The sequence below is a fragment of the Astyanax mexicanus genome, chromosome 7 (genome assembly GCF_023375975.1).
Source record: "Astyanax mexicanus isolate ESR-SI-001 chromosome 7, AstMex3_surface, whole genome shotgun sequence".
NCBI classification, from domain to species: domain Eukaryota; kingdom Metazoa; phylum Chordata; class Actinopteri; order Characiformes; family Acestrorhamphidae; genus Astyanax; species Astyanax mexicanus.
In genome coordinates, this window is record NC_064414.1 from 38482526 (window position 1) to 38610648 (window position 128123).

Consider the following 128123-nt stretch of genomic DNA (forward strand, 5'->3'; position numbering starts at 1 on the left):
TGTATAATAGATATTATAGTAAGTAAGTAAGTACTAAGTAGATATTATAGTCTAAAGTAACATGATTTAATTTAGCTTATAAAATAACAATTACACAGCATCTCAATAGAACCCCTGTCTTTGTGTAAGGCCAAGAGTGTTCTTTTCCGAAACATAAGTTCATTCTTTGTGTTCATGGCATTGAGAAACACCCTATGGCTTTGCTCCTGTTGACAATTCCAAATATTTTAATCATTAATAATTAGATATTAATTCAATGGTAAACCACTCCTTTAAAAGAGCATCAACAGGTGCTTACAGGACTAAAAGGCTGTTCCCACGAATGTGAGATCCAGAGGACAATACTTTCGGCTCTCTCTCTCTCTCACTCTTTCCGCAGGGAGAGTCCAGGACCCCCTTTCTCTCCCTACAGCCACCAAGCTCAGCTCAAAGCTAGAGGGCCCGTTTAGTTCCATGACGATGGAGCGTATAACAAGGCTCTATACAGCAGTCAGCTGACGCCTGTCATCAGCACTGCCTCTGACTGTCCTCTCTCTCTTTAATTACCCATCTTCACTCTCACAGCGAGGCCCTCTCACAAATTACGCTGCATTGTTGCCTGAAGATTGGCCTGTCATCGCATGAGAAGGGGAGCGTTTTCAGCGTCGCCGACGTGGCCCCCGGTGCCCGGCAATGGCCAAATACACACACACACACATACACCCTCACTCGCCCGGCCCAGCCCGTCCAGGCCAGGCCAGGCCCTGCCATTACGCCTGGTGCCAGGTGACTCGCTGACCCAGACGGCTTTCTGCCATGTCAGCGATTCAAATGCTCGGCGCCACCGAGTGGGCCTCGTTCCCCCGCACAGACAATGGACAGAAAGGAGCTCCTCTAAAGATGAGTTAGGGCTCTTATAATCCACCCCCCTCCGCTTACTCCACTTTTTCACTACCCCTGTGGAGCTCCAAGCAATAAGAGCCAAAATTACATGCGGGCTTGTTGTTGTACGACACAAACCAGAATCTGTCCCATCTATTCATCCCTTATTACAGGCCCTCCTAAGGAATGCCACGGAACACACAGCTCTGCTCATCAGGCTGTAATGTGGCTCAGACGTTGACGTTCATTCTGTTTGTAGATACAGTATGTACGGCATTCAAACAAGGTAAATACAACTTCTTATGTGACTTGGAGATTATTCAATTTGTGTATGTGTGTGTATGTGAATGTGTGTTTACATGTGTGTGTGTGTTTGTGTATGTGTGTGGCGTAAATGCTTAAACACTATGGAGGACAGCTGTAAATTACAAGTGACAGGATTATAAGGTGCGCCGCACAGGCCCTCCTTTGAGAAATAATTAAGACTACAAGCAGCTAAAGCCAAAAGCAGTGTCATCCTTATTTCCTACAGCAGATGGTCCTCATTTGGTGCTTTTCTGTACTGCTTGTTGAGTTGTCAGCAAATGCCTGCCAATGGCTTTCTGCACACTGTACTCTGCACACGACTAGCTTCCAAAGCATGTCTGAATCGAAAAGCTGTGTGTCGTATCCTACTGAATGAAGATCCTCTGGCGTACGTTTGCCAGTAAAAATGAAATGTGAATTTATTGCAGAAACATTGGCCCGTTCATCATAATAACATCTCCTGTCATTCCCAAGCTTGCACGGAGGTCTAGCGGAATGGCTTGTAATTAATGCATTTAAAGTGCAGTTAAAACTGTCTTGATGTTTTATTTTGTGCTGGCAAAAGGCTCTGGTTATGGTAATTGATGCTCATTGACTTAATTGAAGAGTGGCTTTTTAATTAGCCCTGGAGATTATCCCTGGAGCACTGTATTCGCAGAAATGTGGAAGTCTTTGCATAACCATTTGTGACTTGAAAGCCTAGTAAAGTTTGAATAAACAGAACTTTATGTGTGCTACGTTTTACAATAAATACTAATGATGACAGTTTATATATCGGTTTACATAAGAAGGAGTAAAAGAGAGAAAATTGGCAAATGTAGAAAAACAAAGCACTCCAATTATTCAGGAAAAAAAGAATAAATACCAGCATAAATCAACAATACAATCCTTTAAAAGTGATTGATGTAGTCGTCAGCCGCTGATGTAATTCATTCTTTAATTTCTCATTTATTCAGATTTGTTGGTGATGTTTTTCTAATTGCTTTGACAAAACAACTACACAGACTGACTGAACAAGTCAAGTACAGTCAAGCAGGAACATATGGAATAAAAATTAACTGCTAGAAGAACTCTCTAAATTCTCTAAAGATGCATTTGTGCAGTGATTCTCATTCATTGTGTAATGAGTGGACCATTACGTCCCTGGACAGTAAATGAAGCGATCAATCTCTTTATTAGATTGTTTGAAAAGGTGCTTTTAAAATTCATTAAAGCTCTGCTACAGGATTTCAGTCTCACTGCAGCTTTAGACACTAATGGCTGGTCTGCATTGAAAAACACATTGTAAATGTTAATTGTATAGCCCAGCGTCTCCGAGCCAAACATTACACCGATTTCCTCACAGTTACCACACGCTATGCCAAATGTGTTATTTGTAATTACTCACATATGCCTAACAAATGTGGAGTTTTGTTGTGGTGGAGCTTGAAACTGGAACTACGGCTGCATGCTCTAGTCTCTAAAACTACATCTCAATCATTTGTCATTTTGAAATGACAGTTATTTCATGACAGTTATATCAGTTATTTTTACTGATAAAAATACAATTAAAAAAATCTGATTTTTATTTTTACTGTTTGTGAGGTAAGCTGTATTACACATTTTTTGTAAGTAATAACTTTTATTTTAAGTGACTTTAAGAGTAAAGGCAGTTGAAGTTGAAAAAAGGTCATTTTTTCTTTTTTATTGTATAAAAGAATAACTGATTTGTCACAAAAGGCAAAAAATGCTTGATATATAGTGAACCATTGTAAAGGCTCATTTGATATCAATGCAAATTTCAAAATGGGACCGGTTTAACCTGAGCAAATACATCAGATATTAGAGACTACTGAAATCCTGTTTTTTAGTTTGTAGAATTAGAATGTATACTGTTCCTACATGAACTGGAGCTAAGCTAAAAGCTAAACTGATGTTTAGATTCTGCCTAATCCAGTTTTGCCTAATCCAGTTTCAGTAATTTAGTGTTAAAATGTTGGGTGCATCCCAATTATGTATAAACTACTAATACTTACTAGTTTTTGAGTATGCTGCTGAGTCTATCTTGTTTAGATAAAAGTGTCACAGTTGAGTATCCTGAATAATCCTCAAAACCATCAAAAGTCTAAATTGGTCGTTTTTTGATTGTGATGATAAACCCTGTTATCCCACAATGCAATGAAATGCAATTATTCACTGGAACAATATAAAAAAATGCAGATAATAATACAAATGCCGTGGCTGAAGATCTTACAAGTGCAGTGACATACAGTATATTAGTATAGGAACGCTACATCACTTCCTGTACAAAACAGGTCAGTACCTATTTTATATATTCATATATATTCATATATATATTTTGTGCATACTAACCTGACAATCCTGCATTGTTAAGATTAGTATATAGTTTTTAGCTTAAAGAAGAATTAGTGCATAGAAAGCAATTGGGACACAGCCTTTGTTTTAGCTGGTATTACTATGCTAAATGCAGTATTTTAAACTGTCAGTCATACTAAAGTGTAAAGGTCAAATATGCTCTTGGGAATAATGTAGAAGAACAGAATAAATCACTTTTGGCGCCGTTACAGTTCAAATGTGAGGTTGAGCCCAGAGAAACGACATGCATATGAATTTAGATTTATATATACACACACATACACCCATAATTCTGTGGCCACAGTCTGAGAAGAATGCATCATTTAGTTGTCTTACAATCTGCTTGTTTTATGGATTACATCATAAATCTATTAACTGTCTGTGAAAAGAACTTATTCAGTAGAGTCAATCATGTCCAATCACACACTCTCTTATATCTTCATTCTTGTGCAATTTTAGTGGTTAATTAGATGAAATATGTATTTTTTGCTGCTGTAACAACACTTTTTAAACTTAACTTTAATGTTAATGAATGTAACAAGATTTAATGACTAATATTATTTTGGATGTTTTGTATTGGTCTGCTAATATTCAGAAAATCCTAGGAATTTTTAAATGGTGTCAAAAATGTATATCTTTTTTAAATAGAGTCATGATGATTTGACAACAGCTTCTTATATGCTGTAAATCATATTTTTTAAATATTTTTTTAAATAAGTGCATGTATTAAAATAAAGCATTCGTTTTTGACCACGTCGCCTTTTGATGAACCATGTCTGGGACATAATTGTGTACATGTATATGGTAATAATGTAAAACAAAAAATACTATCTGCTGCTGAAAACACTGTCCGATTGGAGGCTGGAGGCTGGAGAATGGGTTCCGTGTCCAGTCTCTGTGAAAAGCACACACTGTAGAATTGGACAAATGTTTGCTGTAAAGGGACCCAAGGTCCCTAGATAGATCTGAAAAATGTATAACTGCTCATTTGAGTCAAATTAATCCATATAAATATATCCATTTCAATATGGGAACTCAGTCAAATATTTGTTTTGGTGGTTTTCCCCCCATATAATTTAAATTGCTGCAAGCTGCTACACTTGGAAAATGTTCTGGCCCATAATATCGCTTTTCTGTGCATAAATCACACCATAATGCTGCCTTTAAATAGTTACAGACAGACAATTTATTCTTGGCGCACTTTTCAACGCAAACCTACGCCAGTGTGAGTGTGTCACGCTTTGTTGCCAACAGTCATTATTTGCTGACAGCTCTAAGTCATTTTCCTCCTTATTGCTGCCTTTCTTTTTTCACGTTTTTGAAATGCTAGACTCACACACTTCAGGGCACCGCGATTAGCCCAGGGCAAGAGCAGTAGATGAAGAAATTGTTCTGGAAAAAAGACAGCGTTTAGTGGATTGGAGGGCTTAACTAGTGTTATAGATGGAGTCAGGGTGAATAGGTCAGGCTTCTTTTACTGCAAATGCTCTCATCTCTCTGTACCATCTTCTAAAAACAGCGTGCTTTAACCCCGCTACCATGAGAACGTCTCTGACTTTAAACAGAAGTGACATTTCTGTTTGCATTACATTTCTGGTAATCGGCCGCTAATCCTACAGGTTGTTTAGTTCATTTTACAAAGCAGAGCAGTTCTGTTTAAGTCAAAGCATTTCATTAAAAGCAGAACTTTACCAGTAAAGTCCTTTTTTGAGAAACCTACACATTTTAGAGTGCACTGTACAAACAATCCAGGTTAACTTATAATGATAAAGTATAACATACTGAGTTCAGCCAAATCAAAAGTTCAGTAAATGAGCTGCGGCTGATATTGCTTACATTTTTTCCACAATTTGTAATCCCGCACACTCAGTTTATTTACTGTTTATTCCCTGTTTGGAAGGGTAGAACTCTCACATATCATGCCTCTCCTCAGACTGCTGACCATGGAAGGCTGTGTATTGATGCAATTTAAACTTGTGCTCTTGTGTCTCTGGAGAAGAAGGCAGTTAGACAGTTGTGCCACCCTAGAGGTGTGAAAACATGTTCACTTTTAAGTCAATGATTAATTCAAACCCAACAAGGGCTCAGGGAAAGTTCCAACCTACAGATATAAATAAACCATGAATAAAATGTTGAGATATGGAGATACAGTTCTAAACATGTGTGTAAGGAGCATGTCTGGCTTAACTTAGTTCATTTAACCCTCAGTTGGTTTCATCAGTGTAATGATGTGACTGGTTAGTAGTGCGTGTGGTATCCAGAAGTTAAGTAGTGCAATGTTCCCTAATGGACTTATTGCAGTCAAACTGAGGAATTATGAAGCTTTAGGTAAAATTATGTAGCATTCTACCTTAAAAATTAAAGCTTTCGAAATCATGTTGAAGCTCCAGTGACTTGTTAACTGCACTTTGCTAACTGCACTAGGAAACTTTAGTGAAGCTAGCATTAAAAATCAGTCATATTTTTGTAATTTTTTTTTTATATTTACGTGTGGCATCCGTCCATATTTTTCTTTTAGTGCAGGGGCCCCTTAGCGCAATGCGAGCAAGGAAAAATTATCTCTGAAAAAACGCAGCTGAAGATTTCAGATATTCATATCCACCGCTTTCATATAAAGATTTTATTTCTGTATATAGTTTGTTTGTTTTTCCTTGCTTTCTTTGTTCTGAGTTCTTTTTAGAACACAGGCTGTTTGTATATAGATTTTTGTTGAACATGTTTTAATTTACTAATCATATTTGTATTCTTACTTATTCCTTTTTCCACTTTTAAATATTTTGATATTCTCAGCCTGTCTAGAGCATGTCTAGAGTGGTTCTATCAGTATAATTCTAATTTAACTAAGGTGGGGAATTGAAATGAATCACAATTAGCCAGTTTCATTAGCTTTGGTTTTAAAAATATGACTATCAATATTATGTTCTACTGTCCCTCTGGCAAAGCTGTCTAGAACCGGGGCTGTTTTAGTGACAGTTTTGCATCTCTCAATATGTCCACAAAATGCAAAATAAGGGAGCCCAAGAATAAAAGAACCAAATCCTGTTTTAATCCTGTTTTAGGGCTTGTTTTTGAGTCAATACTCTTCAATGTCATTATGGGAGAAATATTGAGAAATAATATCTAGACAATTTACACTACCATTAGTAGTAGATGTCAGATATAAAAACTATGACTAAAACTAGACTATGCCTGAGATTGTGTAGAGTAGTAAGTAACATAATTGCCTAACTTATGACAGAATAGTTTGATTCCCCATTCAGGCAATTCACCACTCTATACCAATAAGACAAAAGATCTTTGACAAAAGATGATTGCTAATCTGGACTGAAAGAAGATCTAAAAACAGTGTTTTATACCATACAGAGCTACACCAGAGTGAGGCCTTTGTAAATATGATAGAAATGCGTACACATCACGGCCTTTAGTACAACATAAATTTAAACTCATCCCCCACATCAATACAGTCTCCCATTCAGATCACTCTGCTCACTCTCTCATCAGTAGCTGTAGCTGATTTATTCCACCACGTCTTTCACAAGAGGAGACTCTCGTATCAGCTGATTCCGCATGACGGCAGAGAATCAGGACTATTTGTTTGAACTCCACTCTGTGTGGAACTGATCCCGAGCTGAGGCTGGCTCAGAGTGCCCTGATAATTGCTCAATCATAACAGAAATCAAAATCCAACAGCGATCCCCCCTGCCTGAGATTCAGCAGGCACAGCCTTATCCAAACGGAGCTGGCACTCATTTTCTCATCGTCTGGGTCGGAACGAGAGCCTGCATGCTTTAAATTAAAGCAGCGTGTCCCAGCCATTCAGCGAGAGCGCACCGCTAATGGAAACCAACACTGACTCTTTTATAATTCATTTGTACCATTAGCATATTAGCCTCGCCTTAATGACAGGATGTCATTAAGGGATTTGGTCTATAACTAATGACAATATTTGTGCTCCAAAGTAGGTCAAACAAAGTAGCCAATTACTGCTCCCCTTATTACCATGATGAAAGCTGGAGATTAGCCGTGCTTACGTTCGGGTAAACTGTTTACTAATAAACTTCATGGCTTTTTGAGCCTCTCCCCTAAACAAAGTAAGAAAGCGAACCAGTCGATTTAATGCTTCTTAAAGCTGAAAAGAAGAAGTTATTAGAACTCGGGAAGAAAGGAAGGTGCAAATACAACACAACTGCTAGTGCGGGGTGAGTGCGGCCCGCGTTTACAGTTCATTTCAAAGCATTTTAAATTTAATTTGTGACTACATATTGATAGATTGTAATGCAAAAACACTGCAGAGACATATTTGTTCTTCAAGTACATTAATATACCCAGTGATTATATTTATGCACCCAACATTTACTAACTATTAGGTCATACACCAACTTCAAAATCAAAAGAGATACAAAACCTTTGGGACAATAACTAGATCTAGTTACACAGACACATACATTACCCACTGGACAATTAACATTACACTTATAAATAAAATAACCAAACACTGGACTGGCTATATACATACACAAACGCACATAATGTAATATTGAAGACATTAAAGCTATACAGAAATTAGTAAACAAAAAGTGTTAAACAAATCAGAATATGTGTTATACTTTAGATTCTTCTAAATAGTCACATTTAGTTGCTACTTTTCCTTCCCCCTCTGCTCCAGCTCATCTCAAATCACATCTCATTTGTTAAAGTTTAGGTCAGGGAATTGTGGAGGACAAACACTTTTTTTGTTTATTATGTAATTCCATTTGTGTCCCTTAATTGTTTTCATATATTTAATATTAATCTACAATGTAGAAAATGATTAAAGGAAGACATAAAGAAAAATATTGAATGGACTTTCTACACTTACATATAAAAAACAACTGTATTACACTGGATGATCTAGGCTTACACATAAAACAACTATATTACACGAAAGTTCTTACTTTCTTACTTTCTTACTAAATATAATAAACTCTTTACTATCGCTTTCTTATCTTTTGCCTAAATTGCATAGCACTGTATTACACAATGTTTTCAGATTTTGTGTGCTGCACTTCAAATTCTTTTATAAAAAAAATACTTTTTTAACACTCTTACACTACACACCATGTGATCACTTTACTTCTACATGTTATGTTTTTTGGTGTTTTATGTATATTTGAAGAGTTTATTTGTAAAAAACAAATAGGTTTCATTTCTTAAACACTTTATCTTTTTCTGCAAAATAACTTTTTTGTATCTGTGTATTTATATCTTATTATCTTTGCATATAAATTATTATCATTTACTTTTCGGCTTCACTTTTATATTTTATTCATTATATCACTGTTGTTGTTTTTTATGTGGCTGAACAGTCATGAAAGCATGTCACTGCTAGTTGTACTGTGTACAACTATGTATGTAAGAAATGATCTAATTTGATTCAATTAGTTTTTATTTGATTTGATTTGCTTAGTTGTTAAAAACAATATAGTTTTGATGAAGAACATAACATTAAGCATTTGTTGGATTTCAACAACAGTGTGGCAAAGTTGCTAATGAATAAACAATTTATTGACACTTTTTGGTCAATTTATATACAGCAAATCCAGCAAATCCTTCTAAATCCAGTAAGCAAGTGGGTGAGACTATTTTATAGGTTTTTGAGGATGTTATTCACATATAAAACCTATAAATATAAGCTCTGGAATAAATATTATTTTACATTTTATGAACTGTTTGTATAGGACAGCGTGTTCTGTGATAACTCTATTTACCAGTTAATGCTTACACACATACTTACTTTCCAGGCATTTTCAGGTTAAACTGAATATTAATAAAAAAGCTAATACACAGACTATTATAATATTATATCATTATTTTTCATTAAAAGAACTGCAGATTTTAGAATGATCGCATGTGTTGAGTTTCTTCATGAACCTTTTTTTAGGATGGTCTGTGTTGATGCCCCTTAGTCTTGTATATTACAGAGAGACAGAGAGACAGTCAGACAGGCAGACACATCTAAAGACTTTCTTTATACTTGTAGCTCTTTGAGAAAAGGTCAAGAGTTTATCAAAGCAAAATGCAATGCACATCCTCTCAGACAGCCTGAAAACAGAGAACATGTTGTGCTTACATTTCAGTTTCTTAATTTCACTCATTTTCCAGCAGGGTTTAATATGAAAACTCTGTGTTCTTTTTCTATGTAATTTTTTTTTTCAGTTGATTACAACAAAACATTCTCATTTCAAAGAAGGAAAGTTTTCTGTGCTTCAAATTCTCCCTTTCATTTCTGACATTCCAGGAAGACAGTGGCCTCTGGGTGGCAGCAGGCTTGGGAAGTGCAGAGCCGTGCTCCTCAGGAGTGCCGGGCTGCGAGCTGCCACACATGGATCCAATATTGCTAAACGTAGATACAGTAGATGCAGACGACATGGAGCCATCCTTAGTTGAGCGGAGGAAGTTAGTGGTGTACGTGTCTGCCACTGGTTCTCATTTGCACGGCGCAGAACGTTTGGAAAAAGTTCAAACAGTCGTTTTCACACACAGCTATGGGCTGCTTGCTCCAGTGATTTGTCAGAGATGTTGAGATTAGTGCCTGCCTGGTGCCTGAGCATGCTGAACACTCTGACATGATGAGACTCATCATTAGGAGCGAAGGGATGAGGCCTGCTGTGATGTGACTGACGTGTTTATGGACTCTCCGCACATCGCGCTGCTTTTATGTGACTACATTTACTGTACAGAAGAAATGTATTTAAAGCATTGTATTTCATTCTGGAGGATGACAGGTCCAGGCCCAGGCACAGTGTAGTGTAAAGTGAGAGTAAAATCTCTTATATTTCTGCTTATTTTCTAGTCTGAAACTGACTAACTGTCAGCACTTGCCAAAGTGGGTGCAGAACAATTAGTTTTGTAGGCTGTATAACATGCAGGAATAAAAACCTAAATAGTAAAGCACTTTGAGTGTCAGATTTAAAGGAAATGGCAGTATTTTTCTGAGCGGTGGCCTTTTCAGCAGCACTGCTTATTTTTAAAAACCTACACAGCTGGAAACCAATCAAGTTGTAAAAAATCAAATCCACAGATATTTGTCAGCCTGAAAATTAGGGGTTTCAATCATGATGTCTGAATAATTAAACAGAGAAGTCTGAAGGGAACCGGAGGGCCTTTTAAGAGCACAGAGCGCACACTGGTTAATATCATTTACTGCCACTTAGCTGTTAATGTACTCCCTTGTATATTTAGTCAGGACAACTCGCCACAATCTGTGGTTTCGCGGATCTACAGTGATATGTCAAAATTGTCGTCCAAATTAATTGGGGCGACGCCAAACAGGAGCAGAAACAGCACATCAAGGGAATAGGCCCGGCTCGAGAGTCTGGCCTGTAATTTTCCTGAGTTTCCTGAGGTTTGATCTATGGAGGAATGCAGACATAGGTAGCACACACTCGCCGCCGCTCTCCAACGCCACAGACGGCTAACTCAGACCAACTAAAACAAACCAAGCCAGGCTGCAACCGTGGGGCGAGAAAATAAACAAATCAAGCACTCAATTTTTTACTGCACCCATTCCACAGTGTTCAGTGGAAATTAAAAAATGTTACTCCATAAATTTGGTGCCAGCCATGCTTAAAACAAGGCCTCGCCAACTGCGCACACAAAAGCACACGAGCCAATTTAGATTTAGATACATTTAGACTGAATACCATAGAGCCCACACTTTCCAAACTCCACTCAATCTCAACACCAACAACAACAACGCCTCCGGGGCCTCGTAAAACACTATTGAATTAATTGCTAATATATATAGCATAAAACCGCAGCATACAGTTATTGTTATTGTATTTTTTACAGCTGCAGCAATCTGAAGATGAAGAGTTGGTGTGAATGTGCTTCAGATGCCTCAGTGTTCACAGTTCACTCTGTCATATCAGAGTAATTGCAGGGGTGGTTAGGAGGCCTGCATGAAACATCAGCAGTTTATTTTATGCAGGCAGCGAGAAGTCTGCTGTATAATAAACACATAACTGCACTCTTTTTTTCTTTTCTTTTTTCTTTTTTACAGTGTATTACAGTATATGTTATGAGCTGGCAGAGGTGGCTCACCATCAGCATCAGTATCCTTGGGCAAGCTTTCACACAAAGCTCGTCTTTCGCTGTGAGCCGTGAAGTCTGAGTTCCGCGGACCTCTGGAACATTCCTGGAGAGGCTCAAAAGAGAACGTACACAGTGGGAGATTGGACCCGGCCCAAAGCAAACACGGCCAAGTTTGCATTTTATGAGCAAATGTGATCAAATCAAACTGACCCTCACCTGTTAAAAGAAAGAAAAGACATAAGCCGTGGGCAAATGATCATTTTACAACCAATTAGTACTGAAGGTTAAGCACTTTCATTTGTGTGGATGTTTCTGGAGAGTGAAACTCTTAAACGTTATATTCTGTTTTATTTTATAGCTTTTCTTATTAGTTTTTTGTGTATTTTTTATTATATATTAATTATCTATTATGATCATTGTGTTTTCTGTAAAGCATAATTGTGTTAGACTATGCTTTTGTAAAAATATGTGCTATACAAATATTTTGAAAAAAAAAAAGCATATTAAATGATTAGTATTACTCGCATGATGGCAGTGGTGATGTTGCTGACATCTGTGGTTTATGATTGTACACCATCAACAGCTAATATGTCAGCAGCCTCTCAGCGTGAGGTTAGCAGCATTAAAGCCCTCATGTGTGCAGTTGGGTCTAATCATCTGTCCATACTGATAAATATACAGAAACATACATAAGCCTACATACTGTGTGTTTGGCTGTTGGTGTTCGGCTGCAGAAACAGAAGCTGTTTTGTGTTTGGAAATAGAAACAGAAACAGCACATTTTTATCTGAAATTAACACTTTATATTTTATTTGTGTGATTTGTGATTTTAAAGACTAAATGGTGTTTTGAATTTATAAAAGTAAAGGTTTGTTTGTGTGTTTTTCAGTCAAAAATCAAGTTAATTCAAAAAACAGTAAATAAGCTGGATCTTAAATTACTTTTATATTTAGTAAGTGAACAGTTAAAAAATTGATTGGGGGGACACTGACTAAAAATCATCCCAAATTTTTAAACCATTTCAGCTGCAGCTTATTTACTAATGTTTTTGAGTCATCCTAACTCAATATGCATAGCTGAGCAAACTGAGATATAAACTAAAATGTTGAAGTTGAAGTAATTTAATTTAAAGTTGCCATGACCTTCCTTTTCGTCATTTTTATGGTTATAGAACCAGGACAAATAAAAAAATAATTTGGATGTTTAGATGATTATTTATTTGGCTTAAGGCTGGTTGGTATTGGTGATTAGCCCTTTACAGAGTTTACATGTCCTTTTCAGTTAAAAGCTGCAGCTGAAAATGCTTTAGTATTAAGTAAACTTTAAATTTGAGACAGCTCAAATCAACAGAACTAAGATACCAAACTAAAGAATGTTACGTTTTAATAATTATGTTTTTATAACACTCTCTAACTATTTTTTTGTTCATTAAATGTCAGTAGATGTCACTAGAACCACGAAAACTCAAAGAACAGTTTAGATGTTTGAGTTATTGTTTATGTGTTTAAAGGATTTTTTTGTATTAGTGGAAACACTATTGTAGATGTTTTGTATTCTATATAATTCTACACAACTAATTTGCCAGTGTTAATTCATCACCATTAGTGTTATACAGTATAAACACTGGGAGGGTTAGATATCATTCCCAGTGTTAATTTAACACTGTAATGATTCTTCTTTCATTACAAGACTAGAAACCCCTGCTTTATTGTTACAAGTGAAGAAACTCCTTTCAGGTAATTGTGTTTTACAGTAATATAGTATTAATGTTTGAGTGTAACATTTATTTTTATGTTTAAAGCACATTTTTTCCAGTGTATCTGGATCATAAATTCCTGCCTAAAAGAAGAAAACCCTTTTTCACTTTCCATATGCTTCTGTTGGATAAGGATTATGCATGTTTGTTTTTAATTTAGTCATTTTATGATATTCTGTATTTTATGTATGTTTGTTATTACTCTAGAAACCGACCCTCCCAGTGTAACTTTCCACTTAGATAATCAGAGCAATAAAACTGCAGGTTTACTGTCTGCAGCACTGATAACATAACTTATATTAAGGCAATTTAGTAAAAGACACTGGAATGTCAGTGGCTTTAAAGTAACATACAAGATTTAACCCATAGAGAATACATTTAATGTGTGGCGTAGTCTTTAAAAAAACTCTTATATTAATTCTAACATGTTCTTGTCTAGATATAAAGTATATCTATGATGATGATTCAGGATGGATTGTCTTGTAGATATGCAAACTTTTTTTTGCAAAGAGAAACTGAGAAAGTTCCAGCGCTTCTTGATCATACACTATACTGTGTGTCATCATTTACTGTATTATTTGGCCTTTAAATTCCTTGAATCTACTTTCAATAAAACTCTAATCATAGACCCCCATCTACCACGATGGAACCAAGCAGAGGGGGGGCGGAGGGGCTCGATCAAACATGAGGTCTGTATTACAGGCTCTAATAAATACTTTGTAGGACTTTATTTAGTTCCATGCCGTGGGCCATTTGCTCCCACAGTCCGTCACTCAGCAACTGCGTGGCTGATGGAGAGGAGAGGCACGTCGAGGCTGTTCTAATTAAAAGCAGCCCAGCCGGGTGCGGCCACACATCAGCCCAGCGCAGAGCTCACACAGCTCCATATATACCCACCTCACCCTGCAGAGACAGATCAGACCACACTGGACATGAGGAATCAACGCTTAGCTCTAACACACTGCTACACAACTGTCTGTCTCTCTGTCTGTCTGGAGCATTTGTTAGATTTGTGAGAAATTAGGAGATTCTGAGGAACTTTTAGAGATTCTTCAATTTGAAAGTCTAGCGGAATCCCTTAGGGTGGTTTGTGGAACCTTCAAGAAAGTTATTTTAAAAGAAACAGGCTTACTGGTTTGATTCCTGTTTATGTAGCTTGCCATCAGCCCTGCTCTCTCCCCACATTACTCCAAAGGGTGATGTCAATCAGCACAAGGCGTCTGTGAGCTGTGATGCTATTCGCCAATGCTGCACCAGCCACAGTTCGCAAACAGGGGGTAGCTGACTTCACATGTGTCGCAGGAGGCATCACTAGAAATAGGGGAAGTCTTAATGAGTCGGTTGGGTAATTGGCTGTGTAAATTGTGGAGAAAGAAAATAGAAATAAAATTGTAAATAAAAGAAGAAACAGGCTTACAGTGCTAGTGATAAGGGGCATAGCACTGGCCATCAAAAGAAATTCTATTTTGCTATTTAATGGCTATATATATTTTTTTTTTTACATCATTAACAAGCTCAAAGTAGCTTCACACTTTATTGGTATAATTCTGAGGGCCCTGACATTTAAACCAAGGCACTGAGAACTCTGAAAGCACAGATGAAGTTCATTAAAACACTGTTTATACACACAGTAATCTCAGCTAGTTCTCCAGGCACTGCCATCTCGACATTAAATCAGGATAAATCAACTGGTGAGCACAAACGAATAGGTAGGATAGGGGAACAGGCTAGCATTGTAAACCTGTGGGAAGCATATTCTAAAGCACTGTATTTTAAAATGATGGAGGAAAACAGAGGTGAACAATTTGACAAAAGTTCATACTCGTTATCATGTTTCACTACTACAACCCACGATTTCTCCTTTAAGCTTTTTCAAAGCACCTTAAAGGGTTTCAATAGATCTAAACTGAGGAATCTATAAGGTAAAATATCTTGTTAAAGTTAAAGCCTGGACACTTACCTTCAAATTCAAAGTCATATTAAAGCAGCAGTTGGGAGGAGGAAAAAAATATGGAATCAGTGTCCTAGCACAACCCTCCCTGTAACATCTAATATAGTTATTCTAAAGTATACTATTGTACATAAATAAACCAACGAAAAAAAAAGGATATACACAAAACGACACAATTGAACAGATAAAATTTTTACATTGACCCACATACTTGGTACAATTACACATTCTCACCAGAGATTTTTTTAAATCCCCAAAACTTGCTTGAAGTAGTGCTAGTTAGATACTTCTTCGGTATGAATCACATCAGTATAAAGCCCCCTAGCACTGAGCTGTGGAGCAGTGGATCTGTGTTCTTTGGAATGATGCAGCTCCATCCAATAACTCTGAGAAGATTTGGGGAGTTTGTGATCATCCAACATCAAGCCTTTAATGGACAGTGGAGACATCCACGGCAGGATAAACTCTTTTAGTACCCTTGATTTTAGAGAAAATAATGAATCATCAGATATCCCAATATAGTTTTGTTCATAACATGTGTTTTATTCTTATTAAGAGGATACATGCACACTTATAAAAAAAACTGCATTTGATTTATAGACCCTATGAGTAATGATTTTGGCTAAAACAGCATATTAGCAATGTTGAGCGTATTATTTGCTTTTTAAACTTGTATTAAACAAGTATTTGTCAGTGTTTTATAATGTTTTGGAAGCAATTAAGCATTATATTCTGCAGAATTAGAAACTGTTATGGGTTTGAAGTGTCTGTTTTCATAAATATGCAGCCCGTTTTAGAAATCTAGTTCAAGCAACTAAGAAAAACTGGGATAAATCAAAGCATTTCACCAATTTTTGTACCGTGTATGACTAAGTACTGTATGTGATTAATAAACATTGAAATTTTTAATGTAAAGTAGATTACAGTAACTAATTAAATATTTTTCTTTCATTTAACGATGATAAACATTGATTTTATCATTTCAGCTACAGCTTATTTACTTATGTTTTGAGTCATCTTAACACAACAGGCATGGTTGAGCAAACTGAGATGCGAACTGAGATACAGAACTTAAAACGTGAGTTGAAATGATTTAATTTAAAGTTGCCATGACTTTCCTTTTTTTGTCAGTGCATTGGCTCTATCTCCAAAAAGGACAAATCAATTTTGAAAAGATTTTTTTGTTTCACTAAAGGCTGCTTGGTATTGGTGATTAGTCTTTTGCAGACTTATGATCTGTAGGAAATGAGAACATGTTTTTTCTAGGTGCTACTAAAAATGCTTTAGTATTAAGCAAACCTTAAGTTTAAAACAGCTCAAATCAACAGATCTAAGATACAAAACTAAAGAATGTAAGTTTGAAAAAACGTTTGACTACATTTTTATAACACACTCTAATTAATATAATAAATCGAAGCATTTCACCAATTTTTGTACAGTGTATGACTGTATGAGACTAATAGACTTTAAAACTTTTAATCTTAATAGATTACAATAACTAATTAAATATTTTCTATAATATTATATTCTTTTATTTAATAATGATAAACATTGATCTGAATTTATATAATATATAAACTGAAAACTAATAGTAAAAAGAAAAAGGATAGTTGAAGGCTAATTATTTCACTTATGGAAAAACCTGCAGTAAGTCCACCAATTTACTGCAGCATTTACAACATTTATGGTCGTGCTTAAGGGAACAACAACATTTTAACAATGCTTCATTACGCTTTTAATGCATAATAGAAAATACACATTAAAAAAAACGAATTAATAGTTCTCTTTTCTTACAAAAATCCACACTATGATCAGTTTACTCTTTCAGTAAACTGCTATATTATGCCCCATTCTATTTGCCTTCTTTTGTTATATGATCAGAAAGTCTGTGGGACGTTTTCTTCACTTCATGCGAGTAGCATGCCTCCTTTTTGATGTTATCATTCACTAATGGCTGCTGTACAGTAAACATCAAAGGCAAGTATGGGGTCTTGGCTACATTAAAAAGCACAGGCAGGCTAATTACAGGCATACGCATGTTGCATGTTAGCAAGAGATGATAAAGAGGCCACTATGAGGAGATGCCCCCAGAGCTTGTGGTGGTGGACTAGCTGCAGTTTCCAGGTGGTCAGCTAAAGTGGCATAATCCCAGCCCTTTGGGTGAGCTGAGAGGATTTATCCAATAATTACATCACAGACAGATGGACGTTCACAGATAGAGCTTTAACTGAATGTGCCTGGAATCACAGTGTAATTAGTGGAGACATAGAGGAAACCTGCAGAATATTCAGAAAAGCATAAATTACGAAAATCTGATGTAAATCCAGTGATACACACTAGTTGCCCTTTATAGTATGTTGGCAGGGGATTAACAGATGTGGAAGAGAATTATTGAATAAAATGAATAACAAATAAATATGAAAGCATTTCTTCTCAAATTCTGTTATCATGCTGTTCTGCTTCTCTTCTCTTCTCAGGGTCAATATTAGTATATAATAACCCTTTTTTGTCTGCAGGATATTTGTTAAAATTTTATACAAACAGTGTGTAATAATACAATTTTTTAATATTTACTCTGAATAAACACATTATTACACTAGTATTAGTTTTCTTGATATGAAGTGCTGATAAATTAAATTGAATAATTATTTTAAGTGGTTATATAACTTTTTTTAATTATATTGTACTAACATTTTGTAGATGATGTTTTAAATAATTAGAAATGTGAATTATTCATTTCGCTACTTTTTATACAAAAAATTCAATCTTTAATATTTGTGACATCGCAACCTTCACACTGTTTTATTTTACAAGGGACGAAACACACTTACTGCACTTTCAGCAATTAATAATATTTATATATTTTTATATATTTTTCATATTGTCTCCATATTGCTGCGGTAAAGCTTAAGCGGTCCACCCTATTGTGGTAAAAAAAAAAAAGTCAAGGTAATTAAAATATATTATAAAATCTAAATTTATATTGGAAGTAGATCAAAGTCAGCATGAACAACTCAATTTGTTTTCATGAAATATAAATTTTTGCTAAAATTGTCCACCCTGTCATGCAGCTTGCCATGAAAATGTGACAAATTTGACAGAAAATAAAATACAATAATTCCTATAAATGTGAGATATATATTTGGGCATATATATATATATATATATATATATATATATATATATATATATATATATATATATATATATATATATATATATATATATATATATATATTTAAAAGGCACAGTACTCTAATAGTGGCACAACAACTGGCTACCCGGTTTATTTGGTCGCTGCTCTGAGGACTCAGTAAACCAGGACTGCAGGTGAGAGTGACTCAGACTGACTGTATCTTCTCAGCAGTCTGGGTAAACATCATTCTGTTATTGAGGCAGCTCAGGCTAATGAGGCCAAGCGCTTGGCACTAAGATCACAACACACTCATCTGTCTTCAATCTCCCCCACACAGCTCGGTGGGGGTGTGGGTGCCCTCAGTCATATCAGCTTGGCAAATATGCATATTACAACAAGGAATTTTGTCTGAGGAAAAAACAAACAGTACTGCCCAATCAACACATTATTAATACTAATACATTTCCAGTTCAGACTGAGCATTATGCTACTACCTTATATACAGTGCCAGTTAATCGTTTGGACACACCTCTTCTCATTGGATGTTTCTTTATTTCATTTATTTTCTACATTGTAGACTAACATTAAAGACATGAAATAATCAAGGTACAATTACATAGTTAACAGTAAAAAAAACTGTTGTCCTTCACAATCTCCTGACCTATTGCGGTGATTTGGGATGAGCTGGAGCTTCACAGCCTGAAGGAAAAGCAGCAGCTATTGTTCAGCACCTCCAGGAACTCCTTCAAGACACTGAGAAAACTATTCCAGGTAACTCTACCTCATGAAGACACTGATATTAAAATACCAAGAGTGTGCAGATCTGTTCTCAAAGCTAAATGTGGTACAAAAAAAGAATCTAAAATATTAAAAAAATATTTTAAAAAATATGGTTTGTTTAAGACTTTTTGTCTTTAAAATAATGCTGCATGTGTTCCTGTGAAGCTTTAATGTCTACAATATTAAATTTACATTGTAAAAAATTATAAATGCAATATGGTCTTTTTCCTGTTTGTAGGTCCTGTTCATAGTTACCTGTTTGTATTTTATAAAACACGAAAAAAATATGAATGATTGAATTGAATATATCCTTTTTTCACATTATATGAGGAATGCCATTTTTTTCTAATTAGCCAAACAAATTGGCTTAGTTTATGGGAAATTATAAACAAAATAGTTCTTATAAAATTCCAAAACTGCACTTTCAGGAAACCTCAGTCATGCGTGCGGCCATAAATAATATGAGACCTTTGATTAGGCCAGTTTTTAGACAACTGTGGCAGTACTGTATTTCTACATTACAAATCTGACTCTTTTTTTAACAATTTGTGATGGGTATTTTAAAACTTTTTACCACGCTAACCTAAATTAAAAAAAGAAAAATACAAACACATATGAACACAATCAAGACTTTTATAAAGTAAAAATAGCATGTAATTGCATAATGACGGTGCATAGTATACAGGAAAGGTACAAAGATCATGAAAAATACATCAACTAAATGACCTTTACTCTTTTTATGACAGCTTCTTCTACATGCCACAGCTCTACAGTGATCCTTCTCAATATCCACTCGGATACTCGGTATAACATTTAAAGAGCCAGAATGTTCAGGTAAGTTCACTTCCTTTATAGTTTCTATAGTTTTTTGTTTTACACATAAACAAAATGTTTACACCTAACTGAATTCAATCTGGAGTACTATTATTATTGTGTGATAAAATCAATAATGTTCATATCTCTGTTTAAATCATAGGTTCACTCTTCTGCTCTGCTCATCAGTGCTGCTGTATAGCTGCTCAGCAAGTCCATTTAAATCATGGGTATGTAGATTTGGTTTTGTGCTTTTGTTCGTTTGAGCTATCTACTCTAAAAATGCATCAAAATTACAGGTGTCAGAAAATATCCATATATTGGAAGTTTTGTTGTGCAACACTTCATCATGTTTTAATTATGTTGCATAACAAGTACACTTTTCTTTTGCTCAGGTTTTATAAATATGATAGTATGTTTTCTACACTGTCTACACAGTTTTTCTAACAATTGTTGTGAACAATCAAAATATTTTATTTTGGTTACAGTATCACAATATATATTGCTGTATATTGATTCATATCCTCTGTTTTATGATAAGTGTCATATCACCAAGTTCTTGCCAATACATAGCCCTAATCTTTATACACTTGGCTACACTTCATTTTGATAGATTCATTTTTTATTCCACTATAATCAAGAATCTTGAGTGAATTATCCTCGTCATAAAAAGACAATTACCCCATAAAACACATAGATTTGTATTTTTATGCTGTATATTTAGAACAAATGCCCTTGATGTGTGTACAGGAAACTGACCCACAGTGTACAGTACCAGTCAAAAGTTTTGACACAACTTCACATTCAATTTTTTATTTATTTTTTTTATTTTTTTCATACATTATAGATTAATATTAAAGACATTAAAAACATTGAGGGAAAAAAGTGTTTTGCCTACACAATCCCCTGACTTAAACCCAGCTGAGATAGTAATTTGGGATGCGCTGGAGCATCACAGTGTGAAGGAATAGCAGCCAACTATTTTTCAACACCTCCAGGAACTCCTTCAAAATGCTTAGAAAGCAATTCCAGGTGACTCTACCTCAGGAAGCCACTGAGAAAAAATAAAAGTGTGCAAAGTTAAATGTGGCTACTTATAAGAATATAAAGTATAAAGTTTAACACAGTTAAACAGTTTTGTTTACAAAATAATCTCATGTGTTTCTGCATAGCTTTAATATAGCCTTTAATATTAAATATACATACATTACAAAAAAATCCTAAAAAGCAAAAAAAAAAACATTAAATAAGACAAAGTGTCCAAACTTTTGACTTTTACTGTATATTTAATACAGAAATATGGTGATTCAAACAAAAGAAGCAACATGTCATCCTGACCTTGCCTATGAATAAAGTCCACAAAATGAATCACAGTGTCGTTTCCAAGAATGCTGATAAGACCAAATGTGCAAAGTGGCATTATACCACTAAATATCTCAAGATAACTTCTTCTATTATTTGTTTACGTGTACAGAGAAAAGATGCTGACCCAGCACTTCAGGAAACAAAGATGTGAGCTCCATTTCCTCAGTGAACTTTTAATATATTTCAAAATATTCATTTTCTATCATCAAACTACTTTAAACACCTTTCTCCACACTAGGTCTGATGAATTTGATGAAAAGATGACTCTGGGACTGAAGGAAGTCGAACCCCTAGAGCTGGATCTGACCAATTCTGATATTGACCCCAACATGTTAATATGGAAAGCCATCAAGCAGCTCAACCGTCAGAAATACGAGAAGCCAGAGGAGGACAAAGACCAGCTCTATCATCCATTTGAAGAACCCAGCAACAAGCAGCCTGACAGCTACTTCCAGCCCCAGCAGTTTGGTCAGGTCCAGCTGTATCAAGAACCTGAGCAGGATATGGACAACCTCTATCATTCCAACTCTGAGAAGCAAGATGCTTATGAGAAATCAGTGCAAACAGTTGCTGAACACAGAGCTGAAGAGTTTGTGTACTTGACCCCAGAAGAGGACAAAGATGGCCTTTACCATGAAAGCTTTCCATCAGAGTCTATAGTGGTGGCTCCAGTGATACAAGCTTTTGACAACAAGCCCAAGAGGGTTTACACCGAACCCGAAGAAGACCTGGATAACCTATATCACAGTTAAATAACAACAGTGCAGGATGTATTCAAGTAAATTAAGTAAGACAAAGATTTTATGAAATATATCAAATCCTAAATGCACTATTGCTGTAAATAAAATATAATAAACTGCAGAAAGAAGCATGCTTGTGACGACTCTGTTTTTTAAATTCTTCTTTAAAAATCAAAAATTAGATTTACTTACCAAAAACATTTTCTAAAGGAAGAAATCACAAGAAAACAGTCAACCATCTAAATTTCAGAAAAAAAGCTATATTCACTGTGTAAATATGATAATATTAGGTTTGTGTTAACTACCAAACACTCTTTCCCCAAGTTACCATACACTTGAAAACATAATAAACTACATATAAATAACTTATTTTAGAACAACAAAACAAGGGCATATAAGGTCAAAGTGATAACTGTAATTTTATTTAAATTTTAATATAAATGTAATACAACATTTAGTAGTCTGATTAGATTTGTGGCATACATTTGGAGACAAAATAAAAAAGAGAGATCTTGATCAGTTCTGTAGCATCCCTCTACCTAAACTACCTAAATCTAGCACTGTGGTAATTGTCTACCAACTTGATTTCTAAACAAAGCCACCATAACATTATTTATTCTTAACATTCACACATTGTGATCTCACTGTACACACTGGACAACACAAATAGAGAAAATAAAATTATTTCCATGTATAATTTCATTATCATTATCTAATTATGTCCCTGTACCTTATCTGTGGTAGAAAGCGCAGCATATAAACTGTAGAATCATGAGATTATTCTTTGGTTCAGTAGTTTTGGTGTCTGAAACAGGTCTCTGTTCAGCAGTCAGCACAGTTCTTCAGCAGGAATTACTCCTTTCTTGATGATAAGGTTGCCATATAGAGCTGTCTCCCTGCAAGATATATAAGAATTGATTGTTTTGCAGAAATACAAAAAAAAAAAGAGGTACAATTCTGTGACCGACAAGGAAAGAAAACCTGTTTACCCTGTTGCCACTACAGCAAAAGCTTTCTTAGAACGCTCATAGAAAGCAAACCGCTCAACTTTTTCCAAATTCCCCTAAAAAAAAAACAACAGAAAAGCAGATGATATTTATAAGTAGAGTTTCACTGATTAAAACTCTGAAAAAAGCCGCCTAGAGGTGATTGCTGGTAACAACCAGATAACTACGGTGGCCGAGAAAACCCAGCGCAGTGCAAATTGAAAACGCTGCAAAAGCACAAAACACATCCATCAAAATTACAACACAGGTGCAGCAAATAGAAAAACGCGCTGCAAAAAGAAAAACGCGCTGCAAATAGAACCACAACACAACGGAAGTGAGTCACAACAAAACGGAATTTTCCCGGGGGACCTTAAAAGATGCTGTACCAGCTGTAATATACAAAGGACAATAAGTGGCAAACAAGCTTCTGAAAAGTAAGTTATGTTTATTACCTGTGATTACCATGGTTGTGTGCATATTATTAAAAGTTCTGCTTCACAAAACGCCTTGTTTGCCACTTATTGTCCTTTGTACACATAGTGAAGTCCGAGACATTACTGAAGACGCAGCTTAGCTGGTACAGCATCTTTTAAGGTCCCCCGGGAAAATTCCGTTGTGTTGTGACTCACTTCCGTTGTGTTGTGGTTGTATTTGCAGCGCGTTTTTCTATTTGCTGCGCCTGTGTTGTAATTTTGATGGATGTGTTTTGTGCTTTTGCAGCGCTTTTCAATTTGCACTGCGTTGGGCTTTCTCGGCCACCGTAGATAACAATATCAATGATGAACAGTACACTAGAAGGTGTCAGCATCATTGCTATTTATTGTTAATTAAATTCTAATGCTGTTCTCATAACTTGACAAGACTGAACTGTATGTATGTATATATAAAATCATTCATTTAAAGCAAATCTAGATGTAAATAAAGCTGTTAATTACATCTCCCTCCTGTAGTTATCCTGAGCAACTTACATGGGATCCTGCTTTTTTCAGAAGTGCAGTGAATTGGTCCCACACAGGGACCTTTAAACCCCGCTGCTGGTCACTCTCCACAAGATCCATGACAGCTGCCTGGAACAAAAATAAAACTTTTCCAGTGACTGATATACTGACTAGCAAATTTCTATATTGAGTCAAAACTATGAATTTTAATAAACTCCAATGTCTGGAATTAGAAAATTATTCACCAAAAGAAACCATAACCTACCGGTTGTTCAACATATGTATCAAGAGGGAAAAGCTTCAATATTCCTTCCAAAAGCTGTGAAATGCGCAAGCCTAAAAGAGTAAAAGAAAAATGCAAAAACAGATACTGACCTATATAGATAGGTAAATAAATAAATAAATATATATATTTTTATGATTTAAAAGACAGACACGTTTACCATCAGCTCGAATTTCCATGGGGCCAGATTTGCAAACCGAGGAGACAGGAAAATTTGCATCTGCTAGAACTATAAAAATAAAAAGATGAAAAAGAAGCTTTAGCCATTTGAAACTATTTATTTATTGTTTAATTGGTCAATATTTTAAGAAATGTTATTGTCCTCAATGTTTAAACAGCTGTGTCTGGAACAATACGTAAATATTACGCTTTCATCATCCTGACCTATAATATATACAAAATACCTGTTTCTATTTAGAAATAATTATTTCTTTGAAATCACACATTTGCATTGATCTGCTAATTTAGCCCCATCAATTCACACTAGTTTTAAAAGTTTTAAAAGTGTTTCAGTCTGGACTGCTTTTATAAAATGACCCAAAATACTCATGCCGAATTAGAATAGAGATAAATTATTCTTAAAGGAACAGTAACAAAAAAACACCTTGTTAAGTTTAAGGGATAAGGTGAAGTTGGCTTTTTTTTACATAATTACATTATGTTTGGTAAATTAACCAACATTTAAAAGTTAATGAAAACTCAACATTAAGGGGAAAACGTAAGTTATAGATGTAAAAGTGCTGTAATTACGTTGTGAAGTGCTTGAGTACTTCAGGCCAAATTCTGGGAATCTGCTCTGAGCTAAACAAACACACTAATGGAAACACAATAAGTACTGTTACATGACACATAATTAACTGGTCCTGAGTGAGTAGATAAATTAAATAAATATAATATACGAAAGAATACATTAATTGTAGACCAGAAACGTATTTTTTTCCCTAGTAACCTAATGTCATGATATTTTTAGTGTATTGCAAAATCTGCAAGATTTCTGTCTGACAGAAAATGTATCCTATATCTGTGCATTTTTGTTGACAGCTAATCTGCATTACAGGTAGAACCAGTTGTGCAGTTTACAACAATCTAAAGTCTAATTTCACAGCAACAGAGGACTGGGACATGGTCTAGGCCTACACCAGGAAACTCGGGTAAATTTAATATACATTGTCTCCATTAACACACACGCAGTTTGTGAATGCATAGCCGGTAAAGACACAAATTAAACTACACACAGGTCCAGGTTAGTGAATATTACACTTAAGCAGGGTTCAGTCTTTAGTCTCTTCCGTAAACAGGTGGTGGTTTAAGGTCTGCTGGTTTTAAGCTGCTTACCCAGTTCGTCTCCGTGGCCCATTTTCGCCAGAGCGTACAGTAACTCAGGCGATAACACTGAGGGTATTCCTTTTAACACAACCATTTCTCAGCGATACCACACACACAGCCTACAGACACACACAGCCTAAACACGCGAAACTGAAAGAAGTCACGTGATACCGTTGACACATTCCATTGGACAGAGAGGTGCGCGTTCCTGGGTGTGTAGGTTTTTTCACACAGGTTAGTTTAAGGGTAGCAAACTCAGTTTATCTCTATGCCTAAAATGTGTTTCCATCACCTCCACCTTCATTGCAAAAATGCAGAGAAAAAAAAATATTGTTATTCCTATTGTAAATTATTATTCCTAGTATAAATAATGAAAATAAAATAATACATTCAGAGTAAACATTCAGAGTTGGGATTTTTTTGACTGATATCATTTTCAGACCATTTTGTGTCCATAACATTTTTTTAAATAATATAATAGCAAAATAATGCACTTGCACCCTTTACTAAGTAAATAACTTACTTATTTATTAAGTAAATAATAAGAATAGAATATCCAGACAATAGAATAGAAATATAAGTATCTGAAAACATAAATAAAATACATTTAAAAAAACAAACAAACAAACAACACTGTTTTCAATCGACATCTCACACCATTGACCTTATTAAGCTCTCTCTGATAAAAAAATCAAGATCAGCAAAAATTATTAAGGTCATTTGAATATACTGAATGACAAATCGATGACGCAATTATTGTGTTTTACACAATATGTATTTCAATCTGCACTTAGTCTTTTTTAATATATGTCAACAGATTAGATTTTATTCACATAAATATATGTCAGCGTGGCGTTTTTCCCAGTTTATTCTGTAAGATACATTAGGCTGACCACATTACCCCCGAAATATGACATATGATGAATTTTATCATTAAATTAGGATGATCGTGAATAGATCAAAAATGGATGGTTTTCCCAAGAAAATGTTTCCACAGCTATTAGGAATATAATATAATATAGTATAATATAATATAATATAATATAATACAAATCATTTTCATTAAAACGTAGACAATAGTTTGAGAGACATGGTTAAAAAAATTATTAGTCCTCGTTGAAATGTATTTACATCCTCTTCAAAACCACACGTCTTCATAGTTTAAAAAATAAAATATGTGTAACATAGTTCCACGCTGTGTTTAATTTAGAAATTGAATCTTAAATTTGAAGAACACTTTTGCATTTAACCTTATGTTAGGTAGGTGTTCATTTATGTTCATTTGGAAAATTAAGAAATGTGCTCTATGACCACATGGCAATTTATTTTAAAAAAATAATAATAATTGGGTTTTATATTTATCAGCTTTAAGCTAACAACAAAACGGTGAAAAAAACAAATGAATAGTTATTGTTTGTGTGATAAAATAAAAAAAAGAATTAATGAGGCAAAATAAAGCCAAAGCTAACACCAGCATCGATCTAGACAACTAAAGGGGGTCAGGGTAGTCTCAACCCTTATTCACATAAAGTTGTGCTACCTCAGTGAAAATGAATAAATTATAGCAGCCAAATCTTGGTGAATAAAATTGGCGTTCTTCAGGTGTAAAATTCTAAGTGCTGTGTTCCCTATTAAACTCCAGTAAAACTGTGGTTGCATTTGATGTCGGCATCAGAAGGGTCAGATGATAGATAGATGTTTTTTGAATGGATCCTTTTGGTGAAAAATAAAATAAAACATTACACAAAAAATACAACAGAAAATAAAGTGGGACTTAAATAGTGCTGGAAATTAACTATGGACATCACATGCCGTCGAAAAGCCTATAAATGATCATAAACTGAAAAACCATTAAAATAACTATAGTAAAGTACCTGTAACTAAATATATTGCTTACTTATTTACACAGCCCCTTTAGTTAATCGGTATACGTTTGAGTAAAATGAACAGTGTTGTTTTAATCTCCCAATTTCATTTAGAGAATTTATTTTTATAAAATGAAAAAATGGCTGAAATAGCTCTCAAATAATGCAAAGAAAACAAGTTTATATTCATAGTTTTAAGAGTTTTAAGAAATCAATATTTGTATATATATATATATATATATATATATAGAGAGAGAGAGAGAGAGAGAGAGAGAGAGAGAGAGAGAGAGAGAGAGAGAGAGAGAGAGAAGAGAAGATGGACGGAGGAAAGACTTTCCGGAGCCAGCAGTGTCTGATGAGTCTGAAAGCTCTTTTCTTTGAGCAGGGAATCACGCTGCTCTCGCTTTGGTTCTGCTGTTTTTTAATGAGTTTATCACGCTATGAGGGGCTGCCTCTGCCAAAATGTAACGTTTTGCCTCTTTTGTCCGAGCTGAGCGCCTCAATTGGGTCTACATTTATTATTTTGACCTTTTCGTTAGCAGGGGACTCACTTCAAAGCTCCTCCGCTGCTCCGCGCGCTTTTATGAAGACCTTCGGGCCGTTTCACCGAGGAGAAAGGTTTTATTCACCTCCCTCAAAACGGTTTTGTTGACCGAGCCAGAGAAGAAAAGCAACCGAAGGGAAACGGTGAATAAAAATTAAAATCAATTAGGCCACGGGCCGCGGAGGATATATGGGAAGAGCCTCAAGATCTTTAGTGCGAAAGTCTCTGTTGATTGTAGAAATGAAAGACTCGTTTCATAATTAAATTCGCTCTGCTCTTCTGTGACCTGTACAGCTTTTAAAACGACTACAGATTAAAAAACCCTGTTCATTTATTAAACTATTTAACACAACACTAATTCATTAGAGATGCCCATATATATATATATATTTTTTTTTATTAAAAAGGCAAGGCTAGGTTATGGACACATTCAGGAAAAAATAAATGAATATATATTTTTGCAAAATCATTAATTATAATTGATCTTTTAAAAGTTTAAACATTAATAAACAATCATTTATTTGTAATTACTAAATCTATCTAATAAAATTTTGCAGTAACTTCCTAACGTGAGCGATACGTTAGAAACATGACGGAGATAATTTGCCCAACAAACACGTTTACAATGTTACCACATTTTGACAACCTATTATTTTGGTGGCCACATCGTTGTCATATTGTTAAAATGCTATGAAAAACTGTGTTCTAAATTATGTGTTTTACTGTCAGAAAATTATAAATAATGGTGCATATTTGGAATTTTGTTGGAATGTTGTGAAAATAGTTTTATAACCAACAGACAACGTTACTTAATGACGAGGTTGTGACAAAGCTGTTAATTACACATAAAATGTACAAAAACATTGCACACAACGTTGTGGCAACGCTGTCAGACGACTTTGTTACAACTTTTTACACGTTTGTATAGATGTGTTTGCTTGGAGAGTGTTTCTCCTTTTTTTGTAAGCAAAAATCTCAGACTCAGGTGGCTAATATGTTATGTCTAAACAATATAAAGCAAGAAAATCAGTCTTAAATATCTGCATTTAAAATATACACTCCTTGCATTTTCGCACTAATATGAAGCTGTCTAGTGTGTGACTCGTTTCCCCATCATTCTAGCCTACTGAAATCCCTTTACATGTGAAGTAAAGTCTCCACCTAGTGTACACAACATGTAACTGCAATATGACCCACCAGTACATTTTATATTAATATTACTATATATTTCCACAAGTATGTCTTGCAATAGTTATAAGATTTAAAGTTTAAGCACAAATCAAACTAAATCTACAACAGGCAATCTTCCAACACTGCTAATAATAATAAATGTTTAACACTAAACAGTGTTTTCTTGATTTGAGCCAGACACAGTTGTAATAATAATAATAATAATATTTTATTTATTGACATTATTCAAAGTTAACCAGGAATCCTCTCAAGGATCAACAATTTCAGGTGGAGAAAAACAGTAAATCTGATGAAATCGTACTAAACACTTCAGCTTGTGAGGCTCCCTTGTGAAGTTGATTTACTTGATTTAACATCAAGTTAAGGCGAATACATTATCAATAATGGCATTTAAATCACAAACTAAATATTAGTGTATTAAAAACCACCAGCTGAGATCAGAACCTTTAATTGTCCTTGAACATGGCCTTTCTCTTCTCAACAAACGCAGTCATGCCCTCTTTTCTGTCCTCCTGTTTAAGAAACAATAAATCTAATGGTTAGACTTTCTTTTAAAAACAGAAGAAAGTGTTTAATAATAAGCAAATCTACTTACTGTAGCAAAGGTTGAATGGAACAATCTCTTCTCTAACCGATTGCCTTCAGCCAGTGTCAGTTCAAATGCTAAAAAATAAAGCAGTCATGTTGTTAATGAAAACACAGACACAAGTTATAGAAATCGTAATTCTCTTGGCGAGTTTTCAGACCTGCACTTTTTTGTTTGTTAAACTGGACTGTATACCTATTCAATTAAATGAAAACTTCTCTAATTCTATCCCCTTTCCTGCCCACACAAAATCAGGATCCAACCCAACTATCAGGTGTTTGAGCTAACCACGCCCTTGAAGTAAATTGGACATTCTGTAGGTGTACTTTGGTATATGAACAAATGCCACCTCTGATGTTGTTCCATGTTATATTTCACAGAAATATACATGTCCACAAGTTACTTTTTTACTATTTACTAAAGCAGACGAAAAGTAAATAGTAGACTTAGCCAAACTGTAGACTTAGCCAGTTCCGCTTATGATGCTAAAATGAAGTTATAAAATATATAACACTGCCAAATTAAAATTACAGACAACAACTTAAACATTCCTTATATTATTTATTTATTTATTATATATATAAAAAAAGATAACTTACCTGCATTAACAGCCTCTTTGGCCATTGCAGCTACTAGCTTGGAATTGCTCGCAATTTTCTCGCCACACTTGATTGCCTCAGATACCAACTGGTCTACAGGAAACACTTTACTCACAAGACCTATGGAAGTAACATTCCATTACAGAAAACTGAATATGTAAACAAACCTCATGTGGCTGAATTAGAAAAATTGTATGACTAACATACCAGATTGTTTGGCCTCCTGTGCAGATATTCTGTCTCCTGTAAGGACCATCTCCATGGCCAGAGATTTACCCACAGCCCGTGTGAGTCTCTGAGTGCCACCAGCACCTGTATTAAAAAATGTTTCATGTTTTAATGTTTTGTGTTGCTTTTTAATGACTCATGCAAAATAGTGCAAGCTAGTGGAAGCTATGTTTACCTGGAATGGTTCCTAATAAGATTTCAGGCTGTCCAAACTGTGCTTTCTCCCCAGCATAAATGATGTCGCACATCATAGCCAACTCACAGCCTCCACCAAGCTGTGGATAATAAATAAAAATATACAAAGTAAATGTATCATTATTTTCTAAATTTGTTTACATTTCAAAGATTGAATGACCAAACCTAAATCTTAAACCAAAACCTAAACACAACAACTGAGGGACACAAAAACACGAAAGTTCTCATCTTTGTTCCTATTGAAATGTTGTGGCATGTCCTGAAAAATGCAGCTCATGTTATCAGTTCTGCAAGTAGGGTATGGGTATTAACAACTACAGCCAAACCACTATATCTGGCTGCAGTTATGGCTGATAAGAAGGGCAAATATCTAAAGTGGCTATAAAAAGTAAGGGGATTCTGTGATGAATATTTTTTTCTTTATTAACTCATAAAATGTCCATCACACTGCTGTGTTTTTGTTCCTTTTTATGCATTATTAGGTTCTGATTAAAGATGTAAATGTCATTTGCAAAATTTAATCATTTCATTACTTACAGCAAATCCATTCACAGCAGCTATGACAGGTTTTTTAACTGTTGAAATTTTGTTCCAGTGCGACAAGAAACTGCCTCCATAACACTCCTGAAATGTTCTGTTCTGCATTTCTTTAATGTCAGCACCAGCTAAAAACAAAAACAACAACATTCATGTTAACCGTGGATCTCAAACAATGACACATGAATACTTGAATGCTCATGATCCGTACCTGCAAATGCTCTTTCGCTGCCTGTGATCACGATTGCTCCCACTCCACTGTCTTGTTCGAAGCTGTCCAGGGCTTTATTCACTTCAATAATCAGGCCATCGCAGAGGGCATTCAGAGCCTTGGGTCTGTTCAACTGGATGAAACCAACGTTGTTATTGTCTCCTTTTTTATCAACCAGGATATACTGAAACTGTCCACCTACCAAAAAAAGGGCCAAAATTCAAATCCATACAAACCTTAAAAAGGTACAACATTTATAATGAATAATAAAGATCAGACATTTCCTCTACCAACTCCTAAATTAAAAAAATATTAAATATTGCAAATACAAAACAATGACTGTGCACAATTGTTAGTTTAGTATATGTGCACTTCTGCAAATGTACATTTTTCCTGTCACCGTGGCCAAAAAACTGGACATTTAAGTGAAAACTAGAAATATATCAAAAGAAAAACAAAATTGTGTAGCTTTAGAAGCAAGAAAGTGTCAACCCTGACAAACCCAACAAAATAGTATATTATAGTATAATTCTATTTAAGTACATCAATAAACATTAAAAATGTTTAGATTACATTCTAATTTACTACAAGTTAAGAAACTTTTGACAACTGAACACAAGAATTTCTACTTCAGAAATAATTCCACCTTTGCTGGGTAAGTGTACAGAATTGCACTTCGTGTCAAGAGTGTTAGTGTTTAGCTCTTCCCTGGCATCAGACATGGTGCCAACAGGTTAACCCCTTAAAATACCTAGTCCCGAATATAGGCTAAGTGTAAGTGATACAAAACCCTTTTTTCCTGCAGTAAAATGTCTTATTTACATTCTGAAAAGTTGAGGGCTTTGAAATCTCCTACAAGACACTGTAGCTGCCTGTTCACTCTCCACTTAAAATAATACCAGATCAGTAGCAGGAATCAACCCACATTCTGCATGTTTGAAAATAGACATAAAAACTAGACAAACATAACGAAACGAAAAAGGTTGTAGGACATAACCTGTTTGATTTGTTTTCAGTAAAATACTGACTTTAAAATGAAGTTTAGGAAAGAGCCAATTTTATGATTTTTTTCATTATATTTTGACATTAGTAGATTTACTTACATTATTTAAGATTGTCTATTAATATTACAATTATGCTTTTCGGTAATGTTCCTTAGCAAACATGAAAGCTTTTTTATGTAATGCTTGGATAGAAATCCTCAAGTATTAGTGATGTAATGTCAGGCAGACTATTGACAAATATCCTGGCCTGTAAAGGGGTTAATGTTCATCAGAGCCAGACAGTCATATTTTATTGGTAAAACTTCTCTACAGGATTTGGAGAAACAGTGCGGGTGTACTAAGTATGGGTGCAACTTAGATAAAGTAGCTAGCCTAGTTAGATAAGTGCATTCATTTGTATGTGTGTGCACACTTATTTGGACATATTATTACGTTAACTAACTAGAGTACCTGCACCCATTGGACATCATGCAATCTTAGTTAATGGACATTTACAGACAGTAAGGTAGCTGTCTGGCGAACTACACTAGCTAGCCTGACATCTTTAGCCTCTATGCTAAGCTAGCATACTGAAGTCAAGCTGTAAACAATGTTACCTAGCTTGCAGGCTAATAAAATGTAACCTTTTGTTATTAACCTTGTTAAAAAGCCCAGTAGCTACACAATTATAAATCATTCAGGTTAGCTATGAGCTCAAGGTTTAGCAGACGAGCATATTTTTAGCATATTTAGCTTAGCTAGCTATGAAGCCAGGGACATTAGCAGTGCTGTACAGTAGTGACGCACACAGCCCGAGTCTGGTCACCGGGTCACATTGAAGCCTGTACATTTACTGTCAGATAAATACACCTGTTATACACACCTGAGCTGTAGTGCCGCACAGCTGCGAATGTAGACGGCAGTAAAAACACCGGCTTCACCAGTGAAGCAGCGGATCTGCAGAACACTGCCATGCTGGAGCTGCGAGCTTCTGCTGAACTTGAGATCCTGACTGGAGACGCGCTCAGACAGGGTTGCCAAATACCAAAAAAAATCCCCAGGACTTTTATACTCGTCCAAGTAGAACTGCTATATTTATGTAACCTGAATGCGAACTTTTAAAGTTTTTTCACACACTTTTCCCCACTAAGATGTTATTGGTTGCTTTTTAAAATATATTTTTTGAGAAAATCATAAGAATGTGCTCAGCGTGCTCATGCTATAAGCATAGCCGCCATTTAACTATTTTTCATGTTTTTGCTAATTCTATGCTAAAATTAATTTTACTTCAGTAAAATTACTTCAGTCCTGTTACTCAAAAATAAAACGTAATGAGTGCCAGTAACAGGAGTGAGTTCCAGTAACAGGAATAAGTGTCATTAACATGTTTTTTTTTTATAAATATAACTTATCGGAACATGCAGTCAACCATTTCTTAAATTAACACTTTCTTGAAAGAAAGAAATTAGTGGACTTGCTTTTAAAATTGCTTTAGAAATTACACATGACTTTTGTAACTATCTTTGGCTTAGAAACCTTGTAAAAAAAATAGGTAAAGCTGCCTGAGTTTAACCTGTTTTGAATATTTAAATGTTATTAGAGTTGAGAAAAAATAAGAATAGTCACAACAAGCAAATGTAATATGTACGTTTTTCTTTGTTTTTTTTTTTTTGTTATGGGTAGTAGTGCGCATGCCCCGCAATCCTTTTCGGGAATTAAGTTGACACGCTCACTCGATTGCGTGTACCACCGTTCGACACGCCCACACTGCTCGTGAGTGACAGGCTATGTGGTGAATGAGGTGAGTGAATTTTTTTTTTTACAATATTTAACAATTGAACAATTTGTCTATGATAGGTTTAAAAATAAAGAAAACTTGAGAAAACGTAAAAAATAAAAATAAAATAAAACAAACAAACTAAAAAAAAAAAAAACGTAGAATAACAGTTCCGGCTAACTGCTGCTCTTATAATAACATTTAAGAACATGGCCAAAAACCAACTTATGTAATTCACGTAAAAATTAAGTTACTGTAAAAAAATGACCTCCTATTTAAAAAGCAATATAAGTTGTTCATTTGTAACATTTCTAATACATTTATGGTGTTTTTTACTCACTTTTTTCTCCCCCACAACCCTAATCCTTTACCGCTTCAAAAACATGCATTATGCAAATTAGGCGATGACGTCATTTAGCGACTTCTAGCGACTTTTAGGACAGACAAAGCTACTTTCCTTACTGAGGAGTTGGCAACAGTGAGTGAGTGTTCCACCGATGACGTCATCACCAGCAGATTATAAATAGACACAGCCCTCTTAACAAATTCCATATCGCAAACGACGACATGGATTTAGAGGCGCTATACACTTCATTAGATTTATTAAGTAGGTTTGGAGTGACGCTAAATGCTGAGCACAGAGCGGCCCTGCAGACCTCTTTCATCATTCTAAAGACACACATGAAATTCAGCCGAGTTCTGTTCTGGGGGAAGATCTTCGGGCTCGAAAGAGATTATTACATAGCACAGGGGCTTGGGGAGGATGAAATCAAAGACAGAAAGTATTTTTACAGTCAAGACTGCATAGACTGGTACCTGCTCCCTCCTGCCACTGAGACCCTGATTGATGAGGTGGCAGTGGCCGCAAAAGGGCGTTTTATGGGAGACCCGTCACACAAGTATGAGCAGGGGACAATGGAAAAAGAAGAAGGAGGTGGGTTTAAGGTGGTAAAAGTGAGCGAAGAGCAGCGATTAGCTGTGACTGTGTTCACTATTGATCAGGAGGCTGTTGTACCAAAAGGTGCATACATTAAGAAAACGTTTAGCGACTGTGTGTGCACAATGCAGAGCCTGCTGTGGCAGGGCCTTACTACCTTCTTTGAGTTACCAATTACTAAATTACAAGGTTACATCTATATGGGAGACGGGCTTCCAACATTTGACCTTTCATTTATGTGATTTTACTTAACCTAACTTGATAAAGATATAAAAAAAATCCCCAAAAACCCAAAAATAGTACAAAAAATACCCCCCAAAAACATGTGAGGACAAAACTCAAAAAAGTCTGTCTGTCTAATCAAACCAATCAAATAAATCAACCAGAGCTCTGACAACAACATAGAGAATATAGAGAGAGCTGGGAGGAGAGGGGCAATAGCAGCACACAAGTGTGACTGGTCAGTGGGTCACATTGAATCCGGTACATCTAGAGCTAGCTAACGTTATCAGGGAGAGTTCAGACTTAAAATGAAAAAGTTTAGTTCATACTAATTTAATGAAATACTTTACATTCATAATTCTTTTAAAAACCTGAACTAAATTAACCGCTCCAAAAAGGAACTAGTTCACGTTAATGTGTGTTTTTCCCTTAATACATAGAATAGAACCAATACAATAGAACCTCTTTCTTCACATCACCAGCCCAAATCATTGCTTCTCACAAAATAAATATATAATGTATCATACTGCACTCATTTCCTCAACGCAAAACAATATCAAATGTGTTGGCATCACAGACCAATCAGTGCTCTGGATGTAATTACATCATCAGCTCACCAAAAACAGGCAGCTTGGGCCACATGGGTGCACGTTTTCTTTGGGTTTATTCCTTTTCGGGAATAAATTTGACACGCCCACTCTATTGCGTACACCACCGTTCGACACACCGACACCACCCACGCCTACAGTTTTCCCCACACCCACTACCCCGGTCTACACATACCGAAGGGGAGCACAGAACGCGCAAGACGGCCAGTGAGTGTTCCACCGATGACGTCATCACCAGCAGGTTGAGGGCTGGGTCCAGAAACTTTTGCTATATTCGCAGCTCCAGATTCGTTTGGCTCGATATTCGCAGCCTCGTATTCTCCGGCTGAAGTTAGTTTGATATTCGCAGCTACCGCTTCACTGAACCACCGTGAACTAAAGGGAGCGTTCACAAACACCCGCTGTTTATATTAAACACCTCACAGACCAACACAGGAGATAAAATGAAGAAAAGCAGTACAGCTGTTTTTTTTTAAAATGTAAATATACAATATGTTATTAAATGTAATTTTATATACACGACCTTCCTACTTATTTTCTCCAGTTTTACTCACAACATGAATTTGCTGTTCTAGTGTAATTAATTCATTTCCTGTGTAAAAAATATCTTAAATAGAGAATTAGCCTCCTACTTTCAAGAAAACCTGGCAGTATCCTGGCCGGAGCTAATTGTATACTGTAAAATATTTATTTTAATTACTGAATATATAATTATATATTATAATAAATAATGAAAAATATATTTACTAAAAATTATATTTTAAAAGCCATTGCGCTTAAATCAGGTCTTAATAACATTATTAGTGAATCCCAAAATGGTTTCTTAAAAGAACGCAACATTTCAAATAATATCCGGCTAATTTTAGACCTTATTGATTATCAAGAGTTTTTGCTTAGTGACCCATATATTCTGTTCTTAGATTTTCATAAAGCTTTTGACACCTTAAACCACAGCTTTATTTTTGATACAATGAAATTTTTCAATTTAGGAGAGTCGTTTATTCAAATGGTGAAGACCCTCTATAATGATATCAATAGTTCAGTTAAGATGTGTAATGGGATGTCTTCGAGATTCTGTATTAGAAGAGGTATTCGTCAAGGTTGCCCAATTGCCCCTTTAATTTTTATTTTGTCTACCCAGGTTCTTGCATTATTAATTGAACAAAGCCCTTTTAAGGGCATTACTATTGGCGAAAGAGAGATAAAAATTTCTCAGCTAGCTGACGATACAATTCTCTTTGTAGATAACAAATTTGAAATTGCCCATGCTCTTAAAGCCGTCCAAACCGTCCAAAGCCGTCCAAACAAGTGTGAGCTTTTTTCTTTAAAAGATGATGACTTAAAATCAATTGCTAATATCCCTGTTAAAAAACGATAACATATTTAGGAATTGTCATTTCTAAAAATCAAAAAAATAGGAGTGAACAAAACTATATGGATTAACATGGAGATACAAAAAAGGTTTAATATTTGGTTGGCTAGGGATCTGTCCATACATGGTCGAGTGCTTCTTAGTAAAGCAGAAGGTCTTTCCAGAGCTGCTTATATGTTTTCCTCACTAGAGGTCCCCAAATCCACAACAGACCTTCTACATAGGAGGCTTTTTAACTTTATTTGGAAAAAAAGGACATCTGGTTAGAAAAGATGTTCTGAAAAAGGACCTATCACATGGAGGTCTTAATGTGCTTGATTTTACTACTCTTAACCAAATCATCAAAATAAATTGGATTAAAAATTGTTTAAAAAATCCCTCATGTATTTGGTACGCCATTCCAAACCTAATGTTTAATAAGCTAGGTGGTCTTAATTTTTTACACAAATGTCCTTACAAAATCTCAAAGCTTCCAATTAAACTCTCTGCATTTCACCAACAATCACTATTGAATTGGCTTTTAATTTACAAACACATTTTTTCCCCTCACAGGTTTTTATTATGGAACAATGAACATATTTCCCTTAACAAGAAAACTTTATTTTCTCAATCACTATTTGGAAAGGGTATATATTCTGTTCAACATTTACTTAACAAAAATGGTGTTTTGCTTTCTTTTTCCGAGTTCTGTGCCAAGAAAGGAAACATCTGTTCAGAAACACAATATAGTAAAATTTGCAAGGCTATTCCAAATGGATTTTTTTACCCTACTTAAATGCAACTTTTGGTATTCTGATGCCACTTTATCCATAGATCATAGTATATACATAGAAGGGATTGATTTATTAGATACTAAATTTAATAACCAACATATTAAATATTCAATCCAAAAGGTGTGTTATTTAAACACTCCTACATATATTTCCAACGTTAGGGGGCATTTGATTTGGGCTTTGTCACAGAAATATTTTATTAACAACAAAATAAAAGATGTTATTTTCAAGATGTGCACAGATGTTACCCAGTTAATGCTAGAGTAAGTCGATTTGTTTCCATCTCTGAAAATTGCAGCTTCTGTAAAAACTTTATTTAATAAATAATTCCAATAAATTGTTCTGTTAATTTAATAATTACCTTTGTTTACTAAATCGTTCTGTTGATTTAATAAATAATTCCCTGAGTTTCCCTTGTGTTGAAATTGTGTAAATATGAATGAGAGTTTGTTTAAATGTTTTCTTCTTCTTGGTACTTACATAGGTGAAAATAGTAATCTACTAAAATAAATAAAAAAACATATTTAAATATAACTGGAACATACTTGGGTTTGGGGGCTGCTACTAAATGGTTGTTAGAATTGGGTTAGCTGCACTTACATTAAACTCTAAAATAAAAGCAGCAATTGCTATTCTGGACAGTATGCAGATCTCATTAGTTTTAATAATGAAAAGGTAGGACATTTTGCATGTTCTTTCTGTTTAAAACTCACTCTAAGGAATTCAGAGCACTACAGAGCACTGACCGGTGTGTCACGGGACCGTGTGGGTTACTACTATCAAAAGTGTTGCAGTACCGAATACTACATACTGGGCAGTGTGTAGTATGCAGTATGCAGTACATACTAGTGCAGTATGCAGTACGCAGTATAGTAGTATGCCATTCCGAATACATTGGCTGTGACCGAAATGGCTCCCTATTTACTAGTTAGGGCACTATTGAGTATGTCAGCCATTTTTCTTTGAGTGTCCGAATCATAAGGGGGGATTCGAACGTGATTTTGAGGGCACTAAAAACTCCCATAATGCATCATGATTTATAGCAAACTTCGCTGCTTACTAAGCGAGCTGAATGTGTCCCAAAATGCTTTGCGGGTCTCGCTACTAACCAACAGACAGCCGAAGAAACGGAGCGGACAGCGAGCCACCAGGGTTGCCAGATTGTTACAGTGGGATTCAGATAAAACCAACTCACAGGGTAAAACGTGTTTCAAATCCACAAAATTACTGAGAAAGCTAATGTTCGTCATATTAACAATATTACAGGGTTTATTCCAACATGATCTTAACTCAAATACCATAAATATCTTAAATATCACTGATTACAAAAAAAATGATATTTAAATGAGTTTATCTGCATACTTGTATTATGTGTTTTGTGCCTTGTATCATTGGACACACGAAACAAAAACGTAAAAATAGTACATAAAAACAACCTTAGTAAGTGAGTAAGTTATAAGAAATAACTTACTCACATATAATAACGAACATTAACACAGCTTCAAATTTCCATCAGCAGGACTAAAAGCTCTGTCTCTGCAGGGTTAGATATCTAACTATAACACCGCCGAGTTAAATTTCCAAACTCTTTACACTTGGTAGTTTTGTTCACCTGCCAAATCACAGCGTTTCCTCCAGACAATTTCAGACACAATTCGACATTTGGCATGAAACCACTCAATCTGGCAACAGTGCGAGCCGGTGTACGCTGCTATTTTTAATGTTTTCTTAATGTAGTTCAGTAATGTGAGGATCATCTTTTAAACAGCGTAAATATAACAAACAGATAAATAACTTCACGATCAGCTCAGAGCTTCACTAACTTTAATTCAGAGCTCAGTTCAGTGTGTTTATGGAGTTTTAAACACAACTCAACCCCCTCACCTGTGTGTGTTTATGCGACCGGTGCTGGCGCATGATAATGAGTTAGTGTCCGAATTCACTCCAGTTTTACCACTAATTAGTGAACTTATTAGTATCTCCCTACATAGCGCAACACTAATGAGGGAGTAGGGAGCCATTTCGGTCACAGCCATTGTCTACTACCTGTTTCCCTCGTTATTTAAAAAATGACCGCCAAACACTAGAGGGAGCCCGCATATAAGTCCTCCAGGAATGGGGTGAATGGAGCTAAACAGCTAAAAACTCTAAAATAAACTTGTAACTAAATCCAAGATATTTTACAAAATATTCCTTAAATTTTGGAAAGTACAATTAAGTATTTTGCTAAAAACAAGAGTTACTTGTTTTGCAGTAAAACTGTAAATCACTGAATTACCTGCAAATCTAGTGGCGGAGACTCTCATTGCGAGGGAACGGTGCTTGCTCAGTGATGAGTTCACTGAACGTACTGACGCTCAGGGCTGAGGGCTCCAGTTCACTCACTGTGTGCTCCAATCAATAAACGTACTGGCGCCCTGATCACTCACTGTGTGCTCCGATCACTGAACATACTGGGTCCCCCGATCACTCACTGTGTGCTCCAATCACTGAACATACTGGCGCTCCCGATCACTCACTGTGTGGTTCGTTCACTGAACGTAATGTTACTCAGGGCTAAGGGCTCCAGTTCACTCACTGTGTGGTTCGTTCACTGAACGTACAGTCACTGATTCACATTCGCGCTGGCACCCAGAGTCGCAGGCTCCTCCTGCCAAGCACTAAATGATTCAGTGAACGAATCCTTTGAGCCAAGACGAGTTAATATTATGGTCCCTCCGCATTCTCATCAGCCCTCAGCTTCAACAGTATTAAAACATGAAACAAGTAAAACAGGCGAGAGGTGTGAACTGTTGTAATTGGCCAATTTTCCAAATTACAGTGAGATTAACTAGTTATGCTAAAAGCTACAACACCACAACAAACAGTAATTGCTTCAAATATACCACTGAAGTCATGTCATTTTGTAGTCGGCGCCATGTTGTTTATGGGCTTCCGTGTCTAAAAAAAAAAATATGTTCACAACCCTGTATGTTTTATTCTGTGTACATTTTACTCCTAACTATCAGTAGATCCTCTGCATTACGAGATTTAAGATTTAAGTTTTAAGAGTCGTAATGGTAATGTGAAAAATGCTATCTTTAAACTAATGCTACAGCGCAGCTGCAGAGATCGGCAGGGGACTCTTTTTGGCGCAACACCAGTGAACGCGTTTTGGATTCTTCTTCTTCTTCTTCTTCTTCTTCTTCTTCACAGAGGATCATTAAAGTATCTAAACAGGTGAAAACTCTCATCACTATGGTGATATTGAGCAGTGTAGACTGTGGTAGAGCTTTAAAATGCAGAGAATTAGAGAAAGTGAGCTTTTACTGTTCCGGAGCAGCGCTTCCCCAAGAGGGGATTATTATTTAGTTATGGTCATTAGTTTATTACAGCACACCTGACCCAAACAATCAACTAACAACTAACTTAACAACTAACTATCTGCCCTTGCTGATGAAAGCAGAAACACTAACAGGGCAGAGTTACTCCAGAACCACAGAGCTAACCCAGCTAACTGAAGAATCATAGAGACTAAGGCCCCGTCCGCACAAAGTCAAATATTTTCAAAAACGGAGGTTTTCTTCTCCGTTTTGGCCTTCCGTCCACATGAAAACGCTGGAGCTTTTCAAAAACTCCTTCCAAGGTGGAGATTTTTGAAAACTCCGCTCCCAGCAGAGCCGTGTGCACGAGGAAAAAGAAGCTTTCTGAAAACGCTGACGTCACACAGCAAGTCTGCACATGTCTGCTTTTTGTTTAGCACTAGCTTAGAGATTGGGAGGGGACTCTTTTCGGCCCAACATAAGCGAATATTTATACCCAGCTGATCCAACTAATGAACTAACTGACCTCTCTGACCCAAAAGCGCGGAATTACCCAGAACCAGCATTTAAACGCTGTAACACGTTTTACCAGTGTAGCTGAGACGAGTGATAGTGGTGTGTTGGCTATTCTACACGCTGTTCTATTGGTATGAGCTTTAATTATACTGGACCAACACCACCCTGCATACACTGACAGACCAAATACACCAGCAAACTCAAAATACATAATTTACTGTTACTGGAGCTCCTCCTCCAGCTTGTTTTCTCCACAGCCTCTCTGGATTTTACAGCGGGTTAGTAATGTGGGTTATAGTGATTTGTTTATAGATTCTGATTAAGTTTATTATGCAGTGAAAAAAATAAGATGTTAAAAAATAAGCCACGTTAAGGTTCGTCCTTAAAGCAGGCTTCAGTGGACAGAAAACCCACATTAAGCATTTTTACCTTTTAGACTTTTAGACTGGTTCTTCAGTTAGCTGGGTTAGGTATGTGGTTCTGGAGTAACACTGAAATGCTAGTTTCCTGCTCAGTGAGGGCAGATAGTTGCTAAGCTAGCTGTTAATTGATTAGTTAGATCAGGTGTGCTGTAATCAGTATAAAACCAGTGAGCCTGAAACAGGGACAGCTCGTGTATTGGTTCTGTTCTCTCTGCGATTTGTGGATTAAAAACATGATCACAGCTTAATTTGATGTAACTCTCACATTACCTAACACAGCGGAGGTAACCTTAATGCACTGCATAGAGTTTTTTTCCGATCCTCCTGTCTGGAAATACAAACCTTAGCGCATAAAGAGATTCTGGTCCAGGCCTGGATGAACAAGCACCTAGTGGGACAATTTTAAAAATGAAGTAGTTGTTGCTGAGGAGTGATGAGAAAACTTCCAAATGTCTAGAAAATCCCTGTTTATTTCAGCATTTTTGAGTGGTATGGCGTTTCCGTGTGGACGGGGATATTTCTAAAAATGCTGCTCGTATGGACGAATATATTTTTAAAAAATGGAGACAAAAAAAAACTCTGTATACTCTATATAAAATGAAGCGTAAACCCAGTCCTATTTGTCAGAACTGTGAGGTGAATGTCATTGGTACCTTTATGCATATGTTCTTTGAATGTGAGCCAGTTTCAAAATTCTGGGACTTTGTTTTAGATGTGATTTTAGATGATTTTATGCGACAAAATGATTGTAAAACAGCCTGGTTTATGTTTGTTAAATGATGGCTACTCTCTTGATCTTACTGTAAATCAGCAGAGAATTTTGTATACGGCCTTCACAGCTGCTAAAAAAAAACATCCTTAGACTTTGGTTTGAGTCAACTACCTCTCTTAACAGGATCTGGCTTGCAGAATATAAACACTTTGGCTGCGTCCGAAATCGCGTACTTCCATACTAAACAGTATGCAAAAGCAGTATGCGAGATCGGGTAGTGTGTCCGAATGCGCAGTAGGCGAGTTTGAGTACGCGAAAAGTTCCCGGACGACGTACTGCACCGGGAGACATTTTTAAGTATACAAGCCCAGCACACTTCACCCGCTAATATTTCCCACAATCCACCGGGAGCCGCGCTGAGCTGAGTGACCCGTCAGTGAGCGGCGGAGGAGAGGAGTGGAGAGAGAGAGAAGTTTATGAGGTGAGGAGATTCAGATATATAAACTGTTTTGGTTGTTTGTGATATCAGGCTGTAAATGAGAGATTTATGAGGGTTAGTTTAAGTTAAAGTAGCGAGTTATAGGGGTGTGGGTTTGTTATTAATGCTGTTGCAGACAGAATATCTTCATTTTCGTATCTGAACTGCTTTACTGAGCAGCGTTAGCCCTGTGCTACTGAGATCAGTTAGCTTAGCTAGAGTTATTAAACTTATCACAACTCTTTATTAATCTTCTGTTCTGCAGCACCAGCGTTTACTAACTCACTACAGCCCTGTATACTGCTGCAGTTCTGAGGAGCTGGGGCAGTTTTAACTTAATACTGATCAGTCTGTATAAACTCATCTGAGAAAAAAGGCTGCTGATATCAGAGAGGCTTTTCAACAGACAGACAGACTGGTTGCCAAAAATCACATTAATAAATTATAACCAAAATCTGACCATTTTATTTAGTTTTATTAAATAGCTAGCTAACCAGCCAGGATGGTAAGACTTTTATGTTGTTCAGAATTTATATTATATTTGTTTAATGACCAAGCTAAACTGTTTTAATCTGTGTGTGTTTCAGATTCAACTATCCTTCCTACTCGAGAGGATGAAGATGAAGAGAGGGAGAAAAATGAACAATGAATAATAAAAATAAATAAAGCTACTTTAAAGACTTGTCATTCTTGTATTTTGTGAGAAATGTATTTGTGTAAATATGCAAGTGAGGGAAAAATTATATTAAATAAAATAACTAAAATATTTTTTTAATTTACATTTTATTGCCAAATATGATCCCCAGTTTTCCCGAAACTGACTGGTTCTAGCATATGTTATTTACATCAGTAATGCATATATGTTGCCTTTATGTTTAATGCAGTCAGTAAAAGATAATGTATAACAATAAGGATCATGTGTTTAAATATTTAGGCTAGAAAAGGAAATTCTGAGGTGAAATGGAAAGGCAGGAATTAATTAACATTTTGGTATTTATCTTTGAAACTTTTTGATAATTGTTTTGTTGCATAAGCAAGTATTATTAATATACTTCATGAATATTAAACATTCATATTTATTATTAAATATTTCATATTTGAGGAAATATTAATTTTAAGTTTTATTTACAGTCAGTGTTTATTAAATAGGACAGTTTGGGGGTTTATTTATTAATAAGAGCTGATTAATGAGGGGATTTTAATGAAATTAATTAGGGTAAAGCTCTGTAAAGTGTGCCGCTGGTTAGGAGGGGTGAGAGGTGAAAGGGCGTCAGAGGTAAGATGGTGGATGTAGTGCGTCCGAGGCTGCGTGCGTACTGCGGTCTGGCGTACTGAAAAAGCGTACTGCTTTGCTCGACAAGCAGTGCGTACTCACCCCAATCCAGTACGTACTGCTTAAGTACGCGATTTCGGACGCAGCCATTATCTTATTAGAGCGCACAACAGCAAGGATCAATAAAGCCAAGTCAAGAACAATTAGAGGCTGGACAGACACATTTAAGAGTCTTTCAACATTGGACTTATAAAAACTACTGTAGGTAATACTGATATAATATAATAGGGGTGTGACGCGATATTAAAACTTGACTATATTTCTCAACAGGCTTAAAAAAAAACTACAGATAAAGAAATGGTTCAAAGGTAGGTTTACCTTTCATGTTGTTTCGCCTAAATTTCTCCTACAAGTGCAGCCAGAAACAAGTTTGTAGAAGGGATGGCCGAGCATACCATTGTACACAGTGAGAACATACTGGGAAACATTTAAACGTGCTGATATTTTGTGAATTATCATGTGATCTGTGTGGGTTCAGACGCATTCAGGGTAGAGTCGACTCTTTGAGTGAACCTATTAGCAAATTAATGGACAATGATTCAAAACATTGTTTACAAGCCCATGCCTTAATATCACACTCTGACCTCATGTACACACAGCTGCTAGATACGCACTGGATTATACTTCAGAACATGTTCGTGACTGAAAACTCAAATAAATCAGTAAACGATTTTCAAAATTTACTGTGAAAGAAACTTTGAAGTAGAGATTATTATTGTTTTTTTTCTGAATAAGGAGTATATGTTTAATGAGATAAATTGATTCTACTGTATAGGGATTCTAAAACTCTAACAACAAGAGCTTGTTTTAACATGTAATGAAATAATAGCACTTTTATAATGTTGTTTTGTAAGCATTCTATTGCTTAAGAAAACTTTCCCAATTACTCCTTAATTCATTAGTCAGTGCCATTCTGTATGATTAGTTTGCTAGCTAGGCTAATGAAGAAGAGCTGTGGGTAATTGGTGTGCTAGCTGTTTAAAGGTGTGCCAAATGGTGTGCCAGCTGCTGTAAGAAGTGCCAAGTGATGTCCCAGCTGATAAAAATTTTGAAAAGATAGTGTTTTGGGTGCTCTAGGATGTGCCGGATGGTGCACCAGATGCTTCAGGATGTGCCGGAATGTGCCTTTCAGTGTGCTGCATGTTGCATCAGATGCTTTAGGATGTCCCAAATCAAATCAAATTCTTTGATGCTGACAATGTGGCCTGAGAAACACAAACTCAAACACGGGGTTCTTGTGCTTAACCCCTTAGCAGCCAGCCAAATTAGCCTTGCTTTCTCTGGTTTTGTGGATGCGCCCTCTCTGCCATGAGATGGTGGAGATCCTGTGCTTTCTCCTGAACATGTTTAATCACCAGTGGTGCTAAATTGGCAGTAGTTTGAAAAGAGGCGGCTTCAGATGCATGGTTTACTTAGCTCAGCTAAACTGGGAAGGAAACTGGGTTAAAATAAAACATAGAAAAAGAATGACAGAGCACTTGACCTTCATGATCCTCATGAATCATTCAGGAAATGCCTAGATAACAATGCAATGCAACACAGCACTGTAATCAGGGTAAACAAAGTGGCTTCACAGCGAATGCACAAAGAGTCTCTGTTTAAACAACAGTGAGCTGACAGCCAGTTTCTTTCTGAACCAACAGTTAGCACTGTGAGAGAAAGTGTAACTGGCTTCAAACATTTAAATAAATAAATTGTCGTATTTTAATGTTTGTTTTTTTAACCTTTTTTTCTTTCTGATATCTGATTAAACTGGCAGTTATACATTTTTAGTCATCATAATGATTATAAATAAGTACAATTAAACTGTATTTTTAGTCAACATGAAAAAGAAAGACTGCTTGAGGTTTGTGTGAGTTTTTATTTGATACTTTACAATGGCTGCATTTAGTTAACACATACATTAGAAAAAGTGCTTCTACATTACAGAAGTTTAGTTTAGATACTTTCTTGCACATCTGTGAGATATTTTGGTAAGAATAAAAAATATTAGATCCCAAACACCAAAGCCATTATTTCTTAGGCACATCTCAGATACAAATGCTGCCGTCTACACCTCAAGCATTCAATTAACTTTAAATCGAATTAACAACCACACTTAACATGTCTGACAGCACAAGCTAGCTCTACATAATAGGCCACTGTGTAAACAAAGTGAAATAATCCCAAAATCAATCCGTCCAAACTTTGGGCTCTTCCTCGTCACAGTAGCAAAATGGCAAACTACAAAATAGCCGATAGAAAAATGGTATAATTATCATGCTATGAAATTGTAACGAAAACATTATGCAACTAGAAGCATGAAGACTTAAGCTAGTAACACTTGGATTAAATATCTCACACACTGTCAATCTCAAAGACATTAAATAGAAAATGAACTCACTCTTACCCTGCTCAATATTATGTACATCCAAAGTCAACAACACAATAGTCTACAATCAGGAACAATGGCTTCCATTTTAAAGTCATCTGACTCCGGAGAGTTGTACGTTAAACAGTGTACACTGAGTACACACCAGTAGACCCTAGAAGACAATCTGGATCATAGGGAGCAGAGCCAACAGCCCACATTTAAACAAAAAAAATAATAAAGTAAAAAAAAGTACAATCTTCAAACCTCTGGATTGCACTCCAAGAACCGATTCTTTAAATTAAACTCTCATGTACTTTACTCAACTGCCCATTAGCTACATGTGAGCTCACTCCCTCCCCATTCATCCAAAGCACAATGTCCCCCAGACAGCCTCACAGAGCAGTTATACCATACACTACACAAACGTACCAAGAGCAATGTGCTGGTTTAAACACCTAGAGTCACTTCTGACCAGTCAAACAGCACCAGATGGAATGCATCAAATAAACATGCCACACACACGACAATGAAATCCTCAATACTGTTCAGGTGCATGATGATGGTCCATATATATTATATTCTCTTAACTCTTAACATAAAAACAAACATCAAAACATTAGCAAAAAAAAAAATCCTTACTTTTCCAGTGACCATTTTTGTAATTTCATAATTTAATAGGAACATGGTACAGGAGGAGCTACAAGTGAAAATTACCCAGCTGAGCACCAGCATCAATAGATGTTGAATGTAGATTCTGACATCAGTTGACCAAAATTAGGTGTAAGGACAACTGCTAATGCCAACATCAATTTGACCTAGAAGAGTATCAACAATACTTGATATATTTGAAATACTTGAATATTGTGGTTTTAAATAGTAATAAGTAACCAAAACCCAATATCTTCAGCATTATATTATACTAAAACATGTATTATGATATGGTGATCAAATCCAAACATTTGCCAAATTTCATAACGGTAACATTTGCACATTGTGATATTTTAACCATGTAACCTTGTCTAACCTTGGCGCTTAATGTCCACCCAGTCTTTGGGTCAACCAAATGTATGTACAATGCTGGGTTTTGACATAAACCAAATTTAAGCAAAAATGTAAAGCATGTACAGTATTAGAGTCCAACATCTTTTTGACATCATATTGATTTCCAGTGCCTGCAGGGTACATTTCTCTGATATTTAGCAGCCAGTTAACAGTCATTTTTCACCTTTTCCCTCATTCAATGTTTATACAACTCGATTCCCTTATCACATCTCAAATAGCATTAATCATAATGACAGAGAAAACAGTAGGTCACTGCTCTCACACAAAAACAGTATCTCCTGTATCTTCAAGATGACAAAAAAGTCAATGTAAAAACATTTCTTTCATAAATTATTTTGGTCATTCATTATTCATTCATAATGTTTCTATTGGTCCATTAATCATGTCATTTTGACACTAATTACAAAAAAGCAACTGTGCTGATTTACATTATGTCTCAAAGTGAAAAACAGCAAAAATGGAGATACAAGGTTTTTTGTGTGATTGTGACAATGTGCTGGAGTTCTGCTACTACTAATAACACTAATGTGTGGAAACTATGTGGACCAATCCAAACCTTTGTTGCACTGTCAGACAGTAAGACACAAACAAATTAAACTGTTAAACTGTGTCTTTAGTCACACATCTTATCAGAATCTATTTGCTTTTGGAAGACTGATATTTGAAGTGTTTTTAAACAGAAAGAAAGTAACGAAAGTGCAGCCATATTCTCATATTGCTAGATTACTGATACTGCTGTAAGATACTTTGAGCAGGTGACAAAGCAATGCCAGAACACCAATTAATGTCACCAACCATATAACTGCTACATTGCGACTCTATGAAAAAGTCTCAGATCTGCGTGTAGATTTTGAAGCACCCGCAGAGCAAAGGTTAATACAATTAATCTGGATAACTGAGTGCAGCTGGATAATGACTTCTATGATATCTAAGTTTCACTTAGTGCTCTGCAGACTGTGCTTTACACGACTTCAGCTCTGAGTGCTGACAAAACTAATGGTCCAGAAGTGCAGAGTAAGAAACCTTCAATCAGACTTAATTTAGTCTGTACTCTGTTTACGGAAGGTCTTTTACATCCCTTTAGACACCTTAGGATTAAAATGCAGTGTCCATTATCGTACTCAAGAGACATTGCTATACAAAATGTATAATGCATACATATCAAGCTGAATACTGGCTTGGACACCAATGACAAATACTGTACTTCTTTTTGGCAAAATGCCATGCAAAGACATACAACTAAGTCATGATAGATAATTAGTTAACAGCTTAGAAACGATGACAATACTAATCGTGATAATCTATATGTTAGCAGATGCAGAGGTTGTACAAAAACAGTTGTGTGAACATATGCCCTTCCATCTGGTGGGTAAACTCGCAGGGTGCTTAAAGTTAAAGAAAGACTAGAAAAGACATCAAAGACATCATGAATAGAACACAGCAGAGAAAAAGACACAACTACTCAACACAAGCCATCCCTCGGCATTGCAGTCCAAAAGTAGCTGTGTACGGAATGACACAAAGGTTAAGATCAATAGCATATTACGATTTAGTGCTATTAGTTAAGGTACTTCTTCTTATTGGGTATCGTTATTGTAGAGCCCATAAGTTCATGACGTTACATTCAAGGAACAATACAGCCCTGTTATACTTCATTCATAATTAGCTCTTAGCACAAACACTGAATGTAAACTTCAGTAGGTGATTTTGTTTTGTAAATGTATGTTTTGCAAAGTCAATATATACGATTTTACTAAGGGAAACAAAACTGAAACCGGAGACTTGTTAAACTTTGCATTACTGTACTAAAATTCCTAAGTTAGGACGTCACAGAATGATCATTATGGTGTTCAGTGGCTTGTGTGATCTTGCTAACTTCATAAATCAGTTCTTATTTCTACCGATGGTAGGACAAACACCTGACTTCAATTAATCAATTTTCAATGTACTACATTCTAAGTTTTAAATCAGTGCAATATATTTGTGGATGGTTGCAATGAACAGCAGCTGAGAAACTAAACTATTTATATTATGTCTATCATAGATATTTCTATGCAATGCAGAGTTCTCCAAATGATCCTCATCGCCTCCTATTTTGGACATTAGTGGGAAGCTTAACTGCAGAGACAGCTGATGTACCAAATCTAGGTGCATTTTCATTGCTTTGGTACATGTTATTTCTTTTGCTTGTTGTTTTACACAGGTATACAACACTTGATTTCCTGAGTCTCTGTCAGTAAGAAGTGATCACCGTGCAGAACTATGAATAGGCAATACAGTCCTTTTTTTGAGCAGTAAGATCTCCTCTGGAGCAGCTTTGTACCTTTGAGTGCATACAATTACACAGTCCCTGAAAATTAACACACACAAAAACAAAAAGCTACAGCATGATTTAAGAACATCCAAACAGACACACAGCTGACATTGCAACCATTCACCTGTTATGTCTTAAGCTTCCAACCTGTGTAACTGAAAGTATGGGATTAGGAGAAGGAAAGAATAAAGCAGGGAATGTAGGCTGTGATGATGTTGTCTTTGTAGGAGCAGAAGCCCAGAGACCTTCAATATCGCTACATCACGACTTACAGGTGGGCTTTGACACCTATCAGAAGTTCTCTCTGGAAAATGCTCAGCTGGTGCTGGAATTTAGCCCAACTTGGTGATCTGTAGACTCCCGTCTATCCGGATCATATCAATGGTCAGCAAAGACTTCACTTTGTGATAAAAGTCAAACAGCTGATGTCCATCCACAAAGATCCGAAAGCGCTGGTGTTCACAATGAATCTCAATCTGCAGCAACACAGAAGGAATTTACATTTAGAGAGAGAGAAAGAGATAAGAGCCATATTGTGGGCAGAATAAAATAAAGAAAGCACTGGTCTGGTTTTGCATGCTTATCTCAGCGCTGTATTGGATCCCTGATTGATCTGAAAGTGGAGTGACCCGTTTTCTCCATCCCCATTCACCAACCTCATTATAACAGCCATCTTTATCTTCATCCACTGTATAGCTCACTGCGCTGCACAGCAATGTTCCTGCCTTTTATCTTTACTGTTACAGTGACCACTTAGAGGGCATGCATTTTGTCTATCTAAAGCTTACTTTAGTAAGGCAGCATATTTTTAAAAACATATATTAAAATAAATAAATTAATGGAAACCGTTCATATGGCACAGTTAAGGACAGACCTGATCTATATCAAGATATATTTTATGACGCTCTGAATGCACAAACCCATAACAGTACAATGACATGACATAGAAATCCTTAGTATAACATGACAGAAAAATAGTAGAAATCCTTTAAGAACTAGCAACACAAAATTAAGCTAATCACTAAAATAATGTTACCCTGTCAATAATGTTACATATATATATATATACTGTGTGTGTGTAAAAGTGGTAGTGCAGCACACAGTGATTCTTGTTTTAAGACAGACCAGCGGGCAATTTTAATATTCTGTTGTTCTGAATTAAATGATAGTAGAATTCCTAGCTGGACATTATTGTTTTATTTGTTTTTTAATGTGTATCTGCCAAACTTGCTCTTAAATAAATCAAACATTCTGTTATTAAAGCTTAATGTAAATGTAATGCTTGTTACTGTTCTAAACTTTCCCTGAGGCATTAAATCAATCTGTCTGACTAACTATTTATCCAGCTAACGATTTCACCAAATCAGGCAATATAGGACTCATTCCTGTCCCTGCTACAGCATTCAGTGGGACTCCACCCTTCCCAAAACCACTATAAAACACTTCTGTTTACAGCACTGACTAAAATGCATAAAAAGATAAGATCTGGCCATTACCCTAAAAGGCTGGTCCTGGATAAATGGGAAGTATGAAATAGAAGCCTCTGCTTCACTCCACTTCCCAGAGATCCTTGAATTTCGCAGGAACTGCCGATCAGCAAAGCGGGCACTAAGTTTCAGGGCCACATCCATTTTGTCCTCTTCATCCTTCTCCTTATTGGAGCTACAGGTCAGACTGATGTCAAAGCTGAACAAAAAATAAACATTCAATTGTACATATGTACCATACATAACTACATACATATATGTCAAGTGTAAACAAAATTTACATTAAATCAGCATTATGCAAGAATTTATGTTTTTGCTACAGGGCTTTCACTACAGTTACACTACAGTTGCAGAATACAAATAATTTTACAGCATATGAGCCCACTCTCTATGGACATTTGTACACATGCCTATGTTGAAAAGCTGAGCGATACAGTATGAACATATATTGAAGGCAAGTGATTCATGTGGACTAAAGCTGTACAGTTACAGTATTTGGTCACAAATAATAAAAAAAACTAAATTACAAGAGGTCTTTGGCTGAGGTCAGAATAGCAAAGACAAACATAATTTTAATTGCTACACTCATTCCCTGAAAAACAGAAACTTCGCTCAACACACAGGAGCACACATAGTTTCCTGAGCAGGGATTAATACATGCTGGACTATACATGCTTTTAAATAGAAATTTCCCATTGCAAGGAAAATATTACTGTACAACTAGGTTTAATCTGAAAACTAGGCCATAAAGTAACAAATTAACCTTTGTTATGGTTAGTTTATCTATTTTTATGTCAAAGTCAAAACTCAGATTCAAACGGATGCATTGTTTATTGCTCATCATTCTGAATAGAAGATAAACAAGGTTGGGGAGTGATTCAAACATCTCAAGATCAAATCTTTTTCCAAACTGATTGGTTCATTTGATTAAATCTCCCAAAAGCCCTACTTTTGCCATCATTAGGTTCTTTACAATTATTTCAGTTGATAGTCACTGAAATAATTGTAATGGGGGGTTTCCTTATCCTTAAAATGTACAATGTAATTTACAATAAACAAAACACACCCAAGAAAAAACATAAAATACAGCTGCTGAGTTGGACTTTTAGTTTCAGGGACACACCCCATAAACTATGACTGCTCTGAGATCACTCTTTGTGGCTAAGTAGGTGAACGCCCAAAGACTGTGCACACACACACACAGCCCAGTACAGCTGTGGTCCACCAAGCACGTGCCCTGCCTCTAATAATAATAATGCTCCAGCAGTAAAATCTGCCACCCAGGTGAGACTGAACCGCTCCTTACACTAATGATGATGAGGCGCTGCCGGGTCACATGCCTTTCAATACAATACCAACAAACTGCTGCTGCTCGCCTACCTGTCTGGCTCTGGGTCCACGATGCCCATGACGATGATCTTCTTCCCTGGCCTCATCCCACCTCTGATCCGTCCTTTGAACGGAACTGTCTGGAAGATTAAAACCGGGGAGATTGCAGATGCGTATGAAGAAAACACACATAGTTTTATATATCTGGGAATATATATCTGTAGCTACCAGAATTCGGGAGATATCCTCTTTGTCAGGGGAGATTAATCCCGGGTCTCCAAATGAATTGTTAAGATGATCATCTTCGGTATTCTTGCAGGTTCATCCATTCAAAGAGAGTCAGACAGACAGATACACAGAGAGAAGGCATGATTAAGCTATGTTAGCAGGTGTAACATAAACACAGATAGTGTTACCCAGGCTGAGCTTAGCTATTTAAATGCTTACACAGACAGCTCAGTCAGTGTGTAACAATGCACAGTGCAGTCGCACACCTTAACAGCTAGGTTTGCTACACTTGCCATTTTCTAGCATTTAAAGCTACAAAAAGACAACAAAAAAGCGCAGAAAAGCATGCAGGCCCTGTTTCTCTGTTCCAGCCTCTTTCAGTCTGAGGCCCTGCAGTTAATCCCAATCTCCCAGAAATCCGTTTCTTTAAGATTTGGGAATCTGGCTGCTGCACAGACAGACAGAGCTACACACGTAGAGCTAGAACGACGCTCAAACCCCTGAACACAGAACCGACCCGTCCCTGTTTAAATACATGCCGTATCTAATTTACAGCGCGCTCGCGCCCAGCTCGTGTTAAGAGAAAGTGTAAGGTAAGGCTGTAAGGTTTCAGGAGTCTCCGTTACTCACTATCGCGTCCTTCTCCATGCTCGGCTCCGCCATCTTGTGCTAAAGAGCATTAGGATGTTGAGCAGTCAGTCAGTCAGTCAGTCAGTGAGACTCCCGTCCGGTCAGGGGAGAGGGGGGTCAGCGTCCTGCCGCTGGGGGGAATAACCGCAGCTCGCGCACCCGCCCGCGGTCAGCAGGGCAGTACTGAGTGCAGGACAGGAGCAGAGCAGAGCGAGGCGAGGCTGAGACTGAGGAGGAGGCAGCCCGGGTCCGGGAGGGGAATTATGCTGACGCCTGTTGGAATAAGGATGGGGCTAATCCAGCTACTACATGAAGATAATCTGGAGAGCTTTCGGTGTCCCGGGCTGCAGTCTGTGGCAAGCCGTTTTAGCCTAAAATGACACAGCCAGAGCCAAAGTCCTAAATCCTAATTCAGTTTTTATCAGATAAAACAGTCTGTGACAGAAACTCACTGTAGCTTTTAGTAGCAAAAACTAATTTTAGATCTAAAAGTTCAGTTTTAAAATGTTAACTAGGAACCTCCTGAGTAGTAATAGTAAACTATTAAGATCAGATCATAATACATTCATATTACCACACAAATATAGTGAGATCAGGGACTGTTTTAACACTTTTTGTTATTTTTCCAATACATCAAAAAACATCTACACTAGGGCTGCAACGATTATCCGATATATACGACAATGTCGATTATTTAAATTACTCGACTCGATACATTTAAAAAAAATGCTGGGGACAGACACGCAATGGGTGATGAGTAACGGGCTTATTTACACACACAGTTTACACTCAAGTTGGTCTGTCTCCGAAAGTGCCCAAACTCATTACAAAATATATCATTAAATGGCTTTTAAATCTCATGTTCAGCCGTTTCTGTTGTTTTTAAAGATTGAGGACATGACAGAATAATTGTTGACTAAGCGACTAATTAAAAAAACAATCGCCAGATTAGTCGACTACCAAAATAATCAGTTGCGATTAGTTTTTTCTATATTATAAACTTCAATGTGTCAACTACTGAAAATAACCATTTAAATGGTTTTATGAAATATGTACGTTGCAAAATTTATTTAAATGCAGTGATTGTATACAGTAATTTAGTAATTTCTTTCTTTCGCAAATAATGAGGAGCAAAACAGAGGGGATTATGGCAAATTATAATGAAAATTACTTAATAAAACACATCCTTAGAAAGGTTTAACAGTCATTTAGTCAGTTCTGTTTTTAGCTTACAAAAACAGTGATTCTAATCATTCTAGTTTGTATCCTTATACATGTGATCTCAAGACAATATCATTCGCAAATACATATGAAAGAAAAATTGCTTCTCTATCTTCTCTAAAAAAAAACACTTGTGCCCACACAATGTAATGTCTCTAGCTAGTGTTTATTAGAGTTACTTAAGGTGTTGAGTTAAAACTCTACATAAAAATATCCACAGTTACTTATGCTATAGTAAAAATTGCAGTTCCTGATATTAAATCTCTCTAATGTAGTTCTTACCAGTAGTATTTAGGATATGTGCAGTTTTAGATCTAGTAATTAAATTGCAGTTATCTGAAATTATATTTCTAATTCTAAAACAGATATTGTAGATATCTAGTAAAAACCGTAAAAATGTCATTACAGATAAGAAGCAGTGAAATTCCATGTATATCTATGGTAAAATACGACGAATCAAAATTAAGATCCCTCTATAAGAAGCTGGGGCTGTGCTTTTTTGTAGTGATACTAATTTTTCTTTAGATATGCAGAAAAAACTTTATTAATAATAATGCAATAGTACTGCCACTATTTTTAGAAAAACAGACCCCACTGTGAATGTGATGTAATCTAAGGGTGGTCACAACTAGATCCTAAATTTAACTGATTGGCACTGAAGAAAGATAAATGATGCCCCCAAGTGGCAGTTTGAGAAAAAAAAAAAAAATTCCATTAGAAGCTGTCTGTATGGCAGTATTCCAGGTTAAATTATATCCATTATGATACATATACATCAGTTATGATATGTATGTCATAACAAACAGCAAGACTATCCCACTCTAACTGTAGCAGTCTCTAACTGTAACTGTCCCACTCTAACTGCTTATTTTCTGATATTAAATCCAAGCCAGGCTAAGGGCTGACTCAGAATGTTTAGTGTGGCTTTTAAACATTAAACAAAATACACCATAAAACATCAACAACCACTAAGATTACTATTAGATATTACCTATAATTTTCTTCTTTTTAATATGGTAATGTATAATTATATTATATATAGTTAAATACCATAATATCTATAATATATCCTCACAAATATCTTTAGTTGAGAAAATAAATCTAAAAGGTTTTGCTGAAGTACACAAGTATAAAGTGAATGTAGCTTATTACTACGCATGGATAAAATATATCATTCTAGATATTTATTTAAATAAATATTTAGAGGCAATTTTACAGACTTAAACCTAGTCCTTGGCTACACAAGATTCTGAATGAAGATTTTTCATTAAAGGAGAACATTTAGTCCAGGAATAAGCTTTACCCCTGTCTGGGAAATCAAGCCATAAAATCCATTAATTTGTATTATTTGTTTGCATTGCGCTAAACTTAACACCAGACATTTTATTTGATCCGTTGTTTCAGTCACGGTAATGATAATTCACCAATATATATATTTATGAGTATGATTTTACCAAATTAAAAACCTCTGAAATGTAATCAAGAGGAAGATGGATGATCACAAGCCATCAAACCAAACTGAACTGCTTTAATTTTTGCACCAGGAGTGGCATAAAGTTATCAAAAAGCAGTGTGTAAGACTAGTGGAGGAGAACATGCAGAGATGCATTAAAACTAAAACTTTTTTTTCATTATTTGAGGTCTGAAAGCTCTGCATCTTTTTTGTTATTTCAGCCATTTCTGCAAATAAATGCTCTAAATGACAATATTTTAATTTGGGAGAAATGTTTATAGAATAAAACAACAATGTTCATTTTACTTAAACATATACCTATAAATAGCAACATCAGAGAAACTGATTTAGAAACTGAATTATCTTTAGCTTTATTCATAAGAACGTACTGCCTGTTTGGAAACACAGGTTGTAGGCAATCTTTTTACACACTTGGGGGCAGTGTTGTGCAGTGAACCAGTAAACCCTCTAATGATGTCTTGCATAGGTTCAGTCAGTGGTTGGCAGTGTGGCTTCCATACCTATAGGGAGCTATAGGTACCAGAAGGCTGTTAGCAGTGGAATTATTTAGCCCACTAAACAGTAATAGTTTTTTTTATCATGATATCTGCTTTAAATCTTCTTTTATATCTGTTATCATGTCCACTAGTTCATTTCTTTTCCTTCTGAATAAATGCAATCTTACATACACATTTCGAATCCAAATGGCTTTTGCAAGAATGTGTCCTTTTGTTGGAAGTACAAACCAGCAGCATTCTGGTGACACCAAGGACGTGGATTTATCTGCATTTAGCATATGCAAATTCACTGTGCCTTGCAGCTGAGCGAAAACAGTGTGTAGATTCCTGGTGTTCTTCTGAGAGTGGCGGCGAAAGGCTGCATGCACTGTGACCCAGTGCACGCATAAGTGTATTTGAGCATGCAAATTTAATAAGTGTTTATTTAGCGGGGCCAGGCTGTAATTAGGTTAATGCTGCAGCAGCACAGGCCTCCTCTCCCACTGCTCCATTCTCCTCACCTGCTCAGGCGGAAAGCCCTGCAGACCAGCCTGGCACTGGGCACAGCTCCGGCCGTGCCCACCTGGGCCTGATGGACACTTTGTCTGTTTTGCCCGCCCAGCCCGCATGCTGTCAGCATCCGGCCCTTCAACTGACACCAATGTCAGATGCCTATTGTGGAAAAAAAAAAAAAAAAAAAATATATATATATATATATATATATATATATATATATATAGTGACAAAAAAGAACAGTGTCTAAACAGACAGGCTAAAAGTGCTCAGAAATTTTGAGTTGGTGAACTGTGTCTGGGCCTGTGCCAGCTGAACCGATGCTGTCTGATAAAGACTTCCTAAAAAGAACTTTAATGCCTTATTAGTTTCCATCATGTAATTCTCTAAAATAAACACTAGTGATGGTTCTTGATCTATTCTGACTGTCTCTATCTCTGTCTCTCACTCTCTGCCTTGCTGAATATGGGTTGTTTGTGTGTGTTTTTTGAATGTCACACTCCCACACACTTCCTCACACCCACTGCTTCCATGCTGCAGCTGTGTGTGTGTGGTCTGCCTTGCACTTCCTGTTCTGGCTCCTCTCTTTGGGCCTTTCCCCTCGCACACACACATACACACTGACACACACACACACACACACTGGAAATCACATGAACACATTTACACACACGTATGCAGTCATATGTGTTTTCTCACGCACCCCAGGCCAGACACACAGGTGGGCTCAGTGTGGGCTTCTGTGGGACTGTGATGGTTTCTTCCTGTAAAGGGCTGCCAGGCCTAAATATCATGTAAATGTCATTTGTCAGTTGTTTTTTTTGATGATCAAGATAGTATTTCCCTCTCTTTCACTTTTAATGTTCTTAAAGGAGTATAAGATGTGATTACATTAAATGTATAGTGTAATAACTGAAGTATGTTAACTGTTGCTGCCATGCTCTGCCCTGTGTTTTAAAGTCGTTACCTACCTCCAATAGTAGGTTATCAGCAAAAATATCTCTTACATTCTGTTAATCAAACTTCTTATTAGTCAAAGTTTATTGAACATCTCAATGTTCACTCAGGTTACTTTTTTAAAGAAAAATATTAATCCATTTAGTTGAGATGTACATAAACAAATGTGTGATAAGAGAGGGGGACATGGGGGGGTAGTTTGGGTAAACAGATTCATATGAAACACACTTTTGTCATCTTATTGTACTCCCTTTCCAAAAAAATCGGTGAATTTTAAAAGTAGTTGTAGATTTTGGAAGATTTACCTTTTTTTAAATACTGAGTTGTGTGAATATATATGTATCGATAGCTGTAAAATAGCACTTTTCTAAAGCATGTAAACAGTGCGTCTTGCTCTTATATATTTTTAGCTTTAACTTAAGGCTGTCCTTAAGTATTTTTGCAGATTCTGATATAAATATGATCTAAAAATAGCAATTACACTGCGGTATTTGGGGCATAATATTCTCAGATTCAGTTTTACAATCTGATTTACAACCTTTACTCATAAGAAAACACACACCTTCCTTTTATAATAAAATTGCTTTTGCAACTACATTGCTTTTAATGCTATAACTTTAGCAGCTTTTAATAATTGTACTAAAGTGTTAGAAGATAATGTTGGTATTTTCTCTGGGCCCTCTCAGTGTCCCATTAAAGTAAACCCTATATAACCTATATATTATGCAGTTACAGCATCGTTTATAGTGAAGTAATTTGTCCTAAGTTTATGAGCTGAACAATGTGTCTAGTGTTTAGATATATATTAATTTAAAAATATTACTAGACCGTTATTCATATCAAGAATATTTTCCTGCACAAGCTGTCTTATCTATCCAGGTCTGGTACAGCTGATCAGGTTCCCCCATGTTGCAACTGCTCTTCAGTATCTCCCTTGAGAACCACTCTCTCTCTCTCCTTCATAATCATTAACTCTCAGAGACCTTTGGCACTGACAAAGAGACCTGTCTGCACCAGACTAGAGCTAGATGAGACCTTTAACTCAAGATACATAACTAAATACAGAATGTGTGCTAATCATTTATGCTAATTTACTGATGATATTTTAACATACATTTACCATCAGTAAAGGTAAACTCATAACAAATGCACTTGTTTTAATATTTATTTTAAACTGTATGTTATCCTAGTAGACAACAGAAATTAATAATCAGTTTTTAAATGCCATTAGTAAAATAATTCAAGTTTAAAATGTTAAATATTAAATTAAATCTGAATATATTAAATCTTTTTGACAAGACTGGGTTTTGATAACAATCCCTCACAACTACATGACAATATTCTATATCATTATTAGTTCTAAATTAGATGTTTGGTAGGTTGGTCTTTAAACCAAAAACATATTAACATCTAAAAACATTTGCATTTAAATTTTGTGTGAATGGATGTTAAAGCAGCCCTAGTGAAAATTGGCCTTTTTGCTCCTTGGCTCCTCCCATAGTCAAAATGTGTAATTTATGCCTTGAGTCACCCCTAAAGGACACATTTTTCTCAACATGCTGAGAGACAATTATTCCTCAGTAAAAGTTTAAGAAGCTTGTGGAATGACATTGTACAGTAAAATGATCAGCTCTGTCATTAGATTTTAGATTTATACAATGATGCATTAACATTATGCTATTTCACAGATATTGGGTTTTAGTCATCATAACCTAATAACACTTGTTATGTGTGCAAAACTTTAGACCTTGGTTGCTAAACATCCCAACTTAAAACCGACAAAATATCAACATTACTGTTCTTTAGCAAATTGATATTGCCATTATCCTGACACTGATATTTTGTCACCCAATATTATATACTACATTCCACCAGATGTCAAACTCTGTTGGTATTGACAGCCAGCTGGGGAGAAACTGTTGAAAATCTTTTTTACCATTTTTTTTTAGGCCTTGTGTGCTCTTTGAATGTGTTCACAAAGAAAAAGTGAGATATTGATTTTAACTGTGTATCATCATTTTCACATTAGCTAAGTGTATTCTATTATTATTATCTGAAAAATAAATAAATAAAAGTGTGTTGAGTGAAAGAATACAGAAAAGATGACACAATCCTGCACCTAATAGTTGGGGTTACAAATAGGACCCAGCCCATTCCCTTCATCTTTACATTCAAATCACCTACTCTTTAATTGTAATCACCTCTTAACTTATGTTGACAGTCTTTCAGTGGTGGACTCTTTTTGAAGGGCAGCAGTGAAAAATAAGAAGAGAATCTTCAGCAGAACATGGGGTGCATTTTATAGGGGGGTGTCTACAATTAAAAAACAATTGAATTGCATAGATTTTTAGACAAACTGTAACTTTGTCTTCTATTTAGCCACTTTAAAGGGCACTTGAGTGATATTGACACTTTTTCATCCCTGGGGATACCTAGGGGCTATTGCCCCCCTTTCCCACAGAGTCTGACAGTGTCCTGGCTTAACAGCGAGGTCTGGCGTCCCAAACCCATTCGGCTTCAAGCTCACTTCACCTGCCTATCAGTTACTTCATACCAGTAGAGCCACACTGGCCTCCCTGGTGACTACTGCGGTTTATACATGCTTGTCAGGCGGTTTGTTTCTTCAAGATGAAAGTCGTCTACCTGGCGTGGTCGCGCTCATGTGGTTTTGTAAGAAACTTACTTATTATTTAAAAAAAATGTTATGCTTAATGACATTTTACTGTTGTTTACATGCTCAGTGATGCTGGAAAACATTTACGTCACAACTCAAAACTCAAATAAAAAATTTCAATGCGCCCGACTTAAGAATCTCATTTCAGTTAACGTGGGGCTTAATGGTGGGAAACGCGTTTTTCTAAATAAAACTGAAACCACATGAACACAGCATTAGGTCGTACCCTGCGCCACTGCCACCGTTGTTGCATGTTTAGTGCCACCAGTTCCATGTGTTGACTCTACACACTCTACACTATTGATGTGGAAATTACACACTGATTTAAATCAGCATTATTAAACTCAGGGTTGTTTCAATAAAAAAATTATTGGCATTAGCAATTGATTCTTAAATTCTTAATTACAAAACAAAGGCAGTGGGCCAGTGGTGTGGCATCACCACTTAAACATGTTCCACTCATGGGGTGGAGCGAGATAGAGAGAGAGAGAGAGCACTTCACATTCCAGCCTGTGGAGGCGCTGCTGTGCTGACGTCGACGTTATATAAACGTGTATGTCAGTGTGTGTGTGTGTGTGTGGAGCGGGGCTTGTGGTTGGCGGAGAGAAGGCGTGGCTCCCTTCCCTCCACATCCACAGCGCGAGCAGAACACGATCATTCACATATCCGCACAAAGCCAAGCTGACAGCGCGAGGGGGAGGGAGAGAGAGAGAGACAGAGAGTCTGCAGCAATTTCTCTCTCTCTCTCTCTCTCTCTCTCTCTCTCTCTCTCTCTCTCTCTCTCTCTCCCTCTCTTCCACAGAAACAAGGAAGGCTGTATATGGCCTCTGTGAACTGAGCAGAATCCAATTATAAATGCAGCTGCTTAGGCAGTTTGTCTCTCAGACTATCTTGGCTGTTCTAATTGCTGAATAGTCCTGTGTGTTATTCTGTCACAGTAGTTGGAATATTTACAGAATAATCGATTAATCGAATAATCATACTGATGCTTAAAACAATCTCTCGCTGCGCTAAATTTTACCTCAGAAGTCGGCTGTCAGAGCTAGAAAATTAAATCAAACCCAAGCTTGACCATAATGGGTTGACCATAATGACTCTATGTGCTCTGTTTGCATTTTACTAAAAAGGGAGAAAACAACAATTTAAGACATGGACTAGACAAGCTAACAATTTTTCAAAATTGTAAAAAAAAAAAAAAAAAAAAAAAAAGAAAACAGCGTATAGTATTAACGTTATTATTATATTAATGCTGCATTAAAAAAAAATAAGTTAAGGTGTGTCACAGCTTATCTGGTGCTTACCTATGAGCAGATTGGCTGTTACTTGGGTCATCATCAGAATTACTTAATGTTCATCATATTTACAAGGATTCACACCATATAGAAATTGTATTCTCTTAGTGTAATTACATCTCATTTTCAAATACATTTCATGTCATGCTTGCATTTGTCCACACTGTCATTGCAAGCAGCACAACAAAGTGGACAAAAACAGAGCAGACAATTTTAGCAAAAAATGGCATTTGAAGAAAATATCATTAACCTAGGTTTGCAGACATGTTGAATTGTTCCAGATTACTTTGTTCTGTTTTAAAGCTAGACTTAGATTTTACTGTAATATTTTACCAGGTCAGGGTGGACAGCGCAAGTGCTACCTCAGTGAGAAAGTTGTGATGTCACTGATGTCAAAGGTTACTTTCTCAAAAGGCTGTTTTTTTTCCAAGATACAATGTGGAAAGGACTTTGAACTTGGGGAGAAAATGGGATTTAAATTGAAATAACGTTTGATCAGGGTTGTCAATTAGCAAAATGTTTTTTTTATTAACATTCACTGCTACTGCAAGACAATGTCACAGTTTTTTCTCACAAATTAAGACGTATTGTGGAAAGCTTTTATACTCATTCAGTAATAAAGTCATTTTTCTTGTCTAGACTGGAATCTACCTATTGAGTTTCCCTGGTTTAGAGATTACAGAGTAAGATACAGAGTGAGAGAATTAAGAGAGAAAGAGAAACACAGTTGGCCTTTTGGACTGGTGTGTGTGTGCAAGCAAGGTCACTACTAGTGACTTTTATAATTGCATTCTCCTTGGTCAGTTTTGCAGAATTGGGACCAGAAGCAGATCCTTCAGATCCTGTGAACCCAGTGTATTAAATAATTAATGCACTGTTAAAGTCACAGTGTTGTTAAATATGGTGGAATGAAAAGATTGAATACTAGCTTTAATTAAACCTTTTTTTACAAGAGTCTCAACAAATACAGGAATCAAAATTGTGTAGAATGTTTACCAAATGTCTGCATGTCCTTATGTGCTGTAGAATAAGAAAACCTTCTAATAGAAGAAACACTTACGCTGAAACGTAAGTGCAGTGGCGAGAGAGTGGGGTAGAGATAGAAACATGTAAAAGGTCCTTGAAAGCTGATACTGATAACAAATGCATTACAAACAAGCCGTAGATGTAAAATAGTGCTGCCTTCTGTTTGCGTTTATATAAAGCAACATTGTGTAGAATTTTGTATGTAAATTAACAGTTTAAAAATTATATTGATTATATGCTGGACTGTACTGATGAGAAGAGCATTTATTTGTGGCTGTTTAGCCTTGTTCCCCTCAATAAGAAACACTGGGTGTCAACGCCATAAAATACACTATATTGGTTTAAAGAGTCTTCTCAGACATACACTGCTGTAAGCAAAAATGTTTTGAACCCCCTAATTATATTATTTTTGCAGGCTGGTAGAAATGTGAGAATAAAATGTATTACTCAAAAACATGTGTGTCTGTTTGGTTGAGTTACCTATTTAGGGTTTCGATGGGCAATCAGTTTCTATGCTAGACTCAACCATATGTATTTTATACTTGCATATCTTAATGCTGTATGATTTGTGCATGTGAAGGTCCCCTGATGCATTATATGTAGATTTTCAAATGTACAGAAATGGCTGTGATGATCCGTGTGTATATTTCCCCTTCCCTTTACATGCAGAAGGCCCAGACCAAAGACCTGACAACTAGTGCTTATTCACTATGATCACTACATGACTTGTCATAATGACTCAGTGAAATTGTCACAACTTAACAGGCCTGTATAATGCGGGGCTGCGGGAATGTTTGTGAACCTTGTACAGTTTCCTTTTTTTTTGAGAGATTAGATTCTAACAATATCTCAGAACTTTACTATTATTTATTTAGACAATATTTAATATTAAATAATAAATATTTTGTAGGAAAAAAAATAAGCTTTAAGCAACTGTGATCCACTTGCAGCAATAACTTCAACTAAATGTTTCTTGTAACTTGTGAGTAGTTCTGTACAATGGGTTTGTAGCAATGTTGAAACATTGTTCTTTATAAAACTGCTTCAGCTCCATAATGTTGGTGGTCTTCCTTGCATGGACTGCTCTGTTTATGTCCTTACACTACACTTATGTTGGGTAAAGTTCAGGACTTTGACTGAATTTCAGATTTCAGGATATTGAATTGCTTTAACCCATTCTTTGTTTGTTGTGTTGGGAGAAGTGGATCAGACACAACTGTGCTGCTGGAGTTTTTATACACCTTAGTGACACCGCTGGACTGAGGAAAGCCCACCAACCAGATATATGCAGCAAACAGCATTCTGTGGGCAGTGTCCTGTAACCACTGGTGAAGGACTAGAGGATGAGCAACAGAAACTGTGCAGCATCAGATTCAGAGCTTCTGTCTCCGATTTTATATCTACTTGATGGAACAAAGTGTTTAAAAACTCCAGCAGCACTGCTGTGTCTGATCTACTCGTACCAACACAACACACACTAACACACCGCCACCATGTCAGTCAGTGTCACTGCAGTATTGAGCATGACCCTCAATAATACCTGCTCTGTGGTGGTCCTGTGGGGTCCTGACCATGGAAAAACAGAGATTAATGAGGCGTACAGTATACAGAGAAACAGATACCGGACTTCAGTCTGTAATTATGAAACTAAAAGTGCTACTATATAATTATTAGATACTTATAGTGTAGAAACATGGAGGTGGTTGTAACATTCTGATTGGACTATGTCCTTTTATTTATTTAATTTTGTATTTACCTTTTAGCCTTTTTATATATATATTTTTATTTCATCTTTTTACTTGTTTTATTACTGGTTTTACCTTTGGCCTTTTACCTTTTTATTTCATTTATTTCGTCCTTCTATTTTTTATATACTTTCTTAACTTATTATTATTATTTATTTATTTTAGCTTCATCAGCTACCTTTTTTTTATAATTTTGGTGTTATTTTAGTCCTATTTTTTAATTGTGTTGATATTTTATTATTCTAATTATTTATCTCTTTGTTTTATTGCTTTACATTTTAACCCAATTATTGAATTATTTTACTTCTTCTTAGTTAAATCTCATATTGTTTGCTTGTTTTTATAATTTAAACTTATTTTTCAGTCCCTATAATTTTGTAAGGGCTCGGCTGCATTGAAAATGAGGGGTACCCTTAATGTATTCTGAGTGGGGAAAAAAGGTTGGTTGATTGATTGATTGATTGATTGCGCATATGTAATTGGTAACTCAAAAGAACAACGAAAATGAAACTATGAGAAATTACACTGTGATGAAGAGACCTGTGTAGTGAGTGAATGAATGTTACAGTGAGTTCAGAGTGAATGATTCAGCTGTCGCATTAACTCAAAGTGTACGTAAGCAGGGAAAACATCCTCACTGACCCAACAGCAACTAGGCCACGCTCCGGCTTCTCCTTCCCCACCGCCTCAAACACAGGCCAGATGCAGCCCTGTGCCGCTGACTAAAAGTGGCTCTGCTCTCCACAGCACTGTGGCCCCAATGCTGGAAATAGACTCATGCTAGCACTTCATGAGTCACTAGTGCAAAATAGTGGCAACTGTTGATGCAGAGAAATGCCGGGCGTTTGCTCAGCGACATGGAGGGAGGAAGAGCGGGACAGTTTAAAAGCATGTAGTAAAAGTATGTGAAAGCATGTGGGGGTGCTGATAGACCCCTGCAACTGTTAAGAGTCTGTAGAACAACATAACATACTTAGTCTTAAGACCGATCTTTAAATATCAAGCCTACAGTTTAAGAGGATGAATTTTCAGTTTACAGGCCAATGCTCATTCTGGGCCCACACTTACTCTCACAAAATACACAAACTACATATAAAATCAGTGATTGGAACGCTGGGTTATTGATCACAGGGTTGCAGGTTCAATACATGGGTCGACTAGGCAAGGTCCTTAAACCTCTAGCATAGCATGACTTATGCTGATCCAAGCTTTCTAAGCTGGAATTTGTACTGTAGACACACAGAAATGAGAATAAATGTACATTATTATTAGTTCCATAGCAATTACTGAATAGTACATGTTCCAATTAATATTAACTTAATAGTACCCTAACAGTTTTAGGTAGATATTCACCAAATATTTGGCAACCAAACATATTTGTCTGAAAATGTAAAAAAGATGAATTGCTTGTCCAAATTAGGGATTAAATAAACTTTTTTTAATCAAAGTAAATTCATTATTAGAATATTTGGTATGCTATGAAAGATATTAAAATCCTATCTATGTGTTCAATAAACATTTTTAAATTCTAGTTTTGTAGCTAATGTTGTTTTTCTTTAAAAAGCAAGGCAAACATATATTTAGGCTAATTTAATTTATTCAAAGGTGGAAAAGTGGAAACCTGCAAAAAAGTTTGAGAAATATTGTTCATTTTTTTTTGTTCTATGAATATGTCAGCAAATATTGATTTGAAATATTGTTCGTATCTGCAGATGCTGGAAATGTTAAAATAAGCGGTTATTGCCCAATACCAATAGAATATTGGGTCCTTATTATTTTCTATGGCTTTGTATAAAAAAAACATTTGAAGCTATTTTTTTTTTGTTTTTATTTATTAAATGAAAAAAGACAAAGACACAAATTGAAATATTTTTAATAGTTTATTGTATGATATAAAACTACAAAAGTAAGACTGTTTCAAATTCATAGACACCTGTCCATATTTTTATATATATTCTACAGTCCACACCTTGATGCAAATACAGTGATCATCATTTGATGGGTTCATTTTTTCTCAAAATGAATATGTTGGTAATTGCATAGAAAAAGGCACAGCTCCAAGGTCTGTGAAAAATACAGCCTTTCTTATTGAGCAGAAGAAGAGGTAACCCCCCCTTCCCCCACTCCACCAGTGGTCTCTCTCCAAAACCACTCAACTACTTTTATTCCCCAAAACAGGTGGCCTGTGGCGCAGGCTGAAGACAGGAGACACTGAGTTAAACTAACAGTAACCAGCATCAGAAAGCATTCACTTTTGCTCTTCATACGTTTTGGCATTGAGGGTTAGCAACAGACTTTCCCGACAAACAAATAAAATAAAAAAAGAAAAGAAAGAAAAGAAATAAAAAGCTTTGGAGTCTGAACCTCTGAAGTTTGAAGAGAATAAAATATTGCTTCACAAACATTTCCCTTGCACACAAACAGAAATACACAGACATTAAATACTCATTTAAATAGGGGTAAGAATATGTAGCCCTAGAAACAGCCACAAACCCCACCCCAAAATTATAATATAGGAAACAAAATAATGCATTTTCAAAACAGAAACAAATGGCTTCCAACCCAATTCATTATGCAAGATACATTCCTATAAGCAGATTACATTCCTACCATACATTCTGTACATATTACAATCCAGATGGTAGCTTCACATCAAAATAAATATATTTACACAGGAAACAAAGAATAAATAATTTAAAACAAAAAAAAACAATCACTCCAAATCCAAATATCTTAAAAATAACCAGTAATTATAATTATGAATGAATAGTATTGCCCGTTTGCTCTCATAGTCCCGCTCATTATCGTGTTTTTCAACTTTCAGATCATCTCTCTAGCGCCCCCTGGCTGTAACCTGTTCAAACTAATGCCACGAAAGGCTGTTCTGTAAATAGTAAAAAGTGAAATCCTGTATTTGAAATGTTCACACCTGAATGAGACCAGCACTGCAGTTTACTGTCTCTCTGACGATGTGTGATTCTGTGCGATGAAGCCAAACGTGTCTTGAAATCTAACTGTGATTGGAAATGATGCTGATAACAATTCCCACACTGAGTCCTCACTGAGTCTTTACCGATGAACTCTTGTAAATGGGTCTGTAACAGCTGCTGATATGAGAAATGGTCCCTTTGCACGTGACAGTCAAAACTGAATTGAAAATACGGTGTTCAGTCTCACCGAGTTCAGTGTTTTGTAGTGGGTTTCAGAAATGAAGGCATATCTTACTTGCTGCTCCACACAGGCTTCTATTTTTGAACCGTGAAATAAGGAAGGCTAATGGAAAAGTTTGGAAATCTGAATGCTAAAAATCCTCTTTGGTAGTTTTGAAACATCTTGTACATATACTGTAAGAAATTCAATTTCCAGTGCTGTTTACCCAATCTTTCTGACCATCTCTACTGGCCAAAACCCAACAGGAGGAATCCCAGCTGAGAGACAAAAGGGAGACACGAGCAGATGGCAATCAGTAAAACGCAACCAAACATAAGATATAAATAAGGTCAAATGAAACCAATCCATCTAAAATCCTACATCTGGCTTTTGTACAATAGTATTGCAACGCTGCATGCAATAATATGTATACCGTACCGCAGGACAGTGCAGGATACAGAGAAATGTTTGGCAAACAAGCGAAGAAAGATGTTAAAAATGAAAAGAAATGTTGACAATGAGTTTGTAAAAAAATGATGCAGACTGCGTATAACATGAGAAACATTTTTTTTGCATGAACAGGCACTCACACACGCTCACTCCCTGCACACTAGTGTAGTGTTTTTCAACAAAATTGCATTTGAGTACGAAAAATCATCCAACATAAAAAAAAAACGAGGACGTCATGTTAACTTTTGATCTAGAAGAAATTTGCATTTGCATACATTTCTTACAGCATAAAGGGCCTTCACTTGGTTATTCCCTCTTCAGGAAAAGGGCTCACAAGACCGAAACTATACAACATAATGTCCATCAATACAATGTGCACTTATTGCCTGAACCCCAAATTGCCAAGTTAACAATGCAGATTGTTCGGTTTGTGTTCAGTTGAGATAAAATTTCAACACCAATGCTCAACATATACACCTACAGTTTGTGTAGTAGAAATAGGCCAGCCAGGGTAAAGTGTGTACACTTCATATTAGAGATTATAGAGTGGAAGTTTGGTTCAGTCTGGGCATTAAAAAGTTGGAGCAGACCAAAATATTTAAATATTTCCCAAATGTCTAATAACACTAAAGAAGCCCAAAAACCATAAAGTTCCTTTTTTCCAAATTTGTTGTGCTTGGTGAAAATGAAAGTAACACACAAATAGGCCCGGCAGAGCACATTCCTGCACCTGTATGCTGACAAGGGGAAAGAGAGCTGCTACTCCTTCTCTGCTTATTTGGAGAAACGTAAAAGAGACACTAATAAAAGGGCATGAAATTTGCCAAGTGGTCATTTATCAATGAAGGCACTCAAATCTGACAAGAAGCCAAGCGTGTTCCTTCATGTTCATCTTTTGGAAAGGCGAGCACAGTGCATGCACAGTGTTTTGAGAAGTAGTACTGGGTGACATCACCATTGATTATTACAATTGCCTTGTCTTAAAAACAAACAAAAAAATAAAACCTGTACAAAACACCCACAGTTAAGTCCTCAGTTTTTTACACTTTGTATCTAAAAATTCTTTGAATAATTTTTTGATTCTCCTCTACATTATCTCCTTCTCAAAACTGGTCATGAGCCTACCAGGACCTCCATGATGTGGTCCAGTTCTGTGAGGTCCATTTTAAAAGGCTGGTTGGAGCTGACGACTGGGGCGGAGCTGCTGTAAGGGGACAGAGTCTTGAGGAGGTCGTCGGCCGTCACAACGGGGGCCAGTTTGGAGGGGACAGCTCCTGCAGCAGACGTGCAGGGGTCAAAATCGTACATGGAGGTGTCGATGTCAGCAAAGAGGATATCGTCCAGGGCCAGGTCAGTGAGGAAGCCTGAGGAAGAGGAGGCAGAGGGAGAAGTGCTCATGTCCAGGCCTGTAGGAGGGAGAGTCTCCATCAGTTTAGAGTCATTGGCCGCTGCTGTCGCTGACGGACGCTCTAGGGGCAGCGGGTTTAGACCCTCCAGCTTTGGGCTGCAAGGTTTGCTGCAGTCTTTGGAGTCTGAGGATTGGCTGGGGGGCTGGAGGGGCGAATGTAGGGCCGCTGTGAGTGCGGAGGGGGAGGTAGTTGTAGGCCCTGCTGATGCTTGGGCTGTTGGACACAGCTCCTCAATGTCATCCAGGGCTGAGGAGAAACTGTCTCCGCCCACTTGTGGATGGAGTCTGGACGGTGCATCCGGCAAGGGTGAGGGAGGGGATGTGCAAAAAGCGGCGCTGTCCTCCTCCAGCAGCGAGGCTGGGGTGAGGCAGGTGTCCAGCGGCGTTTGACCGACCAGAGGCGGGGGCAGTGGTGGGGGCGGAGCAGGTGATGAAGGAGGCAGGATCAAAGGGGTGGCTGCGGCCATGGAGAGGGCGCCAAAGGCTGGCTGCGCCTCTCGAAAGCCCTCATCCACCGGGTCGTCTGGCGGAGGGGACGGGGGAAAGAAAAGTGGCCGCAGGTTGCCCTCCTGCTTCAGCTCTTCTTGGATGCGTCGCAGCATGTTGTTGATGAGCACGCGCTTCTCCAGGCTGGGCTCAGTCAGCGCCCGCTGGTTATACAGCTTCATCAGAGAGATGTTGAAGATAGTCTGCCTCTGAAGCGTGTAGGACACCTTGGAGAGGCCATCGGCCGCCAGCGCTTTGCTTTCCACGCCCTCGTCATCCTCGTCCAGCTTCCGCTTTGCTCCTTTACCCAACATATATCTGTATCAGACAGAGCAAGAGAGAGACAGAAAATATTAGACACTAAGCTGAAATTTTGTTTCTTAAGTACTATTCAGACAGGATTCATTTTGCATGGGAACGTGTGGAAGTATAATAGTTCCCAGAATATCTCTGATGTTTTAGTCCTCTCCCAATCTGTCATGTTAATAAATTTTTAACTGTAAATTCTCATATCAGGTGGAGTTTATCTTTTTTTTTTAAACTAACTGGACAATGCATTGAGAATATTATTAGAGGAATGAGTTATTGTGGATTTCCTTAAGTAAAGACAGACGCAAGATGGTCTTTACTTTAATTTTACAGAGATCTCTTATTTATATCACTTTTCCCATGGTACATGCTCATAAACACTACAGACGTCTTGTGGAAACATTCCTTAATGAACGTACCTCCTGCCTGAACTGTACTTTATTTTTACATCATTTGATTAATGATAAACAGATACATTTTACCACACTTCAGTACAAAATTTAAACCATGTTCATATAAATATTTCCATAATGTTCTAGTGAAAAACACAAAAGTTTAAAATGTGTATGGAACATACACATTTCAGTAAAAACAATGATAAACAATAACAGTGACTTTTAAAACACAGTTTATCAAACTTAAGCCAAAAAGTTAAATCTACAAAGGAAAATGGCATAAAGACCAAAAAAAACACAGTAAAGTACAGAGATGCTCCTTTGGCCGGAGCCACGTAGTGTTTAGTTGATGGGATGGTATGTTAAAAGTTGTTAGGCACGTAAACTGAAGTCACCGTAAATAAAGTCAGATAAACATCATGAACTGGTACATGGCATGTCGGACAAAATACAGAACCAACGAAACAGACAGCCAACCCAAACAGCAGTTGGTTTGGAGCATCAACAAGTTGACTTGGGTTAAAAATAAAAAGACCGTTTCTATTACCAGATTGTAGCTTTGTTGCCATGACACTGGCCCGCAAGCTGTCATCATATTAGCATTCTGAGCCTCCACTGGGGTGAGATTCACTACAATCTCTGAGCTGCCGCCGCAGAGAAGAAAGAGCACACAACGACTCACGTTACAACTGTGCCAAACAGATAAGGTAACACAACATGGGGACAGGGCTTCACGCAAACCAGCAATAATGTCATAAATAGAGCACGAACACTTTAATGTGCTGTCAGAATCATACAAAGGGGAGTTCACTAGGTGTGTAAATCTCTGACCTTACACAGAATTTTATTAAGGTTGGGAAACAATTCAATGATAAAATTTCTGAAAACTGTTATTTTCAACTAGATTTTACAAATCATCACAATCTAAAGTATTCACAAATACAATACAAAAACTTACGCCTTATGGATAATGCAATTATTACATAAGTGTAGTATTTCTGCTACACAGAAATCTTGTATTTCCAGAAAAGGTCTTCTTAACTTTCACTGGAAGTTAAAAAAAGTAATTTTGGAGTATTTTTATTTGTTTATTCATTATGACATATTGGGGAAATGTAAAGAATAGGTTAAATTACATTCAATAAAATTACAATCTAAAAAACAGAGTTGTAAGAGTGAATATATGACATTACATATGTTTCAGAAACGTGAGCGGTTAAACAGCCACCAACTGATCAGTCTTCAGATGCAGTTTTACACCCCTAGATTTCATAGATATGAGATGGGTAAGAGAAAAGTGTGTGTGTGAGGGAGAGAAGCTGGGTGGTTACAGGAATCCCGCTCTGACTACTGCTTCCTGAGCTGCTGAGAGGAGGGAGGCAAGTGTGTGTCAGACTTTCAGTAAGAGCTCTGGGTGCAAATGTGTCATGCGAGAACGCAGTGCTGCCTTTTAGCTCCTGTAGTGTCTGCAGGACGCAGGGGGAGTGGGCAGAGGGCAGCGGAGCGGCCGGCCGGCCGGCTGTGTGACACAGACAGAGAGAGGGAGAGAGCGGTGGCCAGGGAGCGCACACCTGGCTTCATGTTAGGAAACAGAAACAGTGAGCTGCTCTAAGGGCTACTGTACCGGCAGAGCATACTCCAGATTTACTACCACTCTCATGGGCCGCCATGTTCTTACAGTACACTGAGTCACCACGCCGCTGCAGAGAGAGGGGGCGAGAGACACAGACAGTCAGACAGAGAGAGAGAGAGAGAGAGAGAGAGAGAGAGAGGTAAGAATCAGAAAGAGAGATAAAGGGAGAGGAGAACTTTATTTGCGCTTTCTTCGATTCTTTTTCCTTTAAATTTTACCAATTCACTATTACTGTTTTCATGCTTTATTATTATTTTTATATTATTATTACTAGAATTACTAGTCTCGTATACTAAATTTACACTACATTTCACTACACACAATCCAATTAATACATTCAAAATGTCTATGAGGGTATTCCCTTGGACTTGTTAGCTACTGCAATAACTACAGGCCATTCTCACACATACAGGAAGAGTCTTAGACCCTGGTCCAAAACTGACCTTATGATACTGAAATGAAGTGAGAGAGAGAATAATATATAGGGGAAGTAGACAGAGATGGACTAAGATGGAGGGAATGACAGAAAAACAAAAGAGAGTAAAGACTGAGAAAGAGAGAAAGTATATAGAAAGAGATGGAGTGACAGAAACAGGGAAAATTAGGGAGCAACAAAACACAGGAAAGAAAAACACAGGGAAGAAAAAGAAAATGCAAGAAAGAGAGAGAGAGAAGCCTGTTTGTGAGGCCTCTCCTCATTACCATAAAGTAAAGCCCAGTAGCAGTAGGCAGCATTGCAGTGAGCTTGAACCTAATCCAGGCTGACAGCTTCATGCACCCTGGCCCTGTCTGTGCGCTCTCTCACACACACACACACACACACACGTACGCGTGAGCAGTGCGCAGCCGCAGCTCTTCCAGGCACTCAGTCAGGAAGTGCAAGTGGCTGGGCCCGCTGCCTCGCTGCCTGTTACCATGACAAACACAGTCAGCTGGGAATCCACCCAACAAGATGACAAAGAGGTAGAGGAGAGAGAGAGAGATAAAGAAAGAGAGAGAGAGAGAGGGGTGCGGGAGAGAGGCAGGAAGAGAGAGAGAGAAAGAGAGAGCGGGAAAGAGAGAAAGGCAGCGAGAGAGAGAGTGGGGTAGAGGTAGAGACAGTGAAAAAGAGAGAGAGAGAGCGAGAGAGAGAGTGGAGTAGAGGTAGAGACAGTGAAAAAGAGAGAGAGAGAGAGCAAGAGAGATAGAGAGAGTGAGCGGGAAGGAGAGAAAGGGGTGCGTGAGAGAGAGCAGGAGAGAAAGAGAGAGTTAGAAAGAGGGAGGGAGAGAAAAAAGAGAGAGAAGGAAAGGGTGAGGGAAGTTAGAGAAAAAATAGAAATGCTTCTGTCAAGTGTGCAGCTTCTGAGGCAAAAAATTTGAATACGAAAAATGTGTGTTGGAAAGAAGAACAAGTCAAGTCCCCACAGATGAGTGTAGATTACATTTCATTACTACACTATCACCCAAACAAGTAATAATAACTAAAATACATTTTTTTTAATTGTATTAATCAAATATATGCATTAATTAATAAATTAATTAATTAATTACAGAAATTGTCTAAAAACTATAAATGCTATAAACTGCAGTATGCTGTATGGGAGGAAACAAGCAACATAAAAATGTTACATATCACAATGTAGGGATCACAAGTGCGATATACTGCAATATTTTTGAAAAACTGTCGAATAAAGCATTTGGGAATCATTACAATATTGAAAAACATTATTATTAGAATACTCAAATGTATTAATATATTAATCAAATACATCAATAAGTCTTACACTTTTTATAAATATAACAATAAAAAAAAAAATCTCGGGAAAAGCTAAAAAAATTGCATAAAGAGTCAGAAATGGAAAAAAGTGTCAGTGCAGGTCATTCAGTAACACTTTCAGCCTGGTTTCTTACTGCTGCTGAAGATAATATGTGTGTTTAGAAACTGGATGAGGACATGTGCAAGTCATATTGATACAGGACAACAGAAACAAAACAAGAGGTTATGAATGCTCAGTTTTTTTTATTGTACTGTGCATTATACTGTATTATACTGTACCTAACACACTTTGCATTTAAGTATAAACACTCTTTAATACTATATTGCTGCTATTGTGCAAAAGCCTTGTGTCTCCATTTTGTGGGTTTTTAACACAATGTGAATGAGGCAGGTTTTCTTTACACTGTGTAAAAATGTCATGATGAAAAATCACTTGAATAATTGACACTGATTTTCACTGAAACTGAAAAGGTTTTTTATTTTCGTCCTGCAAAACTGGAATATTGGAGATACAAGGTTTTTGCAGAACACAGACAATAAGCATTACATATATTTTTAGACCTTTTTTCAGCAAAGGGATGATTGCATACAAACGCTAACAAATGGATAATTTTGCACACTGTTTCTACTGTTAATGATCAATTCTTGATGAAGTTCAACTTGCTTGATTATGTGATGATAAACGCTGCTGCCTTGATTTAGTATTTGACTTTTCCTGTGTTCATTTCCAGTTGTTAATGCTGAACCCTGGCAAAATTACCAAACTGAACACTTAGGACAGAGACTGTAATAGTAAGACGAATCAGTTTTCAGACATAATTAGTTGAAGAGTGGAAAATGTCCCACAGGGTTATTATTCACTTCTTAAGATCTATTACTCAGTCATTAGGAATTATGCAGTGACTGTTATGAAACTGAAAGAATTTAAGGAGTCAAACTGTGCTAAATTCAAGGTCTGTTGACTGATTAGCTGGAATGTATTTATTGATAACATAGGAAAACAAATACATAAGAAAAAGATTAGCTTAATTATAACTCTCATGTATATTTCACTAAAGGAGCGAATCATTGTCTTTAACATTAAGAAAGGCCTACAAATACAGTGCTTTCCAGTGAGCTAGAGACAGGAATGTAAGGGCAGCTGAACGAGTCCCTGTGACTCAGAGCACCATCTACAGCGCCACTGTTACTCCACCCAGCACATTCCTCTTGTACTTCTTCCACTGTTTCTCTCTCCTCCACCCACCCTGAGCTCTCCATCCTCATCCCTCCATCTCTGGGGAGAAAGGTTAGGATGAACGCGGAGCAGAGAGGCTGTGGTGAGGTTCGGCCTGGTGGTTAGTCTCCTAGAAGCCGGTAGAAGCGCAGGCCGGAATTTGTGGAGAGAACGCTGGTTGTGGGTCAATGGAAAAGAGCAGCTGCTACTTATTGCCCCTGACCTGAATCTACCGAGCGCTCAGAGACAACAGGAGGAGCCAGAGGAGAGAAAGAAAGCAGGGAGTGCAGTGTTCCAGCCTTGCTCGGCACACTCTGTTCCCTTACACACATACACAGACGCTGAGGAACACCGGTCGCCTCTCCACTGCTAATGCACCAGTGCTGAGCAACGACCCTGTTTCAAACCAGCCCCCTCCTCCTTCCCTCCGCAGCATAAAATCTCTCACCGAACAGAAAAGACGCTACATCAAAAGACAGCTCCTTTCTCTCTCTCTTTGAGTGTGTTGTAAAACGCCTGGCGAAGGCTCAGTTTTACAGCGCTGTTTAAAAAGCGTGGGTTTAGCCACGGCTCACTTCCTGGATACGACTCCTGCCAGTAGCTAAGTGTGTGAAACAGAGCACCGGATAAAGTCCAGAATTAGTGTAGAAACCAAGGCTGGGGCTTTTGGACAGGAGAACACAGAGCCGCTGGAGCAGGAGCTGGAAAAACGCCGCAGTGCCACTAGGCTGGCTGCACACTGTGTGCTAACCCAGCGCACAACACAAAACTTCACATGAGGGAGCAGACTAGATGGATGAAGTCTATTAGCAGGCGTGCTGGTTGGAGAAGCAGAGGACAACCGGGCAGAGGATGGAGTGAGGGAGAAAGTGAGCAAGCAAACGAGGGAGCGAGCAAGTATGTGAGCCAGTGAGTGAGTCGGTAAGAGATTAAGGGAATGTGACTGAGAAATGCAGTGAAGAGAAAGTGAATAAGGAAGCAAGTGAGCAAGACAGTTAGGAACTACGTGAATGAGCCAGTAAACAAGTGTGCATGGGCACCTGAACATGTGAGGAAATAAAAAAGTGAAAAAGAAAATAAGTGGATGTGTAGTTAAGCAGGATGTGTAGAACAAAAATGAAAAACAAGCAAATGAGGGAGTGAATGAGGAAATGAATATGTGAGGAAATGAGTGAGCAAGCAATTAAGGGAATGAGGCAGTGGGGGCAAGTGAGTGAGCAATGGAGTTAGAGAAAAATGAATGAGCAAGGGACCAAGTCACTGAGGCAAAAAGCAAGTGACTAAGTGTCTGAACATATGAGGGAAAAAAGGAGTGAGCAAGCAAGTGAGGGAGTACTGGTAAGACAGTACTGGTAAGTAAGCTAGAGTTCTTTAAAAAGGGAGTAGGTGAGATAGGGACTGAGTGAATGAGCCAGGGAGCAAGTGAATATGTGAGAGAACATATGTAAGTGTAAGAGTTGTGACCTATTACAGAAGAGAGAAATAAATGAGAAACCAAGTAAGTGAGGGTAAGAGTGAGTGAATGTGTGAGGGAGTAAAAAGGTGAAAAAGCAAATAAGTGAGAAAGTGTGAAAAAGTGAGGGAGCGAGTGTGGTAGAGGCAGTAGGATAGAAAATAACAGCAATGGGATCCTAAGAAAGACCACAGAAAAATATCAGCGGTCGTATCTCTAGAATTAATTTTCAGTTCTGTCAATTTATTAGTAAACAATTTGGCGATATATTAAAAAGTGGTGGCTGATATTAAAATAGTCTGCAGTTTTTGTTTATTCCAGGTAGGGTGGGGGGCTGGTGGGGCACAATGAAACTTACTATCCACGAAAGAGGGCGTCCAAATAAAAACTGCGTAAACTGCTGATGTAAAGGAATAAACTAAGAAAGCAAATGAGGGCGAGTGATTGAGTGTGTAATAGAGAAAAGAAGTAAGAAAGTAAATGAGGGGATAAGTGATTGAGTGTGTAAGAGAGAAAAGAAGTGAGTAAGCAAACGAGGTGATAAATGAGTGAGTGTATGAGAGTGAAAAGAAGTAAGAAATTAAACAAGAGGATACGTGATTAAGTGTATAAGGGAGAAAAGTGTAGGGGTGAAAAATCAAATGAGCGGATAGGGAGTGAATAAGTCAGAAAGAAAGGGAGGTGGGTTAGTAATTGAGGGTGTGCAAGTGACAAAAGGAATGAGAAAGAAAATGATGGGGTGAGTGAGTGTGTGAGTAAGTGAGTCAGTGACTGAGTGAATAAGTGTGTTTGTGAGGAAGTAAGTGTGGGAGGGATTAGTGTGTGAAGTATAGAAGTATGCGTGGCTTGGGATATAGACAGTGAACGTGTACGTTAGAGAGTGAGTGAGCAAGCAAGTGAGCAAGGGTGTAAGTAAGGAGGCAAATGAGGGAATGAGCAAGTGAACAAGTAAGCGAGGGAGCGATGAGGCTAGTGAGGAAGCGAGTGAGCGCAGTGATATTATGATCCTGTAACAGGATCTGCACGTTTCCATGCCTGAGCTTCTGACTTCCCCTCCCCCTCACCTCTGTGCTGTGCTATTTCAGGTCCCGAGGGTACGGATTCACACACACACACACACACACACACACACACTAGCATGCATGCACACATGCATAGCTGGCAGTTCTGCTGCAGAACCGGCAGCGGTACCATGCATCAGGCTGCAAACACACAGTCAGCCAGAGCTGCCACCCATCAGTCCCTCAGCCTGCGTGTAATAACACACACATTACTGTGTCAAATGAGAGAGAACTGGGAGGAGAGTGACAGAGATAAAGAATGATGGGCAGAGCAAATAAAGGAAAGGGGAGAGAGAGAGAGAGAGAAAGAGAGAGAGAGAAAGAACAAGGGAGAGAGAAAGAGAGGGAGAGCGAGAGAGGGAGAGAAGCAGCGCTCTCTCTGGTGTCATCTTACAGTATCATTACAGGCACATAATCCATGTTCATCCTCCTCTCCGCCTGGCCTCTGTACTTACTCAGCGCGCTTTGTCACGGCACTTGACGGCACAAAGACGGGGTGTCATTTGTGTGGGCCCTCCTGACGAAGGCTCAATAATACCAAGCACGAGCAGAAGAGGGACGAGAGATACAGATAGAAACAGAGTGAGAGAGAGAGAGAGAGAGAGAGAGACCAAATGACATATTTATTGCACAGCAGAGGTTCGGCAGCACTTTGCCATCTTGCAAGAAAGATAAGTTCATAACTAAAGCAGCTGTGAGAATAATGAGAAATGTTATTAAGAGAGCTGGTCAGTGAATAAGCCCCACAAGTTTATTCACTGATAAAAAAAAACAGGAGTAAATGTAGCTGGCTGATTATGGACTTTGGTTTTGCCTCTTTCTGCAATTCCATTGTATTAAATTCATTGTATTTAATACGAATAAGCTAGCCATCGAGGTGCTGTAAAACCACCTATGTTACAGGTGTATCTTCCTGCACACTACAGTTAACACTGACAATAAACAGCAATGACTGTGCAAAATAAGCTCTGAACTGGAAGTAACAACAGAAATTTGCCGTTTAGTTCATTACATTAGACATTACGATAAAATTTCAGTATAACCTACAGTAAGGGATTTTAAATGTATTTAAACATGCTGAGGGAAATTCTTAACATTTATAATTGTATTTTTAGCTACTTTCATCTGAGAATTACTAACAAACTCCGCACATACATATGGCAAGCCTTTTAGCTTACAACAAGGCAAAACCCAGAGTTTACTACAAAAAATCAATTTCTCGGTAAGACATCTGAGATCGATTATGAAATGTTTACTACTACTAATAGTCATTTATACTCCTCTTAATGTAATGATTGATAATTTTAATTGATACCCCAGAGGATGGCTTGGGACAGCACCACACACCTGTGTAAGTTGTGAGGTGTTATCTTATGAGTGAGGTTGAACACTGGCCAGCAAGCTCATGACACGGACTCCTGAATTATTGCAGTTAGAACGAGGCCTGATATTGGGTGCAGATGGGTGTTAATGATCGTGGCTGGTGGTGTCTGGCTTGTCGATGCTTATAAACCAGTGACTCTGACAGAAATCCCATCCACATTTGATACAGAAGTCCCCACATGCATATCAGTGCATGCAGGTGAGTGCAGCAGCTTTTTTGGCAAAAGTCATGGGATATTATACAATGTCCTGTCTTGTGACCTTTAGCATGTAAGTGTTTATTTTTATTAGTTAAACGACTTCTACTTTTTAATGACAGAACTTCAGTTTTAGAAGTCATTTTATTACCTCAATTGTAAGAAATTATATGTAAGAGACCTAAATCAGCACATATCCTAATTGCACATTCCAAACAAGTTAGAAAGAATTAAAATTAGCATTTGTACTAGTCATAATTCATTTACAGATATGTAGCTGGACTGTTTGCTAGTTAGGTTTCAATTGTTTATATCTAGAACTACTATTTCTACGTATATATCTAAAATAACAAGTTTTTGTTTTAAAAAAATAAATTACAGACGAATGATAGTGATATTTGATACATATATAATCGATTCATTCAAGTCATTCTGTTAAACACCATAAGGATTTGACCTTCTCACCATTTACAGCTTTAGTTCTATCAAACAAGCATTTAAAACAAACAGCAATGACCAGACCAAATGTGCTTGGGTGTCTGGAGTGACCACATGAACTTAAGTGCCAGTAGTTTCTTAAATTTTAGCAGAAAGCACAGACTGAGGACACTGTTTTGTTACTGTTGTTTTATGGATTCCACATTCAGTGCTTTCTTGTTCTGCTGTTCACCGTGTCTTAGCGTGCGCCGCAGTGACACTGCATTATTCTTGGGTTTACAGGGAGAATGGATAGGGCATGGTGGCCACAGGGAGCAGCCGGTGTTGTGAGTGTCAGGCACATGTGCAGTGAGGCAGCAGCATGCAGACTGCAGCCGCGGCTTTACGTCAGCAGCAGCAGCAGAGCAACTCACATAACAGCCCTCGGCACGCAGAATGTGGCCTGACTACTGTATCATACCTGACTCCACACAGCACTACACTCCTAGACCTCATGATTCCCACATGCCTTTTAAAAAGTTAGTATTGAAGTATTGAACCTGATTACACGATTAAAAATAATACAATAATAATACTTCATTTAAATGTAGCTTCTGCATGTTTTGTCAATGTTTCTTTGCCATTCTTCTTCTGCTTTTCTTTCTTTTAACAGGAGCAGAAGCAGTGTCAGCCTGTTAGATTCACCCATTTAAGTGCACTTTGTATCTTATAGTGTTTAAAACTGTTTTATTTGTAATTTCTACATGGACTGTCACTGTTCAGTAAGCTTATTTTAGCGTTAATCTTCCTTCAAAATCTTTGCTTACTTGATGAACAATCTGTAATTTTATCAGTATCAGTATTACTACAGTTTTACAGGAACAGCTGTGAACTGTGCCTAAAACAAAGTATTAAAACTGTGAAGAACATATAATCTGAACTCCGGTCCTCAGCTGTGCTAAAAGTGTTTAAATACTGGCAGGGAGCAGAACACTTTTCAAACCGGTTTGACCAGAGGGGCCAAAGGCTTGATACAGAGTGCGGGGGTGTGAGACGCACACTTAACACTGTGGTTCAGGGAAAATAAAGTCAAACTGCTAGCGATGACAATCTGTTCATAAATGGCTAAAATCTAGCTATTATCATGTCCAGTGATGGACACAGCAATGTTGTAAACAGAAGTGTTTCTAGTCAGTTTTTAAATCTTAATAACTGGGTAACTTATTCATGAGCTTTACAGTCATTTATAGTAAGTACTTAATAAAAATCATTATAGCTTAATTCATAATTATAAGAATGATAACTGAATAATAAGATAAACAAAAAATTAGCACCACAAAAAGGGAAACCAAAGAAAAAAAAGAAAACATATTTGTAAACAAGATATAAAATAACATGGCAAATATAATGGGACAGGAACAAGTACTGTATTCCATGGCAGGATATGTAAGTTGGGCCTCCTGCACTCAATTTTGATGTGATTTCTGCCAGAGTTGAATTCTATAGAGATGCCACCGGTCACCATCATTACCAGCCACCCACTGCCCTGTCCACTGTAGATGCCTTCTATGGCATGTTCCCAAAAAAGGAATGTCCTATTATTTGACTCATACTTTTAGGCTTTCTAGCTCAAACTCCCCACTTACAAGATAACACCTCACAACTTATACAGGTTTGTGCATTCCTAATCTGTCCCTGGAGGAAAACCTTTATGATAACTATCCCATGATTTGGCAGGTCACTGTATTATGAGAGATATGTTATTCACACTAACATCTTCTTTATTATAATCGTTCTCTTTAGAAGCAAAAATGTTTTTGTATAGCATCTCTCAAAGAACCATTTGTAGCACCATTATATTTCAGAGTTGTAAACAACTGCAGAATTATAAGGAACGCTTTAGATGTAGAACCTTCTCTCCAACTATGAGAACTTTCCCTTTTTTGCAATGTAAATACCAAAGAGTTTAATGAGAAGTTGCAGTATAATAACTTTGCCTGCATTTTTAGTGCTTAACAGCACAAAAGCACCACTGATACTGACACAATGGACTAACAGTACATTCAGCGGTTCTCTTCAAGAATGCAGCGCATTCCAACTGATTGCACTGACCGAGTGCAGCAACTTGAGATGTGAAAGCTGCCCACATCTCCTGCATCAACTTAAATGACCCTGCTACATGCCACTTCGGCTTGGTAATACATGACCAGCCCATCTAATATCAGCAGGCTAGGGTTTTACTACTGAGCCAGACTGCACACATACACACCCACTTACACGTGACATGCACACCCAGCACTCGCAATACATTCATGAACTCCAGCATACATGAGGTCAAAAGGCCTCAAGCAGGGAAGCTCTTCGGACATCTGATAGCAATACACGTTTTCTTGCATAGCATTAAACGAGAGACAGGAAAAAGGAGGTTAATACATTGAAAAATTCTGAATAAAGGCAGTGAGTGTACGCTACTTTCATGTGGACACTAGCACATTTAACTGGACCTTGAACCCTCTTGAATTTACTGTGCAAGTGAGAGAGAGAGAAACAGAGAGAAAGAGAGAGAGAGAGAGAGACAGAGGGAAAGAGAGAAAGCATGCGTGTAAATGTCCTTTGGACTTTGCCCTAGTCTCCCCAGTCACTTGAAAAGGTACTGCACAGTGCAACAGTAGATTTCACATTTTACAGCATGTTAAGACACATTAGTGTGTGTGAATCCAGCAGTTTTGTAACTTTTTTAGGAAATACTGTGCATTAAAGAAAAAGATTAGAGAAAAATCTGATTTACACTATATACTTTTTACCCACTCACTCCAAACATATTTCTTTGGCTAAGACATGTTTGTTGTCTGGAGTTTGCTTCTATAGCATTGCATATAAACTGTGAGGACAATCCATCTATAATATTAATATTAAAGGACTAAAGGATTAAAGGACAATATTAAAGGACTAATATTAAAGGACAATGCCTACATTTGTCAAGATAACTTTTTAAACAATATATTGTCCCAGTAATAATGGCAATACACAATATTATCTTTATTTTCAATGATAATATAATAGCAAGTCAATATAGTTATTACTGTGACAGGACTACTGGCACAGACTTCTACTATATTTGCCTTAGCAAAAGAAGCAAACTTTGAGCAACAAACATGTCTTGACCAAATTGATAATATGTCTGAGATAAGGGGGAAATTATGGACAGTTATTCATTTAAATCTATAAACACTTAATGCCACAACATCTGTATTGGTTACATAGCTAGCAATACCTCAGCAGTCTCTTATCTCATCCAGTAAACCAGAAAACAACAACTTCAACAGAAGAGTTCCACAGTCCTCTAATCCCTATGTATCACCCACAAGCCTTTGGCCCACTGTAGGGTAAATTAAATGTATAATAGTTATAATTTCTCGATTAGTATCAGTTTATTGTTCTCACCTATATACAGTAGTGCCACTCAATCACTCAATCAGCTTATAAGCTTTCATTAGTATTAACTTCCACAAGGCCTGATAACCATTATTTGTGATGAATGATATTATTGTCACTAAGCCTGTCATAAAAAACCCAAATAATGACCTCAATAATATAATAATAATTGTCATTATGTGTTATTGTCTGTTGTGTTTATTTGTATGTTTGTTCACATATATAACAGTAAAAAGTGCAATGACCAATCAGTGCTGCGACTACATACACACAGTGAGAAAAAATCTATATTTTCCAACTAATGATTATTGAAAATGTCTTTAAAATGTAGAATTGCTTTGTTATACTATTATATTCTCATTATGTCATTGGCCTTTATTGGTTTTAAAATCAAAATAAAATTGTTTATCTCAATAATTTTAGGGATGATATATATAAATGCCACTGTCAGAAACCTGTAAAGAACTCTTTTATGTGGCGGTGACTTTCTTATTTTACTCCTTTTCCTGAACTGAAATACAAAGAGGTTATGTTTACCTTGTTTAATATAAAATCTGCATGTAAGGTTACAGGGGGATGCTTACTTTTTGTATATGACAACAAAACAAAACTGAAATTTACAGTACAGAAAACAGTAGCTTATGTATCACTTCAGATTGTGCTGTCTGTTTACAAAAAAGTGAAGTTGTTGTGTAAGAACTACAAATTGATTACTAATTGCAATCAAGAATCGCTTTTTTTTACTGTTAATACAAAAAAGCACAATAGTGCATTGCCACACTGCATTTAAAGAGCAATACACTTTTGTGCATTAAGATATATTAAGATACACAACAATATTCATGCATTGAGTGTGCGATATACAATGTATACATTTTCTAAAACCTGATGTATCTTTTACCTCACGTTAGATTATTAATAACTCTATAAAAACAAAAAGAATGTATCTCAGTGAAATAAGCAGCTCAGCTAAGTCCCCCAGTGACCTAGTCTATAGGCTATAGTAGTATCCATAATGCTATTAATAGGCTAATGTGCTATAAAAAAAAACATGTTTAATAATCATTTATTAAGTACATTAATTAGGTAAACAGGAAAGTTATGCTTAAGTTTGATTTAAAATTTTAATAGATTTAATTTAAGAGCTGTGAGCTATTTGTTTATTGTCAGTGGAGAACTGACTGACTGGGGTCTAACTTTAAGTCTAGGGAGCAGACAACAATACACACACATACACACACATTAATTCACACACACACACACACACACACACACTAATATACACACACGAGTTGAGTTTAAAAAGTACTGTATCTATTCAGAGCTGAATGAAGCTGTTTAGAAGTTTCTTGTTGGAATTGTCCGTTCCACCTTAAATGGTGAAGCAGTTCCATTCTGGCGCCCGAGACGCCAGAATGGAACTGCTGCACCATTTAAGGTGGAACGGACAATTCCAACAAGAAGCGAGCGAGTACGGCGCTGGTCACTCACCACGGTTAGTTGGAGCGGAGCTCTGAGCTGAAGCATCGGGAAGGATCGCTTTTATTGTCGACAGCGGTACTTCCAAGCCAAGCAGCGGGTCGGTTCGGTCCGAAAGTCCTCCCGGGAAGAGACGGTACCGGAGAAAAGGCTCGGGGCGGCGGAACCGAGGCGTAAAAGCAGCGTAAAGCGGGAGAAACGCGCAGCAGGCAGCCGTAGTGGAGACGGACGCAGCCGGAGCGCAGAGACCGCAGCTACCCTCGGAAAGGTGTGACGTAGAGTGAGGGAGGCTCAGCCTGCGCCGCCTTGCCTGGCCTCGGAAAAGTCCGCCCAGAAACACAAACACACACACACACACACACACACGTACGCAAGCAGCAAGCTCAGCCCCTGCTGCCTGCTTGTGCCCTATGCTTCCTCCCACTCAACCCTAGCTCGAGCTAGTTGTCTCATCTCTCTCAAATCAAAGAAACTCGTAATTTTAGGTGGTCTCTTATTTTTCTTTCCAGAGCTGTCACAAAATAACTTTTTTGTGACAGCTCTGGAAAAAAAAATAAGAGACCACCTAAAATTACGAGGAGTTTCTTTGATTTTACCATCAACCATCATGCCACACTGAACTTCTTAAATTTGCACCAGGAGCGGCATAAAGTTATCCAAAAGCAGTGTGTAAGACTGGTGGAGGAGAACATGCCAAGATGCATGAAAACTGTGATCAAAATATTGATTTCTGAACTCTTTATTAACACTTTATGAATATGAAATTGTTTTCTTTGCATTATTTAAGATCTGAAAGCTCTGCATCGTTTTTGTTATTTCAGCCACTTCTCATTTTCTGCAAATAACTGCTCTAAATGACAGTATTTTTATTTGGAATGTGGGAGAAATGTTGTTCGTAGTTTATAGAAAAAAACACAATGTTAATTTTACTAAAACATATAGCTATAAACAGCAAAATCAGATAAACTATTTTAGAAACTGGAGGAGAAAACTAGTACTTGAAAAGTATGGCAACGCTTTTAGCTCAGTTTAACAATAAACTAAGTTTCAGTATTTAATTATAATTAATTACATTATTTATTACACTAAATGTCTGATGATGGTCGATTTACAAATTATTAACAATTTCTGTTAATTAATAACAACAGTAGTCTGCGATTAACTGTGATTAATCACACGTTTTCTTCTATATCTTTAAATAGTGTTCATTTAAATGTAAATTTTTAAAAAATCAATCGATTGTTAAAGTGCTAAAAACAATTGTATGAATCATAATTTTTTTACAGTCACATGAGAAAACTTTTCCAGGTGACTCTACCTTAATGAAGCCACTGAGATCTGTTCTCAAAGCTAGTTTTTTCTTTTTCAAATTAAGCTTTATTTAAACGGAGTGTCTATTTGCACCCGGGTGCAAATAGCACGTGCCACACAGCAAGGCTATTTTCACCCCTTAATTAAAAAAAAAGAAAGAGAACTCAATGCGAGGGAGCGAAAAGGCGCAAATTCACAGATGGGGAAACGGAGACCATAGGAAATGCTAAGCAGAATTTGGTTATTATTTATGTATAAAAGGCCCATCACTCAATTTAACTCTACATTTTAAGATAAATATTTAAGACAGAGTGTGAGAATTATTATCTATCGAACACTGTTGACTGAAAACGAATAAGCTAAGCTAGTGTTTTGGTGGATCTCAGTTTAAGTTATTTGATTGAATTAAAGTTTGAGGCAGTTAGGTAACTTGTATCTAACCTTATCTTAGTTATTAAGTAAAAAGTTTTGTATTTTGTTGCTTATTCTGATTAATTTAGCTAGGGTTACACTGCTATGTACACCCGGGTGCAAATAGCACACACTGCTATGTACACCCGGGTGCAAATAGCACACACTGCTGCATACACCCGGGTGCAAATAGCATGTGCCTTATTTAAAACCTCTTTTTTTTTACTGCTGCGCTTTTTATTTGACTTGGATGTGACTGATATTGTATTATTTATTTGTGTCTTGTGCTTGGGTGTTTGGTCTTTGGATTATAAGTGTATATAGAGCTGGGTAATATGGCCAAAAATGTTATATTTTTTTAAAGATATATTTTTAAATTTCTGTTAATACAAAATAATTCTGAGACTGGCATAAAGAAAAGCTACAGGAAAACTGTTAAGAATGCCCAAAGCAGATTTCTGTAAATACAAACATCTAACAAATAAATCACCCAATTCATGTAAATGAATAGTTGTAAACGTACATTGAAATATTGGAAAAAGGTATATCACTTTTCTATTAATAATTTTTAAGCAGTAATGACCACAATATGATAGATCCCACTTGTGTTTCGCCCTCCAGCTTTCAGGAAGTATTTCCATGCCTTTAGCGTGTTTACTGGATTGCTTACTTTATGATTTATATGTTTATTCTGTGGTTTGATCATAACAGCTTTCTGTAAAGCATCTTTATATAAATCTATACATAAAAACTTTAAAATAACAGTAACAGACCTTTATTCTTTAATAGATAGAGCTACACAAGCTGAACTGCCACCACATGGTAAGTTCCAGCACTGCACAGGCAGCTGTATGGCTCATAGTCATATTTTGTACACTAAGGATATGCTGTCTAGTTTATCAAATGAAGTAATAAGTTCATCACCATAGTTCTGTATGGGGGAATGAAGTCACTATAACAAAAGGCAGATTAACAGGGTTGAGTTTGCATTCTTGTTTATTTGTCTCATGACTGTTATACAGTAGTATGTAATGTTTTATTACTCTGCAGTCAGTGAAAGATAAGAACTGGTTACTTTTACTTTATCTGTTATTATATACAGTCGCCTAAAAATGAATACAAATCAGTTGGGATTGTCATAGAATACATGTAGCAGCACAGTGTTACATAATCATGATAAAAATAGTAATTGAAGGTTGGTGTTACAGAACATATGAGAGAATATTGACATATTCATTTTTTGCAAACTTTTATAAAGGGGCAATGTAAATGGTTTAGTAGCAATTAAGTTGACTGGCTGGTTGTGTCCCAGCAACTAGATGTATGTTTCTGAATCTACAAAAGCAGCTCAATCACTAGAGCTGTATTGGAAAAACTCAAAACTTTCAGATTCTAAACGAGGGGATGAACATTTCCTACTACTATACTCATCTTACATGAGAAATACTTTAACCCAATGTTAACATTTACCCAAATTTGTGACTTTGTGCTAAAGATATCCTCTCCTTTGAACAGCTTTAAAAACACAAATAATCAAAACATAATTTACAGCATTTATTTATAGTGAACCAATAAGCCACGACTATTTCTTAAATATGTAATCAGTAGTAAACCTTCAGTATTTATTACATGTTTAATTCTATTATTAAGTGACAGCATCTGTATTGTTTTGTGATTGGTCATTCCTCTCACAGCCCCAACATGTGCAGATAGTGGCTCTACTTAGTTTCACTTTTACAGTTTCAAACTTTTTAGTCCATTTTAATCAGACTCAGGTTCATTTTCACCCTTTCTGTGATTGGTCTGGGCAGGTGTAAACATAGTAATTGCATTTGGATCTGGACCAAAACAACCATACAGAGGCCCTTGAGAGGAGTTAGTCTCAGTTTGGTTCCAAATGAACTGAATTAAGTAATCTGTGGTGCAACTATTGGGTCTAAGTTTGTGCTAGAAAGCTCCTGTAGCCAGTTTAACATGGTATACTGCCCAGATCATATGAACAATCCATGAGTGAATGGCATGAATTGCACATCAATATCCTTTTTCCTGTATTTACATTCTCGCTGAAATCCCAGACAGGTCTGACCAATAAACAGAGAAACCCCTCACGTGATTTGCTGGGACACATTGCGGTGCACTTGAATTTTTTCTAGTGTGAAATTAAACCAAATTAAGAGGGAAAGGGGCTCCAAGTTTAGCTGATTCAGATCAGAGAAAACAAACTTTAAGTGTGGAAAATTACTTTGTTGTGAACTCAATATTTCCCTAAAGTAACAGTATTTTTACCCAAGTATAATTTAAGATTAAGAGATGATAGACTTATTCTAATCTAATTGGGAAGGTGACAGAATGAAAGGGACTATGAATATATCAGACTTAGATTAGGACTGTTGTTGGGTAGGACAAGGTCATATGACTTTAAATGACAGACATAAACAGCGTGGGCAGAGGTAAGCAACACGGATACAGTCTGGTTCTAAAGTAGTTACTTCTTCCAATTTACTCAGCATATTATGTGGGTGCCAACCAGCTCTTTCCATTATGTCTAGTTTAAATGAGGAAGCACTCTGGGTTTTGTTATGTGGCTGATTATATCAGGATGCTTCAAAGTTGTTAATCTAGGAAATTACTCAGAATTTGTTCCATAAGGGTTCCTTTTCTTTTTTTTAGTGTATGAAATTTAATGTAGCTTTCACTCATTTACAATACAGCGATCAGACAAAATATTAACAGGTTACACTGACAAGTGAAGTAAAATATTGATTCTTCACGTACATCTATAGGTGACAGTCAGTTCTTGAAGGAAATATGTTAAAAGCTAGAAAAATAGGCAAAAGCCACACTAAATTGTGGCACATAGATAACTGGGTCAGAACATCTCCAAATCATTAGACTATCGTTCTGCTATACAATGGCCAGCACCTACCAAAGGTGGAGAAACAAAGCACAACCAGTAGACTGGTGGCAGGATCATGGGCACCTAATGCTCATTAAGACGATTTATGGAGGCCTAAAATTACTTGCTAAACTTCCATGCTTACAATTTGCTGCAAGTATTTGGCTAATATAAGTTGGTGTTAAGGCTGGTGTGTGTATAATACAATCAATGAAACTTATTATTAAACAAAGTTTTATGTGAAAAATATATGGATAATAGAGCTAATACTTTTGGGTGCTGGTTTTCAAGGTATGATATACTTATCCTACCAGGCCATTAACATAAATGAGGTAATGGTATTATCTAGGTTATGCTAAACAGTGGACAGTGAAGACACTTTGTTTGCTTTTCCACGGGCCTCAGTGCCACAAAGCACATTTATCTTGTAGGTTAGTGGCTGTATAAGGCTCAACATGAATGGAATCAATATGAATCACTATGAGTTGTACAGTTATAACAATACAATAATACACTTATAATAACAATACAAATAATAATACAATATAATATAACAATTAAACATTTAAACAAAATAAACATTTCATTTTCTGTCAGTGTTCAAAAATGTTTAAACACCACAAAATCATAACAAAGCATACAGCTACCAATACTCTGATCAAGAAAACAAAGCAGATAAAAGACTGAAAGTGTATGGATGGACTTAACTGTAGAAATTAAGCTCCACTAGAGTTCAGACAGGAACAGAGTGCATTACACGACTCCCCTGCACAGCTCTCACCAGCAAACAAGTCAAAGCTTGCTAATCCGAGACAATGATTTGCTTCTTTACTCCTTACAACTGCCTTAAAAACCACAGAGAGTCCTGCAATCAGATTTCCTTTGCACACAAATGGATAATAATCAAAATATCATAATGAAAAAATGAGTTAATATTTATTTAAATGAGCACAACTGCTTGCTACATTTTTGCATTAAAGCATGCAGAACAAGCTTTTTAAAACTGTTGCATGCAAATTCAGATTGCATTCTTCTACATGGTGCGTATAGCGTGACTCCAGTGGCACGCTATATGCACCATGCAGAAGTGTGCAACATGACGTGTGCATTTTCTACAGAAGTATGGTGAGTGTGATGTCATAGGTGGCGGCCTCTCGCCTATTTTAAGTTTGCAGCATGTTTAGATTTAGGGCAGCCAGCTCAGGAGCTAGCTGGCTCCAGTGGATCAGCAACCATGGCTGAGAAAACACCGCCGGAGAGTCGTGCAGAACACTGCGCTGGCCCGAAAACGTCTGCAGTGCGCAAGTATAGTGAAAAATCCAGCCCCGTCCAAAAGCTGGAACTGTCAACAAGCAGGCCCTGCCAAAGGATTGTTTTGGACTGGATCGGAGCTGGTGCGAAGCTGTGTTTCTCTGCCCATCTCTGTGTGTCATGAGTGAGGAGGAGAGTGGTGAGCAGAGGGGTGGTTCTAAATAAAGATTTCAGGTCAAAAACAGGAAATGGCTCAGTGAGCAGTCGGGGCAGGAATGAGAAATGCTGGCTGTTGGGCGGCATCCACAACATCCCCTTTGTTCCCTACATGACTAGCAAGAAACCATAGCCTTCTACATCTCTCGCTCCCTTTCTGGCTCAGGCTCTGTCTTATTCCCTTACACACTACAACACTGCTTGATCATTTTTACACTACATTACTGGAGCCTCCCGCAAACGGCCTCTGCACTGAATGCTGCACGACCAGTGTGGGCAGCATGACTCACCATTAAATCATGAGCAACAGTTTGGATCCCAGAATAATCTAATTCTGACTGGCTTTGGGTGCTTATATTTAGAAGAGAAAGGGATTTTGACTTGCATTTGTTATATCACAGCATGTGAATGAACAGTCGATATCTCATTCATGGTTCAGCGCTCTGTGGTGTCAAAAAAACAAACGTCCACTGACGTGTAGTCTTTAAGATAGCAAGCATTCAGTTTGTGAAACTTTTTCACCTTTTGTTTTTGTACAGTGTTGAGTCACAGAGTCCTACATATCGCTGCTTTGCAAAAATATGTACTGTATCTCAAAAACAGGCCATTTTTAAGACAAACTTTTTAGGTTAAGGTTTTCCAAATGATTTTGCTTATCTCTGTGAAATATTTAAACAGCAAAAATATGTCCCATGTGTACTGTTTTTTAGGGCTGGATAATATATTGTGAATATTGATATATTCAAAAGTCTTTAGTACGAGTTATAATAAAGACCATGTCATAATTTCACTGGTTGCTATCTGTGTGCATTTTAATCCCAAAGAAATAAAACAATAAAACAAAGAATTTGCATGGGTTGTTTGTGTGGAAATGTAATGTGGAGATTTCCGAAAAACATGGTCTTTGCAAATAATGCCGTCAACACACTGCAAACGAGCAACATGTTGACTTTATTTCACCTTTATCCTGAACAAAATCATCCAATGCAGTTTGCTGGCTCAGTAAAATACTATAAAGAGTGCTTCAAATGCCTTCTGTTTATTTTTATCAATTTAATCACATTGTATCATATTTGAGGTATGAGCTTTTAGTCATATTGCACAGCACTAATGTACACATACACAGAACATCCATTTTATTAATACTAGTTATTCTACATTGTGAAGGTTCCCCTTGTGCTGCTAAAACAGCTCTGAACCATAGAAGCATATTCACTTTTTCAGCAGTGTGCGCTACAGTAGTCCTTCTGTGGGTTAGTCCTTGCTTCCCAGACACATCAGTGAACCTCAGGCGTCCATGACCCTGTCGCCAGTTCACCACCACATTTTGGGTAGGTACTGACCACGGCATACCAGGAACTCATAACACAAGACCTGCTGTTTTTTAGAGTCAATGCTTAGAGGGAAAGTAGCAAAGAAAATTAAACCTTGACTACTGTTCAACCAAAGGCCTGTGGGAGACGCCTAAGTCAAATGAAAGAAGGTTCTTTGGTCTGATGAGACCAAATGTAATCTTTTTGGCCAGAAACTGCACATCACCACACAAATACCCTCCACACTGTGAAGCATGGTGGTGGTAGCATTAATGATACTACCTCAAAGCAGCCTCCCTCAATAGACACAGGTATTTTTTCTATCCTTCTTTGAAACACCTATGAAATGGTCTCAAAACATGTGACTGGGTCTGTTCAAATTTACCAAGTAAATATATTAATATAATTAAACAGGAATGAGTCATTATTTCCCAAGGGTATGATATAATGCTTCACTCTTATAGTTCTTATATATAACTCTTATAATTCTCTAATAATTCATGTCACCTTGCCATGAACGTGCTGGCCACTGTTCAAACTCCCTTACAAGATGACACCTCACAACTTATACAGGTGTGAGCATGCCACAGCCATCCATACTGCGATACCATGACTTTTGGCATGGCTTTTTAAATGCTTACTGGAACAGATATTAGTAGTAGTATAATTATTTTCTAATGTGCCAAAAATACACTGTATTGTATCTATTTTTATTTTTTCTAAGACCAACCCTAACTGTAATTTAGGTACCATATAATGTAGACCCTTATTATTTGGCACACACACACACAGACACACACGTACATGCTAGCGTGTGTATGCACAGACAAAGAGAGGCTGCTTGATTACAGTGCTCTTAATTACAGGCCTCTTTAGGGTCCTGGCGAAAGAGACACAGAGAGTCATGGTGCCAGTTAAACTCCTTCCCTCCCTCCCTCCCTCCCTCCCTCCCTCCCTCTCTCGCTCCCTCTCTTTTTTTCTCTCTCTCTCTTTCTTGCTCACTCACAGTCTTTCTCCTCTCCCACTATACTAACGCACCCTGTCTTTCTCTCTCTCTCTCTCTCTCTCTGCCTCCCTCCCTCCTCCTTCTTTCCTCCAATCCACACCCCCTCTTTCTCTCTGTTCCGTGGAGGGCACTTGGCACGCCTCTGCACCCTCATTATCTAATTTGGCTCATTAGCCATGCAGCCACACATCAGCAGGGGGTGCCTGAGTGCGCTCTCTCATTTTAACATCATAATTAATAACGGCCTATCAATAAACAGCCGTGTGCTGCAGACAGGCATTGGGGTGAGGAAGGTGCGGGGCAGATAGGACTTAAAGCAGGTCTGAAATGCGACTCCCGATTTGCTCTTTATTTATTTATTATTTGCCGCGGTGCGTGTCTGAGGCATCCTGCGTTCCAGGCCGCCGGGCGAGCGTGACGCTGTTGTACCACTGGCTAAGACGCAGCAGAGCCATCTCCTGGAGCGAGGCGTCCAGCTGCCCACACTCTTCTTGCCCACTCCTGCCCACTCCTCTCCCACACAGCAGCCCTCCCCTCTCCCTGCGCCCACAGCCGCCTGCCAGGACTGAATGATATGGGCTGTGTCCGAAAGTGAATGTAGCTGGCTGCCTTGATGCCTTCCTGCCCATGCTTTCTTGCAAAGCATTGCAATAGAACAGTGATGCCCATCTCTGGACCTGGAAGATTCCCTGCCCTGCAGTGTCTGTCTGCTCTAACACACTACCTTCAACTCAGGAAGGGCTCGTTAATTAGCTGATTAGAAAGAACAGGTGTGCCACTTGAGTTTCTGAATCAGTTTGTCTGATTTAGCTATTTATAGGTATATGTTTGAGTAAAATGAACATTGTTGTTTTATTCTATAAACTACAGACAACATTTCTCCCAAATTCCAAATAAAATTTTGTCATTTAGAGCATTTATTTGCAGAAAATAAGAAATGGCTGAAATACCAAAATAAAGCAGAGCTTTCAGACCTCAAATAATGCAAAGAAAACAAGTTCATATTCATAAAGTTTTAAGTTGAGTTCAGAAATCAATATCTGGTGCAATAACCCTGGTTTTTAATTACACTTTTCATGCATCTTAGCATGTTCTCCTCCAGCAGTCTTACACACTGCTTTTGGATAACTTTATGCCACTCCTGGTGCACAAATTTAAGAAGTGCAGCTTGATTTGATGGCTTGTGATCATCCATTTTCGTCTTGATTATGTTTTAGAGGTTTTCAATTTAGTAAAATCAAGTTTTCCAGAGCTGTATATTGGAGGCACAAAGTTCACCAGGAACCAACTTAGAAGGTGTGAAAGGTGCTGTGACTCTCAGTCCAGTTTTAAATGTTCTGACTTCTGGACCAATTACAGTTAGTCAAGGCAGGCAATCAGCACCCCTTAAACAACAGAAGAATAAAAATAAAAAGTAAAAAACTGTGCTCTGTAATTAAAAATATTCATGTTCCTCTAGCTGTATAGGTGATTCAAACATCTACAAGTATGAAGCCATTGTCACTTTGTGATGATAAAATAAGCATATTTACATATTTCTTTTTTTTGCCCACTGATGTTTATTAAAATAAATTCTAATTAATCTGCCGGCACCTCAAAACTTATTTTTTAGACAAATTAATATTTAGACTTTTTTGTTCTCATTATAATTCTGTTCATTCATCTTCATGGATCTATTCTAAGGAGATTCGAAATTGCTAAATAATAGTTTAGGGTTCAGGAGTGAAATAAGTTCGGAAATAAGTTTCTCACTTATGCTATGCTGCTATTTAATTGCTAGGACTTTGCTAGGCGAATGTTAGAATGTTACTTGGTGTTTGCTATAGTGTTTCTTTGAAGTTGCAAGATATGCGCTATGGTGTTGCTAAGTGGTTGCCAGGTGGCTGCTATTGCTAAGTGGATGCTATGGTGAAGTACTCAGTTGCTAAAGGGTCCCACTAGTATCCAAGATGGTTGCTATAGTGTTATCACATGGTTATTAGCTGGCTGCTTTGGTATTACTAAGAGGCTGCTATTGTATCCCAGGTTGTTTCTATGCTGTAGATAAGTGCTCCAGTGTGGTAAGGTGATTGGTATATTGTTTCAGGCAGTTGCCATAAAGTTGCTCAGGTGTTGCTAGGTGGTTGCTAGGCAGTTTCTGTGGTATTCAAGGTAGTTGCTGTTGTTTCCAAAACGTTTGCACCATAATACAACATTTTTTTATTTATTTTAATAACACATATCAATTTAATAACAAGCATATATTACCCTTTAAGCTAATGACAATGTTATACAAGTTTCGGGACACAGAAACGCTATGTGTTTTGTGTGCATAATATTGAATGGGAGTGACTAGGAGGATTAAGGGATAAAAAATGACAAACAAATGAGTGGAGCACAGTTTGACTGTGTGCAGTTTGGTGGCTGTAGACCAAAGGGGAGACTGGGATGTGGTAGGAGGAAAAAATTAGCAACAAATAAATAAGTGCAGGTCAAAACAACTGTGAACTTGTTCTTGGGGGCATGCCCTGAGATAAAGAAACTGGGTGAGCAGAACAGTAGATGAGGGTGCAGTTTGGTTTGCAGATTTACAGACTTATAGATCTCTTACAGTTTTCTTGGGCACTCAATAGCCATCTTATTACAACTCCACTAAATCAAAGAACAATACAAACCAATATTTAAACTCAATTACAGGTCTTCTTTGGATTTTGTGGCCTAAAGTTATATCAGAATTGTGAAAAACAATATTGTGATAAACAGTTTAGTTTCCAGACCTGAACCGACCCATCTGCAGGGGGTTGCCAAGAACCTGCATATCAAACTCTGTACTATCTGCTTTTCATCATAATTGTATGTGTGTGTGAGTGTGAACTAAATAAAGAAATATATAAGACAGAACACATGAACAGATGCAGAAGGTGAGAATGAGATAATGATGGTATAATATCCAGCATGATGGCAGCAAAAACAATGGATTATAGTCAGCGATCCTTTTCACCGACAGGGCGGAGATGCAGCGTGATCAGGCTGCAGCAGAAACACAGCACGAGAAACGGGAAGACCGTGCAGTTTGAGTTCATTCTGTTGTCAAGGAGAACAACACTGATACGACACCAGATTCTGATAGCCTTCTACTCACACTTGCATGCACAAGCACACACACACAGGAATATGTTCACATGTGCGCAGACACAAATACATACACGCCTGGCCGTGCTGGATGGAAACCAAGACAGTAATGGCTGTGGTTTTGGAAGTGGGCTCCATATGTGACAGGCCTCCATTCATCACACTGTTTTTCCTTTTCATTTCGCCTCTCCTGGACGGAGCCCGAGAGCCGTTTCAGAAAAGCCTCAGCTGCGTTTACAGAGAGCAAACTTTTTTCACCAAGGCAAACAACAATCCAACACCAGTAGAAAAAGGTCTAGTACTGAAGCGCAGGACAAAAGCTCTTGGCACGGATCAGACCCAATAAAATCCTGCAGGAAAAAGGAGGCGTCCTATTAAAAGTTGATTCAGCAACTTTGATCGCTCTTCGCGGAGGAAGAAAAAACTTAAAGGGTGTGGATGAACTGTAAACGTGTTTCACTACATGCAGCTTTCTGCAAATTTTGAAGTGAAAAAAAGATATTCTGTAGATAACTTTTTAATAGTTCAATATGCCATTTACTACCACTTTTAGAGCATGTATAAATATAATATTACATGTTTTAGCATTAAGTACTATCCTGCCTTTACCTTTACCTTCAACACAGTTCTAATTGTTCTTAGAAGACTTGCTTTCTTCTAAAAAACAAACCAGAGCTCTACTGGTAGCCATCTTTCAAAAGTATGTAATACTTTACCCTTTTCCCTTTATTTTGTTTGCCTGCAAATGTGTCACTATGAACGTAAAGCTTAAAAAAAACTAAAAAAAAACTTAAACTAAACTAAAATGTATCAGTGTATCAATTTCTTGCTTGGTTTTGACCAAGAGAACCAAACTACAAGTATAAATACACCTTAACTTCATTTAAAAACTAAATATTTTATGCAGACTGTACATTGTCTTTCAACATTGGAAGAATGAACAGAAACATGGCCTGGGTGATACAGTTAACATATTTTATCACAATATAAAAAAGATATATATATATTTCCCAATACAAAATATGTAAATTAATCCTTAAAAACTACAATTTAATACTATTCTATAAAGTGTACAGTGTACAGTGATTTTTATTCAAACTGTCCTGTCTTCTATTCAGTTAAACTGGGCTAATTGTACTCTTCATAATGAAATGTGGAGTTCTTAAAGAATTGATGGTATTATTGGTATGCTTTAAAAAGTATATTTTTGATATGGTAAGAAAATTGTGATCTGAAATGAGAGTGGAGCATTATTTAAAGTCCTGTTTATCTGTGTGGCTTTGGTGGTCTTAAAACTGTCAGGTTTTGCACAGACAGTAGAGCTCACACAATATTTATAATTTATTATACTATTATAATTGTAAAAGCCTATTATTTTACTTCTTGTACCTGCACTTTGTTTGATTTCCAGTTTTGGAAAGTCCTGTCCTTTGGAAACATTACCATGTATTTTCCTTTAAACTTATTTTCTCTTGATTTTTTTATTGGATCAATAACTAAAAAAAGCATATACTTAATGGCTGTTTTAACTGTAAATCAATTAAATAATGATCTCTGGCTTTTGCAAAATACTACACAGGCAGCAAGAAAGTCAAATATGCGTACACGTATTTGTTATATGTACTGCCATGTACTGGAACTACATTATTATAATGTAAAAAACTGTATTTTCATAATTGCTGCATGCATGGTCCTCATATGTGACAGCAAGCACTGTTTATTTGTGCTCCAACACAAAGTACAGTAGCAAGGCTTGTTCTCGTGCTCAGAGACAAAACCAGCCTGGCGAGTGCAATACATTCCAAAAGGCCTATTCATAGATAAGTCATACTGTACCAAGCCTACACGGGGAAAGCACGGCGCCTGTGCAACGCTAGCAATAGCTCAGCAATATGCGGCTATGCTCTTTCTGCTGGTGGTAAACGGTCCTCTATCGAGACATGCTTTTCTCCTGAGCTGACTAATTCAATAAACATTCCACAGTTTGGACATTGCCCCGTCATCAAAGCTAGAAGCTGTTTTTCTCGCTGCCCCACTGAGGCATATCTGATTCCTCTCATCCCACATCAAGTGGCTGTTTGATAGCAAACATTTGACAACACACATAAAAGAAAACTAGATTTATGAATATTAGTCACATTTGTAGTCACATTTGTAGATGTACACAGCGCAGCCCTGCTTTATGAAAGGTTTTTTGGTGACAGTAAGAGTGAAGCACAGTGGCCAAGCTTGCTCTTAGCCAGCCAGCTAAAGACTAGGAGACAAGACAAACAGTGAGAGATAAAAAGCCATACAATGATCAAATGAGAGGCAGTCATTCTTGTATTTAGTGCTTCTTCAAATAAAACACCTTCTTATTAAAAATGTCTGTTCTATGGGCGCCGAGTGGTCCAGCGGTCTAAAGCGCTGCCACTATGAGCAGGAGGTCGCCGGTTCGAACCCCAGCTCATGCAGCTTTGCCATCAAGCTGCCGGCGTCAGAGGGAGCAAAATTGGCCCTGCTCCCTCTGGGTGGGTAGATGGCGCTCTCTCCCCACATCACTCCTACGGGGATGTCTGCAGCACGGGGCGTCTGTGAGCTGATGTACTGGAGCCGAGCCGCTGCGCTTTCCTCCAAGCGCGCTGGCTGCTCGGTAATGCTGCATCAGCAGCAGCTCGAAAAGAAGCGGTGGCTGACTTCACATGTATCGGAGGAAGCATGTGCTAGTCTTCACCCTCCTGGTGTGTTGAGGTATCACTAGTGATAGGGGGAGTCCTAATGAATGGGTTGGGTAATTGGCCATGTAAATTGGGGAGAAAATGGGAAAAAATTAGAAATAAAATTTAAAAAAAAAAAAAAAAAATGTCTGTTCTGTATCCAAGACTGTTGGCTGCTCAAGAATGTCTTTAACTACACTATGTATCGTACTATGTAATATTTATGAACACCCCTTCTAATGAATGCATTTAGCTACTTTAAGATGTACACATTGCTCACACAGATGTGAAAAGGAACATATACACAGCTTGGCTATTATTTGTTAAGAATTACTGTCAATGAATTGAATAGGATTAAATAAATTAGATAAACCTGAACCTAATTGTAGGGGTGTGCCATATCATATCGTACGTGATAATATCGCCAACATTTATGAATATCGTGACTGATATTATATTAACGAAATATTGTGCCATAACACTCAACCCTAATTATCACATCAGGGTCCTACTTTTTTGCTGTTTTAAGCAAAAGAAAAATTCACACATATCTCATTTCCTGTTAAATATCTACTAGAGACAGATTATTATCTGTCCAGTATCATTTATTTTACTTTAATCCTGGATATATGGAGAAATTTGGAGTTCTGTAACAAATCTGCTTAAATTTCTTGTATTTGTTTAATATCTCAGTTAGAAGTGTGTAATATCATATTGTATACAATAATAAAATGTTTTGTTTAGATGCAGTAGTGTATTTTTTTATTTTTTTGTCATATAGCCAAGAGTATCGTTATCGCGATAATACCATGAAATATCGTGATATAATTTTAGGGCCATATCGCCCACCCCTACCTACTGGCACAATGCCTAATGCCAAACTTTGGCTATCACCCACCCCTAATTATTACAACAGGGTACTACTTTTTTTAGCTTTTAGCAAAAGAAAACTTCACACTGTTCTAATTTCTCACTATATATCTACTAGAAACAGATTATATCATTTATTTATTTTTTATATCCTGGATATATGGAGATATCTGGAGTGTAACATTAGTATCATGATATTCTGATAAAAATTATTGTATTTTTAATATCTGAGTTAGGGGTGTGCCATATCATATTGTGCAATAAGATAATTTAATTTTTATTTTATTTCAGTAGTGTATTCTTGAAATATTTTTTCAATGTTTTCAATGTTTTGTCACATCGCCAGGATATAATAATATCAAGAAATAATGCAATATCATAATATTATTTTAGGGCCGTATTGCCCACCCCTATTGGCTAGAACCTATAAGGCCCCCAGCATTGAGCTATGGATTAGTGGGACTGTGTGCTCTGTAATGCTGGCACTCCATGCTATACTTTTGGAATGAGTTGGGGATTTAAAATCCTATAATATACCATGTTCAAGTGTCCAAATCTAAGAGCTACTGGTATTTAGTTAACTTTTAGGAAGGGGAAAAATTATGGATGACAGCGAGATTTCATTAAAAAAATATCTTGTCACTGCATTTATACTTTAATCACCAGTAACAAACGTGTGTGTAAGGATCCATCCATTAAAATATCGACGTTATATGACAAAATAATTTTTGTAATGTTTAACCTGTTAAGGGCCATATCTAGTTTTTATTCAAAGTAAAGAAACACAAGAAAACCGTTGATTAATTTAGGCCTAGTGACCTAGGGGGCCGCCAAGGAGCAACCAATGTACTGAAGAAGAAGCTTTGAATTATTTTGAATATCTGTTAACATAGACATACATTTTCATCTTTAAAAACTGCTGAGGAGCTAACGTTACAAATGCAAAGTTTAAGGTGGTCTGTGTGGCAGAGAAAATGTTTAGAGAGTTCATGAGAACAGGGAACCAAAACTCTAATACTCAGGGACACCAGAGGATCTTAATCTGGCCCTGCTAATTAGGCTCTTAAATTATTAAAACATAAAGCCAGTGTGTGTTCCCTGAATTACTAATCTGTGTAAAGCCTGAAACTGGAGATCAGTGTTTGAAAACTCTGAAATCGTTTTATAAAATTCTTTAAATTTAGACAAATATTTAGATACAATCTTTATACAGTAATTGGGTTTATGTCAGGATGTTGAGTAGGCCACTCCAGAACCATAATGGTAGGGTGAATCAGGAGTGATTTGATATGAGAAAAAAAATGAGACACTTAACCTATACAAGGTTTATTCTCTTGTGTGAAAAAAATATTATTTAGTCTTCAGTATTACAGAAATTGGTAACTTATTGTTTGTTTTTGTTTTTTTGCTCCTTTAATTCACACTATTTATATAGGGCTGTGCAGAGGTGCAGCTGCTCTTGTGTATTTGGTCACTGTCCTGCTGTATAGCCCAACTGTGCTTGAGCTTCAGATCATGGACTGATTCAGTTGTGGAATTCTATATTTTACAGAACATTGTTTGATATAAATTAGGAGTTAATATAGTCTCCATATGTTTGGAGTAGGTGTGGGCGATATGGCCCTAAAATAAAATCAATGGTGATACTCTTTGCGATATAATACAACACTGAATTTAAAAAAAAAAATATTTCAAGAATACACTACTGCAACAAAATGAAAATTAAATTGTATTATTGCATATGATATGATACAGCACAATCCTAATTGAGATATTAAAAATACAAGATTTTAATCAGATTTGTAACAGAAGTCCATGAACCAGGATGTCATAATGCTAATAATACTAATAATGCACTCCAAATATCTCCATATATCCAGGATTAAAGTAAAATAAATGATACTGGAAATGAGAAGAGTGTAAATTTTTCTTTTGCTAAAAAACAGCAAAAAAGTGATACCCTGATGTGATACTTAGGGGTGGGTGATATGGAACAATATTTCAGGGTATAATATTGTTTGCAATATTTAAAAATATTATTATTGCGATATTATTGTGTATGATATGATATAGCACAGCCCTAATTTGGAGTACTGGTGATCTGTCACATTCACAACTTTACTAAACAGCATCCTGATTTTATCCTGTTTTATTTTTGTTTCAAGATTAAATATTTTAGAACAAAAATGTATGAAAAGGAAAAAATCAAGAAGCCACCATATAAACGACTGCATAAAAAATGTGTGTGTACTCTAACAGCACAGACTTTATAGCAGGTACAGAGACCCCTTGGCATCAACACATATACCGTCTGCTGCCTCACTAACCAGCCCCAATAGACATCACACCTTAACACACACACACAGCAACACTATAAACAGCATAATTCTGTCTCTACAGTATGAGATCTACACAATACAGCACACTGAATAAGCATGCTTTTACCTCATTTTCAGCAGCATTCAGTTACACAGTCATGCAGTTCTTAGAAGGTAATGATATGATAGGTTAGCTGGAAACCAACACTCAGCATCCATAAGCAGTCATTAGGTGAAGACTAACTGCAGCTAAATGAAGCAGGTCAGATACCAAAACATCCTCTGCAGTCTATATTCCAGCCATTTGTCTTATCCTCCAGCAGCAAGAGATAAACCAGGAGAAGATTTAAAGTGAGTGTGTGCAGACAGACACAGGCTGTGGATGCTGCGCTGTAAAATGTGAATAAGGCATAAGCAGTTATTTAAAGAATGCTTTCCTGTCTTTACAAACCTAATGAACATCTTGACCAGTTACAAGTGCTGTTCTTTCACAGCATGAAAACAACTAAGCAGTAGAGGTGTGCCATATTGTGCTGTATGCAGTAATATCGCCAACATTTCTTTATATCATTAACACAAAAATACCTTGAAAAATTGTGAGTTTATTTTAGGGACATAAGGGCAGCAAGTTACAATATTTTTTGCTGTTAAAGAAGCTAAAGGAACATTTACACTGCTAATTAATTATTTACTAGAGTCAGATTTTATCTGTCCAGTTTTAATTTATTTTACTTTTATTAATATCATGCCATGTTGCATCATTAACTTCTGTTACAATCTGGTGAAGATTTTATTTAGCAGTGTGCCATATCATATTGTACGCAATATTATTGTCAAATAAAATGGTATAGGCCTATTCATTTTGTTGCAGTAGTCTATTCTTGAAATACTTAATCATAATTCATTAATAAGTCATATTGTCATGAATATAACTTTTTTGCAAAAACATATATTGTGAAACTATTTTATAGCCATATCGCCCAACTTACTAAACAATAGAACTTTATGAGTAGTATGACTGCAAACACACTACTCTAACTGCAGTATACTTATAGTTATGCACTTTAAAGCAGCATTATGCGAGAAATTGGCTTTTTATATTCTGGGCTCCCCCTACAGTCAGGAAGTGGAATTCCCAGAAAAGACAAGCTGAGAAATACAGAACCAGTATCTGAAAGTGAAAGAAGCATGCGGATTAAAAGTGTAAAGTAAAATTACTAGACTTTACACAGCAACATGACCTTATATGGAAACATTCACTGGTAGCAGGTTTTGAATATAAAACATACAAGCACACAACAAAGTTTGTCACATACTCGAAGAAGAACTGATAAAACAATGCTGGGAGATCATGTTGGAGAAAATTCTGCTGTTTATGGACTTGAAGCTTATGAAAAAAAAATAATGGGGAAAGGGTAAGAATTCCTCATTTTACTGTATATACTGTCATATAAGGTTTTATTATAGCCATACTCCTCTCTGAAGACACTGAGCAAGATTAATCTCTCACTCCTCATTCTCTCCATCTTTCTTTCTGAGCTGTACTGCATAATATTTGTAAGCAATATAGTTGATATAGATTTAAATCAAAACGCTACTTCTTGTTGCATTTCATGATATTCTCAGCAAAATGTTCCCATTACTGGAAATCAAAGACTAGTCTAAGTATACAGTATTGTGCAAATGTTTTAGGTACCTGTGAGAATTTTAGTAAAGAAAAAGCTTTTTATCTGTGAAGTAATTGTTTATTAGCTCAGTAAAACACCAACATTACAATAAATACAAACAGCAAATTAACAAAAAGCAGAGCTTTAACCCTCTCTCCTTATCTGAGTTTAACAGAGTTATTTCTAGTTCTCATCATATTAATCAACACCTGGTTTGGCAAATTGGTAAATTTGGTAAATCAGGTGAGCTACTGGTGGAAATGAACTTATACACATGCTGGCTGAGGTTGAGGGCATCCAGGAGAAATCTGAAACTACACTTTGTTCTTCAGCTTGGTTCACAGGATATAACATACTTAGTTAAAAATGAGAATTCCTTGTTAACGTGTTACTGTATGTATGTTTATTTGCATCTGTTCAAATCCGTATGTGGTGCTTTTTTCAGGTAAAATCATATTCCTGAGATAAATGTGGATTAGTGTAAATTGATTTGGTGGCTACAACTTTTGCACAGTACTGTGGATTTTTCTAAGTTATATTTTGTGCTATCTTGGAGTGAACTGGAATGATTTCTCTGCTGTTTAGCGTCTCCTCTTGCCTTTACTGGCCAGCCAGTGTTTCCCTCTCTTTCTCCCTCATTTTTTCCTTCTTGCAATATGCCGGTAGCGTGCCTCCCGCCCCCTCCGCTCTCTCTCTCTCTTTCTCTTGCTCTCTCTCTCTCTCTCTCTGTGCTCTATCTGCATGCTGCCTTCAGGGCTTCTCCAGCAGAGGGGAGAGAAAGGCTTCGGCCCTCACAGCTGTTCCCAATGCTTTAGTCCCTATCGCTCAGCAACCGAGAACAAAACAAAAGCACATCCCCTCCTCCATCCATCCCCTCCCTACTGCACCAGCACTCTCCATCAACCATTCCCCCTACCCTGCACACACACACGCGCACGCACACACACACACTCCAACCCTGTCCTCTAACCCTCTAACCCCCTTCCCACCCCCTCACCACCCTCACACTCAAACACCAAGTCCTTTGTCCACATTCACTTGGCAAAATACATATTCGGCAGGAACAGTGATTAGGGGTCTGGCCGCTAAAGAAGACTTGCCTCTCTGTTGTTTGCTGTACGTAAATAAGTAGCAACAATAACTAGATTGTCCAGTATTGCGCTGATTCAGTCTGAACTGATGCTGTTCTCTAAGAGTCTTTATTTCTGGTGGCCGTAATGAAACATATATATCATATATATCATAGGGTTTAATCTGTTTTAATAAGCATGGATCATCAGAAATCACTGCATCTGAGAGACTTATGAACACTTACCTGATTCCACTACTAGAACAGAGGCATTCTGTATGTAATATCCAGTGAATATGATAACACTGTAAGAGTATGAACCTAATGACATAAATAAATAATATAAACTCTCTTAGACTCACTTAGACTCTGCCAATATTACAATGACTAATAATGCAAGATTCATGTCTTATTCGGACAAACAGATAATGATAGAGCAAAACATGTAGAGAGGGGGGGTGTTAAAACAGAGGGAGAGAGAGGAAGGGATAGAGATGCAGGGGGGTGAGGGAGTGGAAGGAGACAGAGAGAGAGATAAGACAGAAAGAAAAAGAATGGAGAGAGAGATGAGCGATGGGACAGAGAGCATTAAGAATGACAGAGAGAAAGAGAGAGTGGAGAGAGACAGATACCAAAGTAAAGGTGTAAGAGAAGGGAAAAGTGAAAAAAGAGCGATTGAAGGAGAAAAATAGAGTGACAGAAGAGAAGGAGGGAGAGACATAATGCAGAGATTAAGTGGAAAGTAGTGAGAAAGGAGAGAGAGAGAAGGAGGGAGAAGGAAAGAGGGAGGGAGGGAAAGGGGCAGAGATGCAGGGGTGGAGAGGGAGTGGAAGGAGAGAGAGAGAGAGAAAGAGAAGAAAAGAAAGAAAGAGAATTGAGAGAGAGAGATGAAAGATGGGATAGAGAACATTAAGAAGGGCAGAGAAAGAGAGAGTAGAGAGAGAGACAAATAGCAAAGTAAAAGTGAAAAGAGAGATTGAGGGAGAAAAATAGGGTGACAGAAGAGAGACAGAGAGGGAGAGAGATACTGCAGAGAAGAAAGAGAGAGATAGAGGAAAGTAGTGAGAAAGGAGAGAGAGGGAAAGAGGGAAAATGATAGAGGGAGAGAGGCAGAGGTAAAAGAGAGAGAAAGAAAGAGAAGAAGAAGGGAAGAGTTTAGGTGTTGTAAGAGAAAGAAACAGAGGGAGAGAGAGAGGAGTGTTTGAGAAATTGGGAAAGAAAATAGAGAGAATAGTAAAGAGAGCAGAAAAAGTTAAAATTATAGATTGAAATTGAGAGAAAGTGAATGAGAGAGAGAGAGAGAGAGAGAGGGAGGGAGGATAATGGGAGTCTCTGAGAGAGTGAGAAAGAGAGGAAAAGAAATATTGTGTGTGAGATAGAGCAGAGTAAGAGAGAGAGAAGTGAGAGAGAGAGAAAGAGAGAGAAGGAAAGAGAGACAGAAAAAGAGAGAGAGTATAACAGAATCAGGATAAGATAGAAAGTCCAGATTCCTCCTCTCATTATCTGCTCAGGTTGACTCCAGCCCACACACAAAGCAGGTCTACAGGCCTCTCAGGTGAGCGGGCAGAGCTCAGCCCTGCCAGCCACAATCCTGGCAGCCCCTCATCTCATCTGGCACACGGACCCCCCCGCTCTTAGGCTCACTTTCAGACAGCCATTTTGTCCCTCGCTCGTTACACAGCCCGGCAGGTAGGATTAGACCTTAAGCATCTGTTTGGTGAAGCAGAGAAGGCATGCCAGTGCCACACCTCTCTCAGAGACAGCTGGAGAGCCATTACTGCCACAGGCTGACTCAGGTGACCGCTGATTCACACCGGGTCACACGTGAGCTACAGCTGCTCACTCTTCCACAGGGGGAGCCAGTGTTCAGCTGAACTAAGTGCAGTCAGAGACTTCATTTACAGGTTAACCCTTAAAACTACAGAATTATTCTTCACATTATAATCTTGAAACTATTTAACATTTGAACAGGAAGTTGAGCATGTCAGTTTGTGCCTTAGCTTTTCAATAAAATTGCATTAATTACATCTGAACACACTGTGCAGCTCTTAGGCACTACTGATTGAATATCTCTGATTTATGTCTGTTTTTTTAAAGCTTTCTCTTATTTTGAACCAGATTAACCAGAAAAAACTACAGATTAATGATTTGGTGACTTTAGCCCTATCTGGATGGGATCAGTTTCACACTTCTACTCAGTGATAGAACTCCTGAAAAAACACGAGGAGAGACAGATCTGTAAAAAAACACTATGTAAATTCTTTCCCACAATGATTTTGATTTAAATATACTGTAATTCATCCAACTGAACTTGACTCTGTCTCTCTGTAATGAAATAATTTATCACAATATGATCAAATAATAATCATATTTTTGTATTGTCCACCTTTAGTGTAGGCCTTCATACAGGCTCTTGCAGTCTAAATAATAAACAGTATGGTTGAGACTGAGAAATTAATAATAATATACCAAGAAGGGTATCAGTCACTTAAAGCTCAGCTCTTAAAAGAACAAACTTAAAAAGAAAAAAAAAAACAGTGAGAAGCTGAAAAAGGCAGAGAGACAGTGAGCAGAGGAAAAGACAGTGATTAGGCGGCTCATGAAGGCAGAAGGGTAGGAGTGGGCGCAGTGCGGTGTGTGTGATAATGGAGAGTTTTATAATAAGGGTGGAGCGGACTCTACTCCACTCCATCCACATAATGAGGGGCTTGCAGAAGAGGGCCCGGCTCGGGGAGAATGTGCCCTTTATTCCTGCTGCTTGTCGCCTGACTGCAGCCTCTGTTCACCCAGGCCTGGCACACATTTATGACACAGGGCACCAAACCAGCGCTGGCTACGCGTCCTTTACTAAAACACTGGGCTCAGCCGGTAACAAACCGAGCATGCTGGGAAACGGAGCCACAGCTGCCGATCGGATGCTAATTACCCTTAAGGTGCAAACAAAGTGACCAGGCACAAACACTGATATGATAACAGACTAGAATGTGGTGGATTAATAGCGTAAATGAATAAGCAACAGCAATTTAGTTTTTTTACTTCTCTAAGATAATAATATACCTGAATATCTGTGTAAAAATATATGTTGATCAGTTATGCGTTTCCTTTGAAGAATTATTTAATTAAGCTGAAAGTTTAATATAGAACAAGCACAAAACGACAGGAAATAAACTATTTGTCTATTGAAAGTTACAAAGCTGTTTTGGAAATACAAGTTTTTAATACATGTTTTTCGCTGGACTGCAATAATACGCAAAGAGAATAATATAGACAGACAGATCAAAAGTCAAGTAAGAGGGAAGAGAAGATGGCAGAACACATTTGGACAGGGATAGAGAGAACCTTTGGACAGACAGAGAGACAGATAGATAGCAACGGGGTAAAGATAGAAAATGATAAATAGACAGACAGATGAAAACAGAAGTTGGTAAAGAAAAAAAGCAAGTATTAAAGTGAGTCGAGGAAGTGACAGAAAAAAAAAAATATATATATATATATATATATATAGACAGATGTGGAGGGAATCAGAGAGAGCAAGTGTCTAACTGACAGACAGACAGAGAAGAGGGTAGAGAATGAAAGTGATTCACAGACAGACAGAAATGGAAGAATGAAAGAAAAAACAGACAGACAGACAGATTGATTTATACTGAAAGAGAACAAGGCAGACATTAAGACAGACACACAGATGTGGATCGGGGGAGAGAGTGACAGACAGACAGCCACATAAATAGTTACAGGGGAAGAGAGACAGATAGAGAGAAAGTGATAGATAGATAGACAGCTGGATAGAGAAGTAGAAAGAGAGAACAAGCAATAACCAGGCAGACAGACAGACAGAGTCTGGAGGGTGTGTGTGTAGGTGCATCTGCGTGTGTGTGTGTGTGCATAGCGAGGTGGGGCTGCTGGGGCCGTTTACTGTCCTCGATGCAGTCCAGCCGGACACACACATCCATTCTGCTCATCTATAATTCAACAGCAACAATTCACTGCACAATAAGACAAGAGAAGAGTCATCTCCACTCTGTAGTTTGTTGTAGTGCAGGAGCACAGGGAGAATCAGCCTTCACACACCTCGCACTGATCAAAGCCGTCTGGATCAGAACTGAACACAGAGCTATAAACGAGCAGACTTTCAGCACTGTTTCCAATATAGCTGCTGCTTCCTGATGCCTTAACCTGTGATTTGTGGAATGAAATGAATTAAATCATACAAAACTTAGAGTGAGGTAAATGTGCTGCTGCATTACACTGTATCACACCTCACATCAACACCAGAAAGTTTCAGGCAGCTTAGTCATCAGAATTCCCCTGCTTTTTCTACTTTTACACTGGAGCGTAATAACGCACGACCCAGACAGGAAACAGCAAAGCACGCAGGCATGACGAGCAAGATCCTGCACTACACTATCAGTTACTAAGGGGTCAACACACTCAGATAAACACATTAATAAAGAACAGCTACTGTAATATGAAAAGATTTACTGCAGTATCATATCATGCACAATCAGCATTCTACATACACTTCAATCATAGCTTAAAGTTCAGTAATAGCATAGCATGAATAAACTAACATTTCACCATATAGAATCCTGTTTTGTACAGGGGTGAGAATCACAGGGCATCTAACGATATGATTTTATCACGATACATTGTCCACTTTAACAATAATATCACAATATTGAGATTATGCTATACTTATTATAATGCAAGATAGTTTTTTATACTTCGTCTAAATTAGCAAATACCAGAAAATTATTTATTTACTGCTGTCAGTTTCACAGAAACAAAATGCATAGCTTAGCTTTCTCATGTTTCTTTAACACACATACACTAACTGCAACTCTTTCAAGTGTGACTATATTATTTTAATGTTGTAAGGTAGTTATAAATTGCAATACATTATAGCAGTTCTACTGCTGGTAAAATATCTAGATAAAACACAACTAAGCTACAATGAAATACTTTTTTACTGAGTAGTAGCATAAGCTTACATAAATTAACAGATAAAAAACTAAAATATACTAATGCATAAATATTACATATTGATAACTGAATCCATGTAGTGATAATTTATTACAAAGAAACATATATGTGACATTTCACTGTTTTGATATTTCGTCACACTTATAGTTTTGTAAAGCATATCGCAAATTCCCAACAAATTGGGTTCTGGTCTTGTTTTAATACACAGTTCATACTGTAAATGTTATGGAATACACAAAATACTAATTTTACATAAGCACATTGGCCAAAAATCAACATTATTTGTCTTAATAGGCCATACTTCAGTGAAGCAGTGGTTCTACACAGAACCATGCACACTGATGGGTTTTGAGCTTTTGTAAACCAAAATACAATATTATCTGTCTTTAATAAGCCATTTTATCTTTATTCATATATGGGCTGATGAATGTCAAATGAATGTCAAACAATCTCTGAAAGAATAATGAGAGTTATGTATATGAAAGTGACATAACACTGTAGGATCCTCCTTCATAAGGAAAACCCAAGGGAAACACAGCTGTAAAACAGGCCAACACCAAACTGTTCTGTAACAATAATGGCTTATTAAATTTAGGGCACAAAAATCTGCAGTATCTATCTACTGTATCTGTGCATGTCAGTCTGTATATGAGTGGAATGTGGTATTAAGCACACAGTGTTTTAAATGTTAGGTAAAGAGTGTGAGAAGTTAAGCGGCGTCTGCAGTGGAGTATTCCCTCTGAGCACGGCTGTCCTGAGGCCAGTCCTAAGGCTGCTCTCCACAACCTCCTCCTCCTCTAAAGGTGGGCCAATGAAATATTAATGCTGCAGTACAACAGGCTGCAGGAGGGAGGCCTCTCGCGCTGAGAGCGTCTGCATGTGTGTGAGTGTGTGCCTGTGTGTGTGTGCGTGTGTGGCTCTAGCATGACTGCAGCTCCAGAGACATTTGATCCCTGCACTTCTGCTCTGACCCAGGAAGCAAGCGTCCACTACTGCTGTATCTACACTGGAGAAACTGGTCATGAACACTGTGCAGTTATCAGCACAGCTTTACCTGGGTCTGGCATTCTGATACAGACCCAAAGAACATTCTGACAAAGCCTGATGCTGGTAAAAGCACCTTGCCAATAACACAAAACAATTAAATAAAATGTTAAGCTTAAAAATATATGTCTAAGGGTCTTTAATCTGCTATATTTTGAGGAAACCACAATTGCTCAAAACTAGGCATCTGAATGCAACCGAGAAGAATTCGGAGGTGAGAGGAGAACCTGCATATACAGTGCCCTCCATAATTATTGGCACCCCTGGTTAAGATGTGTTCTTTAGCTTCTCATAAATTGAGTTTTGTTCAAAATAATATAGGACCACGATGGAAAAAAAGAGTAAAATACAACCTTTAACTCAAGTGAATTTATTCAGTAGGAAAAAAATCCCACATTAAGAAATAATTATTTAACATCAAATCATGTGTGCCACAATTATTAGCACCCCTGATGTTAATACTTTGTACAACCCCCTTTTGCCAACAAAACAGCACCTAATCTTCTCCTGTAATGTTTCACAAGATGGGAGAATACAGAAAGAGGGATCTTTGACCATTCCTCTTTGCACATTCTCTCTAAATCATCCAACGACCTGGGTCCTCTCCTCTGCACTCTCCTCTTCAGCTCACCCCACAGGTTTTCAATGGGGTTGAGGTCTGGGGACTGAGATGGCCATGGGAGGAGCTTGATTCTGTGTGCGGTGAACCATTTCTTTGTAGATTTGGCCACATGTTTAGGGTCATTATCTTGCTGAAAGACCCAGTGACGACCCATCTTCAGCTTTCGGGCAGAAGCCACCAGATTTTGTTTTAAACTTTCCTGGTATTTTAGAGCATTCATGATGCCATGCACCCTAACAAGGTTCCCAGGGCCTTTAGAAGAGAAACAGGCCCACAGCATCACTGATCCCCCGCCGTATTTCACAGTGGGCATGAGGTGCTTTTCTGCATTCTCAGCTCTTGTGTTACGCCAGACCCACTTAGAGCATTTGTTGCCAAAAAGCTCTATCTTTGTTTCATCTGACCAAAGCACACGGTCCCAGTTGAAGTCATAGTACCGCTTAGCAAACTCCAAACGTTTGCGTTTATGATTGTGAGTGAGAAACGGTTTCTTCCGTGCATGCCTCCCAAACAGCTTGTTGGCATGTAGATAGCGCCTGATGGTTGTTTTCGAGACTTTGTGACCCCAAGAAGCTACCATTTGTTGCAATTCTGTAACAGTGAGCTTTGGAGAACTTTTTATTTCTCTTATCATCCTCCTCACTCTGCGTGGTGGCAAAATAAACTTGCGTCCTCGTCCAGGCTTGTTTACCACTGTTCCAGTTGTTTTAAACTTATTAATAATTCCTCTGACAGTAGATATGGACAGGTGTAGGCGAGTAGCGATTTTCTTGTAGCCATTGCCTGACTTGTGAAGGTCAACACACATCTGCCTCACTTGAATGGTATGTTCCTTTGTCTTTCCCATGTTGAAGATAAATGGCCTCTGTGTCACGTCATATTTATACCCCAGGGAAACAGGAAGTTGTGAATTACTAATTAAATGTTCCTACATACTCTGATCAACTTCGTAAACTACTGTAGAAGTGACAGAAATACTTTTATTAAATTTATTTCCTAAGAATTGTTAGGGGTGCCAATAGTTGTGGAACAGGTGATTTTATGAAGAATAATTATTTCTTAGTCAGGGACTTTATTTCGCCCTTAAAATTTACTTGAGTTAAAGGTTGGACTTTAATTTTTTTTCCCATCGTGGTCCTATATTATTTTGAACAAAACTCAATTTATGAGAAGCTAAAGAACACATCTTAACCAGGGGTGCCAATAATTATGGAGGGCAATGTATACTACAGACAAACCCATACTAAAGTGACTGAGCCTCTCCTCTGAAGCCACTTATAAATTATGAAGCTTGCAATTTCTAGAGATATCTTGTTAGAGGATTGACACAGCAGATATAAAAAAAATCTGTTTAAAAACCTGTATCTCTCTGAGCCAAATTAATTTATACTTAAAAAATATAAATGTCATAAATAAATAATATTTTTTGTCATGTGATAGCAGTATGTAAATTGTTCATTAAGTGTTACCCCCAGTATAAGCTGTGAGGTGTAATCTTGTGAGTAAGGTTGAATAAAGGCAAGTTTATAGAAGGCCTGATAGTGGGTGCCAGATGAATGGGACATTCTATTTCTGACGTTTTGTGGGCATTTATCATTCCTCGATCTACAATGTCGCATGTGTATCGAGTTCAAGTCCAGTGGACAAAGAAGTGCTTGGTAATGATCGTGACCGGCTGCATCTGGCTAGAACTGTCCTTGCAAACAGACTCTGGAAGAGACTTTGAAAGAATCACATCCACATTCAATACAGCAGCACAGGCATATCCCTCAGGTCAGGATAGTGTTATTTAGATTCCATGGAACATGGCATGGAAAAAGTCACAGGACACAGCACCAGGTCCTGTTCCATGACATGTGGCAGATCCGTGCATTGATTTATAGTGAAGAATCCCATTATCCTTGTAAATTGAACAAATATTAAATAGTACAATAATACAATAATCTCTGTAAACTTGTGTTTAAATGGGCTTCTTCTTAATAATTATTGGTGGTTAAGTCCAAGTGTGTACTAGAGGTGAGAAAAATGGTCAAAAAAGGTATTATGATATGAGAAAATGATATGTATCGCAATATTTTTTTGCACACACACACACCTATTTTATCAGTAGTAGCTACTCTCTTTGTCCAATAATCACTATGTTTAACATCTCACATATTGTGCCTTCCATTTACCTTGGAAGCCAGATATTAAAGCCCAAGTCAACTACTAATAATTTTACACTGTTACAAAGAAAAAAAAACAAAAAAAAAACATTTACAATATGTTATGCAAAATATGCAGTACCGTATGTCTCCAAACACTGTGTAAACAAATCCACAGATAGAAGCTGGGCAATATTGTGTGTAGAAATGATTTAATGAGACACAAACAGATAGAAGCAGAGATGTATAGTAACACATTAGAGCTACTTTACTACTGTACTTAAGTATTAAAATGCTGTATCTGTATCTACTGGAGTATTATTTTTTTCTCATTCTTCAACTTTTAATTCACTACATATTTTCAATTAATTAAATATTTTTACTCTGATACATTTTAATGTGCTGCATTGTTACTCGTAACATTTATAAAAATATTACAAATCATTCCAAACCCTTATTATCACTAAAGCCAGAGCAGTAAATGCTCTGCAGGTTTGATGAAGCTCCTCATCATTGATTGAATCAACCAATCAAGCTGATCTTATAAGAATACAGCCCTGTTCTGCCTTTCCCTCTGATAACTTTCCACTGCTTTCTTTAATAACTACATAACCCAGTACTGTACTTTTATTTTCAGTACTTGAGCATTTTAGAATAAACCACTTGCAAAACTTAAGTACAACAAATGTTGAATACTTTAGTACTTCCACTTAAAGAACACTTTAACTTCTACTCGGCACCTTTTTTAAAAGAAAACTTGTTCTTGTTCCTAAAGCCTGGGTCTCAAGTACTTCCCATTTTTCTTATATGGGTGTTTAAGCTGACATTTACGAATTGTAACTTTCAACTTTTGAAATCCCACTTCAAATGGATCACATGATAACGCTTTAAAACAGTGTTAAACCAAAATTCTTTGGACAGATCTTCATGCACTAATGTTGTGCTCAGAAAAACAATTTTTACAGAATTAAACTAAACATATTGATCATCTATAATCAATCATATTTCCCACCCACAGTATGAACTGTATCAAGCTCTAGTGATCAGCACTCATAAACCAGAATCAGAAGAGACATGAGTTCCTAAGTGGGTTGTGCTGAAATGCAGCGGTGAGTGTGTGAGACCACAGACACGTGTCTGGCTGATAGATGAGCAGACTTTGGGTTTCCTGAGGCAGGGGGAACACACTGGAGGAACACAAAGCAAGACATCAACCTGCTGGTGAGAACAGGCTGACAACTCACAATCCAGGTGTTTCAGGACAAACTTCCAGCAATCAAAGAGAGCTGTCAGACAATTACAAAGTGTTGCATCATAGATTGACTTTTTGATGTGTTTGTTACCTTCAGAAAACCGTAGACTGTACACTTTTGATAAGGCACTGTTCGAAAACGGGTCACTTTGCTACATACAATTGAATATATCATGTCTTTTTTTTTCCATTTCAGTGTTCAACACAGAGTTGAAGGGTTTCCTGCAAGTCATAACAGAAAGCAGGTCACTGCCTTAGGCCTTGGGATAAATTCCCCTATTGACAAATAATGAAATAAAAGAAGGCAACACAATCCACTGCACCATCAACAGGCCAAAATGTATATCTGGCCAATAATATACTGTATATCTGACCAATAAAACAAATACATACATAGACCATCAAATATTAGAAATGGGTTACTGTCAAACTGACTGCATTCGGGCCAAAGAGCTAATGGCATTCAGCACTGTGAAGAGCACTATAGGCTAATGAGGTGAGCACAATCAGTCTGAGCTCTGAGCTCGGCACACAGAGCAGCGCTCTAATCTGGATTATCAGCAAAATTAGATGTGCTTCTCTAATCCAGCATAGACAAAACTCCAACCACCAGCATTTGATACAAAAAAAATTGTGTGGGTACAACCAACGGAAAGCCCATAAAGTTCTTGTGGAGAAAAGAGGAACTACGAACTGAGTCTCCACACTTTTCTCACATTTAAAGCCTGTATGTGCAAGTCAGTGTGTTTTCGCTCTGTCAACTTTGCTTCTCCTGATAATAACAGCAGAAACCAGGCCTGCTTTGTGTGAAAAACAGAAACATCTCTGAATCTGAATCAGTGCAACAGATTCAAGCAAGCTTCCACTGGTACACTGATTTGATTCAGATGTGAACAGTATATTCACAGCTGAAGGGTGTTTATTACATCAGGTAATAAGGTAAACTGTTGTAATACTGTATACTATACCGGTACTGTAAATCTTTTTCACGCAGGACATCATATCAATATAATGGCAACTTTTCAGGAAAACGCAATAACCTAAAAGACAATACAGCCATATTCACCATACTTGTGGTGTAAGTACTGTATAGTGGATGGAATGTGACCTCTGCCTTTAACTCATTTGTGCGGTTAATACACACACTGTGATATATAGTGAGCACACATTCCCAAAGTTGTGGACAACTTTTGCTGTGGCACCCAGGCAAGCAGTAACGTTAAAGGGAACTGTGGCATCAAGTGGAATCTGGGAGATAAACCCTCTACCCTGTCATCAATAACCCAGTGCTATAACCACTGAAACTTCTTAACTTTCAATGGCAGTAAATAAGTAAAATATATTTTACATAACATATTAAAGCATTTCAATTGGTCAACTCTTCATGAAATATTAATACAATGGAGATAACTGCCAGATTTAGACTATGTTTAAAGTTTAAAATGCCAAGAATGAATATGATGTAATATGATTTAATATGATGTAATTGACGTATTCTAAAATACATTATTGCATTACATTTATGCTGGGAAAAAATGATTTTTATTTAACAAAAAACAAAACCTTTTTGTCTTTTGCTATTGTATTCACTGTTCTTATTCATATTTACCGCTTGATAAATTTGTGAAAATCAAGTTAGTTGAACAGTATTTAACTGTGTTTTGTAAACTAAAAAGTAAGCTAACAACTTCAAAGTCTGAATGAGCAAGATGCTAAACCACATCTCCTGGAGGCCACTTATATACATCAACATATCTAGATATAAGGATTCCTTTATTGTCATTTACACACACAACAAAATTAAGTAACTACTCCCAGGGTAAGAATGCAATTTTTTTAATATGTATAGCAACTGGCTAAAATATAAATATAAAATATAAACATGATGTATAAGCCAGAATTTGCATATATTCTGAAAATGCTAAAAGTCGTATAAATAGGAGATAAATAGTAGATATTTGATTTTAAAAATAGATCGTAAGGTTATACAGTATAAGAAAAAAAGCAGTGATGAGTATTTACAGATACAGGTTTTAAAAAACTATAAGAAAAGGGTGCCGCTGAAATGAAAGCATATGTAAACAACAATAAACCGGCTCTGGAGCCTACACGTGTAGGGATCAGTATACATACTCTGTCAGTCTGTCTGTCAAGTCAAGTCAAAGTTCAAATGTCAGATATATAGTCATTCATAGTCTCCATGAGTAGAACTAGCAGTGAAATGTTTTGATGACTGACCAATCACATGAAATAAGAAGATGAAGGTAAAATATATGAAGAATATACAAAAAAGCTAAAGTTTTAGAATACATAAAAAGATACATATAGATATAAAATATATAATTATAATAATATAAGTGTGCAATTTAGTGCAAAGTAGTATAATAATTATATGGCTTATTTATGAAATAGGAGGACAGACAGACAGGGTGGACTGCAGTAGGAAAAGAAAAAGAAGTATTTTGTTGTCTTTAAAGCTTATATTTGCTTTGTTGTGCTATTCTATTATTATTATTAGTGGAATTTTAATGGTTTTAAAATGACAATAATATTGTTTATTGCAATATTTTCTGACACTGCACTGTAAGGAATAAAATCTAACCATAGTGTACAATGTGTGTACACATGTAAACGCTATATAATAATATAGCAATATAATTAGAACTATAGCTACAGAAAAGACACTAAAACATTGCATTGTGCATAGTGCGTGTATAATAAATAACATGCATAAATGGCATAAAACACAGCAACAAAAAATCTAATATTACTATACATATTGTACAATAGTATAAAGTTATAAAATAAAATCAACATATGATATTTTATCAGAACTTCATAAAAAAAGAACATTATGATAATGTGTATTGTGCAAAGTGCAAGTATGGTAAAAAAAAATAATAATAACATACAGAAGTGTGCTGGCACAAAGCACAGAAGGAAAATAATCTAAGTATTATTAGACAATGGGTGCATAAGTAAAAAGATATATAACAAATTCAGCATATACAATCAGAACTTCAGAAAACTGAAAAGTATTATTATGTGTATTGTGCAAAGTGCAAGTCAGATAAATAACATACAGAAGTGTGCTGGCACAAAGCACAGCAGGAAAATAAGCTAATAGTATTGTTATACAATGTGTACATGAGTAAAAAGGTATATAATACATTCAGACATAATCAGAACTTCAGAAAACAGATTACAGATAGGGATTTTTATGTTAAGTGTTTGTAAAGTGCTGTTATGTGTATTCTTCGAAGTACAAGCGTGATAACTATAGTTTTTAGTCCCCTTTAAACAGATAGTAGCCTGAGTGCAGCTGAGCGGAGGTCAGAGTAACAGCGGCAGCAGCACCGGGCGAGTCTCCGCGCTCTTATAAAACACTTAGTTATATAATAGCGTTGAGGCCAGAGTGTCCCGCTTCTTTCACGGGGACTGAGGGAAACACTGATCATAAGCGTGTCATGTGGTTCCTCTCCTTTACAACAACAGTAGCGCTCTGGCGGCGGCTCGAGCAGCGCGTGAAAACATGGGTAAGAGCTCGTGCTTATTATCATCATCACGTTCTGACCATAAAATAAATTAGAGGTAAAAAAAAAACACACACACAGCACCCAACAGGTTCATACAGAGTCCACACACACATAAACATATAAACACACACATATATATAAACACACAGAGCCCACACGGTCACTCTGCGACCCCCCCTGTCCCCTGTCTTTACTCTCTGACCTGACCCACATCAAGGGGGGCTTCAGGTCAGGAGGGGGGTGTTCCGTCGAGTTCTGCTACCCATCGATACGTGCTTCCTAAAGGCACTGCGCATGCGCTGACCTACAGTTATTAATTATTTCTCGTGTTTTTTTTATAATATTAAATCTTTTTTCCTGTTTTTCTGTGCATCAAACAACATTGACTCAGTGTCACTGCACAAAGGTGCAAATTCAAAATTATTAATAGTAAATAGAATAATTATTTAAATATTATAAAAAATACAAAAGTAGTTTGTAATGACATCTCACTGCCACAACTATACAAACTGTACAATGACAAACTGATTTATGCGCTCCAAAGGTTTACATAGACTTCCTCTGAGAACATGCTCTAATATGGAGCTTCTTTTGCATTTTTAAAGTTAAATATACTACTAGGGTAGCACTGTGTGACAAGGTAGCATAACTCGACAGTGCTCGTGAGATCTGCACGCGCAGCTGCACCGCACAGCACTGTCCACTCACTCACTCACTCACTCACTTACTCCTTCTTCACTCACCCGTCTCTGCGGGACGCGTCCGGTCCCGGTCCAGCAGCCTAAAAGTAACTCCCGCTCTGCCCCCGCTGACACTTCAGAAGAGCGGGCCAGGCGCGAGCCCGCATGCCGCCCGGCTGGCCGTCGAGGGTCTCCTTCGTCTCGGCTGCCCCTCTCCTACAAACGCGCCGCTTGTCATCCGTCAAACCCGTCAATCGTCTCAGTATCACTGTAAACTGTGCAGCGGGGTAAAGGCGAGCGAGCGAGCTCAAAGCCTCGGCTTCAGCTGCGAGCCTTTGCAAATGATTGACAGCCTGTGCAGAGGCTCGTAGGCCGCGTCCCAACGCTAGTCCCCGCCCACTCCTCGCGATTCAGCCAATAGGACGGCAGGACGAGGCGGCTCGTGGCTGTGATGTTATTTAAAGAGGCTGTTTGGAGCAGAAATTGCTTTACAGCAAGTGAACTTTCCTGCAGACACGCTGGATGTGTGCAGAAGGTCCATGCTGTTAAAAACGACACAGAAATTAAAGCCAGTAAACACATTATGTTAAATGTGCATCGTTTTTCTCATTGGTACTGTGCTGTGATAATATTAGTGCACATGCTTATAAAATACTTTTTGGTGGAAGACTAATTTCCAACCAGTGACTATAATTGTTGTGACAAAATCTCCATACAGCGATATATCATATCATTCCATCGTTTTTTAATTCATTTTAAAATGTCTATTTGTGGTCTCTAGTATGAATGAATGCCATGTGAGCCGTTTTTTGTGTAAAAAAAGGTGCTCCGTTGTTTCTGTTTAGCCCTGCTTTATTTCACGAAATAAGTGGTCTCTGAGAAAAAAGACAGGATTTCAGCTCTTACTCATGAATATTCATACATTCAAACATATCGCCTCTGATTGGCTAACAGCACTGCAGCAGAGCTATCTGCCTCCCCTCCACAGTCTAAAACTTAAAGGACAAAATGTTTTCAGAGATTCAGCCTTAGTTGTAAAGTGTAAGGTTAATCCTTAAAACTCTCAGAGGAGCGGAGCTGATTTTTTAGCTACTGCAAACAATGAAGCCTGAAAAGCAGCATGCATATACAACTCAGAGAGACCTATTGTATTTTACAAAAAAAAAGAAAAAGTGTATTTTTTAACAAAATGTTATCAGTACCAGAGTTGTCAAATATACATCTTTATTTTTTTTTCTGCATTAATGTCATTTTGCTTTTTTCTGTGAGTTTATCTAACACAATTTGAAAAGATTTTTTTGTATTGTACTTGGCTTTTACCTAGACATTTTAACAGCAGCAGAGTTATTCTAATTTATGTCAGTTTACGGCTATTTTACAGCATTGGAAAAGTTTGTGGAATTGACACCATTCATTTATAATCAACCACTTAATCCAATTCAGGTTACATGGGAGCCGGAGCCAATCCTAGCAGTCATCAGGTGGATGGTAGGAAAAACCCTAGACAGGCCACCAATTAATCTCAAACACTGACACCAATACATACATAATTACTGGTATTTGCTAATTTAGGAGGATTTTATTCTCTTCATTAACACAGACGCTGTAAATAATGTATATGTTTTTTATATATATATCAAGCCACACAGAATCACAGTATTATGATATCCCCTTTATTGTGGGTTAAGTCACATAATAATATGAGATTGGGAGCTGCCCTGTGAATCCCCTCCCCTACCAGTAACACAGAAAGCTAATAAACAACATTAAATATGCAGTATTGTTTGCTCTCATGGCATCTGTGTTTTGATCAGTTATATTAGCAGGGGTTCTAAGAGAAAATAACTTGGTGGAGAACTAACTATCAACCAGAAAGCTATTCATTTTTTAAACTAAATTATTTTTAAAAAGTATAATAACAAAAAAAAAACTGTTTAAAAGCAGTTGCAGCCCCAGCTTATATACACTTTTTTCACAATTTTTTGCTAGGTAAACACATTGGTTCATACTGAGATCAACAAAAAAGTCATGTCAAAATATTGTATGATATTTGATAAAGTAATTATCATGACAGGCCTACTAGGCAATATGGTATGATATATTTTATTACAATATTAAAATATGTTTTTACAATACACAATATACATCATTCTATTTTTAGACTCACACAAAATGCTAAATGTAGTTGTGGCATATTTTAATGTAGTTACTGTTCCATACTACATTCTACATTCACCATTAGTGTTTAACACACATACACAGTGAAACAGTGAGCAAACATGCCTGGAGCAGTAGGCAGCTCTCGATGTGGCACCCAGGGAGCAGAGAGGGTTGAGAGCCTTGCGTCTGGGGCCAAACATGGAAACGTAGCAAACCCAGGTATGGAACCCACAACCATGTCATCAATAACCCAGTGTTCTCACCACTGAGCCATCACTGCTCCAATTTTTCTGCACTAACTATACATTTTATAAATAAAAACTTACCTAAAAACTTACCTAATTACACTTAATCACATAATGAACTGTACAGTCGGCCATTGTTTTTTTAAGCACTGACAATATCTGCAATATGTAAAAAAAAAAACTGATATGATAAATTATTGTACTAACGCTCATCTCTACCCACCACTCATCCTTACTTTTTGAGGAGAAGCTGTGTGGTGGCAGCTCTTCCAGAGAAGCCCTGTAGCAGTGGAGAAAAGAAAAGGCAGCATGCTCTGGCACTGTGCCTGCCTACTGCTTGGCACCATCTTTTTGTTACAAGTTCAGTGTGTGCTGCATAACAGGAAATGAAGCTCAAGAAGACTTTGGCTGAAAATAGATATTTCACAGCCAGAAAATAAGCCTCATCTACTGTAGCTTCTGAGACAGAAACAGTATGGTCAGGTGAAGGGTTTGACCAGCAGAGGAAATGGTTTTGTTTGAGGTTGGTGGTTTAGCTGGTCTAAAAGTGTGGTCTGCTGGCCAAGCTCAAGCTTGTTGTAACAATTGTTGGCCAGCAACACCAAGCTTGGTGACCAGTACCACCATACTGGTCAACCACCATGTCCAAAATTTCAGCTGGTTTAGCAGCATTACCAGGATGCCCATGCATGTCGACCAGAAGAACAGGAATCACTAAGCTTTTTGAGCTGCATATTCAAACTCAAATGTACTTTACTGATTATTCAGATATACAAATTATTCAGATATCCAGAAGGATATGTTTTTAAGTGTTGACCAGAAGAAGAAAGTGGAGACTGTGCTTTGTATGAGACAGAACACTTTATAAAAGATTACCACCAGTAATAGACCAGTTAATGGTCACGTGTGTGTGTGTGTGTGTGTGTGTGTGTGTGTGTGTGTGTGTGTGTGTGTGTGTCTGTGTCTGTGTGTGTGTTTGTGTGTGTGTGTGTGTGTGTGTAAAGCTCTGGAAAAAAATAAGAGACCACTTAAAAATGGTGAGTTTCTTTGATTTTACCAAATTGAGGTGGCATAAAGTTATCCAAAAGCAGTGCGTAAGACTGGTGGAGGGGAGCCAAGATGCATGAAAACTGTGATTAAAAACCAAGGTTATTCCACCAAATATTGATTTCTGAACTCTTAAAACTTAATAAATATGAACTTCTCTTCTGCAAAGAAATGCTCTAAATGACAATATTTTTTATTTGGAATTCAGGAAAAATTAGTAGTTTACAGAATAAACAACAATGTTCATTTTATTCAAACATACCTAGAAATAGCAAAATCAGAGAAACTGATTCAGAAACTGAAGTGATTTTTTTCCCAGAGCTTTACATATGCTGTACAGTTTAAGTACAGAGTGTGCAAGATAGCAGTATGTCTATGACAAGAAGACATGCTTACAAAAAACAGGCTTTAAAACATTGTGCAATAAAACAGTGTATCTGCGTAAAAAACAGTGCATCTACCCCAGTAATGCAGTAGACACTGCATAATTGTCTTTTTTTTTATGTAACTGTGTCTCCGAGTCTCGATGTATTCCGTTTTTACAGATCATAAGCTGGGTGGTTCCTAACCTTTAGTATGCACTGTGAATGTGGATGTATGTATTTGTGTATGTCTGTAAATGTGTTTTGTCTACAAAGCAAAGGTGAGGTAGATCCTTTTGTAAGTGGGTTCTTCTGGAGGACATGCTCTAATAACTGCAAACTACATATGGCCCTATGTAAAACCACATTGCAGCTGGGTGCAGTAAAAGTCTGAAAGTTGTGTATGTGTGTGTGTGTGTTTCACTGTGTGAGCGTGTGTGGGCGGAGTGATGGGCGGGTGCTCATGGAGTCTGCTCTGATGGAGAATAAATACAAACAGTGATTAATCTTAGGTCGTGACAGTTGATTCCAGGGTAGTGCTTGTTGTCCTGCCTGAGTGGTGATTATCTGCTTTAGCAGGGACACTCTCTGTCCACTACCCTGCAAGTAAACATCCCCATTTATTTGATAAATGGCCAACTTTTGTGGCCTAACAGTGGTGAAGCTTCTGCAAAACACATAAAAGTCACACCACATCCTATTTTGTGACCTTAAAATAAATAGAAGCTTGTTTTTGGCCATCAGTGGAGGTTTTAAGATCATCTTCTAAACTGTATCCTTAAAAAGGACAGTAATAAACACTAGATATACTAGATTACAACAAGAAATGCAAATGTACGTAATGTACAAATTTAACATACTGCATATGTACATGCTGTTGTCGACCATTCACAAAAACGTGCATGCTCTTACATCATATATGTGTGGTGTGTAAGCCTGCATATACAGCTGTGGAAAAAATTAAAAGACCATTTTTTTCTGAATCAGTTTCTGTAATATTGCAATTTATAGGTATCTGTTTGAGTAAAACAAACATTGTTGTTTTATTCTATAAAATAAGGACAGCATTTCTCCCAAATTCCAAATAAAAAAGTGTCATTTAGAGCATGTATTTGCAGAAAATGAAAAATGGCTGAAATAACAAAAACAATGCAAAGCTGTCAGACCTTTAAAAATGCAAAGAAAACAAGTTTATATTTAGAAATCAATATTTGGTGGAATAACCCTGTTTTTTAATCAGTTTTCAATCATTGGCATGTTTTCCTCCACCAGTCTTACACACTGCTTTTGGATAACATTATGCCACTGCTGGTGCAAAAATTCAAGCAGTTCAGCTTGGTTTGATGGTTGTGATCATCTCCCCCTATATTCCAGAAGTTTTAGGGTTATAAGTGTTGTTGTTTTTTCAGAGCTGTATATTTCATTGTATGTAAAATATTTTGGAGAATTGAATAAAACTTTATGTGGGTGAATGTGATGATGAGGAATGTAAGCGATTACAATATTAGAGTGAAAGGATACATTTTTAGCAGGAGAAACTGTACAATAGGAAGGAGACTAGTACCAAATTGGAACTCCTCTAGCCTCATCTGTATTAGATGAGATACAGTTGGTCATAACGGGAACATGTTCCATATAGCACCCAGCAGCACATTTGCTCATAGATGTTGCAGCTGGGCCTGTAGATTCTGTACACTCTTAGTTTATCCAGCTTCGCCCTAAGAAGATTAATTGGTGATAAATCTGGCAACCATAAATCTGTCGAAACATAGATTGCTGTGTGCGGACGAGCCTTGTTCTACTGAAAATGCTATTTTGAAGCCCTGCCATTAAAGAGATAATACACGTGGCCACAGGCTGTTCTTCAGAACATATCACTTAGCTGTTAGTGCCCCTCATACTCGAGTAGTAGGGTGACAGAGTGTCTTATGTGATGACTCTAGAGTATCAGATGAGATAGAGTTGGTCATAAAGAGTACATGTTCCATATAGCACCCAGCAGCAAATTTGGCTCATAGATGTTGCAGCTGGGCTTGTAGATCCTGTACACTCTTAGTTTATCCAGCTTCCCACTAGAAAGATTAATTGGCAATAAATCTGGTAACCAAGCAGACCAAAAGTATTGCTTCAGCAGTTGGGACAGTATGTCGCTCTCAAAGTTTGGTAACTGTGCAAATTGTCTTTTCTAGCAGTAAAGGATCTCTCACTAAGAAGTACACTACCCAAAAGTAGTCTTTGTTATCATTTACATTTAATTCATCTACTCAAGACACAATTGCATGTTGAGTTTTACAGCAATAATAAGACCTAAAAACACAGTAAAATTATGCTGATAAAATTCATACACTGTATACACTGAATTAAAGTAATGAGTAATGTGTCTTTATAGTTATTACATAAACTATGCACATAATTATGGCCATACTTGCTTTTTTATTATTTTATTAAAACAACAAGTTGTACAATTACTGTTTTAGTGTGGATCCATAAAGCATTCCACAGACTGAGGAGGGACACGCTCGGCCTACTTAAGCTTGCACTAACTGTGAACCACAGTGTGTGCTGTGTCACCTCCTAGTGTTTTGGAAGGATCATGGCTGTGTGTTTGACAGCAAAAGCAAAAGCTCTGAGTCAAGTTAGTCTAACAGCCAAACCTACAAATATGCTTACCAAACAAGAGCAGTGCAGCATATTGCCATTAGAGTCCAGCCAGGCCTCACTTCACTGTGTTTACAGTACAGGACAGCAGAAGCTGCTGCAGTGCCAAGAAAAGAGGGTTTAGTGCGCCATCTAGAGGACAAAGAATGGAGGTGCATTACTGGGGTATTTTGTGTAGGCAACACATTCCCTTTAACCAACTCCCCCCACACACACACACCCACACCAGTACTCTTTTACTCAGACTCAGACACATACACAAACATTTACCCACACTAGTGCTGTTTCACTCACACACACGTTTGTCACAGTTGTGACATAAGATCAATTGCATTAATTGTAAACACGGCATGTTCTGCTATCTTTAACAGTTCTCTTGGTTCATTTTGAGTTTTTAAGTTATATTAAGGGTGTCAGACCTGTTCACATTGAGCTGGTGTGGCTGCAGGTTTTCATTCCAGCCAAGCAGAAGCACAAATCAATCAGGTGGTCAGTCATGTGACCAACTGATTAAAAAAGTGGAATCATGTGTGCAATCCTCTTTGGTTGAAAACCTGTGTAAATCAAAACCAAGACAAAAACGTCTCTAAATAATTACTTAACCATATTATTAACCTATTGTTCTCTGTATTACTTACATTTATTTATTTTTGTCTGTTCTGTTCCATATCTTATTTCATTACATAACATATTGTTATTCTCATTTGATCAGGAACAGAAATATGAAATTGTGTTGCAGTTTATGTTAATTGAAGAAATGGGCTATTATATTTTATCTGTTAAAAACTTTAAAAATGTTAAAAACATTTGATTGTGTATTTGACCGCTCTTCTAGAATTAGTTTTTTTGAAACAGACCCAACATTTTTTTATATAGTTTATTTAAGTTACTACATTTCCTCCAATTTGGAAGGCCAATTACTCAATCCCTGGCAATATGGACTAGCAATACTCCCAACACTAGAAGGTGAGAACGGTCACATGCCTCCTCCAATACAAGTGAATGTTTTAGATTGAACTTTTTTTCAAACCCAGCTCTGCTTACAGACACCTGTGCTGACTAGCATTACACTATTTGTAGTAATGTGGTCATGTGCGATATCCTTCAACTCCAAAGAGGCAAAGGCAATTGTGCTTTCTCGGACTCAGGGAATATGGGATTTAACCTATGATCCTCATGTCAC

At 37.2% G+C, this 128123-nt stretch overlaps 6 protein-coding genes across 10 annotated transcripts; 2 read left to right on the top strand and 4 right to left on the bottom strand.

Annotated features, from left to right (window-relative positions):
- The first annotated feature begins 19946 nt into the window (after nucleotides 1–19946).
- On the top strand, nucleotides 19947–22265 carry si:ch211-217g15.3 (uncharacterized protein LOC368914 homolog). The gene is made up of 4 exons (XM_007248568.4): nucleotides 19947–20052; nucleotides 20195–20261; nucleotides 21506–21543; nucleotides 21635–22265. The coding sequence occupies exons 1-4, from the start codon at nucleotides 20045–20047 to the stop codon at nucleotides 22146–22148; spliced, it is 627 nt and encodes a 208-aa protein (XP_007248630.3). The 5' UTR covers nucleotides 19947–20044; the 3' UTR covers nucleotides 22149–22265.
- Nucleotides 22266–22536: 271 nt separating this feature from the next.
- fuom (fucose mutarotase) lies at nucleotides 22537–25841 on the bottom strand. Its single transcript, XM_015605645.3, has 6 exons — nucleotides 25682–25841; nucleotides 24507–24575; nucleotides 24329–24399; nucleotides 24094–24192; nucleotides 23126–23199; nucleotides 22537–23032 (listed from the first exon to the last, which is right to left on the bottom strand). The coding sequence occupies exons 1-6, from the start codon at nucleotides 25764–25766 to the stop codon at nucleotides 22966–22968; spliced, it is 465 nt and encodes a 154-aa protein (XP_015461131.1). The 5' UTR covers nucleotides 25767–25841; the 3' UTR covers nucleotides 22537–22965.
- A 3614-nt stretch (nucleotides 25842–29455) lies between these two features.
- Nucleotides 29456–33650, bottom strand: echs1 (enoyl CoA hydratase, short chain, 1, mitochondrial). The gene is made up of 8 exons (XM_022684659.2): nucleotides 33495–33650; nucleotides 31629–31826; nucleotides 31418–31545; nucleotides 30861–30960; nucleotides 30665–30769; nucleotides 30458–30577; nucleotides 29868–29935; nucleotides 29456–29784 (listed from the first exon to the last, which is right to left on the bottom strand). The coding sequence occupies exons 1-8, from the start codon at nucleotides 33583–33585 to the stop codon at nucleotides 29719–29721; spliced, it is 876 nt and encodes a 291-aa protein (XP_022540380.1). The 5' UTR covers nucleotides 33586–33650; the 3' UTR covers nucleotides 29456–29718.
- A 1305-nt stretch (nucleotides 33651–34955) lies between these two features.
- LOC103039595 (radial spoke head protein 9 homolog) lies at nucleotides 34956–35751 on the top strand. The gene has a single exon (XM_049481526.1). The coding sequence runs from the start codon at nucleotides 34956–34958 to the stop codon at nucleotides 35565–35567; it is 612 nt and encodes a 203-aa protein (XP_049337483.1). The 3' UTR covers nucleotides 35568–35751.
- Nucleotides 35752–49182: 13431 nt separating this feature from the next.
- lgalslb (lectin, galactoside-binding-like b) lies at nucleotides 49183–54727 on the bottom strand. Its single transcript, XM_007248567.4, has 5 exons — nucleotides 54467–54727; nucleotides 53837–53920; nucleotides 53660–53748; nucleotides 52289–52478; nucleotides 49183–51268 (listed from the first exon to the last, which is right to left on the bottom strand). Exons 1-5 carry the CDS (start codon nucleotides 54497–54499, stop codon nucleotides 51125–51127), a joined length of 540 nt encoding a protein of 179 aa, XP_007248629.2. The 5' UTR covers nucleotides 54500–54727; the 3' UTR covers nucleotides 49183–51124.
- Nucleotides 54728–67711: 12984 nt separating this feature from the next.
- On the bottom strand, nucleotides 67712–120808 carry sertad2b (SERTA domain containing 2b). 5 transcript variants are annotated; one of them, XM_022684658.2, is made up of 3 exons: nucleotides 120532–120808; nucleotides 72590–72686; nucleotides 67712–71656 (listed from the first exon to the last, which is right to left on the bottom strand). In XM_022684658.2, the coding sequence occupies exon 3, from the start codon at nucleotides 71650–71652 to the stop codon at nucleotides 70558–70560; it is 1095 nt and encodes a 364-aa protein (XP_022540379.2). In that variant the 5' UTR covers nucleotides 71653–71656; nucleotides 72590–72686; nucleotides 120532–120808; the 3' UTR covers nucleotides 67712–70557. The 5 variants fall into 5 exon arrangements, with proteins under 5 accessions (XP_022540379.2, XP_049337291.1, XP_007248627.3 ...); XM_049481334.1 differs by lacking the exon at nucleotides 120532–120808 and adding an exon at nucleotides 86085–86367 and having other exon boundaries at nucleotides 72590–72681; XM_007248565.4 differs by lacking the exon at nucleotides 120532–120808 and adding an exon at nucleotides 86085–86367.
- Nucleotides 120809–128123: the final 7315 nt, after the last annotated feature.

What these genes read in the sequence shown, in the direction of transcription:
- si:ch211-217g15.3 (XM_007248568.4), top strand. An exon ending in CAAGTCCATTTAAATCATGG is followed by an intron (nt 20,262 to 21,505) that starts GTATGTAGATTT and finishes TTACGTGTACAG; the next exon opens with AGAAAAGATGCTGACCCAGC. An exon ending in GCACTTCAGGAAACAAAGAT is followed by an intron (nt 21,544 to 21,634) that starts GTGAGCTCCATT and finishes TCTCCACACTAG; the next exon opens with GTCTGATGAATTTGATGAAA.
- echs1 (XM_022684659.2), bottom strand. Translation starts at nt 33,585, where the DNA reads ATGGCAGTGTTCTGCAGATCCGCTGCTTCACTGGTGAAGCCGGTGTTT. An exon ending in CAGCGAAAGAGCATTTGCAG is followed by an intron (nt 31,546 to 31,628) that starts GTACGGATCATG and finishes TTTTGTTTTTAG; the next exon opens with CTGGTGCTGACATTAAAGAA. An exon ending in CTGCTGTGAATGGATTTGCT is followed by an intron (nt 30,961 to 31,417) that starts GTAAGTAATGAA and finishes TATTATCCACAG; the next exon opens with CTTGGTGGAGGCTGTGAGTT.
- lgalslb (XM_007248567.4), bottom strand. Translation starts at nt 54,499, where the DNA reads ATGGCGGAGCCGAGCATGGAGAAGGACGCGATA. An exon ending in GCATGGAGAAGGACGCGATA is followed by an intron (nt 53,921 to 54,466) that starts GTGAGTAACGGA and finishes TGAACCTGCAAG; the next exon opens with AATACCGAAGATGATCATCT. An exon ending in GTGGACCCAGAGCCAGACAG is followed by an intron (nt 52,479 to 53,659) that starts GTAGGCGAGCAG and finishes TTTTTTGTTCAG; the next exon opens with CTTTGACATCAGTCTGACCT.
- fuom (XM_015605645.3), bottom strand. Translation starts at nt 25,766, where the DNA reads ATGGTTGTGTTAAAAGGAATACCCTCAGTGTTATCGCCTGAGTTACTG. An exon ending in GGGCCACGGAGACGAACTGG is followed by an intron (nt 24,576 to 25,681) that starts GTAAGCAGCTTA and finishes TTATTTTTATAG; the next exon opens with TTCTAGCAGATGCAAATTTT. An exon ending in TGAAAAAAGCAGGATCCCAT is followed by an intron (nt 23,200 to 24,093) that starts GTAAGTTGCTCA and finishes TTTTTTTTTTAG; the next exon opens with GGGAATTTGGAAAAAGTTGA.
- LOC103039595 (XM_049481526.1), top strand. Translation starts at nt 34,956, where the DNA reads ATGGATTTAGAGGCGCTATACACTTCATTAGATTTATTAAGTAGGTTT.
- sertad2b (XM_007248566.4), bottom strand. Translation starts at nt 71,652, where the DNA reads ATGTTGGGTAAAGGAGCAAAGCGGAAGCTGGACGAGGATGACGAGGGC.